General features: G+C 44.2%; 1 protein-coding gene across 1 annotated transcript; it reads right to left on the bottom strand.

Moving 5' to 3' along the window:
• Positions 1 to 5,490: 5,490 nt before the first annotated feature.
• LOC138301903 (peptide YY-A-like) lies at positions 5,491 to 100,732 on the bottom strand. The gene is made up of 4 exons (XM_069242379.1): positions 100,626 to 100,732; positions 33,909 to 34,096; positions 16,009 to 16,077; positions 5,491 to 5,694 (listed from the first exon to the last, which is right to left on the bottom strand). Exons 2-3 carry the CDS (start codon positions 34,094 to 34,096, stop codon positions 16,020 to 16,022), a joined length of 246 nt encoding a protein of 81 aa, XP_069098480.1. The 5' UTR covers positions 100,626 to 100,732; the 3' UTR covers positions 5,491 to 5,694; positions 16,009 to 16,019.
• Between the last annotated feature and the right edge of the window lie 43,447 nt (positions 100,733 to 144,179).

The following is a 144,179-nucleotide window of genomic DNA, read 5'->3' on the forward strand; positions in this document are numbered from 1 at the left end:
AAATTGGCTGGTACCTGTGGGCTGCTTGGAGGTTGCATACTTGACGACATAATACATGAAGTGGCAGGGGCATAGACTGTTGTGGCCATTATCAGATCCCAGCCGTCCACTGGTGGTCCCCAGCGAAGGGTGCTCCCTCTCCCTCAACTTCACATTCATCCAATAGGGCTCTCTTGAGTTTCCTTGTCCCTCCCGGCCGGGACCCACATCCTACCTGCCACTTCCTGTTTTTTTCTGGGTGTATCCTCCCCAATAGATTTCCTTGCAGAGGCTGCTATTCCTGTTTGCTCATTTAAATCTACAGAAGCAAGATTAGTCCAAGTCTTGTTTTTTGTCTGCCCTAAAGAGTCGAAAAGAGCTTCCCTCCTTCCCTTGGGAGGGTGACCACCAACGGTTGTAGTGAAAATGGAAGTCCATTGACCCCATCATTACTTGTACAGAGCACTGTACTGACATCTTTTAAGAGCCTAAACTTGGTGTAAATTTTCAGCTGATAGCTTTATGTTGTAACCTTTACTGCCATCTCTGAAGCTAGCTCATAAGTAGTAGCAACACTAAGAGCTTCTCCTGTATGAGCCTTTTTTTGTTAGTTCCAGGTTCATCCTGGCAATTCCTTTTATCTTTTGTTGACCACTGGCGAGTCTCAATGCTTTACTCTTCCCAATCTCATTGTGCAGTGCTCTGCAGGGCAAACTCTTTTAACGAGTACTTGTGCTTATGCATTAATATGCTAAGGTGCAAGGAAGACCACCGCCCTGCAAATGACTGAAATAGGCCACTTGGTACATTTTCAGAAAGTTGAAAGGTTACAAGAGAGACTCGCGGCTGGAGATGCCACAATGTGCTATCATGCGATGTGATACAGTATCTAGTGCAGTGTCTGGTAATGTTGGGATATTGAGAACTCCTCAACACGAGAGGACAGCCATTGCAACTAGTTCTGGTTGGGACGATTGTTGTTGTTTTTTGTTTTTGTTTGCTGTAATTGACTATGCACTTGTCCATGCTGATGCTGATATAGTTGGTGGTTGCTGTTATAGACTGTCAAGTGGTAAAGATGGGAAGATGTTGGCGGGTGGTGTCTGAGATACTTTTCTGAGAAGCAGGTTGAGCAGCCGCCAAGAATTGGGGGTTTTAAGATTTTTAAGGGCAGTAGAGTAAACAAGGTGAGAACTCTCCATCAGTGTTGTTGATGGGTCCCCATGGTCAAATGGCTCACATTAGTCTATTCTGCTATCCTGGCCTGCTTCTAGTTGCTCCTTATGAAAGTCCTTGCATTCACAGAGCTCTCACAATGCTCTCAATGATCTCAGATACTCATAACATCAGCAGTGGTCTCGATCCTCTGCCCAGCTTGTCACAACTTACCCCAGTTCGACCTGTTTGGATCGAGTCAGAGCCCAGTTCCAGTGAGCCACATTACTTAAAGATATTGGGCTTATAGTGGCACTGAGATGGCCCTTTGAAGAGGTGCTGAACATGTACTGTTGCTGCCCAAGCCGGACTAGGAAGCGAGGGCCAAGTAGATGCAGGGCAGCAAGGCGCACTGCAGCCTAGTGCTGCCGCTTCTGCCACATACTGCTGCCTACCCTAGCTACGGGCACACTAACACCAACTGCAACGGGTCACTTGCCGCCCCCACTGCCCGATGGGAGAAGGAGCACCTACCGAGAAGGATACGGCTCTCACAGTGAACAGTATGCCATAATCTGTCACAGCCTGACCCACCGCCGCCCAATGTCACGCCTCACCTCAGGTGTCTCTTGGTGGGTCTATGCTGTGTCGAGGGACCAGAGGGGGCGAGAAGGCAAGCAAGGAAGAATGAGCAGTGGCCCAGCAGCCATCAGTCAGGCCTGTCAGTCCTTGGCTGTGATGCTCTCAGGTGGTGACCAGGCTCAGTGATGAATGGGCAGGCTGAAGGCAAGCTGGCAGGCAGGTGGGCGATTGCAGAGAGACAGCTATCGGGCAGACCGACCTGGCTTTGCAGCGCTGCAGCATTTCAATGTCTAAGCATCTCCTCTCGACATCTTAGCTTCTCAGCGTCTCTGTGATAGAGGTGGGCAGTGGAGATAGGATAGTGACGGTAGGGTAGAACTTAGAGGACTAACCACCACATTCTGAGATCTCTTTAATCTGATTAAAAATAACTGTGCAGCAATGATGCAAAGTCTTGCTTATAGTTTTGGTAGTTAGTTGCCATTTCTGTTTGTGTGCTCGGATGACTGTTGGATGTTTACCTGCTGTGGGGGTGTGACTACACCAGTGACCAAGATGGCCACTCGGCTTTTGAGCTCCGTCAGATGGGTCCCCGGAATCAGAGGATCCTGAAGATCCCGGTCGGGTGGCGCTGTTAAAATAGCAAGCGCAGGTAGAAGAATGGCTGGGGATGCAGCAGCATCCTTGGAGCGAGTACCGTGGCCTGATATGCTCTTAAACTACAAAGACCACAACATGGTGACCACTTAGCCCGAGATAAGACTCCCTTTGCAATACAAGGGAGTACAATTTGGATCTACCCCAACTTCACTGTGGAGGTACAGGAGGCCAGACAGAAGTTTCAAGATGCTAAGGCTGCCTTCCGGGGATTCGGTCTCCGAGATGGCATGATTTACCCAGCCAGACTCCGTGTAGATGTCCAAGGTAAAATGCGTCTCTTCGACAAGCCTGCTGAGGTACTCGACTTCTCCAAGAAACATTCCATGGAGACCACGCATTTGCCCCGCTCATTGCCAAATCAATCCCCAACGTATACCCCTGCAACTTTTAGCCAAGACATTTTTCCAGCGACTTAGCCATAGATCGGACACAGATTGACTGCTGCATCCATCTCCCTTTATCCATGGCTGGCTGCATTGCACTAATTAAAATGGTGGTGCTCCCACGTTTTCTGTATCTTTTTGTCAACATACCGATCCCTCTCACCAATTCATTCTTCACAACACTTCAGAGCTCCTTGACATGTTTGATATGAGCTGGGAAGCGACCCCGCATAATTTGGGAGGTACAGACTTGTATGAACAAGGGGGTTTTAATGGTCCCCATTTTCAGCTGTATTATCTAACTGCCCAATGCCACTATGCCTACTATTGGTACCACCCGAGGACCGGTTCCCATATGCCATACCGGAGAGGTATCATAGGAAGAAAAGAGGTAAATTAGACTGTTGAGAAATTGGGGTGGAGTGAATGTGAGCATTATTATTTAGTAAAAGGCACAAAGTTTTCTGAATTAGAGGTAAGTATTAAAGGCATATATCATGTGTGTAGTAAGTCAATTTATTTCCAGTTATGAAGGACGTGTGGTGTTGCGATACCCCTCTCTCTCTTTCTCCCTGTGTGGGTTACATATTTCCAGTTACCACACAACTGGTTAGATAGTTGTTATGCAGCCCTAGTCTTCCCAATGAGTTCGACTTTCCTCTTGAGCACTATTTAAAGCAAAGTAGGCATAGTTTTAAGCAGATCCTTAATGATATTTTCAGAGTACTTATACCTCCAATATGAATCGCTTTAAATGACGTTATGATCATAGGACTATCCACTTTAGAAGACTGGCTTGTTACTAACACTGCAGGAGTGCTAGTTGTTATCAATAAAGAATTGCTTGCTATGAGAGCTATGATTCTGAAAAAGTGCCTTGCACTGGATTTGCTCCTTGCAAAGGGTGGGCAGAATTTGCAAAGTCATTCATGCTCGGGAATGCTGTGCATACATACCGATGCATAAATAAGCAGCTTGACATCTATATTACTAATATTACAAACATAACAAATTAACTAACTGAGCTGGAAGGATCATAAGCATTGTAAGGAATAGGTTATGCTCTCATACATTTGGAAGAATTTACAGCAGTAGGCCAGGAAATGATACACCTAAGAATATCTGTGGCCTGCATTTTAACATGAGCAAATATGCATGTCTAGTTTTGCTCATGTGAAAATCTGCTGAGCGTTTACAAGTTCACTTTTCCTCCAACCCATTTTTTTTCTTAACCCTGGAAGAAGTTTTACCTCTGCCCTTGTCAGGAGTAAATTTCTAACCTTTCTCAATATGGGAAAAGATTAGAGAGGAGCTGGTATAAATCCTTAAAAAGTGTGAGTTAGTAGGTTGCACTGACTCACTTGCATTGCAACCCTGAAACTATTGCTTAGTGTGACCTCCAGATCTGTGGAAAGCTGGCAAAATAAGTGAATTGCTAGTATTTGAAACCTACTATAGCAAGAGCCCTGGCGTAATCAGAGCTCTTATACAATGAGATTTCTGCCATAATTTGTCACAGCACTACATGTCACCAAACAGAAAAGTGGATTTTTTTACAGTACAAGTAGATTTGTGAAGCAATCTGTCGCATGGACAAGTAGATATGTTATTAAATTTCACAACCCCAAGGAGTAATAGTGAATGACATCAAGGTCTCCCCTTTCTTGTGTACATCGTCTGTATGTTGAATGCTATAGCCCATGGGAACAAGGACATCTAGTAAGCAGATGATGTATAGGTGAACTACGTTTCATCACAAATGGTTGTGATGTGATTGTTTATGCAACCTAGGTGTGATTGTGGGGAACAGTAGTGTGGAGTACTGGATGTGGCATGGCATTTGTTACATTTGCAATGGAGCATGAGCTCTCACTCTAGACCATTCCTAGCAGAAACAGGTGACACCATTGTCTTCGGCTGACCTTTGTAGAGTCACCTGGATGACAGTGATGCCCAATGGTGGTGCTTTTAAAGTAGTTCTCAGTGGCAGGAAGTGAGAAGATGGCAGCTGATTAGAGAACACATAGAGAACGTTCCATAGCCTTCCCGTGTAGCAGGCGGAGCAATTCTCCTAGTCTGGCAGGCCAGTTTTGGTGGCTTGAAGTGTTCCTCCATATGAGGAAGAGAGAAGTCAGCAACTGATTTAAGGGCATGGCGGCGAGGTCACTTGAACTTTCTGCATTGCAGGCTGGGCCGCTTCAATTGTTATGGTAAATAACCAAGTGCAAGAAAAAGATTGGAGAGATTTGTTGAGGAAATAAAAGGAAGGATAGCAGGTAGATGAACTGTAAAAGGGTAGGTTGTGAAACACAAGGGTCACCTATTAAGCAGGCTAGGAACGGGGTGAACTACATATCACAAATCGATGAACTACAATATGAGTGTGAGGGTAGGGAAAGTTTGAATTGGCAGCAAAAGCATGCAAAAATGTCAGTTTTAGGAAATGAAATACTTTGAGGAACCAAAAGTAGTGAGCAACGAAGGAGCATGAATGTGTGGTGTGGACATTTTGGTATGGTCCACGCGTCCGTCAACCTTTGTTCCTTGTTCCAGCATACTGCCATTACTCTTAGACTCATCCATGAAATCTGCTTTAAGAAAGCGACTCCAAGCTCTGTATTTGCTTGTCTGTGACCCTAAATCAGCCAGGCACTGGTTTTGCACCACAAGCTACCCATCCATGTGTGAGGGTCTGGGTTGAATGAGAAAACAAAAAAACATGAAATCCAAGTTTCCCTCTTTCCCGACTTTATTTCCAGGATTTTCTCACACGATACACATACATTTCTTGTTATCATTTCACACAAAGAAGACAGTTTGTAGGACCTTCCGAGAGCCAGGCACGCAGGAGAATTAGTGGCGAATCACAGGGGAGAATCTCCAACTTCCGCTCTGTTACTTCCTGAAATTTGAGCCGGGCGGAGAGGTCACCTTCCTGTGGCACAAAGAGGAGACGTAGGTCAACATTGGGTAATGTGGTTCAATTGCATCTTACAAGGGTATGCTTATTTAATACATGTCAAATGATAACTTGATTGACATTTGATAAACAGGTACCATGATGCTTTGCACAACCTTTTATGTCCCCTTTTACAGCACTAATAATCCAAGCACTTCCAACAGGGTGATTTAGATTTGTGAGTGATAAAATGTGAATGAATAGATTTTACATTTCTTCCCACCACCCATTGAGTGCAAACTGCATTTACTCTGGTTATTGCACTGGCTGCCAACATCAGCTAATAATAACTGTGATAATTTCACATGAAAATTAAAAGTTAAAATATCGCAAAGGAAAATAAAATCCTTCCACCTCTCCCTTTCACTGCACTCTCAGACTCATTCCAAACCTTCATGAATACAATGGACTCCCAAATATACTTTCTCTCTAAACTCTTCTCTCTTTCTATCCAACTCATCCTGCTAACAGGCGCACATGTCCACCACGCCCAATAACATCTCACATCTTCCCTATACTAAATGCATGAGATCTAAACAGCACAAACTTAACACTGATCCAACAAGAAAAGTGAAGCACAAAATACTAATCTACTCCCTATTTATTTCTATCCTCGGGTTCCACAATAGTGTGCTACTGTAAAGATGAGTCTTCAAACGTAGTTCATTTCCATCCTTCCTTTATTTCACCAGTTGTATGTACAGCATCTCCAGCATAGCAAAGTACAGCACCACCAGACAACAGTTCCTTCTCCTCTCCTTCACCTTTCTCACTCCCAGCCTCCTCTCTTCATTCTAGAATTCCATCACACTCATGACATTCCAACATTGACCCATCAACACTGCATGACCATCTCTACACTTCTCCCCCCTATATGATATACATCGCATAACAAGACAAAGAGATAAATAAATAATAAGATACATATATAAAAATATAAGTCAAAACTACAAGCACCAGCTTATACTAAAGGTATTACCAATATTCAAAAACATTGCATTCTAATATATTAACGATGAATTTTGCACACACTTCCCATACTCCAGGAAGAACCATCCTCCAAAACTACCACATTTCGTTTGACTTCCTTCACCAGTTGAGGAGCAGAATACTTACTGTCCCCCTTCACCAGCACTCCACTTTTCCTTGTCACTACCCAATCACCTTTATCTATGTGAGTATATTTCACCTTCATCCTTTTGTTATATTGTTGGATATTTTTTCTTTGCATCTCTTCTACATTTTTCCTTATTGCGCTCCTGTCCACTCTTACATTCCTTTCCATTTTCAACCACACCGGGCATTCTTTCACACCAGGCATTCTCCCCTTCAGTGACACAAACGGTGTTACTCCAGTGATTGAATGAGGAGTTGTGCGATAAGTCCACATCATTTTACATACCTCTTTTTTCCAAGAAAGATGATTAGCTAAGGACAACTGTATATTATCCATTATAACCCTGTTCACCCTTTCAACTAAACCATTGGCCTGTGGCCGAAAGAGAGCAACCCTCTCATGATTAATACCCATCCTCTGAAAATATTCCACCATATCATGTGACACAAACTGTACTCCATTATCAGACACTATAGTTTTTGGAATACCTTCTTCTAAAAAAACTTCCTCAAAGAATTCTATGACTTTTGCTGTGTTTACATGGTCAACTATTTTGACTACGAACCATTTTGAGTGATAATCAACTAGCACAATAATGAATTTACTCCTAGTACCCAACCTGGAGACGGGACCAATGAAATCTACAGCTAATTTTTCCCAAGGTCTTTCCGGAAAACTTATGGGGGCCAGAGGAGTTTGTCTTAAAATCTTTGTTTTGTCACTATTACCACAAGGTACACAATACTTCACTGTCTCTTCTACTTGTTTGTCTAATCCAGGCCACCAAAACAATTGTCTTATTTTTCTTTTCATCACTCCACATCCTAAATGTCCCTGGTGTGTTATGTCAATAATGTGCTTTCTAACACCCTCTGGAGGAACAATTTGATTCTTCCTATATACCCTTCCCTCCAGTATACTCAGTTGGTCCTTAATCCTATAGTAAGAAGACACATCATTGTCTTCTTCATCTTCATATGTCCACCCTTTGATTATTTTATTTTCCACCTTATTCATAACCAAATCATTCGCTTTAGCATTCGCCGACTCGTCCTTGCTTATAGCCAGTTCACCCAAGATGGTGCCCACAAAATCCTCAACTGCTTCACTCTCAATACCACCCACGTCCACAGGCATCCTAGATAAATAATCTGCCACCACATTTCTATTACCTCTTACGAATTCCACATCGAAATTATATTCCATTACAGACAATAACCATCTTGAAATTCGCGGTGTTATGTTTCATTCCAAACCACGCCCCCCTTTAAAAATATAAATCAAGGGCTTATGGTCAGTCTTCAATTTAAAAGGCACTCCCCACAAGTAAAACTTGAAATGATTGATTCCCCAGCAACAAGCCAAGGCCTCCCTTTCAATTACCAAATATGATAATTCCGCACCCTGCAATCGTCTTGAAGCAAACCCAACAACATACTCATTACCATCCTTTCTTTGTGTCAAGACCGCTCCTACTCCAACATTACTCGCATCCGAAGTCACATACGTCTTTGCTGTTACATCAAAGACACCTAAGGTAGGAGCACTCAAAATACTTTTATTTACATTCTCAAAAGCATATTTGCAGTCCTCAGTCCACTCATATGCTACTCCTTTCTTCATCAAACTCCTTAAGGGTTCCACAATCTCTGTAAAATTCCTTATGAATTTGGCACAGTATTCCGCAAGACCCAAAAAAGATCTCAATTCATCCTTGTTTTTTGGTTCTGGTGCTTTCTCAATAGCAGCCACAATGCTTTTCTTGGGTCTAATACCGTTTCCACTCACAGAATGTCCCAGATAAGTTACTTCAGATTTTGCAATATGACACTTCTCCTCCTTAATAGTTAAACCCTTTACTTTTAATCTGGACATCACTTCTTCAAATAAGATGTTATGTTCCTTTTCGTTATTACCCACGATCAGAATGTCATCTTGAAAGCATAATACCTTTTCCAAATCCCCGAAAATCTTCTCCATTAATCTTTGGAAAACTGCTGAGGCAGAAGCTAATCCAAAAGGCATCCTCTTATAGCGGAATGCCCCCAGAGGTGTTACAAAGGATGTCAAGTGCCTAGAATCTTCATGTAAATTAATTTGATGATATGCTGATGACATATCCAATACACTAAAGATGCATCCCTTCCCTTTTACAGACAACATCTGGGAAATATTAGGCAATGGTTGTCTGTCCACCCAAATGTTTTTGTTCAAATCCCTAAGATCGATGCATAGGCGAATTCTCCCTCCTTCCTTAGGTGCTACAACAATGGGAGTAAGCCATTCTGAAGACTCAATAGGTTCAATAATACCATCCCGCAACAATCTATCCAATTCACTCCTCAACGGTTCTCTCATCAAGTTAGGTATGCCACGCACTTTGTGAACAACCGGTTTAGCATCTCTCTTCAAAACTATTTTATGAAAAAATCCTTTCAACACCCCTAGTCTTGCAGAAAAAACGAGTGGATGTTTACGAATTAAAGGATGGCGACAATTTTCATCAATTTCATTAACTTTTTCTTTCTCCATTACCATTACAGGTTCTTCAGCATTGGGATTTAGGACTATCCCTAAATCTTTCTGGTGGCTCCAACCCAATAGATTGGTACCAAAATCCGTGACACATATTCTTTCTTTAACTGCCCTTCCCTTGAAAGCAATTATCATCCAAATCATACCTATCATCACTATTCTCTTCCCTGCATACCGCACAGCTTTTATGTCAGGCTCCAACATTTTCTCTTCTCCAACCTTATTCCAAACTTCCTCATAAGTTTTTTTAGAAATGAGAGTAAATAGACTTCCAGAATCCACCAGCAACTTAACTGGAATGCCATTCAACAACATCTGGGCTTGAGGTTTGTCTAAAATATTTGTACTTTCCAGATCAATTTTGTGTATCAAATCATGGACGTTCGTTTTAACATTAGATGTTGAATCAATGACGTTTTCTTCCACAGTTAATATTATTTCTTCCAGGTTCCCACACACATCCTGGATTTCTTGGATTGCACGTCCGCTACCTTCGTTATTTTTAAATTTGCAAAACTTGGCAAAATGCCCTCTCTTTCCGCAATTGCGACATATAGCACTTCTTGCAGCACACATTTTACTTGATGCTATGTGTCCAGGTGCACCACACCTATAACACTTTGGCCCTCATTCTGACCCTGGCGGTTCTCTACCGCCAGGGCCAACGGGGGCGGGAGCACCGCCGACAGGCCGGCGGTGCTCCCTTGGTCATTCTGACCGCGGCGCTTTGGCTGCGGTCAGAACGGGAAAACCGGCGGTCTCCCGCCGGTTTTCCACTGACCTTAGAATCCTCCAAGGCGGCGCAGCTCGCTGCGCCGCCGAGGGGATTCTGACCCCCCTACCGCCATCCTGTTCATGGCGGGAAAGCCGCCATGAACAGGATGGCGGTAGGGGGGGTCGCGGGGCCCCTGGGGGCCCCTGCCGTGCCCATGCCAATGGCATGGGCACGGCAGGGGCCCCCGTAAGAGGGCCCCGCAAAGTATTTCAGTGTCTGCCTTGCAGACACTGAAATACGCGACGGGTGCCACTGCACCCGTCGCACCTTCCCACTCCGCCGGCTCGATTACGAGCCGGCATCCTCGTGGGAAGGGAGTTTTTCCCTGGGCTGGCGGGCGGTCTTTTGGAGACCGCCCGCCAGCCCAGGGAAAAACTCATAATACCCTCCGCGGTCTTCTGACCGCGGAGCGGTATAATGGAGGGCGGGATCCTGGCGGGCGGCCTCCGCCGCCCGCCAGGGTCATAATGAGGCCCTTTATCTCCCTTGAATCAAATCTTCCCCGATCTGGATCTTCCCCGTTCTTTGTCGACTTTTTCTTCATTCCACCAGTTGTAAGTTTGCCCTTATCCTTTATCACGTTGACAATATTTTGCTTTTCTTCTCTATTCGAACCTTCTATTTCTTGTAGCCATACAGCTGTGTGTTCCATTGCTTTAGCGATTTGTACAGCTTCATCCAGATTAGGATCTTTCATTAGTAATTTCTCTGTTATCTTTTTATTGTAAGCACACCTTACAATCTGGTCTCTTATCAGAGAATCAAATAACTGTTCGAAGCGGCAGGACAACGCAAGTCCACGTAAGGTTGCTACATATGATGCCATATCTTCCTCAGGATTCTGCATCCAAGTTAGTTTTTAGTGTAAATTGTAAATCCAGCATTTGTAAAGACATTTCAAACAGATTGGAGGGCTGGCCATCACCCATACCCAAGGAAACTTCCGGTAGATCCTCATAGATCCTTCTTCCCTCTATACCTAAATGATGAAGAAGAATAGCTTGTCTTCTAATTGGACTGTAACCATCTCCCCCAATTGCTAGCAAATATGTAGAAAATATTTTTTCCACTGTTTCCACGGGATAGATGGTTCTCCAGGAGTTGGTAAAAAGGGTGGTGGTGAAGCGATACTTTGATCACCCATACTTTTTTTTTTTTTTAATTTTATTCAATATTATCAATTTAAATATTAATTAAACATACGTATAATGTTTCAATTTCAAAGTATTCAACTCCTATATACTCAATTTCTTAGAATTGTATTAGTCTTTCTTCACTTTCTATTAATTTTTTTTTTCCAGAATAAGAACGTCCAGACGAACGAGGTTGACGATTAGACTCCCATACACACGTAAGTCCTACTGTTCAATTTATTTTTAGATCCTTCTTTTTATTTATTTATTCATTTAATTAAACGCTGCTCGCTGCACATTTCTTCTCTTTTAAAAGTGCTGGCCGCATGCTGGTCTACAAAACTGTGGGTGCACGCTGTTTGGTGCTTGCGTCGTAAGTACAACAGAGCTTCTTTCTCGTGACGCTGTTTACGAGCTGATAACGGTGGCAGCTCAGCTCGCGGCTGCCGCGCGTTACACACGTCCGTTAGAGACGCGATAACACACCGTTAGCGTTGAATTAACAGTAATTGTAAAATATAATTGTCAACTTCAGTTACACAGCATCACTTTAACTTATAGTTGTCTAGTTTAGTTCATTAACTATTTCTCTCCCATGAAATATTTAAAGTTCATGAACAAGTTGGTAATGTTTTCTTTGCTCACCAGCACCAACAGACGACGATGTTAGGAGGTTCTTTAGTAGTCTTCACCTCGTTTTTTTTTTCTTAATTGTTGAAATGTTGATTTTATCCAGGAGTGGAGATGCTCAAACCGTCTCCTGCACGGTATGGCCCCTCGTCGCCAATGTAAAGATGAGTCTTCAAACGTAGTTCATTTCCATCCTTCCTTTATTTCACCAGTTGTATGTACAGCATCTCCAGCATAGCAAAGTACAGCACCACCAGACAACAGTTCCTTCTCCTCTCCTTCACCTTTCTCACTCCCAGCCTCTTCTCTTCATTCTAGAAGTCCATCACACTCATGACATTCCAACATTGACCCATCAACACTGCATGACCATCTCTACACTACTCACCATAAAGCACTTCAGTGCCTTGCCAGGGGTAGTAGGCTCTATATAAATATAATTTACAATAACAATTACAAAATGGTGGCTCACAAACGAAGGCAAACTTGTGGCTAAAATACCAATGGCTCAAATTAGACACCATTACTCATCACTGAGGCCATTATTGGGTGTGAAAGCACTCTGGTTATATAGACACATAGCTCTCAGGGGTAGGGACAGCAGAGTGTCCTTGACATGCACAGAGATTTCAGTGATAGACGCAGAAATCATAGTCATAGACACAGACATCACAGTGATAGAGACAGCAGTGTCAGTGAAATATGCCAAGACCTGAGTGATGGAGGCAGATGAATCACAGACATAGACAAGGAGATCTCAGTTACAGACACATTAGCGCCAAAGGCACAGTTATCTCAGTGATAGAAACAATAGAGTCACAGTCATAGACACAGATTTCTCAGTATTAGATACATACGAGTAACACTGGGGTGGGCATATCACGCGTAATTTGCTGTTTAGTAATTACGTGCAATTACAGCAATATTACTCAGAAGTATGCAAGGTGCATAACCCAGCATTTAGCATTATTTTCCTAGCTGAAAATGCACCACTGCATTCAAAATGGACCTGAAGAAACATTTTGGCTGAGAAATTAGCTCTAAATACAACAGAATAAATACAGGAGCAGTCACTCAAGCCTGCTAAACTCATTGTTCCTGTGCTGCTGTGGTAGGTTTTTTTGTGTCAAATTACTCATAATTACACAAACTGGTGTAATTGCATATTTTCTGGAAATTCACGTCAAAAGAATAACACAAAATTTCTCTGATTATTTCGGCGTACCTAAAATTTCACCCAGGCCTAGTAACAGCCATTGGCACAAATACCTCAGTGAAATACATAGAAATGTCAGAGCCATGGGCATGGTAAACTCATTGAAAGACACACAAGTCACGTTTATAGATACAGCAATCTTATTGATAGCCATAGAATAACCACTGACATAGAGATCTCAGTGAAAGAACAGCAGATTTCTGTGTTATGCACAGAGAACTCAGTGATAGACACAAAAGAGTCGCAATCATAGACAGAGATCTGGGTGATAGAATCAGAAGAGTCAAGGTCCTAGAGACTGAGATCTCAATGATAGACACAGAAGAATCAAGGGCATAGACACATAGGCCCTCATTATGAGTCTGGTGGTCCATGGACTGCCTGACTCACAGTGATGGGGGGACCACCGCGATATTGGTGGTCCACCCGCCATATTATGACCGTGGTGGAGCCGCCATGGTCGAAACACTGCCACCACCAGGCTGCCGCCGTTAACACCGCCATGGAAAGGTTGGCAGAATTGTGGACTCGGGGCCCCCGCACATGCACTTTGTATGGGCAGTGAAGGGGCCCTCATGCACAGCCCCGTCACGCATTTCACTGCCCGCATTACTGGCAGTGAAATGCACAACAGGTGCTGCTGCACCTGCTGCACTGCAAAGGCCATAGGGTGGGCGGGGACTTGACCGCACTGACGATTTTTGTCACAGACACAGAAGAATCACAATCATAGACACGGAGATCTGGGTGATAGAAATAAAAGAGTAAACTCTTGAACAGTGAGCTCTCAATGATAGACGCAGATCAGTCAATGTAGTAGGCCCGTAGATCTCTGTGATATACACAGATGAGTCACAGTCCTAGGCACTGAGGGGGTGATTCTAACCCCGGCGGTCTTAGACCGCCGGGGCCAGGGTCGGCGGGAGCACCGCCGACAGACCGGCGGTGCCCCGCAGGGCATTCTGACCGCGGCGCTTTGGCCGCGGTCAGTGCAGGAAAACCGGCGGTCTCCCGCCGGTTTTCTGCTGCCCCTTGGAATCCTCCAAGGCGGCGCAGCTTGCTGCGCCGCCGAGGGGATTCCGACCCCCCCTACCGCCATCCAGTTCCCGGCGGTCCGCCCGCCGGGAACCGGATGGCGGTAGGGGGGGTCGCGGGGCCCCTGGGGGCCCCTGCAGTGCCCATGCCACTGGCATGGGCACTGCAGGGGCCCCCGTAAGAGGGCCCCTAAATGTATTACACTGTCTGCTGCGCAGACAGTGAAATACGCGACGGGTGCAACTGCACCCGTCGCACAGCTTCCACTCCGCCGGCTCGATTCCGAGCCGGCTTCATCGTGGAAGCCTCTTTCCCGCTGGGCTGGCGGGCGGCCTGAAGGCGGCCGCCCGCCAGCCCAGCGGGAATGTCAGAATTACCGCCGCGGTCTTTCGACCGCGGAACGGTAACCTGACGGCGGGACTTTGGCGGGCGGCCTCCGCCGCCCGCCAAGGTCAGGATGAGGGTCTGAGGGCCTGATCACCACCTTGATGAAGGGGATTACTCCATCCCAAATGTGACAGATATCCTGCCCTCCGTATTGCAAGTTCCATTATATCCTACGGAACTTGTAACACGGTATACGGGATATCCGTCACATTTGGGACGGAGTAACCCTCTCCGCCAAGGTCATAATCAGGCCCAGATATCTCAGTGATAAACACAGAAGAGCCACAGCCATAGGCACAGATATCTCAGTGATAGACAGAAGAGTGGCAGTGATATACAACAAAATCTGAGTGGTAGACACAAATGAGTCACAGTCATATACACAAAGGTCCACATGATAGACACGAAGGACCATATGTACTAATCGTTCACATGCTGCACCTCAGCAGCCATATTTGCACGTTTTGTGGTGTAACTATCATGAGGCGCTTTGTGTTGCTTTGCATTTTTTCATGCCAGTGCAAAACAATAGTAAATCTGGGCCAAACAGACTCTTTCACATGCACAGTGATCTCTGTGACAGAGACATAAAAGTCACAACTTTAGATATTGAGATTTCTGTGCTAGAAACAGAAGAGTCACAGTTAGAGAGACACACATCTTACTGATAGGCATAGAAGATATCAAACGAGAGACCTGTAGGAGATCCCACTTCACCAGTATTATGCAGACACAGATAGTATTTTGAATTCCAATAAAAAAGTGTAAGTAATAAAAAGTCCATATTTAAAGAAAACAATTGGTGGAATTTCAAAGATGCCAGGTAGTACTGACCTACGTGGAAATGGGAGCTTCTTCATTAGCTGATGTCTTTAAAACCCTTAGAAGCTCGGGCAGAGTGAGTTACATATGATGCTAGCCTCAGTTGTAAATTACTCTGATCCATCCATAGCAACATTGTCTGTCAGTCTCCCAGTACCGATGAAGACATGTGTATCGCGTGTCGTGAACTGTAAAACTAGTGAAATGCAAAAGAAAGGCAGTAGTACCCCAAGAGTAAGGCACAGCAAAGTCTTTGTGTCTCGGAATATTTTTATGTTTGTCATTTGACACACATATCTATGTTCTTGCATAGGAATGCAAACATTCAGTTTCTGTGTGTCACAAGAACAAATGCGCCAAGTATCACACCATTAGGTCAAGGGGAAGCCCACATATCTTAGTTCAAAAGGACAGAAATTAAACAATTATTTGGAGGGGCAATTTAGACAGCTGGCCGTATGTGATGGAAAACATAGCAGTTCCTCAGACATCAAGCCCCTAGATGCAGTCTACAAGGGGATCTTTTGTGACTACACAAAGACAAAGCAAGCAAGTAGTTAAGTCCAGAAATATAGATAGGTTTATCCATCATTGAGGAGAATCACTGCTTCTCCAGAGTGCTGCACTCCTCCACACTCACCCTGATGGTTCTCAGTATGCGATCTCACCAGCTTTGGCCCATGGTTCCTTGCCTGACCTTTTTCCATATCTAAAAAAATAAGACAATTATGTTATTCCTCAAATAATGCCCCTTTTAAGAAGCTCTTTCTCACACAACCACCAAGCTGCAGCTGCTTTCACTAATATCCTGGATGTCGATTCATACGATTTGCACTTTTTGTGGTGTAAATATCATGAGGCGCTTTGTGTTGCTTTGCATTATTTCATGCCAGTGCAAAACAAAAGTAAATCTGGGCCAAACAGACCCTTTCACACCACTAATACCAACACCACCAACAGCATTGGATCCCTCACTGCAAGTGGAACAAGATCTCCAAGGACCAATTGATCTCCAACCTCGCCCAAGCCCTAACACCCAAAACCAACGACCCCAACACCACCGTCCTCAACCTCAAACAATGGCTTGACAACTGCACCAACACCCTCGTCAACTAGAAAGCTCCCTGGTTCACCGCAGACCTTCAGGCCTCCAAACGAGAATGCCAGAAAGCAGAGAAAATCTGGCACCAAGAACAATCAGAAAGCAACTTTACCGGCCTCAAATCAGCCATACGCAAACACCACCAGCTCATCCGGACCACCAAAAGATCTTTTTACAAAGAACTAATTGACAACAATGCACACAACAGCAAGGAGCTATTCAACATCATCAAGGAACTCACCAACCCCAAGTCCTGCTCCGCTGACCCACCCCACTCGCAAGACCTCTGTGACTCCCTTGCCACCTTCTTTCACCGCAAGATCACAGACATACTTGGAAGCTTCGCACTGCCATCCCCCACCACTGCCAAGTTCGACCCCATCGCACCCTGCCGCACCAACATACTGAGTGCCAGGACCCCCACCAACGATGAGGAAACCACCAAAACCATAAGCACCATCCACTCCGGCTCTCCCGCTGACCCCTGCCCCCACCACATCTTCAATAAGGCCAGCCAAATCATTGCTCCCAGCTCCGGACCATCATCAACAGCTCCTTCGAGACCGCCATCTTCCCGGAGAGCTGGAAACACGCCAAAGTCAACGCCTTGCTCAAAAAGCACAAAGCCGACCCCGAAGACCTCAAAAACTACCGACCTATCTCCCTACTCCCTTTCCCTGCAAAGGTCATTGAGAAGATAGTCAACAACCAACTCTCCCGCTTCCTGGAGGACAACAGCATACTAGACGTCTCCCAGTCCGGATTCCACAAAAACCACAGCACTGAGACTGCCCTTATCGCCTGCACCGACGACATCAGGAGCAGGCTCGACAAAGGTGAAACCGTTGCCCTCATCCTCCTTGACCTTTACGCAGCGTTCGGCACCGTCTGTCACCACACCCTTCGCACTCACCTTTTCGACGCCGTAATTCGCCACAGAGCCCTGGACTGCTCACCTCCTTCCTTTCTGGAAGAACACAAAGAGTCTGCCTCCCCCCATTCCGGTCAAAGGCCACCAAGACCATTTGCAGAGTCCCCCAGGGATCCTCACTCAGCCCCACCCTCTTCGATGTCTACATGGCTCTGCTCACCAACATATTCCGATCCCACGGTCTCAACATCGTCTACTACGAAGATGACACTCAGCTCATCCTCTCTCTCACAAAGGACCCTGCAACCGCTAAGAACAACCTCCACACCGGACTCCACGCCATCGCCAACTGGATGAAAGCAAGCTGCCTCAAGCTGAATTCAGAAAAGACCGAGATCATCATCTTTGGCCCCAACAGGTCAGCATGGGACGACTCCTGGTGGCCTGCCACTCTGGGGTTCCCCCAATGCACACCACCCACGCACGCAACCTCAGCTTCATACTGGACTCCTTGCTCTCCATGACCCAGGAAGTCAACGACATCTCATCCTCATGCTTCAACACCCTTCGAATGCTCCGCAAGACCTTCAGATGGATTCCCGTGGAAACCAGAAGAATGGTCACCCACGCCCTCGTCAGCAGCAGACTGGACTACGGCAATGCCCTCTACGCGGGAACAATGACCAAGCTCCAGAAGAAACTCCAGCACATCCAGAATGCCTCAGCATGCCTCATCCTCAACCTCCCTCGCCACAAACACATCTCAGCCCACCTCAGAGACCTCCACTAGCTACCCGTTAACAAAAGGATTGCCTTCAAACTCCTAATCCACGCTCACAAAGCTCTCCACGGTGCCGGACCGGCCTACCTCAACGATCGTCTCAACTTCCACATCCCGACACGCCAGCTCCGCTCCGCCAACCTCGCCCTCGCAACAGTCCCCCAAATACCTTGCCGCCAAAACCTGGAACTCCCTCCCCGCCAACCTACGAATGACCCAGCACCTCCTGACCTTCAGGAAGCACTTCAAGACCTGGCTCTTCGAGCACCTGGCTCTTCGATCAGGTACGCTTAACAAACTACTGATTGATTGATTACTGATATGGTTGCTAAGGGTAGTGGATGTGATATTCGATCTCCATTGATCTTCCGATGACATTACATCCTCTACCACCATTAGCCCCTCAACAGCCTCTTATTTGCTGCTGAGTATTGCTAGGGGACAAGGAATGAAAATGATACAAAGTGCACCAGAGCTTCTTTATTTTCTGTTTTTGTTGTGAGACCATAGACAGCAAGGACTGAACTAAAGAGCAAATTAGGAGTAGTAATTTATACTCATAGCTATGCCCACTGACATCCAGACACAACATTGCATTGCATTTGTTTTTCCTATTATCTGCACTCTAGTCTGGGTCCTTGTAAACAACTTGTTCACTTTAAGACTGAGATCTCTTGGGCATGTGTTGCATATACAGCAAGTGGGAATATATTTCTATCAGTCAGTGACTAGTGCAGTTAAACACTTGAAGAAAACTGGAGCAGCAATTAAAGGAGAAAAGGGTGACTTGAGCTTTGCGTTTTCTGCTTAGGTTCCCCCATTGCATTTCGTATCATTTTGTATATTCATAAATGTGAGAACGTATTTTTCATTTATAAACGCACTTCAATAGTATTGACTTCACATGCTATGGATATTATGTTTGCTGTATTATAGATTGGTACTACATCAATTATTCAAATATATGTATTAATATGATTTATGTGTGATAGAATTTAGTGGATGTGTAGCAGAATTTATCTGCTAATTTTTGCATTTTACGTCATTCGTCACAAGGTCTGGTCTTTTTTTAATAATAACAAAAGTATATTGAAAGCTGCTATAGACATATATAGCATCTTCAGCTCTGTATGGGTGCTCCGAGTGAACTTTGCTACAAAGATCCCTACTGAAGGCCATTGGCTCCCAGGGGCTAGGCCCTTATCAGGTTAGGAACACCATAACTGAGTCAGAGTGACCTTACTCAAAGTACAGAAGCCAATTGTCAGTTCTATTGTTCAGCCCAGGTATGCTGGCTACAGCACGTCCAGTCACCTCCCAGAACACCTTCCAATCTATTCATGAGCCTCTCACCCACTTTGTGAAATGTACCCTATTCAGCACAATAAGTAGTAGAATTTGCATAAAAAATATTGGATTGGATGAGCTAATCATAATGAGCCTTGAAACCTGAGAGCTCTGTCTACCCATTATCTGAACCCTCCAGCGTGCTATTTCAAATACTTCAGCACTCTGTAGTGGCAGTAAAGCAACACCACAGCACTTAATAAAGCTCCAAAATAAATAAATATTGCTTTGATTACGTGCTCCAAGCTCCGCTTCAGCATTCTACAACCAAACTTTATGGTGGCCACTCAAAGCTCATCCGTGCATTTTTGCATTCCTTAGGAAAATGGGGCATCAGTGACAGCAGTAATGTGCTGAAGTCACCATCTTTCAACTGTGCTGGGGCAGTTGAAAGATGGTGGATACTTGGGCTAGGACACGGTGCTAGGAAACCCCTATGACACCCAGCACACATAGACAGGCATGCCACATAGATATGCATGCTGGATTTAAAACTACTTGACATGGAGAGAAAATAATCAGGCTCAGAAAACTGGGGCAACTTGATTTACTTTTTTCACCAGTATATGCTGCCTGGTACTTTGGTAGAGGGCAAAAAAATATTTGATTTCAGTCTATTTTAATTGGTGAATTGAAAATGGTTTATCTGCACATTACTAAGGCACTCATTATAACATTGGGGGCAAATGCTGCCTATCCCCACGGCGACAGCCGCCAACATACCATCGCCATGGTTACCAACCATCCACCAAAATATGTCTGTAGCCAGAATCCCACCAGAAGGCTGGAGCAATTCCGGCTATGGTCATGACCCATGATACAGCCTGGCGGTGTTCTGCTGGCGGACCCTGCTACTGGCAGCAGCGCTGCGTCCCGTCTCCTGCCAGAGGACCTCCTGCAAGCAGGTAAGTCGGGTTCTCCAACAGGGGAGGGGGTGTTGTGTGTGTGTGGGGGGGGGGTGTGTGACTGTGTTTGTATGCGTGTATGCGGGTGTGAGGCATGTGTAATGCGCGTGTGCATGAATGGGTGTGAGTGTACGCGTATGTAGTGTTGTGTGATTGCGTGTGTGCTTGAATGTATATTAGTGAGTGTTGCTGTGTGTGTGTATGAATGTACGCATGCATGGGTGAAAGTGGGTATGCGTGTGTGTATGAGTGTGTATGTAAGTGCGTGTAGGTGTGTGTAAGTCGGGGGGTCAGGAGTGGGAGGGCGGAGGAGGACTCTGGGGAGGGTGGCGGGGGAGACCCCTATCAGTGCCAAGGAAGGAATACCCTGGCACTGATAGGGCCTACCGCCATGGTTTTCATGGTGGTAAAAAAGCCACAGAAACCATTGTGGTGGGCGGAGTCATATTGCCATGGGTGGCCTAGTGACGGCTGCCAGGCTGGAGACTTATTTGCTGGTATATTCTTACGTTTTTTTACATGCGCACCAGGGGTGTAACGCAGGCCCCCAATCTTGAGAAAGCTCCATTTCATTCCCCATTCAACCAAAGGTATATGAGTATCTCTGGGATATGCAAAACTGAGGGGGCCTTCACTACATTCAACAGGGGCCCCTCAATTTGCATTGCCACTACTGTGCCCCAACTCATGTAAAAATGCCTTGTGAGATAACGGCACAAGACTGATTCGATCAGAAACTGTCATTCAGTGAGACATCTCCCACTCTCACCTCACATAACTTTTTTTCCCTAAGGTGGCCCTGGAGTACAAAAAGTTACATAAAGTTGCATGAGTGTCTGTTCAACCTGCTTATGCCTTGCCTGGAGGGCTCTGGGCATCAATCAGATCCTCACCATCCTAGTAACCATTGGGAAGAAAATAAGATACCTGACCCTGAGGTGTCCCTGGTCCGATGTTTTGACAACACCAAAGAACTTTTCAGCATAGTTAAGGATCCTTAACGATGATCACACCTCTGGACCATCACCTCATTTCTGGAATTCCGAATGGCCCTCGAGACCTGGCTGCTCGTATAAGCCTCCAGGCCCTGCAAGCGCCTGGATACCCTATCGGGTGATTGGCCACACTTTATAAATCCTGATTGATTGACTGATGTTTGAGTACATGGGCACTTGGTGGGTAGCGGGCCTCTGATTGCCCTGAATGGGGAGTGACAGAAGCAAAGCAGCAGGCTTCACTCAGTCTGCTTCAAATGTAATTGACTCATAATTGAATGTCCGTGGTGTCATCTTGGAGGTATTTTTCCTTATTTCCTTCCAAAACATTAATAATACACTTCCTAGGATTTACATGGCTTTTAGTCAAAGTATGTGTAATACATTGCTTTGAAATGCACATTTGGCTCCAAATATTTGTATATTTCATGGGCATCCTCATTACCTAATCCCCCAAGAGTTTAAACCTGCACACTATTTTGACTTGAACATTACTGTGTACAAATGCCCAGCCTCCACGAAGCTGATACACTCTCATTTTGGAAATTTTTCAAAATATAGGAGGGCTGCGGGTTAGACTGTGCTTAATTTGTTCCGGTGTTTGCCGGTGGTGGTGCTCTAAAATTGTTTCTTAACACAATCACATTTTATGGCAATTTACCACATGGTCACGCTGTCTAGTGTTAAACAGTAAGCAATAGTAGCGGGTTTACAAATTAAATATGGATTTTAAAAATATTAATATCAATTCTCCTATGCCATTCTTATAGCTTTGGATGACCTGAAATATTCCAAATTGTCACATTAGACGACTATTCTACCATCTGTTGTTTAGGCCTCTTTAAAAATGTACTTCAATTGGCATCCCTGGCAAGGACAGTAGATTGTGCAAGCGGCAGTGTTTTACAGAGGTATACACTGGGCACTGGCGACTTTTTTTTCTCCAAATTAAATAATGAACATAGGGAACATGGCTCGTGCTCGAATCCCTCTGTCGCACTATGCAGAACCTCTAGCAAACCCGCACATGCGTATATGCTTGCTAAACTTAGGTGAAAACGCAGAGGAAAAATAGCCACAGACTTAGAAAATTGCTATAACCTGTTGCAACTGGACATATATTTCCTAGCACTACACAAATGGCAGTACAATACATATCTATACAATTCGGGAGCGTGGCTATGAATAGTGCGTGCCCAAGTGGGTGAGGGACCCACTGTATCCCAAGTGTTTTTTTTTATTATTACTATTGTAGAGGATCGGCGGCACAATTTCCTTCCTTGCGTTAAGGCCGTTGGTACCCGTGCTACTCCTACTTCTCACAGTAAAGTTAACTTTCAATGAATTCGATCTATCTGCAATTAACTGAGTGTTGTCGTGGTGGTTCTTGGTTAACATCCTGCGTGAGCCACTACGTGGCACTGTTGAACAAGTTTTAGTCAGCAATTATTTTGGCCAGCGTGGTGCGTTGCTCATTATTTGATGAGCCGCGCGCTTCGATTCTTTCTCAATCGAGTCAACATGTATTTGGCATTCGGAGCCATTACTGCTAAAGAAAAGAACATGTTTTTCCTGAGTAAACACATGCTTATTCAAGGATATCGGGCACCGTAAATCTGAAGGGTGGAGGGGGGAATAAAAAACAATTAACCTCACCTTACCGCCGTCTCCATCCGCCTCGTGCCTGTTCCCTCGAGGTGGTGTCCCAGCCATAGCGAAGGAGCCACCCCTGCTGATCATGAGTTTTTACCGTGTGCCAGGCAGTGCTTTATTTGTAAATAAAAACGTGCCGTGCCCAAAGCCCTCCTCTTGAACACGCCGGCTGCTGCATTTAAATGCGCGAACACGGAACACTGAGGCAGCGTAATCATGAAGCCATCTTGTGTCTCTTCAATCCAAATAAAGCCACTCCCTGCCCCTTCAGCTCACTCTTGCAGCTTTCTACTTTCTCCCTTTACAACGCCTTTTCGTTTTTCCCTTCCTCCGTCTTTTCCATATGTGTCTTTTGCTCGCAACAAATGCTTGAGGCAGAAGAATAAGCCCCGGCCCTAAAAAATAAGTGCAGGTGCTCAGCACCGGAAACAACAAGCACAAATTAAGCACTGGTGCCAGGGAATCGTTATGTGATAAATAGCAAATATGTGCTAGTTAGAGCATGTGGTAACTACCAGGGCCTTGATTATGAGTTAAGCCTGGTGGTAATTACCGCATGCAGGGGTAAATAGTGCGTGACTTTAACAAATTGTCTGATCAAGAGCAGTGGTGGCTGCCACTGAACGGTGGTGGCGGGGTGGGGAAGGCATAAAAAAAAAAGAAACAGATAACACTTACCTGCTCTGTCGGGAGATGGGTTCCTCTCTCCTCTGTCCTAGTCCTGAGCAGCCTCGTCCTCTTCTGGGCAGCACACTGGCTCCCAGACTTCCTTAAGCCAATCACAACGCTGCTGTCACCACCATGACAGCAGCATTGTGATTGGTGTGAGTGGCCTGGTTCGGCACTCACACTAGGAGTTGGACCCAGTGCACTTTCTCCTTGGAGAGATGCTAAGTGTGCATGTCTGTTTGGCAGGCCCAACACGGCTGGCCAAATGGACTTGCGCACTTATGGTGCACATACCACTCCAGCTCCAGCCCTCCTCCAGGCCAGTCCCGCCTGCCCTAACTTGGCTCCATATGAAAAATAAAATGATTATAAAATTGTGTTATTCTTATTTTATTTTTCCTTTTCCTGAAAGCACTGGGTCGAAGCTCCTCCTCCTTAGGGGAGGAGTCTCAGCTGATCAAGAGTTAGAAACTGCGAGTGTTATTTAATACATGTGCAAAATACTGCATGTTTGTAGTCCACATGCGCTATTTAACAATTGCCCTATTTGACCCAGGCACGGGAAAAAATGCATGTTGTAAATAATACCCAATTACAAGTATAAGAGGTCATTAAAACAAGTGGAAAATACCTACCATAAAATACCGCCTGTCAAAAGCAGGGTGTAAAAATCCATTAAAATGTAGGGAATGAAGGAAAAGCTATATAACAATGGAAAAACTAAAAGAACTACTCAATAATGCAAAAAAAGCACTACCTACACTGTTTGAGCTGAATATAATAAAATATCACACACACCTGCACACAAGGTCAGACCTACATTAACAGCCAGGGCAGGTGAAGCTCTCACAGGTAGATTGCAGCAGCTCACACTTACATTCTGTAGTACACCACCATGGATACAGCAGGGTTAGGCCACTATATAATGCTATGCCAGATCCCTATTCTGCTACAACAAATTGTGCAGCATGGAGATGGACACCAGGACACCAATCAATGACCCCAAATGGTGCAGCAACACAGTATACGAGCCTGGATTGACAAAGTAAGGCTACGACCCATAAACATGAGTCAGCTTGATATTTTGAGGATTCACAGGCTCGATATGGCACCATACAAAACATATTTTCACCATTATGGATTTCCTGGAGCCCAACCTGGGGTCCACTGCCACCCCCCTTAGCCGAAAATGCTAGAAGCATGAGAATTCTTTGAAACAGGCACCACATAGGAGACAGTAGGTTTGGTGTGTGACATTTCTCAGTTGATCGTTAGTAACATACTCTGCTAAGTGATGGATGCTTTGCAGAGAGTGAGTGAGCAGCATATATAGTTCCCCCTAGACACCCACACAGCTAATGCCAGCAAAGCAAACAACAGTGCTACAGCAGGATTTCTGATACTGTAGGGTCAATTGGCTGCATTTATGTACATGAGCTGACCTCAGTCAGACAAGAACAAGTGTGCTGAAACGGTTAAATGAAACACACTATTTATGTGCAAATGCTGTATAATGTAGATATATGTATTTTGTACTGGTTTGTTAGGTGTCGGGACGATACCACAAGATTATGATGCTGACTATATGTATACAATATTAATCATATTGTGGTAAAACATCACGATAAGGTACTGAGCAGACAAATCAATCATTGATCATCAAGGTTACAGTCCATTAGGATTGTTTTATTCCAAAATAAATATGTCAGCAGTACCATTAGAAGGTTATTAGCCTTTATGACATGACATGAATCAATGTGAATGTGTGTGTCAAATTACATTGGCCACTCTTCACAATGATGGTGATTCTCCACCCTGTCAATTTTTTAACAACATTACAGCTCTCATGTCTGTTAACTTTGGTTCTTCCTACCTGACTGAAAATGACCGCATAAAAAAACTACTGTCTACTGTGTGGTGCCTGTTGGAAAGAATTCTAGCCCTTCTAGCATTTTCAGCAAAGGGGCTTAGCAGTGGATCCCCATGGGCTCCAGGATATCTGTAACAGGGAAAAATGTAGATTTTCCTAGTTTTAATGACGGAAAGTCTTAATTTTATTAAAGACACGGAGGCGAGTATTATGCGTTCTTTTCTTGCTTTAATTTAAATAGCAGCAAGTGAAACTACAAATCCCATGGGCGTAAAGAACACAAGCCAATGGGAAACAATCTGAAGTCCATAAATCAAGAACCAATGACATAAGAGTAACTATATTGTGACGTAACTGGACTGCGAACAGCCCTCTTTTCTTGCACTTGACAATCAGCTGGTACGAAATAAAGGAAAAATAGAAACCAGAATGAGAACAGCCATAATAAAAGATAACAGTTCGGAACAAAAATTCATAAGTCCAGGAAACTGATGGTGGAGCGTCGCACACTGGTGATCCGCAAGGCTGAGGAGAGGATAAGAAGATGTTGATGGAGCATCCACGTTATGACTGGAAGGATCAGGTAGCCGGTTGAACCGCCGATGTTGACACTAAAGGGATGGGAATAAGACAGAAAAAGTTACCACAATCCGGGTGGGATAATACTCGCCTCCGTGTCTTTAATAAAATTAAGACTTTCCGTCATTAAAACTAGGAAAATCTACATTTTATGACAAGACCGGAGGCTCCTATTATGCAAGTTTAAAGCAAATTAATGACATTTGAAGAAACATTATCTACTGGTTTACAATAAAAGACTCTAAAAACATTATCATTAGACCAATCTGCAGATCTAAGAATGTCCTCAAGACGGGAACCCGTCCAAAAAGCTTTGGAAGCCATAGCACCCCTGGCAGAGTGAACACCAAAAATAGAAGTGTCAATCCCAGCCAAAGACATAATCCATTTAACCCAGCGAGCCAAGGTGGCCGAAGACACCGGCTTGTAAGGTTTCCTGAAAGAGATAAGTAATTGAGTAGCAGAGGACGTTCTTAGATGAGCAGTCATGAATTCATAAGCTTTTAAACATTGAGCTACACATAATTTAGGACGATCCGGAAAATAAGGGTAAAAGACAGAGTGTAAATTTGATTTTGTTCTTCTAGACACAGTAAAAAGTACACCAGACGGAGTAAACTGTCTTGCAGAAATATCTAGCGCTTTGACATCAGCAATACGTTTAATGGAAATAAGACACAACAACATGGTGAGTTTAGCCGACAACATCTTTAAAGAAAGGGAAGAATTGTCAGGCCAAGCTAGGAAAAAATTTAGAACCACATTAACGTCCCATAAAAAATTGTACTTGGGTAACGGAGGATTGGCAAATTTTACTCGCTTTAAAAGTCGGCAAATAAGAGGGTGTTCACCCACCGGTTTTCCGTTAACAAAATGGTGATTAGAAGAAATAGCTGACCTGTACAGGTTAATAGTACGGTAAGCTTTCCCTTTACTGGCTTCAGCGGCAAGGAAATTCACTATAAAAGTGACATCTGACGAAAAGGAATCGATGTGTTTTCCCAGACACCAGCTATGCCATAAAGCCCAAGCTGACTTGTAAGCCTTTGTTGTTCCGGGGGCCCAGGATTGCCTGATATATGCTGAAGCTTGTGATGAAATGAGAGGGAAATGTTGGGAACTCCCGAAATTTTCCATGCTGAAAGAGAAAGGAGGTTGTCGCGAATGAGGTTGTGTGGGCGTTGCAGGGGATCCAAGAGAAGATCTGGAAAAGAAGGGATGAGAAACGGAAAATCTATGGATAACTCCAGGAGAGTTGGAAACCAAATCTGGGATTGCCAGAAAGGGGCGATAAGAATTAAAGTAGCCTCCTGGCGGCGGACCTGAGCTAACACCCTGCTGATCATGATGAAGGGAGGAAAAGCGTAAGAGAGGGACTTGGACCAATCTTGGAGGAATGCATCGGAGGCCAGGGCCAAAGGATCCGGACGCCAACTGAAAAATTGAGGTAGTTGAGTGTTGAGACGAGATGCGAATAAGTCGATCGTCATAGGTCCCCAATTGTTTTGAAGGAAATTGAAGACCGTGGGATGTAGCATCCAATCGCTTGAGTCGTGGAGGTGACGAGAGTGCCAATCGGCGACAGAATTGAGAGTTCCCGGAAGATATTCTGCATGAACCGAAATTTGGTTTGAAAGGCAGAATTCCCAAAAGCTTTTTGCTAATTCTGCTAGGGGTTTGGATCTCGTACCTCCGAGATGGTTTATGTAACGTACCGCCGAAATATTGTCCATCCTGAGAAGGATAGCGCAACAGACTTTGTTCTTTGCCAGGCTTCTGATTGCAAAGGAGCCTGCAAGCATCTCTAAACAGTTGATATGCAACTTGGACTCCTCTATTGACCATAAACCTCCAGTCGAGATTGGACCACAACGGGCCCCCCAGCCGGTTAGGCTTGCATCTGACTCTAATACAAGATCTGGGGCTGATGGAAAGATAGTTTTCCCGTTCCAGGCATCTAAATGGTCTGTCCACCATTGCAGCTCTGTACGGGAATCGTAGTCTAGAGGAATCACGTCTGCAGAAGAAAGCCCTTTGCGTAGATGTTGAATCTTTAAGCGCTGAAGTGCCCGGTAATGTAGGGGACCTGGAAATATGGCCTGAATGGAAGATGAGAGGAGACCGACGATGCGAGCGAGGGTTCTTAGTGAAATGGACGAATGACGCAAAACTTGAAGGATCTCTGACTTTATAGATTTTATTTTTGCCGGGGGAAGAAGAAGGGTGGCCGACACTGAATTTATCAGAAACCCTAAGAATTCTATACTTTGGGTAGGATGAAGAAGAGATTTCTCCTTGTTGATGATGAATCCCAAATCCGAAAGGAGGGAACAAGTGAGATTGAGATTTGTGATGAGTAATTGTGGGGAATGACTCATGAGAAGAATATCGTCTAAGTAAATGAGGAGTCGTACTCCCCGAGCTCTGAGGTGTGCTACCACTGGTTTCAGGAGTTTGGTGAAACACCATGGCGCTGATGAAAGACCGAAAGGTAGAGATGTAAAGTGGAAGAATTGATCGATCCAATGAAACTGGAGAAACTTCCTGTGTTCCGGATGTATGGGGACGACCAAGTAGGCATCCTGTAAATCCAAGCGAACCATCCAATCGTTCTGCAACAGGGAATCTCTGAGATGGAGAATGGTTTCCATCTTGAAGTGGCGGTAGACAACAAACTGGTTGAAAGACTTGAGATTGATAACCGGTCGCATTTTCTTGTTCTTCTTTTGAACCAAGAAAATGGAACTGGTGAAGCCCGCAGGATCTGGATGGGTGAGAGCGATGGCTTGCTTCTGGAGTAGGGATTGAACCTCCGAGGAAATAAGAGCGGACATGTCTGTAGAGAAATGAGGAAGCGGAGGAGCGGTGCATTGTACTGGCATTGAATAAAATTCTATCATGTAACCCTGAACGGTGTTTAGAACCCAAGGGTCTGAGGTGATTGATTGCCAATTTGGAAGAAAATGGCGGAGACGACCGCCCACAGAGACATGAGAATGAAACAAATTTACCTGTTTGATTGGTATTTCTGGTATTTTTGAAACCTCTGGAACGGAAGCCTCTGGACCTTTGCGGGTAAAACTGGGGTCTGAAGTCTTGATATCCTGCATTGAAATTGCCACGGGAGCCTTGAGTGTAATATGGTTGGCCGGCAAAGCGGCTCCTGCCTCTGCCGTCCCTGGCAAAAACCCGTTGATGAAATACCTTCTTCAGAGACTGTTGGGCCTTGTCGAGCGACGTGAAGGTGGCAACGTATTTGCCTATTTCCTTAATGAAATTATCACCGAACAAGAAACCCTCTGTTTTTGCCTGAGGTTGCAGTGTGGCAAGGTGGACCAATTTAGGATCTAATTTAAGGAGGATGCCTTTACGTCTTTCCTGGGAAATGGCCGAATTAGCGTTTCCCAAAAGGCAAAACGACCTCTGGACCCATAAAGACAGTTCTTCTGGATCAATAAAAGACCCGTCTATCCTGGCCGATTCAGCCATGTCAAAAATCCTCGTAAGAGGACCAATAGTATCCAGTAGCTTATCCTGGCAAGAGGACCAGGCTTTATCGATCCCTTTTCTAGGATCTTTGCCAAACCTAGTGAAAAAGGTTAAAATGGGTTGATCTATGACAGGGGTAGTAGAGGATTTGTGTATCAAAGAGGGGCGAGCACACTCTGATTTGAGCTTGGTTCGAGTCTGCTTGTCCAAAGAACTAAATAGTTTGGCTGACACGTATTCTCCAACATGAGCTGCCGGATACCATTTGGTCGAATTGGGATGTAAAATAAATGAAGGGTCAAACATAGGTACCCCTTCGCAGTCGAGAAGAGGATTTGAAGTGCCTGCGTTGGAAGAAGAAAGTTTTGACTTTTTAGGAATGGGTGAGGAATCGACATCATCATGGTCAGAAAGATTAACATCTGAATCTGCGTCAGGTACGTCATCATCGGTATCCGGAATGGAAGAAATAATTAAGGGGGATATAACATGTTTAGTTTTAGCTTTGCGCTTAAGCACTGCGTTTTCTGAAGAGTTATTCTCCTTAATCGGAGTCTTTTGAGGAACCGCGTCCTCTGCCATGGGTGAGGAAACCTCACAAGTCTTTTGCGCCGTTTGTTGAACATTTCTTAGCTTAGGAGAAAGGCGCTGTCTGCAATCCCCTGCAGACTGGGCGGAAAAAGTCTTATTAAACATCTTTAAGACAGAACATTCCAGATTTTTTGACAATTTATTCGTGGAAGTATTAACAGCTTGCTGTACTGAATTTTGAATAAATATATTAATGTCTTGTTTAATGGCAGACACTTCCTCCTGGTCAACCTGGAGAGAAATGGAATTGCCAGACTCCATTATAACTAAATAAAGCCCGAGGACAAAGCAGACTGGAACAAGTTAGGCAAAAAACCAAATGGGCGCTTGAGGGTTAATATGCAGGCTGAAGACTGAATAAATCAATAAGCCCCGCCTCAGGGTGGAACCCGGAAACTTTGCTAAAGCGAGCGGCAGGAAAAAACTACGTCAGGAGGAAGAGGCAACTCGGAGAAATGCCGGCTGTTGTGCAGAGAAAACGCCGACTGCAGCAGGACGTTCCTATCTCCTTGGGCGCGAGCCGAAAAGACGGTTGGACGCCCAAGGAGACAGGTAAGCCGCCGCGCGGCGGAGCGCAGCGCCCGCGCGAAGCAGCAGCGCGGTAAGCCGTCGCGCGGCAGAGCGCAACGCTCGAGCGAAGCCAACTTTAACTGGAAATAATAAAACAAACGTGCGGCAACATGCCGTCTAAATAAGGAAATAAGCAAAAAATTTGCGTAATCAAGCGTAATTAGCGTAACAAATAAATAAAGCAATACTAAGGCAACAAGTACAATATTTCTTATCAAAACACGGATAAAGAAAGAAAACACGACTTAACTGGCTGCGAGCAGCAAGAAAAGAGGGCTGTTCGCAGTCCAGTTACGTCACAATATAGTTACTCTTATGTCATTGGTTCTTGATTTATGGACTTCAGATTGTTTCCCATTGGCTTGTGTTCTTTACGCCCATGGGATTTGTAGTTTCACTTGCTGCTATTTAAATTAAAGCAAGAAAAGAACGCATAATAGGAGCCTCCGGTCTTGTCATAAAATATGTTTTGTATGGTGCAATATCAAGTCTGTGTATCCTTGGGATCTCAAACAGACACATGTTTATGGGTTGCATCCTTACTTCGTCAATCCAGGTTCTTATACTGTGTTGCTGCACCATTTGGGTTCATTGATTGGTGGCCTGGTTTTCACTCTCATACAGCTCGGTTTGTTGTAGAAGAACATGTCTTTGGCATTTTGTCATACGGTGGCCTAATGATGCTGCATCCATGGTGGTGTATTGCAGAATATAAGCGTGATCTGCTGCAGTCAACCTGTGAGAGCTTCACCTGTCCCTGGCTGTTCATGTAGATCTGGGCCTGTGTGCAGGTGTGTCTGCTTTTATTATTTTAAGAGCAAAGAGTGCATCTACTGTGTTTTTTTGCATTATTTTGTTGATTTTAGTTTTTTTCTATTGTTTTGCAACTTTCTTTGATTCCCTACACTTTAATTAAGTTTTACTACCTGCTTTTGACTGGTTGTATTTTAAGGTGGTATATTTCACTGTTTTTTTTCACATCTCTTACTTGTAATCGGGTGTTACTTACCACAAGCGTTATTGTTTGTATTTGGTAAATGTTGTATGCATTAAATAGTGCATGTGTTAAATGGCAGACATGGACTACAGATATGCTGTATTTGGCGCATGTGCTAAATAAAACATACTGTTTTAACTTGTGATAGACGATTTGTTAAAGGCACGCGCTGTTTACCCCTCCATGTGGTAATTACCTCCATGCTTAACTCACAATCATGGCCATAGACCTTCCTCTAAGTGGCCTTTCGAAGAAGGGGACCTTGACCAGACTTTGGACCTGAAACCCTGATTTAGATGATGAAGCAGTGGAAGAAAGTTCAATCGGGATCAGTGTGCTTGATACTTCCTAGTAAGGGCTTCTTCTGGCTTTAGGAAACGTGCTCTACGGCCTGTCTGAAACACAATTTTTCTTTTTATGTGGTGCACGTGCTTGAACACCATTTCTTTCACTTATACCGGTTTTAGCATCAAAGGCAACAATTTCTAGCACAGGTCAGAGCTAAACAACATTGCCAAAGTTCTTTGGTGCCAAACCGCTCGAGAAATGCAATGAAGACAGTCATGGGTATTAACACCAGCAAAATGTTGACATAAAGACATACCTAGAGCTAGATTAGAAAAGCAAAGGTGGGGTGGCACTGGAAGGGATAAAAGGTATGGTGTGCTATTTAGATAGTGTTTACCATGGTGAGTGTGTTGTTCTCTGTGGTTGTCTTCTGGAAAATCAGAGAGGAGCCCCACAAAAAGTTTGTGGTCCAGGAGCCACAAAAGCATTCCACAGCTCTGCCAACTATCAGCCTGCATGCCTTTTGAGACCTCCAAGGGAATAAACCAGGACGAGCCATTGACCAAGGTGACCAAGAGTTGACACTGCCTGGCAAATTCACCTTGCAACAATGACTACACCTTCCAGGAAATGTCAGTGACTCAAGGCTAACAATCTTGACCGGGAGTTCTGGATTTTGAGCTGTGGACTAGGGCTTTGCAAACTTCGAGTAATTTGCTTTGCATAATTGCATGAACTTTTGACGTATTCAAACGTATTCAGGAAAGGCAGATTTTGAAATATTGGTCTATTTAACCCCCATCAGCTTTCATTCCTCTCACCCCATTACTTCTTCGTTAGCTCATTATAACAGAGAGCCAACAAACAATACTGGAAATAGTTATCTTCAGCCAGTAGAACTGAAATAAATATCAAAATTGTGTTTTAGTAACTATGATACGTCCTTTTCATTGCCACAGCCTTAATGAAACCTTTCTGCAGTTTCAGGCGTTGCCTTTAACTTCACAGAATGTGGACCCTCCAGGATTACATTTGTCCATTTGTTACCACTGTGACCTTTCAGCAACACTGTGACCCATTGTGACAAAGGCGTAAGGCAGGAATTGTGGACCAGAGCGCTTCCGATCCCTGCCCCATAGATTTCAAAAGCCCAACTCCTTTAACTAAGTGCACTTGGGAATGTCTTTCATCATTGCGACAATCGGATGTGTTAAGATAAAAGTATGTGGAGTTACAACCAAGGCCACCACAATTTAGGATACCAAAGATGGGGCCCTGCGTGAATTTTGTGACTCAGGTCCCAAAAAAGCTTCTGGTGGGCTTGTGTACAGCGCTTTGCTATCACTCGGCAGAAACAGGGTACGTGTGTACTGTGTGCTCCCGACCAATGAATATGAAATAAGTAATCTTTAATTTTATTCTATACACTAACCATCACACTGGTCATGTTCTTGGGCCATGTTAATATATTATGATTCTTGTTCACTTTCCTAAAAGATAAACATAAACAAGAGAAAAGCAATGTCGCCTGTTCATCTTTCATACAAATATAACTATTTGTTCAGGGAGTGAAGTTGTGGAATCGACAGTGGCATTTTTAAAGGAAAGAAATGAGCATTGAGTGATTTTGACTTGTTCGAGGTTTGAGGTCTTCCAAAGTGCTCTGGGTTTTAAAATCCTTAATGACAAGCTGCATCATTATTAATTGCTGAGATATTTCCAGCTTGCATAATTAATGCCCCCTCTACCGGGCTCCATGTCTTGGGACTGACCCCCAGCTTTCAGCTTCATGCCAGAGCATCTTCTGTCCTACTATGGAGTCCGGAAACTCACCTGGGACGGGAGACGAAGGTGATGTATTGCCACAAGTCTGAGTAGTACTTGGCCAGCTCCTCCGGAGAAGCATCATCGCCTGGGTGCTCAGGCTCACTCGGGGCGCTGTGAACACAGTGACTCAAAAACAGCGCCAAGCAGCAGGTGAGAGTGAAGAGGGATAGCCAGCGTGCCTGGAGGGCGGCCATCTACAAGAGAGAAGAAACAACAGGGTGACTAGAATTCTGAGGTGCCAGAGCTGTGATCCGCCGGTGCCCCACAGCGAATAGTTTACTCACACCCTTACAGTTCCCTTCTTCTGGCATATTCACAGCTCTCTAACACCAGGGACCACCAAGAGGCTGGTCTCAGTGCTCCTCCAGCAGGGCCCTACTCTGGTGCTAAAAGAAGGACAACCCGAAAAGTGTCTCCCACTTGTACTTGATGGATTACCTTTGCCTACTCATGGCGTGGCTTCTGATTGCTGCCGAAATTTGGAATATATCAGGGGTGAGATACAATCATTTTCGCTTCCTTCATAGGCTAGGACTGCAGCCTCCCACCCAATCCCCCTCAATCCCACCCACCGGTCAAATCCATCAGGACTCTGCCAAAATGTCTTTTCCCCAGGTTCGCAGTGGTCATTGTTTCAAGCATCTGTTATACTGCTGATGCATATTCTTCATTTGACACACACATTTGAACAAGTTACATTTTGCAATAGCCACAAAGGATATAAGCATACTTTTAAACAGTGCAGATGTAATGATGTTAGTTTCTGAGTTATATTGTGAGCAGATATTGAGGGTTATTACCTCTTAGAAACTGTGACATAAAGGGCATCCACTTACGAACAATGAGAGACCAAAGGAAACCACAGGAACAACGATGGCACCTCAGTCTGTAACATATTTCTAGCAGGACTGGATAACAAGTACACTGCACCAGCCACATCACACTTCTGATTTTCTTTCACTAAATGTATGTTATGCTAATAGTTTACACCATCATTGAGCAAAACCTTTCGACTAATTTACTAATTGAACACAATTATTTTTGGATGACTAAATCGGCACAAGGGGCATAAAACAGCTTTTATTTGTTCACAAATCATAGGTTACCCATGCCAGGTACAGCAAGAATTTTCGATACCAGCCTACACAAAACATTCCACATATTTAGGCAAAGTTCCAGGTCCAGTTGCAGCAGTTCAGCTGGGCTGTTGTATGGAGGCATCTGGAGCTCATTGTGTCGCTGTAGCTCAGAAAATGAAGTCAGCCAACTGACCCTTGGAGTCACTCAAGTTAGCCTAAGATGAAGGAGCAGGTCCAGTCTTCCTTCGTAAAGAGCAGGGCAGGCCTCAAGCAGCAGGGCAATCCTCTGAGGAACAAGGCAGGTATAGAGCAGCAGGGCAGTCCTTTGGTAGCAGCAGGACAGTCCTCTGGGGAACAAGGCAGGCCTCAAGCAGCAGGACAATTCTTTGGGGAACATGTTTTTCCTTCTTCTGTGATGTCCACAGGTTTAGGAGTGTAGTGACGAATAGTTCAGGTGGTCCAATATTTATACCTGGTGCCAGCCTTTGGATTCAGGGACATTTTAGCTACCCCCACATCTCGTTGTGGAAAGTTTTTCCCTTGTCCTGCCAATGTTCCAAGGTGTCTGGGGTGACAAAAGGCTGGTGTCAGCTTCCTTTGTGTATGTGTGCTGGAGGCACCCCTTTAAGGTGTAAGTGGAGTAGGAGAATAGCTCCACTCTCACCATCCTGACAGGATAGCCCATTCTGCCATCACCTAATCCCCCCTTGTCTCACTGTCTGGGATAAATATACCAGCTGCAAAGCCGTTCACAGTCATGTGACCCAGGACACATGCAGCAAGCATCAAATGATTAAGACAAGAAAATGTCTACTTTCTAAAAGTGGCATTTTCAGATTTCTTATATTTAAAATCTGACTTTCCCATTATAGAGGGTATAAAATTACACTTCGTTTGAGTCCAAAACTTCACCTCCCTATTGGTTCCCCATCAAAAATTAGCACTTAATATCTGTAATAAGGTAACTCAATGTAATCCAATGGGAGAGGTAGGCCTTACAGTAGTGATAAACACATTTAGGAGTTTTTCAGTACCACGATATGTAAAACTTAAAAACACATGTCGCACTTTTTAAGTACACTGCACCCAGCCCTATGGGCTGTTAAGTGCCAACCTTAGAAGTCATGTATGTATTTAAATAGAAGTTTTAAGCCCGGAAACGGTTTGTTTTTCCAAGTTGAAATGGCAGTTAAAACTGCACTACAGGCTGCAATGGTAGGCCTGAGATTTGTTTTACAGTGCTACTTTTAGTGGGTGGCACAATGAGTGTTGCTAGTCCACTAGTAGAATTTAGGTTACAGGCGCTTGGTAAATGTAGTAAAACTCTACTAGGGACTTACATGTACACTGAATGTGCCTGTCAGTTATAGGCCAATTTTACTATGTTTTAGCAAGAGCACAGGCCCTTTAGCACTAATTAGCAGTAGTAAAGTGCACAGAGTCCTAATGCCAACAAAAACTAATTCAGAGAACAGGAAGACTGAAGGCAAAAAGGTTTGGGGATGACCTAGCAGAGAGGGTCAGACCCAACCGAAAACAATAAACAAAAACTATGTACAATGAACAATCACACAGGATCAAAATCCACAAAAGAACAACTTCACAACCTTAAGAACTTTCACCATCATTGTTTATATCATAAAGTGCACACATTTCCAACGTGAATTATTTTTAAGTGGGGAAAACAGAACAGACATAATGAAGAAATGTGTGTTGGTATGGCAGCTACCCACAGTTCATAAATTTATAGTATAGGACATGTTTAAGGCACAGAGCGAAAAGAGTACATACGATTAAAACGCTGCAGACGTTTGACTCACAGAAAGTAGGCCTAGTGAAAGCCAGGTGATTTTATAGCTGTCTATCGGAGTTGTCATGCGTCCCTTCTTTCCTTCTCTACATCAGATGTCCAAGTAAAACATCTGACTCTTTTTCCACAGGGCACTATACCCATTTTTGCAAAAAAGAAACACAGCTATTACTTTCCCCTTTCCATTTACCCACACCAAATATAAGCATGCCATTTGAAATACAGATCTGTGCATAATATTACATTCTTCCTTTCTGTCATCCTATTTCAGAGGATATTATCTTCAAAGCATAATAATTCTTATCCTAACCTATTTTGATACCTTAGCTTCAACTAACTGGTTTGGTCAGCTAACTAGTTTGTTCTGTACCTGTGTTGTTCAAAGTTAAATATTACTGCCACAGTCAGCAAGCATTCTAAAATTAAATGTGTATGAGTGTAGTTTGAAGAAAGGACCTTTATACCACAGAGTACTATTAACTTGGGATCCGAAGGACAAAGATGGGGGGACAGAGAGGTGTAGGACAGAGCACAGGAAGTGGAGGAAAACTTGGATGGTTGGGGATATGTGAGGATAGGGAGGGAAGCCAGGAAACAAAGGAAAATGTGGCGGAAAGATCCCCAGAGGCAAACAAAAGCAGGGAAAATATATGGGCTGGTAGATGCAGGGGTAGGATTCGCTAAAAATGGCAACTGGGTAGAAATTTGCATGGAGGAGAAAGCGCCAGGGTTGTTTGTCAGAGAAAGATGAGCTAGAAGCTGTGAAGGGGCATTTCAGAAGGAAAAGAAAGTACAAGGTGGTGAGAAAATTGAGAAATATTTCGGCACATTTGTTTTGATCCTGGGAGAAGAGAACCTCTTCTTGGGACACTAAACATATTTTGCAAGATTAGTCAAAAACTGTGCAGTTCTAAATCATTTATGGCCCTTTATTCCAGATAAATTGACATACAGACAGATAAATACATGCTTTACCTATAGAAATATGACAATGGCAATGTAAAGGTGCATGCTCCTTTAAATATTTTTATTTAAACTTTAACCTATGCTAGTTTAACCTCTATGGTTTGTGTCCCTCTTTCTGCTGGTGTTTGCACAAAATATCAGAAAAGAAATATCATGTGGACAAAATATTATGTCGAGAATATCGATGACAAAAATATTGTGAAGGTAAGTTTCTATGAGTAAGAAAACTTTAACTATACTTAATTTCACATATATGTATCTTGATGATATATATATATAAATATATATATATATCTTCTCGATATTTTGGTCCTTGATATATTGGACACAATATTTTGTCCACGTGATAGTTGTTTCCTCGATATTCTGTCAGACAACTCTCTCTGTCTTATCTTTGTCTAGCTTCATCTTACTTTCTCTCAAATGAACCTATAACCTCTCCCAAACATCGTAAATCTATCCATGGCTTTTACATTTTGGCAAACCTACCCATTAGTACTTGGCTCTCAAAAACCCTTCTTTGGAAAACTGGACCCTTATGCGGGTCCCTCTTGTAGCAAAAGCTAAAAGTTGTTTCCTAGTGTGACATTCTGAATTGTTCTCCCAGAGCAGAGCACCTTATAGAGCGTTCATGCTGAAGAAACATGTACATGTGCACTAATCATCATCTTGGAAAAGGGAATGGTAATGTTACAGACCACCTCCTGGTAGGCTTCCTCAAGTCTTCATCCACTGCAATTTCTGCCCCAAATTTATTGGTGGGGGCCAGATTATAGGGGTAGCTCCATTGAGTCCCATGCCATGTGTGAGCCTCTGTGATGCAAATGGATGATCACCTGGCACCACAAGGGAACAATATCGGAATCCTCCTTCAACTAATGTGTTTGTAATGGAACCAGCTGGAAGACACCTGCCTTGCTGGTCAGCACTTCAGCTGAGCAGAGGACAACAAAATCAAGAACAATTCAGGAGACAAGTGTGAATGTGGGTTGGTGCCAAGTGTAAACAAAGGGATGAGTGGGGGGAAGGGTGTAGTATCATGGAGAGGGTGTGGAAGTCACATTGAGATCCTGAAAGGTCAATAAAATATGATCCACATATCTGGTTTGTTTGATGTCCTCTTCATTGAGCTATCATACCACAACAGGTGACGAAGGGAAGGAGCAACCCTGCCACAACATGTCGAAGGTACAACCTGTAGCCACGGTGAATACTCGTCACACCAGGCTAACACAGCTCTATGCATGTGCCACAAGATGCCCTGAAGAGAGCAATCTACAAGCAACCAACACAGAGTGTGCAGTATCACTAATCTTGGACACAAACTAGGCGTCAATGCCACCCCTGGAGGTGGAGGAAACAACTCCCAACAGGCCCACTCCCAGCAGCGGCAAGGAGACCCTGCCCAAGCCACCTGGGATGCAGCTGGTGGCTCAGGCGCAGCCAGTACCTTACGTGATGACTAAGATGGTCGCACCACATGCCCAGACTGGAAGAAACCTAACGGCAGCATGCTCAGATTCAAAGCTTTTTGAGCAACAAGAGAGACAAAGCTTTCAACAAAGAGAGAATGTGCGGCAATTTTAGTAATCAGCATATAAAGAAGACAAGATTAAAAGTGTGTCAAAAAATGATTCAGGCACCACAGAGTGGGAGCCGTCTGGAGGGCGGGGAGCCCGCCAGTGCATTCAAGAAAACCCAGGACACAAACGATGACTGTTGCCACATAAAAGCAACAGCCTTTTTGAAGTCAGAGCAGTTTAATTCACAAAAACACATAGAAATAAGGAACCTAAGCCAGGATAGGATAAGGACCATACTGGATACTGAAGAAATAGGGAAGAAGACACACTCAGTCAAGAAAGAAAGGAACCAAAGAGAGAGAATCAAATTACTGAAACCAACCCAACAATGTCCTGTAAGCCAAATCTGGTTAAAGGATCCACATCATTCTCCAGACCACCACTCCAGTTCATCATAGTACCAGGAAACTATATTGTTCCCCTAATCGGCTGAATGGCTGGATGACTTTGACGATTTCATAGAAGCATGCAGAGAAAATGACGAAATCATATGCTGCACTTTGAAAGACTTAGCCAGCAAAGACATCTGATGAATCATTGAATGAATGCCGCTCATATAGACCACACCGTATCATAAGATATGCGATGCGCAAAAATCAATATTCCTAAGAAAGAAAAGTGTAGACTATGCGTGCTATAACTTCAATCTTGCCTCGCAAAAAAAGATTAACCAATAATTGATTTCATAACCTGACTGCACAGCTTAGTCATGCACTGCAAATTCAACAAATTTGCAGGTGAAGCATGAGTCACCATTTAAGGATGCCAATCAAAGTCACTCCAGCGCAGTCTACTCAGAAAAGGCTGCACTTTTGGCAAAATTGATGATATGATTATATAACAGACAGAAGACCAACCAAAGAAAATCAAGTGGGGAAGGCAGAAAAAAGGGAATAAGCATTCTGATTACGGGACAAGACAAAAACAAGAACATCAAGCACTAGTAGGAGGCAGACGCCAATCAATAGGACATGCCAAAACCAACAACAAACGCAAGCACAAAACAAAATACAACAAACGAGAATGCTATAGATGTGGTCATTAATATCCGAATGAAGAAAGAATTCCCACAATAGGTCAAACGTGCCAGAAATGCAACATGATTGGCCTACTAAATGGAGCCAGAGCATTCTCCAAAGTAAACCTAAACAAAAGATACCACCTTTGGAACCTGCATACAAACTTGAGGTACATCATCACACTCACCATCCACCTCAGGCTGTACCGATACAACCGACTGAATTTAGGGATATCTTCAACAGCAGAAACCTTCCCAGAAGCAATCAGGAGGGTAATTTGGCTGATCAGCAACACACACACAACTACAGTGACAACAACCTCGCATTCAGGACATCCAGGGATGAGCATGACAATACGTCACACAGGGTCTGCTGAACACTATGACAAGCCAACCTAACCCTAAATACAGGGGTGGGAGACTTTCACAAGAGCCAACTCCAGTTCTTCTGGCACATCTTCTCAGACAAAGGAAAGTGCCCCCACCTGAGTGAGTTAAAGCCCTCAATGATCCTCCTGCACCAAAAGACATCAGCGATATTGAATCCTATTTAGATGTGGCAAGAGCCCTCTACGAAAACTCACAAAACAAGGACGATTATTTGCGTAGATGCTGAATGTGACCAAGCTTTTCAGGCCACCGAGTGTGAAGTCAGAAACACCACCAATATGTCATATTTTGATTCCAAACTATACACAGAACTCACAATGGATGGCAGGCCAGTGGGACAAGATGCCATACTTTGAGCTGAGCACAGACAGAGCCTCACAGACATGAAAAGGTGCATATCCAAACAGGATAGCATGGAAATCTTATAACCCGTTTACACTTCAACATATTGACAGACCACTAGGAGCTCACAATAATATTTTGGAACCGAAAGGCAAAAACATCCCCACGCATCTAGCAGACTACATGTACCGACAGCTAAACTAACCGAGGGCACCAGGAGATCCGTAGCGGAATAATACATACACTTATTCATCAACCATGCCACGCTGCCATCCGTACCCATCAAAACCAAGACAACACACCTTGACCGATTCTACTTCACAGAAAGCAAAAACACAAGTCAAACTAAAAAAATGGCAAACACTCTCAAAGAAGCTGACAAAAAAGAATTCAGCACATCCGGCATGTAAAGGATGAACTCTCCGTCACGGAGTGCGGGCTCCTACTCAAAGAAAAAAGCCTAGTAATCCCAACTGCACTACCTCAACGAGTGATAGTTCTGTCCCACGAGGGACATTGTGGAATTGTAGCAACTGAGCAAGCTCTTCAAGACAAAATATGGTTCACTGACCTAGACACACCAGTGGAAGAAACACTAAGGCCCATATTTATACTTTTTTAGCGCAGCGTTTGCTCCGCTTTTTGACGCAAAAACGGCACAAACTTACAAAATACAATTGTATTTTGCAAGTGTGCACCGCTTTTGTGTCAAAAAAGGATACAAATGCGGAGCTAAAAAAGTATAAATATGGGCCTGAATTTTGTAAGTTTGCACCACTTTTCTGTAGAAAAATGACGCAAATATGGCGCTAAAAAAATATAAATCAGGCCCTAAGAACCTTTGTTCACCTCCTCTCCCACTACAAATGTCATCACTTCCAAAACGGTTATAGTAGAATGTTGTAGATTAATTCTTTGATCCACTGAAATCTGGCAAATACATGCTTTTCATCATGGAGTGTCTTCGTATTTCCCACTGGCCAAAGCATAATCAACCAGCACCAGAGCATGAACTTTGAATTCGATGAGGTGTCTGCAGCCTGGGGAATTCCTGAGACCATCAAAACAGATAACAGACCCCAGTTCAACAGTTAAGAATTTGCCCAGTTTGCAATGCGCCTAACCTTCAAACACTGCCAGATCCTGCCCTTTGGGCTACCGAAATCACGTCCATCAGACAATGTCCATCGACACTCATCCTAGGGTGAGAAATTTGCATTTGCAAACGGTCTACTACCCAACTGGTGATCACAGACAAAGAGGTATGCCAGAAGAAGTGAGAGGCAAAAAAAAAGGAAATGAAGGAGTATGATGATGCAAAGATATTTGCCCATCCATCAGACCTCAACGTGGGTGATCGGTTGTTAACAAAACAAAGACAAACTACGAAGAATGACCCAAAGTGCAACCTGAGACAATGCAAACTACGACCCAAAGGGGATCAGTGGTAATGGCATAGGCCAAGAAATAAATAAACCAAAACTTCTACCACTTTAAGCCATATCAGGAAACTCCCCAACAAACCTTGTGTGAACCCGAATACGTGGACGCAGAAGACAACAAGCACAGCATCATGCACCGCCCCATCCCAGAGAACAGAGTGAATTCACCAAGACGAGACTAACTGCAAAAATGTGATGCAGCAGAAAGTAGAAATGTCACTTCCCAGTGAGAGAGGAGATGAAATGGAGCCAGCTGGAAAACACTGGCCTAGTTGGTCAGTGCCAGACCTGAGCAGAGGACACCACAATCAGGGTGGGGAAACACTGAGAGGACAATTGTGAATGTGGCGTGTAGCCAAGGAGAGATGGCGGAACGGGGGGCACAATAAAGTGGGTACCATCGAGAAGGAGAGGGGACTGAAGACGCATCGAGCCCTGTAAAGGTACAGAAAGTACGATACATATATTTGGTTTGTCTGATGTCCTATTGAAAATGCCTGCGCTGCTATTGTACAGTAATGGTCTATACTATGCTATGGGGCAGTGAAGGGCTGTAGTATGTAATGGGTCTGTCCTATGTCATGCGGCTGAAAAAGGCTGCACTGTTATGGTGCTAAAGGGCTGTGCTATGTTATGGGGCTTGTAGTGGGCTGAGCTATGCTATAGTGCTGGAAATGGCCTGTACTGTGCTTTAAAGAGCATTCCTATCTTATGGGGCTGTAAACAGCTCTACTATGTAATGAGACTGTAAATGGCTGTACTGTGTTATGTGAAAATGCAGGAAAAGGAACAGAACAGAAGGAGAGGTAAAGGGCAAGGTGGGAGTGAAAAGGTCAGTGAAAGGAGAGAACGAGTGAGGAAAAAGTGGAATGAGCGAGAAAAGGTCATGAAAGACAAGAGAAAGGACAATAAGAGATAAAAGGGAAAGAAGGGACAAGAAGGGTCAAGAAGAGAGAGAACACCAAGGTATGGCGAAGACAGTCAATAAGTGACAGGGGAGACAAAAGCAAGGAGAGGATGTGTGTGGGGGAATGAAAAAGAAAGACATAAATACAAAATTATAGGAGGAGAAACTTTTGAATCTGAAAATACAAGATCAACTGGTGTTGAAGGGAGGGACAAAGTAAAGATAGAATGAAAGTGTTCAGAAAAATAATAAAAAATGTGAAAATATGAGATGAGGCATTGAGGCATTGAAAGGAGGGGGCGTAAAGATGATATTAAGTGAGTGAAAAAAGAAAGGATGAATGTGAAATTATGAAAAGAAAGTACATGGAAAGGACTCTAGGTGTAAAGATGCTATCAAGAAAGTGAGAAGCAGAAAGCAATTTGTTTTTAAATCCTAGGCGGGGCATTTAAGGAGGAGAGAAAAAAGGCAATGCTAAGGGAGAGTGAAAAAGGAGAAATGTGAAAATATAAGAAGAATGAACACTAAGGCAGGAGCTGGCGGAGTTGGTTCCTTAATACCTTCTTAATTCTTCTCTCCGTGCAGATATACGTTTTCTCAACAGACCTGTCATGCTCCTCTGTTCACACTCATGTTTGCTGCTGCATGTGCTATGGGTTAGACTATATTGCACGAGGGTGGGACTGGAGAGTTGAGGGCATGAACAGATTCCTTGGACACAATGGCAGCTGCGCAAATGTCAAGGGGCAGGCGGTGGGGGTGGGGACAGGAGGGAATAAAAAAAAAAAAAACTTACCTTTTGCCGTAGCCTCCTGCTACGTTGCTTCTCTTCCCTCGATGTGGTGTCCCAGCATTCACTGGGACAGCAGCACAGGTTCCTCAGCAATCCCGGTGCTGCTTTCATGCTAAATTTAGCATGAACGCATTGTCAGGATTGGTTTGAGTGGATTGGACTGCTGCTCAGACACAACCCTGTGGTCTGTGCAGTTTCTCCAGCCCAGCTGTTCAACACAGCCGGTTTGGAAAAACCTAAGTACGCATGTTTGTTTGGCCGGCCTGAGACGGTCCGTCCAACACAAATGCGCACTTAGATGCACTCCCTACTCCTCCAGCCTCCGACATCCCATGGCCCAGGCCCGCCCCTCCCTTCACATGCTGATGGCTGAGCCAGCAGCTGAAAGATAAAACGATAGTGAAATATTGTTTTCTCTTTATGCTCCTGACTTAGCCAGGGGGGCGACGCTCCTTTGCCATTGTGAAGGAGTCGCCTGCTTAGACATCTCTGTCATGTAAACTATGGAATGGCCTGCCTAAACAGCTGTACAGGACACAGGACCATCAACAACCGCTGTGACGATCTTAATCTTCTGTTAATTCTCAGCTGGTCAGGAGCACTTTCTCATCTGATTGTGTCCTGTTGGCTTTATATTTCCACCACTAAAATGTACCCAGGGGTGAACATGCACTTTAGAAATAATACATTAAATAATAAGCTTATGTAAAGCTAATAGGCCCGGTTGTAAACACAGGCATTCGCAAATACTCTTTACAGGTATTGCCTGCATAATGCTAATAATAACATTAAATCTGTCCAATTGACAATGATGTGAAAAGAAGCAGAAAATAATTGATTTCTTTTTAGAATGCATTAAAGAGATACGAATTTAATGTATGAAAAGCATGATAGTTGAGTGTACTTTTTAGATCTAAAATAGTCACTACGGCCTTCCAATGGCAACACTTTTTGGAAGGCAGAACTATACAGCAAATAGCCAATAGCATTTTATGACAGACTAATAATCCTCTGAGTGGAGCCACTCTACGTTTCGAGAGGACAACGAGACAAGGAGAGATAAGGGAGGCAATCTTATGAAGAAGGAAAATTGGGAAAAGCACAAAAATTTGGAAAAACTAAATAAGGATAGCAAGAGGGCACAAATGAAAGAAGACAATAAAGAAATCAGAAACAAGGAATGAAAGTTAGGACAGAGAAATGCAGATTGGAGAAGGCAACAATAAATTAAATTAAAGAGAGAGAAGACTTATGAAACACGGAAGAAGCAAGAGAGAAGCAGTAGTCCGGGAAAAATGAGGAGGGAAAAGCATACCAATTAGTGCAAGAAAAGTGAAAGAAAGGAAAACAGAAGAACCAAAAATAATGGAGGGAATGAACACTAGCGGTGAAAAAGGTAGAGGGGTGAGTGTCATTTGATTTAAAGATTTTTAAAAAATGAGAAGAGGAGGCTAAAAAGCCACTCGGCGATTTAGGAACAAATAGAAGATGAGAGACCAAGAGAAAAAAAGATGCTTTCAAATAGAAGAGACAGTAAATTGAGATACAAAAAGGCGAGAGATGAGAGAATGAAAAGAGATATAGTGGTAAAGAAAGAGTAATAAGGAGATAGAGGATGATGAAGGCAAATAGGGAAAGATACAGGGAAGATAAAAGGTCAAAAGAAAGACAGAGGTAAAGTTTTATAAGGAAGACAGAAAAAAAGTGTGGCAAGCTAGAGAATGCGAGAGATGGGGAAAGATAGAATAGAGAAACGAATGGATTGTAGGGAGAGAGCTAGAACTCCCTTTTTCGGTCTGGCATATAGATAGCTTTATCTCTCTGTTATCAAAGATCTTTTGTGAACAATACCATACACAGAGTCAGCTTTGGGTGAGCCCCTTACTCTTGAATGGATTATTTTCTTGCCTAACTCACTTCTTTCCTCCTGATTCAATGGTTTTCCTCCTTAGCCTTGTCTTCCCACCAGGAGCAGATCGTTCTGGTTGAGTCATGATTAGAATGCATGTATCCTTCCACGTTGAGGCTAGATCTTGCATTGCTGTGCATATGAGAAACTACCTGCTCCCCCCTAAGCCTTCCACCACCTCTTTTTATTGAAAATTACCTGGACAAGACCTATGACTGCCAATGCTTGATGTTAATAGACACCTTTGCCAATTATCTTTAAATTCCATCAGCTAGAGCTCTCCCGATTCAGTTTGACAACTTAGCTCTCATTCCAAGGCTGTTGGTTTTCTTTACAAGCCTACTGTGGCAAACAAGTACTAGAATATCTTCAAGAGTTGAGAGAGACCTTCTCTACTTTAATGAATGTACGTGTTTCCACAAATGCATGCATAAGATATGTGCGGCATGACTTTCCCTCGTGGGACCTTGCAGTGAGCCCCCTAATTTAGTCATTTTGAGGTGTAAGCTTGTTTTTTTAGGGAAAGAGTCTAATATCCCCATTAATTTAATCTCTTTAGATTGCAGTTGACTCATCTCTTCTCCCACTTTTGTGTCCTCCAACAACTTTTCTGTCTCTAGCAGTCAGTGAAACAGTATTTTTCAGTCTATATTTACAGCATAGATGTCTTGTGGGACCTATTGTTACCAATTCTTTAAAATATACAAAGAGTGGTCATTGCTGCCTCACCTCATGCTATTAGCTGCTTGGCATATCAGTCCGCCTCTTGTCAAATCCTTGCTTTGCAATGTATGAGGGCTACTTTACACCTGAAAAGTAACCTATATACTCACATACTAACTTCTTTATGCCATAGATGATTTCTAAACAGAACGCCAGCTATTTTACAAACGTTTTCCAGTTCAGCAGGCTTTTGTAATGGTGTACCAGGACTCAAAATGCAAGCCAGACCTATGGATTTTGGGAGTGCTTGTATGCAAGGCTGCGACAACTTGCTGCAATAGTCTTTTCGTCTTCTTCAATGCTATTTAATGTAGCTAGTTTTTCTTTTGACACAGGCGTTATCCAAATGGAAGTTACAGCCCTGTACACTGAAAGGGGAGTAGGAAAGCAATTTTGTAGTGATATAGTTATATAATGATTATTTAACATATTTTCATACAGTGCTATTGGAACAATTAAAGAGAGTTAAATAGATGACCCTAATTGAATCTCGAATGCAATCCTGGATATAAGGCTGAGAGGTGGAAAGATTATAGCTTACAGACCCCACGACTCCTGGGATCGCATGATATGCAACTTACGGGCCCAGATCTTAAGGTCTGACCCATTAAATTAATAACCAGGAAATTTAAATTCTAATATGCATTAACTTAAACATAGTGGTTGACCCACATAAAAGCTTTGACAAGAAAAAGGAAGATCAATGAAGCAGTAAGGAAGCTGAATAAAAACAATATTAATCATGAGCAGTTTTGTGTTGTTAAGGCCCAGAAAACAAGTTTAAAAAAAGGCGACTTGGCAGACTATGCAAGCAGCAGAGAAGATATAGATTGAGCTATTTGACATTTGTAAATCTAATGAGTCTCGTAGATTTGGGTCCTACGTCAAACACTTCATACTTAGATGCAATGAAAGCACCCACCCAGAGATGCGGCATATCTATATTACATCAATGTACATTTCTTACAATACCACTTTTGTGATGGATAGAGGTAGCTTTACAAATATTGCTCTTAAATATATACAGCTTTAAGGCTGATCATGCCCTTGGGCAGAACCAACTTCTGGTATCAATCTTTAGGAATAAGCCTGGTTTTGGGTCCAATAGCGTCCCTTGCTGTTTAGATCCTATATAACTCTTTGGAGACTTCCGGATAGTTGGCAGGTGTCCACTGTATTCTCTATGCACAAAAACGGATTCCCATCAATTACCACCTGACTATTATATAGTTATGTCCCTTGATGTTCATGGGGAATGCTTCATCAAAGAATTGCTGAACGAATCACAGATATAGGCTAACCATAATAACATCATTCCATTTTATCAACTGGGTTTCAACAGTTTTATGCATTAAATGCACTCTGATAATGCCTTGTTGTTAATCCACCATCCTGCTCTGGAGAAGAGAGGGCACTTTACGTGTCTTTTATGGATTTTAAGCCAGCTTTCGCATGTGCTAACAGAAAACTACTACGGACAATGTCAGCAGGGTGGGGTGTCCCACCATCGCTATTAAGGCCCATTACTTTAGTTTATTCTCATTGCTAGGCTACAATATTGCTGTGTGCCTCACTAGTTTCTGCGAGAGATGTATACACAAATGGAAGTCTCAAGATGGGGTGTGTATCCCCCCTTACTTAAATTAGAGATAGCAAACCCTGGTGCTTGTTTGGGAAATTTAGATCATTACCTCCAAACGATGTAGGTTAAAATGAGCCAATATGAAAGCATAGTAAGTATACCATCTTTTTAAATAAAACTGCAATTGATTTGAAAACTGGAGGTGAAACTGGAAGAGTTACAGTGAGTAAATATTTAAGTATATGCTTATATAGTCAGCTTTAAAGTTTCCACATAATTTTGCCATCAGGAGCAGCTCCTTCGCAAAGGTGAAGGATTGTCGCCCTCCTGCCTAACCTAGGAGCTGAAAAATAAAACAATATTTCTTCATCATTTTATCTTTTAGCTGCTGGCTCAGGCAGAAGCATGTGAAGAGAGGGGAGGGCTGGGCCACGGGAGGTGGGAAGTGGAGAGTGTGCACCTAAGTGCGCATGTGTATTAGGCCAGCCGTCACAGGCCGGCCAAACACACATGCGCACTTGGGTTTCTCCAGCCTGGCTGTGTTGAAGAGCTGAGCTGGAGAAACTGCACAGACCCCAGGGTTGTGTCTGAGCAGCAGTCCAAGCCACTCAGACCAACCCTGATGCTGCTTTCATACTAGGTTTAGCATGAAAGCAGCACCAGGACTGCTGGGTTGCCTGTGCTGGTGTCCCAGTGAATTAGGACACCAGAAGAGGATTGAGGCGGCAGGTGGCGGTGGCAGTGGCTGGAAGAGGTAAGGTCTTTTCAACTATTTTTTTTATTCCTCCGTCCGTTGTCCCCGCTCGCCCCCCTCCCCTTGAGATTTTCAGCGGCCGCTACTGTTTGCAACACTAAAAGCTCAAGCTGTAGCCCTGAACTGAGATTTAAAACTGAAAAAGGACTTCTTTAATGACAATGATGCATGTAATGTCTGCTAATTTGTACCTATCTTTAGCTACAGCTCTGCTGCCTTCCATGGTAGTTTGAGACGGTGGGGCAATATTGCTAAGTGTTGCACATTTAGTTGCTGTATGACCTCCCAGACTCAACCATCCAGGCTCAGATTAGGTTTGAGATTGTCCATGTTAAAACAGGAGTGTGCACTTGAGGTAAAGTATTTTAATCAGGTCTCTAACAATGTAAATGTCCCTGAGAGAATGTAAAAGAGACCACTGTAAAGGAGTCAAACATAGATTGATGTAGAACCGCTGTGACAAGCCATTGGTTAGAATATCTAGCTAGATCGTAACCTAATTGTGGCGGTAGCTGGGCACTAGATATGCTGTGTATCCATTTCAAGAAATTAGTCAAAGCCCATAGCTAAGTCAATGCTACAATGTTAAAAGGGCAAACCCTTCCCTTTTAGGAAATCGAGCTACATTAAAAAAAAATATATTGAAAAGAAATCACAGACATAGTGATCTGCTGAACCCAACAGACCACCGTCCCTTTGACTGTAGTCTATTGTAGTGGTTCTCAATTTGTGAGCTACTTCATGCATATTAATGTGGTTGGTCGAATTGTGATCCACTATGAATGATGATTTTGCTAATCGACCTATCAGTACATAGGTCAGTTTGTAAAATCAGAATGGATCCAATAAAAGTTGGTAACAAATTTGCATCCTCTTTAACCGAATCAATTCTTAGTACATACGGCCCATAATGCAGCGTATTCTTAGTGCACCAGACACAGGTGATGAACTACACAGTACCTCAGAGGTAACATGTAGTGTATTCTTAACTCCATAGATACAAAAGATAATTTGCTCAGCATCACAGAGCTATTAGACGGTGTATATTAGTCCCAGATACATGATGTGATCTAATCAGTGACGCAAAGATACAATGTGGTGTATTTTTTTGTGCCAGAGGTACATGAGACAATCTTCTCAGTGCCGCAAAGATAAAAGGTGGTGTACTTTTAGTGCCACGGATACATGAAACAATCTGCTCAGTGCTACTAAGATACGAGGTGGTGTACTCGTAGAACTGTGAATACATGAGACAATCTACGCGCTGCCACACGAATACAAGGTGATATTCTCTTAGCCCCATGCATTCATGATACAATCTACTGATTGCCACCGGTGGTGTACTCTTAGCACTATGAATACATGAGACAAACTACTGAGTGAAAACCGGTGGTGTGACGGATACATGAGACAAATTATTCAGTCCCATATATATACAAGTTGGTGTATTCTTAGGCCCATGGATGTATGAGGTGACCTACTCAGAGCCACAGAGATACAAGGTAGTGTACTCATACTCTACTCAGCACCATAGAAATTAAGGCGCACTCTTACTCCGAGGCATACATGAGATATTTATTCAGTGACACAGGTAGTGAACTCTTACTCCCAGGCATACATGAGAAAATCACTTCAGTGCCACAGGTGATCTACTCTTAGGAGCATATTTAAGAAGCCCCTAGTGCCACTGTGTGCCACAGTTACATCATTTCTTTTACGTAAATGTGGCATTAAGGTGGCATTTCCCCGATGCCATAATTACAAAGTGGTGCAATACTTACATTGTGCCACTTTGTAAACCCTTGTGCCACATTATGACTGCGCCGGGCATAATGTTTGCAAGGGGGGGCATTCTGGCGCTATGAGGCCCGAAAAAATGGCACAGTAAAATTTAATATATTTCACTGCGCCATTTTTCCCATCATTTTTAACGCTTGCTCAGAGCAGGCATTAAAATGATGCACCCATTAAAATCAATGGGCCTCCTTGCACTTTGCTACACTAGTGTCAAAATATTTGAAGCTAGTGTAGCAAAGCGTCTCAATAGCGTCAAAAATGTTGATGCTATTGTTCTAACTATCGCAGTGGTGCACCATATGTTAAATATGGTGCAACCATTGTGTCGTTAGGTGCCGGTAGGGGGGCACAGAAAAAGTGACGCATCAGAGCTGATGCGCCACTTTTTCATAAATCTGGGCTTTAGTGCCATTGATACATGAGGCAATCTATTTAGTGCCACAGGTGGTGTAGTATTCAGTGCCACATGCAGTGTGGTCTTAGTGCCATGGATACATGAGACAATCTATTCAGTGCCACAGGTGGTGTAGTATTCAGTGCCACATGCGGTGTGGTCTTAGTGCCATGGATACATGAAGCAGTCTGTTTAGTGCCACAGGTGGTGTAGTAATCAGTGCCACAGGCGGTGTGGTCTTAGTGACATGAATACATGAATCAATCTATTCAGTGCCACAGGTGTCAGTGGCACAGGCCGTGTGGTCTTAGTGCCAACTATACATGCCACACTCTATTCAGTGCCACAGAGCTACTTAATGCCTCAGGTAGGGGACTCCTAGTGCCACAGTTACATGAGGTGATCTAGTCGGTGCCCCAGAGGTAACATGCACTATATTCTTAGTGCCACGAATACATGATACAATCTATTCAGTGCCACAAACAGTGTACTCTTATCACCCCTGATAGATTAGACAATCTATGTAGTGTCATAGAGACATAAGGCAGTGTAGTCCTGATCTCACTGATACCCGCAATGACCTGCGACTTCTTATTTTAGGTGCACAAACAACCCTCTGGGCCGTCTGGCCTGTGAAATGTGGGACAGTGGCCTTGTGAGACCAAGTGCTATTTAGTAGGAAGTGACAATACCATATTTGTGACACATCCGCGTGCATTTAACCCTGCAATTTCATCTAGTAGAACATATTTTTCGTAAACCAGAATGTCTCCCTGTAAAGTGACGTCAGTGACTTGCCTTCATGTCACCGAAGTGTATTTCGTCATCACTCACCTCACACAGTCCCGCCTGTGCCTCACCTCTCAAAACTTCCCAACTTCAGTGCTAAACAATTGCACCTCCCGGTAGATTCGAGTCAGAGAGGGTCTCTTGGGGTTTTCACTTCCCAGCCCCTCTCTGCTGCACTCTCCGCTCGCAGTCTTTCTCCCCTGTAGCCTCACTCTTTGTGCCTCCACAATAAGCAGCCGTTCCTAACTGGCGGTACTCTTTGCCTGTGTTTTGCCTCCATGGCAGGGTGTCACTTGTCCCACAGAAAACCTTGCAATGTGGATAGGTTCTCTCAAGCGGAGCCTCTCCACATTGTCTGTCTCCTTTCCCCTCCCCACTCACACAATGCCTCCCCTGTCTTTGTTGCATGTCCGCTGTCACTGCGCCATGTGGCAGGACGGGCCTCTCACTTGCCACCTCACTGCAAAGGGATTCGCTGCCTGCAATCTCACCTCCAACAAAGACCGTTCATTGTGTCTCCTTATCAGCTTAGTATAGAAAGTGAACCCTCGCTGGTGGTCTCCCAGCTCAGATTAGCCATTTTCTCTCTGTTAGCAGGGACAAAATATTACTCTTTCAGCGGCCTTCAGCAAAAGTGTCAAGATACAATGGCTTAGTTGTAGATAAGGAGTCTGGTTTGATGCTCCCTTCTCTCCCGCCCTCCAGGTTCCTTCCTCCACTTGTCCCTTCCCATGGCCAGTCAACCTGAGGCGCACGCGGCCTTCTGCGTCAGCTCTGCAGGCTGCAGCGCTGTCCTGCAAGAACATGTGGCACCGCAGCAACCGCGTACTCACCGTCGAGTCCAAGAGACAGGAATAAGGAGATGGTCTTCGGGAGTCTTCTTGGCGAGTACCGAGCGGTGACAGTGTGGGACAGTTGCCACCAGTGTGGGTTTATATACCCTGTCATCGGCGCTAATGGAGCAGAGTTCGCTCCCCCCACCATACTGCACCACCCCCAGAAGCATACTTCCATCTGTGCCCGCCTGCCGTCATTGGTGAAGCCCCACCCTCCACCATGCATTTCCTCTTTAGCCACCTGCCTCCATGACGCACCCCACCCAAGTGCTGCTGTCCAAGCGGTGACCAATATCCATTAGTGACACATTTCCGTCCATATTCTACCGTCCACCGAAGCCCACCGCCCTCACAGCCCAATTACCTCGAGCTCACAAATCCCCCCAACCACCTTCAAACCCTCCTCTCTCTAGGAAACCACTCACTTCATGACCCCCTCCCTCCATGGCCTACTCCCTCCATTGCCCGTCCATCTGCGTAGACCCGTCCTTCCACATCGAGCCTCCCGTCACAGCTCACAGACAGTGGCCCACCCTCCTTCCATATGGTACATTTGTCACCTGTCGCCCTTTCCCAGGCCCCTCACACCTGGGTTTCCGGACTGCAGGCTCTGGCTCCACACAAGGGCGTTCAGTGTCCTCGTGCCATGTCTGCGACAGATGCGCGCTTTGGCGCCAAAGGCCCACACTCAGCAGTCCATTAACACTGGGCGAGGAAGGGCGGGGGGCACAGCCAGGTGGGACGCAGATCAGACGTGAGAGAGAGAGAGAGAGCAGAGGGATCCACGGGGCGCAGAGGGGACCACGGGGCACAGAGGGGGACGAGGAAGAACGAGAGGAGTCATCCGGCACAGAGGTGAGCAGAGGAAGAAGAAGCAGCCATGAAGCTCACATGAAGAACAGGGAGATACATAGCAAAAGGGGCCGATTCACACACGAAAGAACAGATGCAGGACGAGTTCAGCTATGGGGCTTAGAGACTATGGACACAGAGCAATGCTAAGGAACACGGGGAGAATAAATAGAGAGCTTAGCGAGGCACGTGGGGCAACAGGAGAGAGCAAGCTATGGCTTTCAATACAACAGATTAAGAACCGAGGAGGCCATGAGCTGCAGTAGAGGACACACGTCCAGAAGGCTCAGAGCATAACAGATACCGAACTAGGGGACCCATGGAGCTCTGAAGAGTAAGGGGGCCTGGGAAACAGAAAACAACCGAGGCGATCAGGGAAGCAATGATGCGCGATAAAACAGGCACAAAGCACCAAAAGTGATGGAACACGAAAGAGAAAAGAGGCAGAGAACTGGGAAGACTAGAGAACTAGAAGAAGCACCCTGCATGGAGAAGGAACCAGGGTAACCGGGAGAAAAGATGAGAAATGAGGGAGGCAAAGGAAAGCCTCTGGGACAAGAGACGGTAGAGAGAGGTGTGGGGTCGAACAATACCAAAGATACAATAATTAATGGAAGCCTTGAGGTAACATAGACATAGACCATGGCGTTCATCGCCCATGGGTACAGGTGATCAGAGACAGAAAAGAGAACAGGGATGGATCTCAGAAGAAAAGGCAGAGAGAACAAGGGAGCCACGGAGGTCAGAGGTGGAACAAAACTGGAGCAAGGGACGCCAGAGGGCTGAGAAACACCAAGGGGGATGTTGAACATAGGAGACAAGAGGGACACCCAGAATGGAGCCCAAGGGAGGCAAAGAACAGAGAAAGGACAAGTGAGGTCAGTAGTGGGGGTGATGGTACAGCTAACAAGGAAAGAATAAAGGCATTATGGGGGGGCAGCAAAGAAGAACAGAAACAGAACAAAGGAATCAAGGGTGCAATGGAGACCACAAACTGAGGATCAGAAGGTTTTAGTGCTACACCAGGGAAGTGAGAGATCTCACCGGAGGCATCTGAAGAGGATAGCAACAGAACGAATCACTGGGCTAGCGGGAACATAAAGTTGGGCCACTAACAAAATCACACACAAACACAAATCACAGAATAAGGTTGCGGTAGAGCAGGAAGGACGGACTGGAGCAGAACAAATGTGGATAAGGCATCTCACAGGAGGGTGCCGGCACTTGTTTTTGAGGGCCGGGGCTTATTCTTCTTCCTCAAGCATTAGCCTCGAGCAAAAGCCTCATATGGGAAAGACGGAGGAAGAGAAAAACGAAAAAGCGTCACAAAGGGAGAGGGCAGAAAGCTGCAAGAGTGAGCCGAAGGGCAGGGAGTGGCTTTATACGGATTGAAGAGGCCCGAGATGGCTTCAGGACTAAGCCGCCTCAGTATTCCGTGTTCTCACATTTAATTGCGGCAGCCGCGTGTTTAAGAGGAGGGCTTTGGGCACTGGCACGTTTTTATTTACAAATTAAGCACTGTGTGGGTGGAAGGTGTGGAGAAATGCAGACTATCAGGGATGGGTGGGGCGTATAGAGCTCAAGTTTGGGGGGGTTGAAGTGAAAAGATAAGGAGGTAAAGCAGAGCAGCAATGCAATGGGAAGCCAGAAGCAGGACAGCAAAGCCGGGACAGAGCTCATTTTAAAGTCAAGCAATGGGCCAATGGAGACACCATCACCACCAGCACCCCTAGACTGCAACAAGCTCCAGCCCAGATGAACCCCACAACATCCACAGACTTCCAGGTTGCATAGTTTACCAATGGGTATCCCACTATCTCCCAAACAATTCCTTGCACTGCCACTCGAGTCTGAGGCTCTACAGCACCCCAAGGCATCGCTTCACACCTCACCAGTGCATCAACCAGTGCTAACCCCAACACCTCAGGGCACCGCTCCCTGCTCCTTTTCATGAGACCAGTCTTGTTCAGTATGTTCTCCATTCTCTCTCAGAGATGTTTGTCGCTGTGCAGATCACAACTCTCATGGAGCATCAGGATGACTCTTTACTGCCAGACCCTGATGGTTAGATACAGATGTGTCCCACTGAGGCCTGTCTGGATGAAGCAAGATTGTGTGAGGCTTCAAGATAGGATGTGGTTACAGTCAAACATATGACGAAAACTACAGTAAGGAAAATATAATGGACAAACAGATGTTTTAACTTTGATTTATTATCAAGGCAATCAATTAAAACACTGGAAACAAATGTCCATCTGTATACGTGACTTAAAGATTGTAAAAAGATGACGAAATTTGAGGTTAGAATTATGTTTGCATTAAGGGTTATGCGAAAGGTAGTGTTTGGGGTTAGGTTTGTGGTTGAGTTGGAGTTAAAGATAATTAAGGTGTTAATTGGGTGATTGCTGTAGTTAGAATTATGGTTAAGGTTTATGGTTATTAAAACAGCACATAGATGGGTGGAATGCTTGAATGAATCTCGGCCAGAGATAATTATTGAGGGCTGGATTCCAATCCGTTGTTTTTGCCCCAACGCTTCTCCAGACATAGACTACCCAAAAGCAAGTCAGACTTGATGCTGATCCAAGAGGAACCGCAGACTCCCAATTAAGTGGTGCACTCAAGACGGGGCCACGCGCAATCCCAGAATGGATAAGGACCAGGACGGATTTCCATTCGGCTGCGCCCTGTCGAGAGTTGTGTAGTGCGCGAAACACGGTCGCGAGAAGACAGGTTAATTCAAGCTTTACTTCTATTTGTTTATTCTATGTGGCTGAGTGGTTATGGTTAAGGCAACGGTTAGGCTTGCGGTTCAGGTCTGGTCTCTGGTTAGAGATAGCATTAGAGTAATAACTACGTTTAGTGCTTGGGTTCTGAGTAGGGATAAATCTTAAGAGTGGTGGCTTGTCTTAGGGATTTGCCTCATTCATTATTTGTTATGATGATTTCATCATAAATGTCAATGAAATGTAAAATTAAATGTTGTCATTATTGTTTCCTCTGAGTCAATTCTTCATAAATGAATTCGGTCCTTTTCGCATTTTCCTTTATCACATGGTTCTGGGTTTTAAAGGTTAATGACACCTTTATGACGTAGTTGGGGTGAGTCAATTGCAACGCATCTGTCTGATTGTTATTGACCAATGAATGTGTAACCTGGGTTAATAGAATGTCGGGGGAGTTGGTGGCGTTACGGAACTGGAGGGATCCCACTACACATAACATGGAGGGGCCACTTTCCGGACTCACCCAGGCCAGGTTCTGTGCTGAGGGCCCCCTGGAGATCGGAGGCTCCCCTGCAACATGAGGGGCTGCGGGGTCTTTGTTATGTCCCATATAATTGGATGAATATTGGGATATGTCAGGGGGCAGGCAGGGTAATTTCGGAGCATAGCCATACAGGGTCCTTTGCTTTGTATCGAGCCATGGCGCGTCTTTTGCTCCGTGAACTCGTTTATTTTTTGTCATGCTGCTTTTACCCACATCGTACATTTTCACACTGCGGGCTTCTGGTGCATCCTCTCCCCATGCATGATTGATTGTATTGTAGTGCTACCCATATTTGTTTTACACTGTCTCTCTTTTCGTTTGTCCCTGGAATATGTGCACTGTTTATCTCCACAGTCGCAGCCAGTCGTGACTTTGGTGTAACCCGGAGGTGGGGGTTAGAAAGACGTAAAAGGCTGGAGTTGCGACCTGAAGCCCAGTGCGCAAATCAATGTTTTTTAAAGTGATGAGGGCCGGCAGCTGCCCCAACAATAAAGCTTTCCAAAAACCATGACAACACAAAACAAGCATTGGGAAAGCCAGAAGGTTGGAGGGGAATGCCAGATCTATTAGCTTTGCCCAGGCTTGTTTTCCTTGGTTTCATTATTTTTTATTTGCACCTCACCGGGGACTGTCCATTCCTGCCCCTCAATTAACCTGTGTGTTTTATGTGTGCATGCAGAGGAATAGGGCAGCTAAGGTCACTCACAGAGGGACATTTGCTACCGCCAAAGTACTGCCCTGGCCTGGAGCACCATGTTCTGAGTAACCGGGAGCAAACAATGACACACCTGGAATGATGACACACCTAGAATGAGGAAATACTTTGAAAGACGGCACGTGTTGATCTTGCATCACTTCAAAGGATGTCACATCCTGCCCAACGATGAAGCAACTCAAACAACATTCACCAAACCAGAACGTACATCTAAAGCACAAATTGGTCTGTTGTGGGTGGTGGAGGGGTCCCTACTGTGCTAGAGGACAATGAGAAGGAGTCAGTAACAGAAAGTGGTACCACCCCACTCAGTGCTTAATTTGTAAAGCCCTCCTCTTAAACATGCAGCTGCTGCAATTAAATGTGCGAACACGGATTACTAAAGTAGCATAATCCTGAAGTCATCTTGGGCCTCTTCAATCCATTTACAGCCACTCCCTGCCCTTTCAGCTCACTCTTGCAGCTTTCTGCTTTCTCCCTTTGTGACACTTTTTCGTTTTTCTCTTTCTCCACCTTTCCTATATGTGTCTTTTGCTCGCGGTAAATGCTTGAGGCAAAAAATAAGTGCTGGCCGTCCAAAATAAGTGCCGGTGCTACGCAACGCAAAACAACAAACACAAATTAAGCACTGACCCCACCAGGATGTTGTCATATAGAAACAAGAAATTATAAAATGGTAACAAGATACAATAAGGTCTCAAGACCAGGGCTTTAAGTGGGCGGGGTCCTGCTGGTGCTCAGCACTGGCAGTTCTAAAAAGCAGGTGCTCAGACATGTCCCTATCGGGCTCTCCATTTTTGCCCTTACCATCAGGATGAAAAAAAAATATTTACTCAGCAGCAGTATCACCCTTCACTTCCTTTTCTATAACTTAAAAGAGACTCATTGTAGTTATTTTACAGTCTCTTCATTTCAGACCTGAAGCGTTCTCAATATTATATACAAGAAAGCCATTGTTGTACTTGTTTATCTTATTCAACTAACAACCATTGGCAAAGCCAATAGTCCTGGCTTGTTTGAGGTTTAATGTCAGTTCTTGTATTATATATACCTGGATGCAATGACAGAAAGAAGCAGCAAAATACCATTGGGCGGCACACTATGCTAAGCACAGATTTTTAGCTTGCGTGTTTTAAGCCACGCCCCTAATTATACAGGCCACGCACCTTTGAGAGATCCTCCAGTTTTTTTATCCCACGTAATACCCCGCTCAAGACAACAATAACAAGGGTCTGGTCAGTGGATACGTTGAGCACTGAGTACTGAACAGGGATTCCAAACCTCATTGTTTAATGGCCATTTCACAGCACTGGTTAAAGACTAATGGCCCACCGCCACCAGAGCATCATTTTTTTAATGATACAGTGGCGCAGTGTGCCAGCCCAAATTTACAGGGACATGCAAAGCCAACTTGCGTGGCTTTTATGAACCCCTTTCACGTGTAACACTGTGTAAAAGGGGCGTCCCATGGGTGTTGCTTGGGGTGTCCCCAAGCAACACGCATGGGACCAGAAGGAATTTGATGCATTCCCAAATTTACAAGTCTTGAAATGCGTCAGATTCCCACGCCACCGCAGGGGTGGCTTGAGAATGACGCAATGGGGAGAAATATCCTTATTTCTCCCCGTTTCTCCCCTTTCTATGTGTGCTGCATTCTGCAGCACACATAAAAAGAGAAGAACACCTCTTCTGATTGTTTTTCCATAGGAAGGCACACCTTCCTGCACAAAAAGAATGATACCCGCAACTCAGGCATCCTTTCATTATGGTGCAAGGGTGCCTGCGTTTGCGCTAGGGAGAGGACAGAAATGCGTCATATCTTGTAGATACGGCACATTTCTGCCCTTTCCTGGTGTCGCAGGGAGGCACAGCAAGGCACTTGCTGCGCTGCCCTGCACGACGGTCCTCCTTAATGATGCCCTAAGTGTGCAGTGAGTAGACTTTCCAATGTTAGACCCGTGGTATGGTCGATGATAGTTGCCTGTTAGTATCTTTGTGTCAAAGCTCTTTGCTCCAGCTGGTGGGCACTGCATTGGCAGGGTACAGTTCTTTAACAGTGAACATTCACTGCTGCCTCTTGTTGATTTGTACTGGTCTTTGTGTTCATTTTGTGTGGCAGCGAGGGAATAGAAAACTTCATAGGACCCCACTGACCAGTAGGATTGCACGGTCTGTAACTTAAATAATCTTGAAAGTAAGTCTTGATTCATTGACAGATCTACAGAGAGGCTGCATTGCAGGCCTTATGATGTCAGTATGTGGGCGTTCATGGTCTAAGTAGTTACTGGCTTACTGTCTATTGGTTGGTTTCCAGCTTTACTCTTGCTTTCCTAGAACCATTTAGTACATCGACAATGTGAATGGAACCTTCAACAGCACACGTTAGACAGAAAACTGCACACATTCAATCACTGCACATTTATGCCATGATCTAGTGCATCACTGTGCTCACAACAGCACTCTCCATCTAGAAACACCATGCACTATCATAAAACAAAATACATCTAAATAGAACTTGGTATAATCACAGCAGCACTCTCACTTAGAGAACTATGCACTAGATTGACTATGCAAGGTAATTACAGAAACAGTTTCCAGTCTTTAACTTTTCACCTACAAATCAACCTTCTCAGGCTTGTTATTCTAATTAGTCAAATTGAAGCATAGCAAGACTATAACACCCAAACTCAACATGAACCACCAAATGAACTCAGTCACCTCCACCTGCTTCCGCACCCTATGCCTCCTACGCAAGACTTTCAAATGGATTCCCCTCAAACACAGAAAGACCATCACACACGCCCTCATCACCAGCAGACTGGACTACGGCAATGCACTCTACGCCAGAAACAAGAAACTCACCCGCAAACTACAGAACATCCAGAATGCTGACGCTAGACTGGTCCTCAACTTACCTCGACACTGCCACATCTTGCAACACCTGCGTACGCTGCACTGGCTCCCCATAGAGAAAAGAATCACCTTCAAGATCCTCACCCACGCACACAAAGCCCTCCACAACACCGGACCAGCCTACCTGAACAGACGACTCAACTTCCATGCACCCCACAGGGCCCTACGCTCAGCCCAGCTCTCTCTCGCTGCGGTACCCCACATCAGGAAAACCAGAACAGGGGGACGCTCCTTTTCCTACCTCGCAGCCACCGCCTGGTTCGCCCTTCCTCTCCACATCAGACAAACCGCATCCCTCCTCAGCTTCACGAAGGAACTGAAGACATGGCTTTTTTAAGAACCACCTCACTGGTGGATGCTACACATCCCCCCCAGCGCCTTGAGACCCTTGCGGGTGAGTAGCTACGCTTTATAAACACTGATTGATTTTTTAATCAACCTTAATGGATGGATCCCTTGATTTCATCTCTGCTGTTTAAGAATGCAATCATCCCTCAATGTATCACAAGCTTTGCTTTACTGTTACAGTGTCTACTGTTGAATGCACCTGCTGACCTTGGTATATGATGTAGAGACACATTTCATTAAAGTTTGATCCTACCTTTTACATTCTCTTTTGGAGGTGCCTTTGCCAGCTATAAAGCTAAGATGTGATTTTTGAACCATGAGTGTTAAAACGTTAAGGCAATGCATGTCAGCAATTTAGCTCCTCTCTTATTTCATGTTTTACTTAATCTTGCATTCCCCAACAGTGTTAGCTCTTCATGTTGTGTTTCTGTATTTTATTGTATATTTGTGCATCTTATAACTCTTGCATAATTCATACTTTGATTTGTACTGTGTCTTTATGAGGGTCTTTCATTGAGATCTCTACCTGAGGCTAAAGCCAAAGAAGAGTGCCTGTCGGTGGGTTGGCCTCTCTGCAGAGTACACAAAACAATGGTCATGTATTTCAGTAGCAATTGCATTTCTGTGTGTATAGATGTCAAAATATTTAAAATGCAAAAGGAAATACAGTGCCTAAATGTTAGTGGTGCAGTGTATGTTTGGGGGGTGATGAACTGAGGGAGATGCAAGGAAGTGCATTCAGGGGAGAGTGAGAAGAGGATGCTGAAGTGGAAAGAGAAGCAGTGGAAGATGTGTAAATGAATGAGATCTGCCTAGAGAAGGGGCATACATATCTAACATAAAGCACACATAACTGATGGCCACTGCTCCTTCCACAGGCCTCAGTAGTATTTAATTCACAGATTCACAGTTTCAGAATTAAAACATTTCCAATTTGAATTATTTATAACAAATCAATGCTATTACTCATTTATCTTAAAAAGCTAACAACCAATGACAAAGCCAATCATACTGAGGTTTTATCTGTATGTCTGATGTTGTGTTACATATCTAGATGCAATTACATTTCATAGAGAAACCAAAATACTGGTTGGGTGACACACTATGGGAATCAGAAATTTACTTTACATGTTCCCTTTTAGAGACCGCCCTTTTTGCATCCCACTTAAAGACTTTTCGGCACATACCTCTAAATGACTTATTGCAGCCAGCACCTGTGGTTGCTTCCCAAAAGTTGATGTCATATGCAATGCAGGACATTGGGCAAGCACACACTTTAAAGGGCTGAAGTTGTCACACTGTACAATTTGCAAATTACAGTAACTGTTGAACATACCAATGCAGTAAGATATGAGGCAGTTTTTAATGTGTTTAATATTTCAAGACTATACGTTCCCACTGCTTTATAAGCCTTGCTTTACCACTAGATACGTTTGCTTTAAAATGCAGCATTTGTCAATCTTTTTTCAATTTTTTTCCTGGGAGCAGGACCCACCCTAGACCCCTTGTTTGTCCATTAAACTTGCTCGCATCACTCGCTGTATAAATGTTACACGCCGACCACTTTTAAATGCCACTAGCCGCCACTGGTCTGCTGCAATTAGCCTCGGGGAGCTTGGGATTGTGACAGAGGCCTTGGGCTTTCAAACCCCCTCCAGTGGCTCCAGCCCTGGGGAAATGCTCTGTGGAATAAAAGGCCTGTCTGGTCCTTTGCACTATCATGAATTAGACCACATTGAGGAAAAACGTGCTACGCTCACAACCAAGTGCACTAGCATGAAACAGACATTAGGCAGGACATGCAAAGTATGGGATTTGTTGTCGAAATGCTTTTACTCCTTCCTAAATAAAGGGAGGAAACACATGCCACATATGCCATTAATCACAGCTCTCACCAGCACTAATGTCCTAGACACATATTCATCTGCTGCTTAATGGCGGTGCATATCATCCTAGAAGATGTGTACGCGAATTGGTAAGTTCCTGCTCTCATTCAACAAATACCAAGAAAATTTCACCTACATAATGAAGTTGTCACCTTCGCTAAACATGATAACACACCTTTTCACTTTATTGCACTCCGATGTGCAATAGAAACCTCAGAGCTGCTTGAAAAGTCACCCCGGCCGACTGTGCACTACACAAATGCTCAGGGATGTAGCCACCATTGGTGTGCTGGTGCAGTGGCACCAGGGCCCAGAGCCACGAGCCCGTTTAACCCTGATTATTATTGTATTTTACTGCCCCCAGCAGTCAAAAGAGGGATTCCCTTGCCTGCACTAGGACCCATCGCATCTTCGCCACGTTCCTGCCAATGTTAATAACATAACGTGCCTTAGGCAAGCAATAATGCTTGCGTGGTTGGGATGGTGCCGGTTCCTTTCACAACGCATGCTGGGTCTGGTCTGCACCAGAGCACATCTGGAACAGCAGCTTGCATCAGTTCAATACTATTACTACACCATGGATAGACACTATAAAGAGTAGGTGCAAGTAGAGTGCCATTCAACACAAGATATATATTTCATCGCGTATAAGAGAAAGAGCTCGCTCTGTATTAGTTTTGGGGATCATTATATCAAAGAAGGCCTTTATTGAGCTCGTTTCCCCAGCCAAAGCCAAAGGACGAGACAAGTGAGTTCTCGATTTCCTGCAGAAACCTCCTCTTTCCACGAGAGGGCGCTCTAACATCATTCTTACAGTGGATCACTTAGATATGCAAAAAGTGTCAGTGAAATTGTCACCCACTGAACTAACTCAGCAGGGATGCAAAGCGAAATTTTAAAGAACTAGTAATAGACAGTCATGGATGTGTTCTATGGTGTAAGAGTTGCCACTCAGGCTAGATATATGTTAATAGAAACTCCAAGGGTGTCTCTTGCGGTGTAAGAGATGCTTACTCAAGCTCTGTATAACTTAACAGGAACTCTGAAGGATGTTCTCGAACAGTGACAGGCGTGCCACTCAAGCTGGGCAGAACTTAAAAGGAGTGCTGAGAGGTGCTTCAGGCTGTGTACAGACAGAAAGGGTTTGTGAGGTTACACGGTGTGAATGAGTTAATTGCATATTATTTTACACATTAATAATCATTGCAAATGATGCCTAGTTCTTAAAAATGTCAAGACCGGAGGCTCCTACTATGCTTCTCTTTCCTTGCTTTAATAGAACAGCAGCAGTTCAGTAAAACAACTTCAAAATCTCAAGTGGCAAGAGAAGAGAGCCAATGGGGAGAAAAAGGTAGTTCAATAACATTAGCCAATCACGAATGCACCTATTATGATGTCACTTGACTGCAAACAGCCCTCTTTTCTTGCTGCTCGCAGTCAAGTTAAGTACTATTTCACATACTTTCTTCACTATTTTATTATATATATATCGATTTATCTGTGTTTACTTTATAGTTTTGCCATTTACAGTGTTAAGTGCTACGCGCCCCTTGCTCCAAGGCTTCCCAGTCGGCACGTTGCCGTTTTGCCTTGAGCGCGTCTCCCTCGTGCTTCCTTTTACCCCGCGACGGTTCGAACCGCTCCTCCCACAGCTGCCGACATTTTGCGCCGCATCTGAGGAATGGCTCGCACGCTCACCAAAGTGCTTCAGTCAGGTTTTTCCCTTTTACCGGTTCGCACGTTCTGCTCAGTCTGGTTTTGTCTATCGACTGCCTCGTCCTTCCTCCTTTTGGTGTGTCGCCACACCCTTACCCTCTCCTATTCACGCCCAGAGGAGGGGCTTGCTCTAGTAATCACTCCCCTGGGTTTTCTTAACCCTTTCTTCCCTGGTTTCAAGTTTTATCCATTCTGCTGGGTCAGAATGGAGATTGACAGCTCTCCTTCAATTCAGGAGACTAAGGAGGAGGAATCCAATGTTAAAGAGGAGTTGAATACTTTTATTCGAGCCCCTGTTCAACAGGCAGTGTCTGCCTCATTCAATAAAATTACAAAGAACTTGGAAAAATCAGTTATTAACCTTATGTCCAAGACAATGTTGGCCCCTTCTGCGGGGGAAAGCAGAAAGCACCCAGCAACAAATGTTCAACCCAAGAAACATAAGGTGGCGCTATTGGTTGGTGAGGTTTCCTCACACAAGGCAGAGGACGCGGCTCCTCGCAAGCCTGCTTCTAAGGAGGATAATATAAATGACAAACAAAAAACTGCGACCAAAAATTCTTCAAAATCCAAACATATTTCTTCCCCTGTTTTGGTTTCCTCCATTCCGGATACAGATGATGATTTGGTCAATGTGGACTCAGATGATGATACATCTGATAAGGACAATGATGGGCTTTTAACCCTCCCAGCTAAGAAATCAAAGACCTCCCATCAAAGTGACCCTAAACCAATAGTTATATCTGACGCTGATGGGGTGCCTATGTTTGACCCTTCTCAAATTCACCACCCTAATTCTACGGGATGGCTTCCCACTGATCATATAGGTGATTACGTTTCTTCCAGACTACGTACGCCACTGGACAAACAATCTAGATCCAAATTGAGATCAGAATGGTGTGGTGTCTTGTGCTAGTTATTGAATCGTTTTAGATTCTTTTATGGAATGCTTGGGGTGGAAGAGATGTGGCTCTGGAGAGAGAGAGTGAAAAGTGTTGGTTGGGAGCGCCGGTGGCTGGGGTCTTTTCCTGTACTAAACCTAATAAACCTGCCTCTACAGACGAATTGGACGGATGGATTTGTGATGCTTTCATGCCTCTATTCTACAGTTGGTGAGGAGTTTTTTTTTTTAACCCAACAACCAAGACCTTAACACTGAGAAATTCATTGAGGAATCCCTGGACACCTTCATTAAAGCTGTGAGTTACACATTTATTCAACATTTCTTTACTGCGCTGACAGTTTTACCTTGAGGCAATTTGGAGTTGGTATATCGTATCATCACTTCATTGGCTTCATATCAATGGCTGCTTTTGACCTCGCGCTCCCTCTCGAGTGCGAGAAACTGCGTGTCAGAAGCTTCACGACGCACCTCGAATGAGATGGAGAAATTTCTTCCAGACAGAGGGGTAAGACATAAAAGGGCTACCTTATACCATCCTGAAAGTAATGGTGTTGTGGAAAGGTTTATTAAAGTCTTGAAGGAAAGTATACAGTTAGCAGTGTCTTCAGGTAGTAATTGGGAAGATGCTATAAGTGAAAAGGTGAAGGAGTATCGCTTTACCTCACATTCGTCCACTGGAGTTTCTCTGTTTCAATTGTTCAGAGGAAGTAGACCTAATACTCACATTATGCCCTTGTGGGTTTCTGAGAAAAGAATCTTGGCGAACATCAGGTTGATGAAACTGGAGAATGGAGAGAGAGAGAGAAGGAGAAAATGTTGCGCAGAAAGGTGTTGTTTGATGAGAGAAAGGCATTTAAGGGACAGTAGTGAGAGTGGGAGACTGGGTGAAAATAAAATCACCTAAGAAGCTAGGTTCATCTAGTTTTAGTCATCCTTTCAGGGTGATCAAGGTATTTAGGAATGCGGTGAAGCTTGACAACCATAGGGTGTGGAACCTTAACAGAGTAGCAAAGTTTATTCCTATCAAGGAGAAAGATTTGGAAGTGAGGATGTCAAAAAGTAAATCCTCAGGTAATAAATCTGTACAAGGATGCAGACCTCAACGTGTTCGGAAAAGTCCTTCTTACATGAAGGATTATGTCTTGTAAAGTTATTAGGATAACATACACATGTTGTACATCTCTATACAAAATGTATAACGTATGTCTTGCAAAGTTGTTAGGATAATATGCATATGTTGTACATCTCTATTTTAGTGAAGTGAGGGAGGTGGTGTGGTGTCTTGTGCTTTTTATGGAATCACAGTAGATTATTTTATGGAATGCTTGGGGTGGAAGAGACGTGGCTCCGGGGAGAGAGAGTGAAAAGTGTCGGTTAGAGCGCCGTTGGCTGGGGTATTTTCCTGTACTAAACCTAATAAACCTGCCTCTACAGACGAATTGGACGGATGGATTTGTGATGCTTTCATGCCTCTATTCCACAAATGCCCTCGTCCTTCTTTATCCCACAAAATTACGCTCACTCATTACATTGATTCTGCAATTGTTACTTCCTTTTCAAGTTCGGCAAGGACCCTCACAAGGGTGTAGACAAAGCTTGGGCCTCCTGTCAGGAGAAACTTTTGGACGTGGTTGGTTCTCTTACCTGTATTTTTGATCTGGTGGAATCAGCCAAACTGGATAATGCCTCTATAGATACTGAGGAACTGTCTCTTTGGGTTCAACGTTCGTTTTGTCTGCTGGGTAATGCTAATTCCGCCATCACGCATGAAGGAAGAAAAGGACTCCTTCTCAAACTGGATCCCAAATTAGTCAATCTGGCCACTGCGGTTCCTGGAGTTAAAGCGGATGGCTTACTCTTCGGAGATTCTTTTGTCAAGGATCTCAGTAAATATGTCTCTACTTTTGCCTCACTTGACAAGGCTCAGCAATCCATCAAGAAGACGTTTTCGCAACAGGTTTTTGCCAGGGCTGGCAGAGGAAGGAACCGCTTTGCCGGCCATGGTTACAACAACCAAGGTTCCAGAGGCTCCTTCAATAGCTCCTACCAAGACTACAAGCCTCACTTCTATTCGCAAAGAGGCAGGTTTAACCGCGGCAGAGGTTCCAGGGGATCCCGCTATTTAAACCAACCAGGTGAGTGTACGTTCTGGCCTTCCAATTCCCATTGGGGGCTGCATTCGACATTTTCTCCAAAAATGGCTGTCAATTTCAGCAGACCCGTGGGTTTTAAATACAGTTCAAGGTTATGTTATAGAACTCTACTCAGCACCTTTTCAATCCTCCCTTCCTTTTCCCCCAAAGCTCTCAAAAGACATGTTTAAACTCATTTCGTCAGAAGTGCAGTCTCTTCTCCAAAAACAAGCCATTGCTCTTTGTACTCCAGACTCCTCAGGCTTTACCAGCTCCATCTTCTTGGTTCAAAAGAAAAACAAAAGGATGCATCCTGTGATCAATCTCAGGTCGTTCAATCAGTTTGTAGTATATCGTCATTTCAAAATGAAACAATATTGCATCTCAGAGACTCTCTTCTCCAAAACGACTGGATGGTCCATTTAGATTTACAAGATGCCTATCTATCTGTGCCTATTCATACAGATTACACAACATTTCTACATTTTCAGTGGCTGGGACAATTCTTTCATTTGACATCCCTTCCTTTCGGAGTTTCCTCAGCTCTCTGGTGTTTTACCAAATTAATGAAGCCGGTTGTAGCCTTTCTCAGAGCTCAGGGTGTAAGACTTATAATCTATCTGGATGATGTCCTTCTAATGAACCAGAATGCTCAATCTCTCCAATCCCAGATTTCCCTTACCTGCGCTCTCCTAAACGATCTTGGTTTTGTTCTCAACAAAGAGAAATCTCTCCTTTCCCCATCTCAACACATAGAGTTTCTCGGCTTTGTAATAAATTCGGTCTCCGTCACTCTCCACCTTCCTTCAGCAAAAGTAAAATCTATAAAATCAGAAATTCTTCAGGTCCTATGCAAGCCTTCTCTGTCTATCAGAGCTCTTGTCCGCATAGTGGGTCTTCTTTCTTCCTCTATCCAAGCTATCTTCCTAGGTCCTCTGCACTATCGTTCCCTCCAAAGGTTGAAAATGCGACATTTAAGATAAGGTCTCGCATACTCAGACACTGTCTTACTAGATCAGGATTCTCGAGCAGAACTTTAGTGGTGGTTCCTCCATTTAGACGCCTGGAACGGCAAGACTATATTTCCATCAGCCTCAGATCTTGTGTTAGAATCAGATGCAAGTCTTTCGAGCTGGGGAGCCCACTGCATTCCAATTTTGACTGGAGGTACATGGTCTTTAGAGGAGTCCAGATTGTATATAAACTGTTTAGAGATGCTTTCAGGCTCCTTTGCGATCAGAAGTCTGGCAAAGGACAAAGGGCCAGATGTATCATCACAGCCCTTTGCGATTCGGAAATAGCGATTTTTAAGAAATCGCTATTTCCGACTGGCAAGGTGCCATGTATCACATTTGCGAATCGGTAATAGCGATTTCTTAAAAATCGCTAATGCTATTACCGAATCGCAAATTGCGATACCGGCCCCATTCGCAGCTATGGGCCTGTTGGCCCATATCTGCAAATTTTTTGCATTTCCAAAATTGCGATTTTTGAACCAGAAATCGCAATTTTGGAAATGCAAAACCCCAGGGTGCTGGGGGGCTAAGGCCCCCTCTGCTGCACCCCAAAAGTATTTTTGGGAACATGTAAGGTGCACACATGCCAAAAGGGCATGTGTGCTTTACATGTACAATTTAAAAATGCATTTTAAATGCATTTTTAAATTTTGCACATGGTTACCCCCAAGTTTAACTTGGTGGTAATTAGCGATTCCTAAATGCCAAAATCGCATTTAGGAATGGCTTCATACATGTGCTAAGAAATCGCAAATAAGGAATCCTTATTTGCGATTTCTAATTGAGAGAGTCGCAATTTCCGACTCTCTAAACAGGGTCGCAATTTTAAGGAATCACTATTTTAGCGATTCCTTAAAATTGCGTTCAGAATGTATTTCATACATTCTGAAATGGCATTTTGCATTCGCAAACGGGCATTCGCACCATTTGTGAATGCAAAATGCTTTCATACATCTGGCCCAAAGTTCTCTGCACTATTCTTCTCAGAATGGACAATATCTCAGCCGTTCGTTACATAAACCACTTAGGGGGCACAAAATCCATGCCTCCAGCGGAGATGGACAAAACCTTCTGGGATTATTGCCTTTCCCATCATCTTTCGGTTTGTGCAGAATACCTTCCAGGCGACCTCATTTCAGTGGCGTATTGGCACTCTTGACACTTTCGGAATTCAAGCGACTGGAAGCTTCATTCCCCGGTCTTTCAATCCATCGACGCCAAATGGGGTCCTCTGTCGATAGATCTTTTTGCCTCCCGTCTCAACTCCCAGCTTCGTCAATTTTACAGTTGGCACCCGGATCCTTTAGCGGTCGCTTCAGATGCTTTTTCGCAGGACTGGTCTGTTTCTCTGAACTACGCCTTTTCCCCCTTTCTTATGATCAGCAGGTTATTCGCACAGGTTTGAAGCCAAAAAGCAACTCTAGTTCTCTTAGCCGCCTTCTGGCAGTCCCAGGTTTGGTTCCCAACTCTTCTAGAACTATCCGTAGATTTTCCTTTCCTCCTGCCGTCCCTTCTCCATCTCCTTTTGGACCCCCTCAACCGTCCTCACAATCTAATACTGGACAATCTTCTCACTCTATCTGCATGGAAGATTTCTGGAATTCCCAATCTATCTCTAGCATTTGGGCAGAAGCTTCTAAATACATCACCCAGGCGTGGGATCCAGAAACAACAAAAGCCTACAAGTCAGCTTGGTCTTAATGGCATAGCTGGTGTTTGGGAAAACATACCAATCCCATTTCAGCAGATGTGATTTTTATTATCAATTTTCTGGCATCCGAGGCCAGCAAAGGAAAATCCTATTGAACTATAAATCTCTACAGGTCTGCAATTTCTTCAAATTATGCTTATATCAACGGGAAACCAGTAGGGGAACACCCCCTTGTTTGTCGTCTTTTAAAGGGAGTACAATTTTCAAATCCCCCTCTTCCCAAATACAGCAAGCTGTGTGATGTTAATGTTGTTTTGCATTTGTTTTTGTCATGGCCTGATAATTCTCTCCTCTCACTGAAGATGCTTTCGGCAAAGCTAACAATGTTGCTTTGTCTAGTTTTGATCAAAAGAGTGTCTGATGTTGGAGCTTTAGACATTTCATTTCGTCAGTTTACCCCTACAGGTGTGTTTTTTTCCATATCTCGGCGAACTAAAACAAATCTCTCCTCAGTATTCTACCCCTTTTTCCCTGATCATCCTAAACTGTGTGTTGGACAATGTCTTAAAGTTAATGAACAAAAAACTGCAGATCTAAGAACGTCCACTGTTTCTCAACTTCTTATTTCCTTCAGGAAAACATATAAACCTGTGTCCTTCCCTACTCTAGCATAAATGGGTTATGTCCCTTGCTGGTATCAACACTTCTGCCTTCGGAGCTCATTCTGGTAGAGGAGCCATGGCTTCTAAAGCTTTTTGGGCTGGCTCCCGTCTTGAGGACATTCTTAGATCGGCAGATTGGTCTAATGATAATGTATTTAGAGTTTTTTATTTTACCATTGCGATTTGTACGCTTTAAAAAAGCATAATAGGAGCCTCCTGTCTTGACATAAAATGTAGATTTTCCTAGTAGATTATGAAGGAAAGTCTTAATTTTATTAAAGACACAGAGGTGAGTATCATCCCTCCACAATGTTCTAACTTTGTTTTCCCACCCCTTTGCCAAGACTTGTTTTCCCTCATTTTGGCCCTGTTAATTGTTCTATCTATTTTGCCTTTATTTCGTTCTTACTAAACTTCTTGAGCAAGAAAAGAAGGCTGTTCGCAGTCGAGTGACATCATAATAGGTGCATGAATTCGTGATTGGCTAATGTTATTGAACTACCTTTTTCTCCCCATTGGCTCTCTTCTCTTGCCACTTGGGATTTGTAGTTGTTTTACTTGACTGCTGCTTTCCTTCATAGTCTACTAGGAAAATCTACATTATTATTATTGTTTATGGATTGCCACTTTGACCTCTTTAAGTTACCAGATGACTCCATGTCATCATGATGACATCATTTTCTGGTCATGGACTTTCATTTAGCAACCAATTGTATTCTGGGAGTTTCTATTTCCCTCGTAGGGTTCTGAATTGTAAGAAACAAACAAACCAGTTTGCAATATTGTTTTAGTTGGAATTTCACCACAGCAGGGATTTTATCAGTGTTTGCACCTTACACTTTGTTGCTGCCCCGCCTAATAACCAAAGGATAGAGTTTGGCGGGTATCCTTAAATGTTGAGTGCGATGTACCATTATCAAAGGCTGGCTGAGAAGCACGAAAGACCTTTCCCATGGTGCCCTGCCAGCATCACATGAAGGAAATCTGCTCAGTTTACAGACTCAAAACATTTTTCCTCTCCGCTCTCACTCAAGCTCGAGGGCACTGTAGGATTGGTCCGGGGAATGACCACACGGGAGCCCAGTCATGGATGGCATACCACTTTTATTTATACATACAATTCTCCCATATTGACCCCGGATTTTTTTGTCCCACCCCCTACTGATGTAACACTCGGCCATTCGAACGGGGCCTGTAATAAGGGGGTGACTAAACGTAAACTTGGTGTCACCCACAGAAGATGACACTACAGGCACTAAGGCCTCAATTGCGAGTTACCCAGAAGATTTTTATCTTCAATTACAAACTCCTACCTGCACAGGGAGCAGAATAATGAGCAGGGGCGTAGCTTGGTCAGTGTGTCTGGAGGGTTGTAAACTTAAGATTTCCCAACAATCACGCTGGGGCATTTCTGTGGCAGAAGTGTTCACGAGCAGGCTTTGTGCCGTCACTTCCGCACTTTATACATATGTATTATTTTTTAAATGTGTGGATTCGGTGTGCGAGCAGAGCATCTGTTGATATCAGACTCAGGCATTGGTCCACGAAGTATTGAACTTATACTTGTATTTTGAATAATAACATGGAGCATGCAGGAGAATGTGGGAAGGGATATAAGCTGGGGTGGAGGTGTCACCGGTACCATTATGTGCAACTGAACGTGTAAAGCATGAATCTGTGTAGTGTGATGCCAGTGACGCAACTGGTCGCGGGCACTACCATATTTGGTTCGCAAGATGCGTGCAGGAGTGTTCGTTAACTCTCCCGCTTATGTGCTTAATAATGTGAGTGGCCTCTGGCCACGTGAGGCATGTGTATAAATAAAGCGAGCCGGCAGGCGGAGTCAGGGATCCGGATAGAGAGAATGGCCTAGATAACTGCCATCCTTCTGGCCAGCGGACAACAGATTCAAAAATGCGTCTGTGTCAGTTTATATGATCAGCGGTGACATCGTAACACGATATGCAATCTGTAACGACAGGTCAGTCTAGTACACAAAGAACACTACACATCTGTATGCCTGAATAAATGGCTCCTTTGCTTCTGCTGTTCCGGTGAATTATTACTTACCGCCATTCCCCAAGAATCTTCTTTACAGGCATCTTGTTAAAACATATTACATACGAAGTAGAACATGAGGGGAGCTTAAGTGGCAGTGGACAGAGAGGAGTGTGGATTTTTACTTAAAATCCAATAGTTGTCAAACTAATTCACACTTTTTTAAGTCCTTCAAAACATAGATGAGAGAGAGAGTGTGTGTTTTTGTAAGTGTGCCCATGTATTAATCCCGGGTGAAATCAGATAGCCACTTCACATTACTCGACTGAAAGCACCTATACCCAACTATTTACTACAGAATACAGTTTTAGGTGAGTGTAATACCCCAAACACTCCCCCTCAGGGCTACGCCCCTGATTATGAATGGTGTAATTACCGGGTGCAATAATGCTATCATGCTCCAGATAAATATCGGCAGAGCAAACCTGGTGAAATTTGCCAAGGGGAATGGCCACAGCAGGGATGTTATCAGTGTTTGCACCTGTAACATACATGCACTGTAAATACAGGACATGAGAATTTTGATGCACAGAAATGTGTTTGTTAAGCACCATTTTTGAAGGCTCAACTTATGATATTTTCTGATTATCACAGTCAATAAATTCCAAACATTAAAGTGTCGTATTTCATCTCTTTGGTTATTATTCCCTCTGATACTGGGAACTCGTAATCAAGGCCTAAATATTCAATCCATATTTACTTTTAGCCTTCTCCCCCAGGGTTGGCTGGAAGCAGCCATTTCACTCTGTTCAGCTTAGCCCTGTACAAAGCGTGAAAACGAATAATAACTTTGCATAGGATGACCAGATTTTGAGATGCAAACACCGAGACGGTCAGACATAAAAGTGAGACTTAAGCCCAGGGCTACTGGAATTATGCAGCAAGAAAGGACCAATTTATGTGGCAGGGTTGACTAACTTATGCAACAAGAAAAGGCAAACTTTGTGGCATAATGCAGCTAATTTCATAATATTATTACCTCATTAGTTCATCATTTTTAAACTTGGTAACACTGTGGGCATTACTTAATCAATCAATCAATCAATAATTTGTTAAGTGCGTTACTCACCCGGAAGGGTTTCAAGGCGCTGGGTGGGGGTTTGCTACTGCTCGAATAGCCAGGTCTTGAGGCGCTTCCTGAAGGTCAGGAGGTCCTGGGTCATGCGTAGGTTGACAGGGAGGGAGTTCCAGGTTTTGGCGGCAAGGTGGGAGAAGGATCTGCCGCCGGTTGTGTTACGGTGTATGCGGGGGACGGTTGCAAGGGCGAGGTTGGCGGAGAGGAGCTGGCGTGTCGGGACATGGAAGTTGAGACGCTCGTTGAGGTAGGCCGGTCCGGCGTCGTGGAGAGTTTTGTGAGCGTGGATTAGAAGTTTGAAGACGATCCTTTTGTTGACGGGTAGCGAGTGGAGGTCTCTGAGGTGGGCTGAGATGTGTTCGTGGCGAGGAAGTTTGAGGATAAGTCGTGTTGAGGCGTTCTGGATGCACTGAAGTTTCTTCTGGAGCTTGGCCGTTGTTCCCCCGTACAGGGCATTGCTGTAGTCCAGTCTGCTGCTGATGAGGGTGTGGGTGACCGTTCTTCTGGTTTCCATGGGAATCCATCTGACGGTCTTGCAGAGCATTCGAAGGGTGTTGAATCATGAGGACGAGATGGCGGTGACTTGCTGGGTCATAGAGAGCGAAGAGTCCAGTATGAAGCTGAGGTTGCATGCGTGGGTGGTGGGCATTGGGGCCGACCCCAGAGTGGCAGGCCACCAGGAGTTGTCCCATGCTGATCTGTTGGGGCCGAAGATGATGATCTCGGTTTTCTCTGAATTCAGCTTGATGCGGCTTGCTTTCATCCAGTTGGCGATGGTGTGGAGTCCGGTGTGGAGGTTGTTCTTAGCGGTTGTGGGGTTCTTCGTGAGAGAGAGGATGAGCTGAGTGTCGTCTGCGTAGGAGACGATGTTGAGGATGTGGGATCGGACAATGTTGGTGAGCGGAGCCATGTAGACATTGAACAGGGTGGGGCTGAGTGAGGATCCCTGGGGAACTCCGCAAATGGTCTTGGTGGCCTTAGAGAGGAACGGGGAGAGGCGGACCCTTTGGGTTCTTCCAGAGAGGATGGAGGTGAGCCAGTCCAGGTCTCTGTGGTGAATTCTGGTGTTGAAGAGGCGTGTGCGAAAGATGTGGTGACAGACAGTGTCGAAGGCTGCGGAAAGCTCGAGGAGGATGAGGGCAATGGTTTCACCTTTGTCGAGCTTGCTCCTAATGTCGTCGGTGCAGGCGATAAGGGCGGTCTCGGTGCTGTGGTTCTTGTGGAATCTGGACTGGGAGACGTTGAGTAGGCCGTTGTCCTCCAGGAAGCGGGAAAGTTGGTTGTTGACTATCTTCTCGATGACCTTCGCAGGGAAGGGGAGTAGGGAGATAGGTCGGTAGTTTCGGGGTTGGCTGTGGGCTTTTTGAGCAAGGCGTTGACTTCGGCGTGTTTCCAGCTCTCCGGGAAGATGGAGGTCTCCAAGGAGCTGTTGATGATGGTCCGGAGCTGGGGAGCGATGATTTGGCTGGCTTTATTGAAGACGTGGTGAGGGCAGGGGTCAGCGGGAGAGCTGGAGTGGATGGTGCTCATGGTCTTGGTGGTTTCCTCATCGTTGGTGGGGTCCAGGCGCTCAGTACGTTGGTGCAGCAGGGTCCGATGGGGTCGACCTTGGCAGTGGTGGTGGTGGGGGATGGCGGTTCGAAGCTTCCATGGATGTCTGTGATCTTGCAGTGAAAGAAGGTGGCGAGGGAGTCGCAGAGGTCTTGCGAGTGGGGTAGGTCGGCGGAGCAGGACTTGGGGTTGGTGAATTCCTTGATGATGCTGAATAGCTCCTTGCTGTTGTGTGTGTTGTTGTCAATTCGTTCTTTGTAGGAAGATCTTTTGGTGGTCCGGATGAGCTGGTGATGTTTGTGGATGGCTGACTTGAGGGCGGCGTAGTTGCTTTCTGATTGTTCTTGGCGCCAGATCTTCTCGGCTTTTCGGCATTCTCGTTTGGAGGCCTGAAGGTCTGCGGTGAACCAGGAAGCTTTCTTGTTGGCGCGGGTGTTGGTGGTTTTCTTGAGTGGAGCGAGGGTGTTGGCGCAGTCGTTGAGCCATTGTTTGAGGTTGAGGGCGGCGGTGTTGGAGTCGTTGGTTTTGGGTGGTAGAGCGTGGGTGAAGTTGGAGATCAATTGGTCCTTGGAGATCTTGTTCCACTTGCAGTGAAGGATCCGAAGCTGTTAGTGGTGGGTGGTGGGTTTCAGGAAAGAAAAATTAACACAACAGTGGTTGGTCCAATGGAGTTCGGTGGTGTGAGTGAAGATGAAGTGGCTGGTGGAGGAGAAGATGGCGTCAAGTGTGTGACCGTCTAAGTGGGTGGGCGAGGTGACCACCCTTACACCTCATCTGTACCTGTTGAACACCCAAAATATAGCAAAAAGCAACAAAAGGTGACCAATCCAACTTTGCAAAGGGCATGAAACTGTGCAGTATTACGTGTTGCTGCATTTTTGTAACTTTTGAACTGTTTGAACAAAAAAAAAAATTTTTTTGTTAAAATCTGCAGATTATGCATCAGCGGAACGATTATGTGACAAATACAGCAAGTCTATACTTATGCGAAAATCGTCACACAATGGCATAATTCTAGCAGCCCTGCTAAAGCCTTTAATCATAGTTCTATCTCCACAGCCGTTTAATTGTGTGCCACACACGGCTAGTTTACATCGCATTGGCTACGGCATGACCCATGCCCTGATCCCCATCCCTCCCGCCCTCCTCCAGTCTCTGTCTCTCTGCTGAGAGTATGCAGAGGACCTCCTCCTGTGTTGAGGGTGACCAGGTGTCCCTAATTTGCTGGGACAGATGTGGTTTTTCACCAGCTGTCCCTGCAGATTGCGGGAATTTTAGCTCATGTCCAGTTTTTAGAGATGAATTTCTTTGTTTTCCAAAGCAGAGATAGTTAGCAGGTGTTATCAGAAAGCAATTTAATCAACAGGCACTACAATGGCTTTATAATTGCATTTTATTTACATTTTTAGTGCCTCTGCTGTAATTCTATGCTGTTGAGCGCTATCCACCCCCTCCCAGATGTGTGAGAGACCGTCACGTTCCCAGCCACAAACATATACCAGAGACATTGATGGAGTTATAATGGCCCCAGTTTATTGCACACTCAGTATCATTACATGGTTCATAACACATTGCACAAGTGATCATACATATGTTCCATGTTGTTCTGACATTCCTTTCTGTTTACTTATCAGGCCCATAGCAGAGTTTGTTAGGTCACCTGACCTGTTGGAGGCTTCAGTGTACACCGGCGGCTAGGCTTCCCTTGCTCTCAAGTCCTTTTGGGCACCCCCAGGCTTTGCCTGGGCTGCAAGTGCTGCCCTCTTTTGTGGGTCTTCATTACTATCCTAGTGCTATTGCCATTAGGCATCCCAAGGGCATTGACAGAGTGACTATTCTTCTTGATTTGTGCTTTTTTATGGGCTGACTGAGTGTCTCTTCTGCCCCTCTTTTCTGTTGTGGCCGCAATGCCTGCTTTAATGTGTGGGTTGAAGTCCAACTCTTGATCCGTTCCGTGTGGCCACGGTTGTTGCCCCCTTTTTAACTAGGTCAGTGGCACTGCAGTTGGCCCATTTTAAGAATGCCGGCCAATCGCAGCTGCGCCTGTTATCGGGCTTTTGCCTCCCGCCTCGCTGGACCCCGCCCCTGGGGATTCGTTTGGTCACGGGCTCCTATCGGGTGAGGCTCTGCCTTCCCATCCCACGTGTTGACCTTTCCCAGATGTGCGAGAGACTGGCTCGCTCTCAGCTGCAAACATACACCAGAGACATTGCCTGAATTATAACGGCCGAAGTCTGCACTCAATATCATTACATGGTTCATAACACATTGCACAAGTGATCATACATATGTCCCATGTTGTTTTGACATTCCTTTCTGTTTACTTATCAGCGTGTAGCACAGCTTGTTAGGTAACCTGACCTGTTAGGGGTCTCAGCATTTGCTGGCGGCTAGGGTTTCCTTGCTGCCAAGTCCTCTCAAGCACCCCCTGACCTTGCCCGGGCTGCAAGTTTCGTGTCCACCTGTCTTTGCCCCCCTTTTGTCAGTCCTTGTTACTCTCCTTGTGATCCTGTAGCTAGGCATCCCAGCGCGGAAATTTAATGGGGTGCATGATTTTTAACTCACGAAGAGTACTATCCCCAATAGAAGAGGGGAGAGAAGTTAGCAAAGAACTGCGATACTCGTTCGTTGTGTGATTCAAGATCTCATGTAGAAACTCCTTAATATTTTAAACGCAGCAGTTTTTCTTATAAAAGTATGCTTTTTATTTCATGTTGCTTAGTGTGTGACTACAGGGTGGTGCTCCCACTCGGTTCCGGGTTTAAGGATGACTGCATGATTAGTCTACCACTAAGATGAAAAGCTCACTGCTTGGGGGTGAATTCAACCTGGGTGATGGTGTGAATCACGAGGGAAGTTGTATGTGGATAAGATACAATATTAAAATATGGGGGAACTGGTGCACACATTTGTTTCAATATATGTATATATTGGGATAGGGAGACAATGGATTGGGCGAATTTGGAACCGCCAAAATGGATTTGTGTGTGTGATTCTTGTTTTTCTATCCTTTATGTCATAGATAGCCAAAGTGTGTATACCAACAGGGGCCAAATGCACTCGGATACACAGAATAATAGAAGACCTGACTTATGACAGGTAGGGGACATAAACAAGGGGGATGCAAGTGTTCCTGATGAAGGCCGAGTGACCCTGAGGGGCAGAAAAAGTGGCTGAAACATGGTGACTGGTGAACATGTACTAGGGTGAACAGGTAATGGCGTCCTGTATGTCACCACCAGGAGTCTATTTTTCATCCTGTCCAGGGGGTCCCTGAATAAAATTGAGGAGTGGACACCCAGGAGATAGTTTTATGTATTGTTGTTTGTTCAGATCCCCATTTTTGTTTTGCATTTGTTACGTAGAGTTATATGTTCCCGGCCCCTACTGCTCCATTCCAAACGTGGGTTTACGTAGGAATTTGTTAGCAGAAGCCCAATGATGAAGCATGCCACGATTAGTGGGTGAGGGCAGTTTTTCTAACAGGCAGTCGCCCGCCCATACGGGCAGGGAGACTGACTGTTTTTCTTGTCCCTTTTGTAATAAGCAGTACAAATCTCCACCTCTTTGCCCTGCAAAGCTTGGGCATTGAGATATTCAGGCCTATATTTATACTTTTTTAGCACCGCATTTGCGTCATTGTTTGATGCAAATGCGGTGCAAACTTACAAAATGCAATTGTATTTTGTAAGTTTGCTCTGCTTTTGCGTCAAAACGTGCGTAAATGTAGCACTAAAAAAGTATAAATAGGGGCCTCAGTTTTCTCCTAGATAGCTCCACTGCCCTGTGGTCCCTCCCCCCCTTCATTCTGCTTTGGCAATGATCTCAGACCATATTATATCTGCTGGGCATAAGAGTCTTGCTTCTCCTGTGAGCCCCAATACCATGGTTCCTAGTAGATCTTTCCTGAACAGGCAGGCCAGATCATTCCCACAGAGGTGTATGACTACTGGGTCCGGTCTGTGTTTTTTGGTCAGCGCATCTTGTAGTGTCAGGAGCAGTTCATCCCATCTCATGCCTGGGTGGCTCATCCACACCACTTTTGTGCAGCGTAGCCATAGGCCCTAGTAATCACTCCCGGCTTCATCCCATTGCTTCGCTCTGGATATGTAAGAGAGGCCTATGATCCACACTGTGCGGCGTCTTCCATTTGGGCCTAGTGTAGAAAGAAGTGACACTTAGGAGCTCAGAGGTCTTATGTAGCTCTTGAATGCTCCCCTCTCCCTATGCGCTTAATGCACCTTTTTCTCAACCTGCATGCTGCTTCGGTGGGTGCTGCCCCTATGAGGAACGAGTGGGACCCAAACAGTTCTGGGGAAAGGCCTGCCTGTTTTAGGGCGAGATGCAAGAAATAGCAACCCTCCATTGGGATACACTCGTCATAGCAGGCGGCTTCAATGTCTGCTTTTGCTATTAGGGCACCCCTCCCGCTGCTTTTATCAGGTCAGTAGCATTGTCCACTGTTGAAGCAGCTATTCTGCACCAGACCGTCATTCACAGACTCCCCCGGTGGGTAAGACTGATGATGTATCATCCTGAATTTAACATGCTCTTTCTTGGGCACCAAGGGGATGAAAATTTGTCTCCGATTGATCACTCCCTCCCTGGATGCTATCATGTTGTTGGCAAACCCCTCAACATCCTGTTGGTCCCAGCCTATAATCGGCCAGATCTGCATGTTTTCTCTAAACCCTTCATCATAAAGCAGCCAGGCATCCCCTTGGTATTTTTGTTGTGCTGCCTGCACCTGCTGTTCGTGGAAAAACGGGGCTGCCGTGCTGCTCCAGAATTTTTCCACGAATACACACACTAGTGTTCTGAATGCCCATAGCTACTTCTCAATTGTTCTCTTCACCCTAGGCTTGTGTTCATTCCTCCTGCTTTCTTCTTTTTTGTCTTGTGTAGTGAGGTTGAGGCCCGCTTTGCTTACTTCTAAGAGGGAGAAGATTTCTATGAACTGTTTACGCCATATCCTCTACTTTACCGTTAAAGGGATGAGACTTGCTAGGCCTGTCTGTTTTGTCATTACTGGTGGATCACCTAGGAACAACCTAATGGATTTGCTGGCTGGCTTTTCTTGTTCTGTCAACCCTGCCTTTGTGGGCTTATTCTCCTTTCCTTCGGCGGGCCCCACTTCACCCTGCCTGCTACCTTTGCCTTGCTCCCAAGCACCTGCTGAGGTATCCTGTGGGGGGTCCTCGTTGTTGCTTTATTTGTGTTCCAATGCGCTCTCCTCTCCCCTTCATTTGGCTTATGTTTTTGCGTTATGGTGTTGGGTTTTACCAACCCCACCGGCCTAGCTGGGTCATGGGGGCATCCCAGGCCAGGAAAAGGGTAGGAAACCCATGTTGTGACTGCTCATACCCCTGGGCAGGCCTACCAGGGGGAATTTGCCTGATGTGCCTGCATCGGCTAGGTGGCCCATCTCCCTTGCCATGAGTTCGCCTGGCTACTTGCTATGGGGTTTTGCCCATCCCCATGTGGTTGTATTCCTTACTGCGTTCCGTTAACCACCCCCACTTGTGTCCCAAAGTTAGTAATTGTCAGTTGGCTCCCCCTTGCCTTGCCCATCTCGCTACACGCATTGGTCACCATTTTTGTCCCACTGCTGCATGCTGTTGTGCTCTGCTCAGCCACCGTGCAGGCCTCAGGCGACGCGGGTTCATCAGTAGCCAGCCCTTCCTCATTAGTATAGCTTCCGTTTTTGTCGTAACTGTTCCAAGCTGCTAGCGCCATACTGTGCCTGTCCTGTCCTGGCTTTGTTCCCTTGAGTCACCTTGTGATACCCTCCATCCCAGCCTGCTGGCACCGTGCTTAACATCGAGGTTGCCGTTCTGGCTGCATGCCCCTTGTACCTGGGCCAGGGGGGCACCTCTGCTCTCCTGTATGAGCTCCTTGGTGGGATGCCTAGGTTTCACCATTTTCCTCCCTTTCTGTTGGCCCTCCTGCTCCAATGGGGCCATGACCTACTCATTCACCCACTCTTTTTCCTTGCCTGGCCACTAGCCGCCTTGCTGCTTTTAGCATCCCCTGTAGGCCCTTGTCAAGCTATGGGGAGGAAGTTGCTCATCTCCTGGTTTTCGTTGGTCGCTTACACACTTGCTCCTCTTCTGTGTCCCTAAAACGAGTGAGGCGATTCCTTTCACATCCTCTCCCAGTACTTGGCTCCCATCTTGCCATTATTGGCCTTCTTGCACCAGTGACACCCTTCACTGCTTGCCGAATTGTGTCTTGTTAAGTATCTGGGTTGTTAACGTAATGGCTCCTATTTATAGTGCGCGGACTACGGGCCGGTGCATAGAAAGTTAATATTATGGTGCTTGCCAAATAGAAAAGCCCCCCAGTTCTTATCGGCCTTGTTTATTGCTGCGCCGCCCCACCTGCTTCAGCAAAAGGGAAATCAACTGACTCTTGACCACTACTTTTCCATAATAATAATAGGGCCCCGGACCCGATTGGTCTTGTGTTTGCTGCTCCATCCCCGCAAAGGGGAAATCACCTTTAACTTGCTTGGGTTATGTAAACAAGAAATGCCTTGCCGGATCTTCAAGCGCGGCTTCAATCGCATCTGCAGAAGCTGCAAGGCCCTGCCCTCCCCGGGTCACGTCTCCACTGCACTGAGGGATAGGCTCCCCCTGCCGTGCTGCTCACCTCTTCTCCCGACGACTCACTGCGGGCAAGGTTCCTCTCACCGTACTGCTCACCTCTTCATCTGGTTGCCTCACCGGGGGCATTGGTCCACTCCAAGCTCACTTTCTTCAGGACTCTTTGGGCGCTCGGGAAGGATGGAGGGTTCCTCTTCTTCTGGTGCTGGGGGGGTTGCGTTCAGAGGTGCGTCACTCCAGTGGTCCTCTGCCACCGCACCCACACTTGGATTAGGGCGCTGAGTGTGTATTTTTAATCATATATATACCATATATGATGTAAATATTTGTGGATATATATATATATATATATATATATATATATATGTACACACACACATACATTGCCACCCACAAACCGTACCCACCCTAAACTCTAATAATGTCCTTACCACCCTAAATCCCATAGCAATCTACAACCTAAAAATGCCCTTACCACCCCAAAACCCATACCCACCCTAAACCCCAAAAATGCCCTTACCACACTGAAAGTCATACCCATCCTAAAACCTAATAATGCCCTTTCCACCCCAAAACCACCTTAAAACCTAAAAATGCCCTCATCACCCCAAAACCCATACCCACGCTAAATATATATATATGTACACACACTTAATCCACTTAATACGTACCTGTACTTACCTGGAAAACATTTACTACCAATACACCTTTACCATTCATGCCTTTAAAAAATTTGAAAAAAACAATACCTCCCTTTAAAACGTTTACCATGCATATACCTTTACCATTCATGCCTTTAAAACAAAATTAGTTGTACAGTCATGCGTGGTAAAGGTATATTCGTAGTAAAGGCATGCATGATAAAGGCATGCGTAGTAAAGGCATATTCATGGTAATGGCATCGTTGTAAATGGTTTTCGTAGTAAATGCATTGTTGTAAACGATGTTTCCCGGGACAGTTATTACTAATATATCCTATTGCACAAATAGCGTAAATACACCACGGGCATAACAATAACTAAAGACGTGTGCTTACACTACACTGTTTGCTACTAGTTTTCCAATGTTTCCGGTGTGGAAGAATGCTTACATATCTGTTGAAGTTGTGTGGTTTTAAGTCCCATTAGGTTGATGCAACAAGTCCAGTGTGTTTGGAATGTGTCATTTGCCATAGATTGACATATAAAGTAGAACCTTACATTCTACATCTTAGTAGTTCGACCAGCCCAACTTGTAATAAAGGAAAACATTTGCCATTCATTCTGCTACAATTTGTTTAGAACCCCAAACCCCTAAAAGGTATATTCGATCCTGTAATACTGAAAACAATGTTACATAGCCACTATGCTTTAAAATGTTCATTTGCCACATGCAATCCAGATAACTAATGCCTTCACGACCTGTGCTTGGCATGTTAGCCCTCCCCAAAGTTTGAGTTTAGTTGCGCCCCTGTCCGTCATTGCATGCAGATATATAGTACAAGTAACATTACAACTACAATAAACTAGGACTATTGGCTTTGACAATGATTATTAGTTGCCTAGGTTACAGTATTGGCTTCGTTGTATATAATATTGAAAATGCTTCAGTTCTGAAAGGATGAGACTGTGAAAGAACTATATAATGAATCTCTGAAGTTACACCAAAGGCACTGAAAGGTGGTAATGCTGCCCTGTTAAGATTTATTTTTTGCACCCTCAAGGGTTAGGGCAAACAATTGAGAGGTCTCAGCACCTGCTTTTTAGGACTCAGGGCACTTAAAGCCCTGGGGTGAGAAGTCCACAAAGGCTGTGGAATTCCACATACTTCATAAAATTACACCCAGGGTAACAAATTCACGATAAAGTGGGAAATGTGTACAACGTGTGAATTTTCTTTCGTAGGCGGATTTCGTGAATTTCGCTTGTCCTGAGTCTCCGGACAGAAACTAGTAACTGCCAGCAAAATACCGATGCTGACAGCGCAGTAGACGAGGTCTCTTTAAGAAGTTTAGCAGGCCGCTGTGGCCCGGCGCACTGCGCCTTGCCCTGCTTCACTCTATCTCTGGGGCGTCTGTGAACAGCTCCCAGCAGTTCGAAATGGGGGCAGGCGGTCTTTGGGGATGGGAATCCACCCCTCAGCCCTTGTTTACACCGCTCGGAGCCAGTCTTCAGCAGAAGGGGTAAATAACTGTAGAAAACGGACCTCTCCGCACACTCCAGCTGCAGAACGCTGGATCTCTCTGAAATGGCAGTCTCCACTGTGATGTCTAAAGAGATGTCCTTAATGGAGCAAAAGATGTCACCGGCGCTGGATGAGAGATAATGTGCTCCGCGAGTCACTGCCCTTACAGTAGGATATGTCACCTCGTGCTACGCCAAGGGCCACTAATGGTTGCCTGAGATGCCGTCTCCCGCTCATCAGCAGTCCATCGGGGCCGTGACACGGGGCACTAATGGGGTGGGACATGTCACGCTATCCTGGGTGTAAATTAAAAAGTGCATTAATGGAGGGGGCGATGCCACAACACGCTGGCAACCAGTGCAAAGGTGCTGAGAGCTGGGTCACTTGTTAGGGCGGAAGACCCTTTATTCAGTCCTGTTTATCGTTTTACGAGGGGGTGGGGTCCATTGATGATATAATTGTAAATCTTACTTTACATATGCTTTTCCTTACAGAAGCATGGATTATGCTTTCACCTGCTCTTCATTTTGATGAAATAATTCCAAATGGTTTTCAATTGCTTTTATCTCCTAATTGGCTACGACTCCTGACTAGGTAGCTGAAGCTCCGCCCCTTAAACTCCCACCAGGACACAAGGCCGAAAGCACATTCATTCCACTAGTGTTAAGGCGCCTGCTGAACACGCATCACTGCACAACAAATGCCGCTAAGGTCTCTATTGCGCCTAGTGAGGGCCACAGGAAATATGCGACTCTGAGTCTGCAGCGTAATTCACATTATTATGAATTTATTGCACTTGCCACACAAACTCCAATTAGCTTCACAAACTGCAGTTTTCTCGCTCAAATTGTCCAAAAGTTGCTAAAATCAAGTTGTCACAACCGCTTTCAGGGGACTACAGGGCACGCAGGGGCTACTGGGCCCAACCGTGGTGGTTGGGGCCTTTTCCTTCTGATGTCCCAGGGCCCGACCTACTATGAATCTCGGTGAGCTGGACCAAGTACTCCCTAAGCATTTGTCTTACAGTGCCAGCTGTGGTCCAGCAGTCAAAGCTCCTTCAGGGGTTGTGTAGATACAGGTCAGAGAACACGACTCATAACTCAAAATGCGATCAGTACGAACAATAAATAAATGTCCAGCCAAATACCTTCTTTTATACGGAAAAGTAGTATTTTATTTCTAATATCACACATGCAAAAAGATCTGATATTCAAAAGCAATAACCCATCCCCCTTGAGGTCAAAGCTCTAGTAGGCATATACCTGTCCCACCCACCTTTGTGTAAAGTTTTCAGGGTGATTCCACATTCACCGGTGACCACATGAGGGCATGCAAACTATCAGGCTGTACTCAAGAGTTCTCCCTTCTGGCCTTTTCGGAACTTAGTTAGAAGTATCCATGGTGCCGCAGCATTGTTAGCAGCAAGTCACCCGGGGCACCAAAGGTCTAGTTTCAGTCTCACTTGCTTTGGCGATATGGCAGTTGTCAGCTGTGCAGTAAGTGCCCTCTCCTTGGGCACTCACCAGTCCGGATCCTGTACGGTGAAGTCAGGCCACTCATGAAGAAAGTGACTGCACCTGGTGGTGGCTTTTCCTGTGGAGCAGTGCTATGGTCAGTTTCCAGGGATAAAGCTGCTTCCACATGGCAGACACAAAAGGTAAGTTGCTCTTTTCACTAGCAGTGATGGGGGGTGCTGGTGTGATCTTCCAGCTCCCAATTGGAGCTCCCACAAGTGTGCAACTTCCTCTCTGGGGTCTCAGTGAACCTTGTGGACTTCGTCAGGTGCAGATCATGGCATGCAGGCTTGACCTACTGGTCACAGCAGTTCACCTTCGGGCCAGGGTGATGGCCCGAACTCTAGGGCAAAATTGTACTGGCAGCCCCTTCTGGCGTACAGGGTTTCCACGGTACTCATGATCAGGGTGAGCATTCTCCTTAGATTATCGCCTTCACTACAGCGACCCCTCCTGGTATACAGGGTCGCTGATCTCAGCAGTCACAGGTCCTGCACACCTGGCATACGGGATCACTGCAGCACAACGGAGCGGCTTGGTTCTTCCCGCCCAAAGCTTCTGAAACAACTCAGGACAATGTGGCCCTCACCTGGTATCCTAGGGTCACAGACCCGATAAAGCACTTGGGCAAGAGCCCTGTCAGTGCACAGCCTCACACCTCACTCAGGGAATCCTTGTGTAGGGCCCCTACTGGACCTTGCTCCCTCCAATGCTTTCCTCTCCCTCACAGGGCACAGTGGTCTTGGTAAGCAGACAGGCAATGGTGCTCCAGACTACAGAGCAGGTGATAGTGGTGTCCTGGGTGATGTCCCTTCCTCCAGCAGGGAGACTTGTAGGCCTTTGCTTCCAGTCCTGGTCACAGACAGAAGTCTTGCAGAGCTTCCCCTTCTTACACAGTCCATCTGGCTGCTTGGCAGATGACATATGTTTGGGGATGCAACCTCCCCTTCTCATGGTACTTTTCTAATCATCAAATGTAATTTAGGGTCTGTGTCTTTAAAGGTTTGATATAAATGGGGTCTCTTGTTGGTAGTTTGGTGCGAGCAATCAGGCTTATCTCAGAGGCAATGTGTAAATTATCTGTACACACACACACACACACACACACACACACACACACACACACACACACACACACACTCACACACAGTAACACAGTGAAAACACCACAAAAGTACACAGAACCAGTTTAAAAAAATAGCCTATATTTACCTTAGTGAAACAAGACCAAAACAACAAAAATCCAACATACCCAAACAAGGTTATCACTTTTTAAAGGTATAGAAGTCTTAATCCCGAGAAATCAGTGGTTGTATCCTTATAACACACAGGGGGTCATTCCGACTCCCGCCGGCGGCGGTAACCGCACGCCCGGTGGGAGCCGCCGAATGACCGCACCGCGGTCAAATGACCGCGGCGGCCATTCTGGCTTTCCCGCTGGGCTGGCGGGCGACCGCCAGAAGGCCGCCCGCCAGCCCAGCGGGAAAGCGCCTTCAACGAGGAAGCCGGCTCCGAATGGAGCTGGCGGAGTTGAAGGCGTGCGACGGGTGCAGTGGCACCCGTCGCGATTTTCAGTGTCTGCTTGGCAGACACTGAAAATCAATGTGGGGCCGTGTTAGGGGGCCCCTGCAGTGCCCATGCCAGTGGCATGGGCACTGCAGGGGCCCCCAGGGGCCCCACGACACCCGTTACCACCATCCTGTTCCTGGCGGTGAAAACCGCCAGGAACAGGATGGCGGTAAGGGGGTCGGAATCCCCATGGCGGCGCTGCAAGCTGCGCCGCCGTGGAGGATTCCCTGGGGCAGCGGGAAACCGGCGGGACACCGCCGGTTTCCCGTTTCTGACCGCGGCTGTACCGCCGTGGTCAGAATGCCCATGGAAGCACCGCCAGCCTGTTGGCGGTGCTTCCGCGGTCGTTGGCTCTGGCGGTCGGTGACCGCCAGGGTCAGAATGACCCCCACAGTCCCTTGGATGCGTCAAAAAACAAAGATGATGCGGGCTGCAAAGGAGGCGATCCATCGGAAAAGCAATCGACGCGTCAATTAGTTTCACGCTGGACAGGCAATTCATTAATTCTTTTCCCGCCTAGGTGGCAATGTGTTGATTGTTTCCCTGCCGGACTAGTGATGCATCGTTTCCTGGTTGCGGACCAGCATCGATGTGAAGAAATAACATCCAGGGATGATGTGTGGAAAATCCAGGCGCACGGCAATGATGAATCCGTGCTGAGCTGGAGATGCGTAGATTACACCTGCGCTGCATCGATTTTTCAGTCGCGGTGCAGGTGCTGCACTGATCTTTCTGCCGCAACGGCTTTGCTTTCACTCAGGTTACCAGCTTCCACTTTTAAGGGCCCTGGGACTAGATTTGGCACCACTTAGCAAGTCAGGCCTCTCAGCAGAAGAGCCCAGGCACTGGCAGATGAAGTCTTTGATGTCCCTTAGACTTCACAACAGGAGGCAAGCTCAGTTCAAGCCCTTGGAGAACCTTGGAAAGCAGGATGTAGAAAGCAAAGTTCTTTCACTCCCACAACAGAAGCAGTACAAAACTGCACAGACAAACACTGCAGTAGGAGGTCTGAGACAGATGTATGGGCCTACTCATGTGGGTGGCACAATTAGTGCTCCAGGCACACTACTACCATTTAATTTACAGGACCTGGACACACAACGTGCTCTTTAATAGGAACTTACCAGTAAATCAGAAATGTCAGTAATGGAGAAACTAATCACCAATTCAATTTAGACTGAAAGCACTTGCACTTTAGCACTAGTCAGAAGTGATAAAGTGCCCAGAGACCTAAAGGCAACAAAAGCAAAATTCAGCATAGGATCAAAAACAGGACGTCAGAAGCAAAACGTACAGGGGAAACCACGCCAAGAGCTGACAGGTCTAACAAGGTTTATGTTCGGGTTCTGCTTATTTTGAAGTGGGCTCTTCTAATTTTCGTCTTCCTTCATGAAACAGGTCTGGCAAAGCGGGCACAACTCTGAAGTTAATTGTTCACAACATAATTCAGAGGTAACACATGGATGTCAGCCACAGAGATATATGTATCACTGTGGCTGACTCTCAGCAGAAGAGCCCAGGCACTGGCAGATGAAGTCTTTGATGTCCCTTAGACTTCACAACAGGAGGCAAGCTCAGTTCAAGCCCTTGGAGAACCTTTGAAAGCAGGATGTAGAAAGCAAAGTCCAGTCCTTTCACTCTCACAACAGAAGCAGCAGGCCAGCACAACAAAGCAACAGGCAGAATGTCAGTTCCTCCTACAGCATCCAGCTGTTATTCCTGTCAGAATGCCCTCACTCCAGAAGTGTTCTGAAGTTGTGGAGTCAGCAGTCCAATACGTATACTCATTCCTGTCTTTGAAGAAGGCAAACTTCAAAGGAAAGTCTTTGTAGTGCACAAGACCCTTCCTCTTCCTTCCCCTGCCCCAGCCACACTCTAGGGGGTTGTAGACTGTATTGTGTGAAGTCAGGCACAGCCCTTTCAAGTGCAGGTGTCAGCTCATCCCTCCCATTCTAGCCTAGGAAGATTCATTAGTATATAAAGGACACAACTGAGCTCCCTTTGTGTCACTGTCCAGAATGAATTCACAAATAGCCCAACTGTCACTCAGACCCAGATGTGTCATCAGCAGCTAGGCAGAGGCACAGAATGGTTAAGCAAGAAAATGCCCTCTTTCTAAAAGTGGCATTTTCAAACTTACAATCTAAAAAACAACTTTACTAAAAGATGTATTTTTAAATTGTGAGTTCAGTGACCCCAAACTCCATATCTCTATTTGCTCCAAATGGGAAACTGCACTTAAAAGATATTTCAAGGCAATCCTCATGTTGCCCTCTGGGGGAGATAGGCCTTACAATAGTGAAAAACAAATTTAGCAGTATTTCACTATCAGGACATGTAAAACACACCAGTACATGTATTTTTTATATACACTGCACCCTGCCCATGGGGCTGCCTTGGGCCTACCCTAGGGGTGACCTACATGTAGTAAAATGGGAGGTTTGGGCCTGCAAATGGGTACACTTGCCAGGTCGAACTGGCAGTACAAAACGGCACAGACAGACACTGCAGTAGGAGGTCTGAGACAGGTGTATGGGCCTACTCGGGTGGGTGGCACAATTAGTGCTCTAGGCCCACTAGTACCATTTCATTTACAGGACCTGGGCACACAAAGTGCTCTTTACTAGGGACTTACCAGTAAATCAGAAATGTCAATCATGGAGAAACTAATCACCAATTCAATTTAGACAGAAAGCACTTGCACTTTAGCACTGGTCAGAAGTGATAAAGTGCCCAGAGACCTAAAGCCAACAAAAGCAAAATTCAGCATAGGATCAAAAACAGGACGTCAGAAGCAAAAAGTACAGGGGAAACCACGCCAAGAGCTGACAGGTCTAACAAGGTTTATGTTGGGGTTCTGCTTCTTTTGAAGTGGGCTCTTCTAATTTTCATCTTTCTTCGTGAAAGAGGTCTGGCACAGCGGGTACAACTCTGAAGCTAATTGTTGACAACATAATTCAGAGGTAACACATGGATGTCAGCCACAGTGATATATGTATAAAATGGTTCATCCCAGAGCCCCAGTCCTACTTTTTATGATTTTCTTGGGTTGTGTGAAGGTCTCTCCCCTGTGATCTATCACTGAACCAAAGAACAGCTTTTTGTGATGCAAAGGGAGTCCCTTCCTTCCCTGTAGTTGTCCCCACCCCGCTCACAGGAATGCAGCTATACACAAATCTGTCTGGGGGGATTTCTCTCCTCCTCATGTCTTCACCAGGCAGGCCTGACCTTCCCAAAATGGAACCCAGGGTCCTCCATACAAAGTATCCTTGCAGGTACAGTCACTCAGTGTACATTCACAGCACACTGTACGTCCAGCACCGTTACCCCTATGCATGGCATCTTTAAATGTAGATATGAATTCAGTACACATATTCAACTTGCACGCACTGTTCAGCACTGAAGCCTTTCTAGCTTTATAGGGTGCATTATTCAGAAACACGCACACTCACTATGTGCACACTGCACAACACTTTGACCTTCATATATTGTACTTCACGTGGGCACACAAAAATCCAGCACATGCAGTCCCTGCGCACGCACTGTACAGCACTTCTTCTCTCATGTAATGTATTCCTCTCAGGCATACACAGAACCAGCACATGTACTAGCCACACATCTACTGTACATTACTGCTCCATCCTTACTCTGTACCCTTCCCAGGCACAAATACAGGTAACTCAGAATTAGTACTCCTGGACTGTGCAGCATTCCGTATCTACCTGATGTAGACCAATGGTGAGCTAAGCACACAGCAGCTGAACTTTAAAAAAAAGGTGAGTGGGGCTGTAGGCCTGTGACACAGGGTAAAAAGGTCCTGTTCACTACTACAGATCACTACACAGTGTGGTGCTACCATCGTGCTTGTGTTGCTTAACTCCTGGTGAAGCCTTCCACCACTATGAGGGTAATGCTTTGGGTGCCCCTCCCAGTCTAACAAGACCACAATCTGTAAGACAGGCCTATGTCAAGGTGCACACGTATGATTTACGTTTACCCATGACAAAAATCAGCATTAGGGATCCAGACAACGGTACAGTTGGGCACTCAGGGCACGGGTATATGTCTTTTACCACACAACTAACTTTTCCATCCCAACACGTGTCACGTGTCATGTACCACACATAGTGCCACAGAGTAGCAGACTCTTTGCATAGGTAACATGTCAACTTCCAGTTACTGATTGCTGGACTCTTGTAATAACATGGTGCTAATGAGGTGGAACCTTTACCTGGCAGTATTGATGTGTGTTAAAATGACAATATAGTGTAATATTGCACAAAACTAGGTGCAGTATGCCATTTAATTTCCCTTACCTTAAATCATAATTTTGTTAATCCTGCCACATATTTTTGCCATCCATTGCCGCCCAGTTATAATGGCCTGCTGAACAAGGGTGTTAATTAATACAGCCAGTAAATATCAACCCAAGGTAGGGTATTTACAAAGTGCAAGAACTAAGTCCTATTCCAAGTTTGCAAGGTAGGATAAGATATTAGATGCCGAATCGGTGTTTACCACACCGATTACCACCTATTCTATCTTTTTCCGGCCATTTTACCCTAGGCAAATTTCTCCAGGTCTTTCCCGGTGAGATCTGTCTGGAGAACATTGCAGAGGGGCAATTATCAGCACTGAACTCGGTAATCAAATCCGTGCACTCTCATTTGTGCACAAAATAGGATTTACCCCCGACATATAAAGTCAACACGCGTGATATTTTTGACTCACTGTTCTGATTGCAATCTGATTGCTACACGTCAGCTTTCACTGAAACAAACAAATAAATACTTGTCCCACTGATCGAGATTTGGACCTTATTTTAAAAACATTATGGATTAAAGTAAAAATCGGTTAAATACATTTATTATAATAATTTCTTTATCACGCAGTTTTTCTTTAGTAAGACATGCAAATAGTATTTGTCACCATTGCCTGATGCACTTAATTTACCCACCTAAAAAGAATGGAGGGCTCAGTTCACCTTGCTGAGATGTCACCTCCTGAGCAGCAGCTCACAGCAGAGGCCAATAGCGAGCATTTCATACACACTAAGCCATCTTTCCTGCTGCTAAAAAAACAATTAATATGAACCCATCATGAAAGAAATTAATTTTACATTACAAAGACAATTATAACAAAAACCTTTATGGCGAATTCTAGAATGAAGAAGACACCTGACAACAATCCTAGGCTAAAGTGTAACCTTAATTGTAATGTTTGTAAAAATATTATCTTACACGCTAACTCTAAACGCAAGTCTAATGCAACACTTACTCTAACTAGAGCCCTGAACCCAAATCCAACAACAACCTTAAAATAACACTTTAATCCTTAACCCTCACACTAGCTCCCACTTTTACCCTAACCACAAACATAACATAGCCCTAACCCTAAATGTTAGCCTACACTAAAATAATGATTATCCTAACTCTTCCAACAATCTCACACCATGACAAAGGTAACCCTTACAATACAGTGCTTGAATCACTGACAAGCAAACCATGCCACAATCCTAACTCTTCTCCCAATCTCAATCTACAACAAAAGCTAGCCTTTACAACACAGTGCTCTAAATCCTGTCAATGACATCAGGCTACCATCCTCCTACTTCTTTCACCACTCTCACTCTACGATATAATACAGCTGTTTGACCTAGCCCTCGGTACAGGGTCACCCCCAAACGTTTTGGCTTTTCTCTTTCTGTTTTGCTGAATTTGTGCCACCCTCTTAAGTAGCACTTTAAAGATATGTCTCAGGCCTGCCACTGCAGTCTTTATGTACCATTTTAAAACTGTCATTTCGACCTAGACAAATAAACCTTTTGCCAGGACTAAATCTTCCTTTTTATTAAAGATACGTCACCCCTACAGTAGATCCTAAAACCCTCACAAGGCTGTCTTGACTCCCCAGGAGTCCCACAGGAACCCACAGAACTGTCCTCTAATAATTTATCCGTATTAAGTACTCCACTCCTTCCCCGACTAGCTCTCCCATGGTATGTGACACTCATTACATCAAATCATCACCATCAACTTTTGAATTGGAGTTCAAATTCATGAACTTACAAAAAATTGTTTGAGCTTTTCAAACTACAATCTAACAGGCAACCAAACCCTTTCTGTGTGGGGTCACAACCAAACTGGCAGGAGTTTGCCCCCTTCTTCACAGAAAAGACAAGAAATATTGAAAATGATTTGCGCTCAGCTAGGGAGCACCTACCTGACACACCTCATATCAGCAGCGCTCCGCTCCTGATTGGTGTGCCATCAGGCTGCTCAGTGCACACCACCAAAACAATGCGTCATGGAACATATTCAAAACCTTTAATGAAAACGCCATTCTCAAAATCCTTACAACACTAAAACCCTCAAACCCTTTTAGTGACCCTCTTCCAGTGAATATCTTCAGTGAGATCAAAATGTCCTTAGTCCCTCTTTGGACCAAGATTATTAACGCATCACTACTTCAAACATCAATCACCAACTGCCTTAAAGCAACTTCTGACCAATCACCAATATTCCGTTACTGGCGAAGCTCCTCGAGAAATGTGTTCATGTACAACTATGCAACCACATAGTACATTCCAACATCCTAGACCAATTTCAATCCGGTGTTCTTCAGGGCCACAACACTGAATTGCCTCTAACACACATAGTGGATGATGCTCTAAAAATGATAGATAAGAGTGAATCTTGTCTTCTAATCCTCATCGACGTCTCATCAGCCTTTGATAAGGTAAAACATGGAAACCTACTAGAACTACTTGAACTCAGAATGGGTCTATCTGGTGCCATCCTTAACTGGTTCACCTCTTTTCTCCACAACATAACTCAATGATTCAGGGTAAATACGTCCTTATTAAACTCCACACTGGTCACATTAGGGGTCCCACAAGGGTCCACGCTTTCACCCACTCTTTTCAATCTTTTCATGGAACCTCTGTTGAATTGATCTAACACACACTATCATATGTACGTTGATGACACCCAATTGTACCTGAAAATATCTTCTCCTGAAGATATTGGATCTCTCAACACAACCTTACAAAAAACTCAAAACTGGGTAACTTATAACCGCCTCAACCCTAACACTCTTAAAACAGAATTCCTCTTATTCACCCCACCCAATCACTCCCTCGACATCGCAGAATGGCTGAAACAACTAACAGCTCTTAACTGCGTAGCTCACATTATCAATTCAACAAAATCTATGGGAATAACACTTGACAAGAACTTAAACATGCAGGAGCACATTAGTGCTGCCACCAAAGAAGCAAACTTCCACATGAATAGCTTAAGAACAATAAAACCCTTCCTACCACCTGATGACCTCAAGTCAGCTGTTCTTGCCCTAGTGATCCCTAGGCTGGAGTATGGATGTGCAGCCCTCAGTGCCCTTCCCAGATCTAAGCTGGCACCAATAAGGGCCTCCTTTAACTCTGCTGATAGGCTCATCACCAGAACTAAAAGAAACAATCACATCACGCCTGATCTAAATCTCTAAAATGGCTTTCATATGAATCGAGGATTCATTAAAAAACATGCCTGCCTGACCCACAAAGCTCTACATTTTGACACCCTGAGATACTTTGCACAAAACCTGAGTTATCTGGTGGCTTGAGGGTGTCAAGAGGCACTGGTTCTTTACTGCTGAAACCACCTAAATTCCATAAAAAGAAAACAAATAACCATGCTTTTTCAGGTATTGCTCCAAGAATCTGGAACACCCTACCCCCGGAAATAAGAATGAACCCCTCAATAGCCCCTTTTAAGAAAGTAGTGAAAATGATTCTGATGAATACATTTTTGTTGTAAATGTCATGATTCCTACTCGTTTGGGCTTGGAGATGGTTTTCTTTGTAGATTCGGTTTTCACCCTGTTTTGGGTCTTGTTTATGTCTTTTTTATAACACCTGTATGCTGAACATGTTTAAAGCGATCTGATACTTGCATGAGTCACGTTCACGCTATATAAAACATTTAAATAAATAAATAAATACATTTCAACAGTTGGATGCATACTTTTAAGTTTTAAATGTCCTGGCAGTGAACATTTTTCAAATTCATTTTTCACTATTGCAAGGCGTATGCCTCCCATAAGATAACATTTGGTTACCTTATTGCATATAATAATTATATCCTTTCTTTGGGAGCAGGTAGGAATATAATGTTTGGGTTCCAAAGAATTGTAATATAAAACTCTCTTTAATGGTAAAGTTGAATTTTAAGTCTCAGTTCTGAAAATGACACTTTTAGAAAATTGGCATTTTCTTGTCCTAACCATTTGGTGCCTACAGCCCGTTTTCTGAGTTACATGACTAGGTGTAGTTGGCAGTTGACCTTTGTGTATTCCTCTCAGACAGCCACACAATAGTGGAATGGGCGTTGGCAGGATGGGCCATCCAAGGCAGGATGGTGGGCAGAGCTGTGCACAGTCCTACTTGCACTTCAAAGACACTGACACAGCTCACACATAAAGACCTCTACACTAACTTACTGGGACTGCAGACAGACTCGGACCAAGGTAGAAAATTCCAAATACATCTTTGGTGGGGAACACCCCAGAAGCTTCTCCCATTTCAAAGTGACAACCATCCGCAACGTTTTCCCTTCTCCTCATTGCCCACTCCACCATGAATGGAACTCTTCACTCTGGACTTTAGAAGGTAACTTTTTCAACTGGACTAACCTGGTCCCTGTATCCGTCCCTCACTCCATTGTGGTCAGCCTGAACCTGTGACTTTTTTCCGGTCTCACACAACCAGATACAACAAGTGGTGCTTTATACTTTTAGGTGCTATACTCACCGAAAACTTTGAAATTGCATATTTTGGGTTCTACTGATTAGATTTTTGTTGTTTTGGTGTCAAAAAAATATATTAAATTTTATTCTATTTTTCCAAATTGGTGTGGAATTTTTCTTGTGTTGTGTTGTAACTTTTTTGCTGTGTGACTGCTGCATAAATACTTTACACATTGCCTGCTTTTGTGCCAAGCAATGAGAGTATTAAGCACAGGTCGACATAGTGACATTTGTGGTTCACCCTGACAACAATTGTGTCTGTTGTTTGAGAAGGGCTCACACTCTCCGGAACAAACAGGCCAATTTTTCACACTATCCCTTACAAAACTGTGCTCAAATCACTAACAATGAAACCATATAAAGATCCTAGCTCTTCAATCAGTCTCATCCTGTGACAAACAGTAGCCCTTACAATACAAAGTTCAAGTCATTGATAATTAAAAATGCGTGTTTTCAGTTTTTAATGGATTTTCTTTATTAATAACATGAAAAATCTTTATTTTCACTTTTCTTTACAAATCAAAATGTTTTTCTTCCTTAATAATAGTTTCTTCATTTTAATATTTTGGTGATTTTAATATCCCAAGGCTATTAGATTGAAGAGGATTATAGAATGTACATAATTATTGAGATGTATATTCTTTACAGCAGGATGTTCCGTCTACCCATAAGGCTTACTTCCTTGTCACATCTTTGAAACCCATTCCTTTAGCATGATACAGCTATAGTGCAATTTAACTTTCATTTACCTCAATGTGTTTGGTTACCTTAGGCAACCTGAGCCCATCAAAACTCTCTGAGGGAAAATTCATGATTATCCCTCAGCAAGTCTTGTTATCATTTTCTATGGTCATGTGTGTACATCACTGGCCTATTAACTCTAAAATGCTCTTGAAGCACCAGACCGTTTATTTCTCCTATGCATGGGTTTAAAAATTCCACCTGGTTTTTACGTGAGTTGCATAAGAATGGACACTGTCTACTACCAATATACTACTATACTTTTTTAGCTTCTTATTTGCGCCATTTTATGACGCAAAAGCGTCGCAAATGTACAAAATACAATTATATTTTGTACGTTTGTGGCGCTTTTGCGTCAAAAAATGATGCAAATGGGGCGCTAAAAAAGTATAAATATGGCTAGTGCTTCAGACTCATGTTTCTTCCGCACAACAGTCTCTGCACGTCATAAAGAAGTTTTAGTCAGAAAACCAAAAGGGTTCTTTTTCAGAAGAAATAATTTCATCTTAAGTGTAGTGTAGGTCGCCATTTCAAACTACACCAAACGTGAGTGAAACAGAGTTCCATGTAAGAGCGCGCCAGTTTTGGTGCAGATCATGCAAACACTTCCATTGATGTAAAGAGGATTACGAATCAGGTTTTGCAGTGCACATCCACAAAACCGCTAAACTAATGTTCACCAAACATTCGTGCTGCTTTGGCTTGGCTGCCATCCAGTACCCTTTCTTGGTTTGGGAAAATCCATCAAGCTACTGTGGAGGAATAAGCCAAAATGTGAGAGCCCAGTGCTCAGGGTCGAGTATATGTTTGTCACATTGCCTGACACTGACATAACGTTCTGAGAGGAAAAATAATAAAAGAAAGAAAGATAGAAGAAAAAATAAATAAAAGGAATCAGGGCCACAGCATAGCTGATGCTGCCTTCACAAGAGGGCCGTTAAGGTATTTTTTGCCATGCAAAACCCTAACTACATTCCATCTGCTGCCTAAAGTCTATTCATGAGTCTCTCATCCCATTTCCTGGTTATGGGAGTACATATCTAAGCAATCTTCTGCTCAACAAATGTAGTTATTCACTTTGAATAGAGCGCTATGTGTCTCCTGGCGGTTTCAGAGAGCCAGACGAAATATAGAAAGGAGCATTCTGGTCCAATCAGCACTACCCAGGTGATACATGGATTAATTCCATACATGCTCGAACTGTTCACTTTCTTGAAAAGACTGTAGTTTAGTTCCACCTCAAGGCTTGGGCTCAGTGAGTTCCACAGTCGGGTGTTACCGTGGCAAAAACAAACCTAAAACCCATGAAATTTCTCACTTGTGGTCCGTCACACAAACCATAACGTGTACTCCCACCATGAAAATCCTAACTCATCCTCAAATGGTTTCTTTTTAAACTCACAATATTTATACCAGTAAACAACTTTACATAACATAACACATGCTTATTTTTGTTTTACTTTAACTATAGTGATATCAATGATAAGATAAAAGTTAAGGGGATATGTAATGTCACCAGTGGTTTAACATCATGTGTAAGGTCAGTAGCCATCCTTTTTTGAGATACGTTATAGTGTTCATGGTGGGGAAACATTATGGTTTGTGTCTTTGACCATAACTGGTGAATTTCAGGGGTTTTTAGGTTTTGATTTGGAATACGTTATAGTGTTCATGGTGGGGAAACATGATGGTTTGTGTCTTTGACCATAATTGGTGAATTTCAGGGGTTTTTAGGTTTTGATTTGGAAGCACAGCATCACTTTAACTGTATTTTGTAGTGAATTTCAGTGTTTTTCCAAATGGGTATGTTACAAGCGTCGCATTATCTGAATCATAGCTTTATTTTTTTACTGTGATTATTTTTCAGATAATTTCTGGAGTTATTTAAAAGGCACATTATCAGTTGGAGTCAGGGCCACCATCTGTTCTCACCACACATGGTCTTTGGCTGTGACCCTGTGTTCAACCTCTCTGCGCTGAAGGGTGGTGGATTAATTTATCCACCCAATAGTCCCAGCTACTGCACACAGTTCAGGTACTGCGCTTGCTTCTCCATGCGTACCTATAGTTCGAAGAAAGGCCAAGCCTGTGGCCTCACCCTGCACTCTATTCCCCTCTAGTCTGCAGATTGACTGAAAATTATAAAAATGGGAAAATGTTGCCCATTCCAAAATTCAAAATGGCGACTGCATGCTCTCACTTCTTTTAAGAGTTCAGGAGTTTACCATTCACTAAATTTGTTTTTCTACATTTTTTAAGCAATTTTCCCATGGCTCTGTGTATTTGTCTACACTCCTGTGTGGCCTAGAACTGGGTATCGTGTCTCTCCTTTTTCTTTCTTATAATTATTTCCACCGCACATTATTTGCTATTTTCTGTATTTCAGTGTGTGAATGCTAAGACTGTGGAATACAAAAAACCTTTAAGCCCTTCATCAGTCAATCACATTTCATTAAAAGTTCAGACGATTGACTAAATCCATTAGTTTCCAGATCCCTGTTTTCATGCCTCACAAACTACTGAACTGATTTAAATAAGCCACAAATAGAATGCTTTCTGTCAGAGGCTCTAGTTTTATGCCAGGTTTGGTGTAAATGCCTTCAGCGGTGTTTGCTAAAGCAGACAGCTAAATTTGCTATAGAAGCTAAAATGGAAAATCATATTTTGACCTCACCACCTTTGAAATGCCTTTCCTAATCAATAGGTGAAGGAAAAAAGTACTTCAAATGATAATCTTTATACTAAACCAGATTCCTGTAAATAGCATGTAACAGAAAACACAACAATGCAAAAGTCTCCAACTGTTTTACCGTTTACAGATCAAAGAGATGATGATTGTGAGACAAACTTGTCATGTAACAGTCATGTCAAACCAGTGTGCGGTTTATCACAGGAAACCCATGCAAACGATTTTCAAATTTGTGCCCCTTGTGTCAGTGCTTAATTTGTAAATAAAAACGTCCCAGTGCTCAAAGCCCTACTCGCAAACATGCCGCTGCTGCAATTAAATGTGGGAACACGGAATACTGATGTAATCTTGAAGCCATGTCGGGCCTCTTCAAACCACCGAAAGCCACTCCCTGCCTCCTAATCTCACTTTTGCAGCTTTCTGCTCTCTCCCATTGTGACGCTTTTTCGTTTTTCTCTTCCTCTGTCTTTCCCACGTGTCTTTTGTTCGCAGCAAATGCTTGACACAGAACACTAAGCGCCGGCCCTCAAAAATAAGTGCCGGTTCTCCGCACCGGAAACAACAAGCACAAATTAAGCACTGCCTTGTGTCTGATGTTATAAGCTAAATGTCTGGTTTACCCTGCACTAAATTATGGTAAGGCTCCATGGAAGAAGGTCCTGTAGCAACCTTCTTCATCACACACTGTAGCAGGAAATTCAAATTGTTACAAATAACCAATTTTAGCCTAATGACAGTGTCATGTCAAAAGACATGGAGTGGATTAGCACTTACCTCTCTGTGTGCAATTACCCCGTCACTCCCCGTAGAGGTGGATGAGCCACTGAAAGCTCGACCCAGGCTCGAACAAGGCTCAAGCCTGATAAACAGCTCTGGCTGAGTTGTGGTGCTTTTGGAACCTCAAGCCCAAAACTAGCAGAGCTTTCACTGGAGGCGTTGCTGCCTATTGACTACAGCTGACACCCATGTAAAATGGTTGGGCTAAGTTAGAATTCTGGTCTTGCTATGCATCCTGTGACTCCCGGCAAGTCTCCTTGTGCCAAAAAAACAAAAAGTCTAACATAACCTGTGTTTGTTACGAAGTGCTCTTATGCCCTTAAGCAAGGTTCATGCTATGTAAAAGTACCCCAGATATTCTGCACATCACACGTATTCTAATCTTATCCTTCAGGGCAGAGCAATAATTAACCTTTGATGTCAGAAACAGATACCTATCTGGTAGATGAATTGCACAGCATAAAACAGGAAAATCTGAGGTTAATCTTGGCTTCCCTGTTTGACAAAAATGTGTGATCCTAAGCAAATAATTTAGTTCAGGTTGTGTATTGCACAAAAATCCCTTGTGTTTAATTTAATACCCTATAACGTTCCATAATAGGAATCATAACATAACCAGTGTTTAATTCTAGCCGGTGGTGGCTGCTAGGGCCCACTGGCTCTAGGTTTGGGGACCAGCACTTATTTTTCCTCATCAGACATTTACAGAGACCAAGAGAAACCAAACAAGTGCGAAAGAAGAAGGAAGAGGAAGACGGAAAAACACTGCAAAGGGAGAAAGCAGAAACATGCAAGGGTGAGATAAAAGGGCAGGGAGTGTCTGGTAGCGGATAACAGTTTAACCAAAGATGCAGCCTTCGTATTTGTCATGTGGCTTTTTAACAGCACAAGCCAGGCTTCTGAGCAGAGTTTTAGGCACCGGCACTCCAACTTTTACAAGTCAAACACGGTCCATGACAACTGACTTACCTCTTAGTGCACTAACAGCATTGTCATCAGGGCAGAGATGTTTCTCAGTTCATGTTTGAAAATTCTTACTTTCAATAAAAGCAAATAAACTGATGTGCTGAGGTGAAATACTTCATGTTAAATAAATATACCTTTTTAAATTTTGAAGACACCTTATTAAATTCTAACATGGCCTTTGTTGCATAATTTTCTGCAGCATTTTTACAGATCGGCTCATGGATAGGTTCTTCGACTGAGCCGACCCTGAGCGTTTCGGTTTTGTTAATTTGCAGGCTCACCCACCTCTAGCTCCGCTTTGTAATGTTAAGGGGAAGCCGATCGGGGCCTAATGACAAGCCAATGGCATATGATTTTATCGCACAATTGGCCAGTGATGTCACTGTGCATACGACGTATGACGTCTGCACGCCCGGAAGATTGGTGCAGTTCCCCAACGTTATAAAAGGTGTATTTGCGATGAAAGGTAAAGTGAGAAATAGAGGGCTTTATCGTCAGAGGATCCAGCCATTTATAGCTGATGCTACTGTAGGGCCACGTACCCCAGTACTATCACCAGATGGGCGAGAGAGCTGGGCTGTATCCGGCAACGTGGGACTCCTCTTCAGGTGTGCTGAGTGGGCCTCACTGCGACTCCTGTGCCTGTGAGTTGTCTGTGGAGGCCGCATCCTCGTCTTATGACTCCTTACTGCTGAGGGTCACCTTGGACTTCCCTCCGTGGGTTGAGTCCGCCTGGACCTTCCTGGTCCTCAGCAGCTCTGCAACTCTTTATCTGCAAGTTTTGCCTTTGCCAAGTGTGCAGGCTGCTACAAAAAATCTTTCCCCAAAAGTGGTATTGTATGGAACAATCCTGATGGGTGGTATTTAGTGAAATAATGTTGTTCTCCAAAAGAAGTTTTGAGTCAGGAGAGCCATTTATCACCAATGATGTCAAACTAAACAATCCAGATAGATTGGTGGCCTATCTAGGGAGTTAATTATTTCCTCTAAAAAGAGTTATTTTCGGAAAGAAGAATGCCTGCAAAAATAGATGAGATTTGGAAGGACTTCAGAATAAACAAACGCGTGCAGAAAGAATTGTGCCAACTGATGCTAAGTAAGTGGGCTTCCATGTCTGTGTCCTGATGAAACCAAGGGATGCATCACTCAGATTAGTGATGTGTGACCGGAGTCTGTACACCCATCTCCATTACTCACTGTTTGTTTCTTGTTCCTCTGGCCTGTCTGGTCCACCAATGCCTGCGACATTATCCATTTACATCATCCTCTAGTCTCTTTTCCAGAAAGCGATGTGTCATACAGTGCAATGGCCTTCTGGGTTCAGATTTTCACTTTCCTCGGGGTCATAGCTATATTGTGCATACTACAAGGGCAAAGGGTCATATATATATATCTATGTATATATATATATATATTTATATATATTAAATCAAATATTACAGGGATGTTAGGTTCTGAATTTACTCGTTCAAAACCATAGAAATTCAGCAGTTGTAGTTAGAGTTCCTTCATGTAACTATAACTCATGAACTGAAGTAACTATAACTTGTGCCCTTGCCATGCACAGCTTTTTCCTCAAAAATTTCACTGCTAATGTTTCATTTATTTATAGTTTTAAGTACATTATACAAGTTGTCATGATTGCTGTAATATCTGGGGTAATTAGCAGTGCATGGCTCATGCACCCACTCAGACCCACTCATAGACTCCCTCACCCACTTTCAGACACACTCACTCATGCACCCACTCACAAACCAACTCAGACCCTCTTCACCCACTCACAGACCCACTCAGACACTGACACAACACTCATAGACCCACTCAGATCCTCATGCACCCACCCACAAACCACCCAGGCCCTCATGCACCCACTTTCACACCCAGAAAGACACTCTCACACCCAGAGACACCCTCTCACACCTATTCTCACATGAAGAGAGACAGACTGTTCGGCTGTGCATGGTGTGGGGTTGGGTGGTTAGGGGTGTTGGCTGCAGGGTTACCAGTGGGCGCAAGGTTATTTCAAGTAACTATAACTCGCGCCCTAAGGTAACTATAACTCGCACCTTCACCATGCACAACTAATTACTCCGCATAATATGTTATTGATGACATCTACTTTGGCTTCTTTGATATTATCACTGCAACAGTTGCGATAAAATTATTGATAAGGAAACTGTGCATGGCAAAGGCACGATTTATAGTTACCTTAGGGCGTGAGTTATAGTTAGTTGAAATAACTCTAACTATAACTGCTGAATTTCTGTGGTTTTGAACAATTCAATTCATAATCTAACTAGAACGTCCCTGTAACCTTTGTTTTATATATATATATATATATATATATATATATATATATATATATATATATATATATGTATATATATATATATATATATATATATACACACACACACACACATATATATATATATATATATATATATATATATATATATATATATATATATATATATATATATGATCTTCTGTCTTTCAATTTGTGTGTATGAAGTTTTCATGAGTATCTTTCATTGACATTGTGAGTGCATACACTGTATCTGCCACATAGGCACTGGAACAGCCAGATTAAATGCTCTGTTAGTATACTGACCTCACCTGGACCACCATCTGTTCATGAGAGAACATACAGCTGAGGTGGCGAGTGCATGCAATTTCCAACTTTTCCTACTCTTCTTAGAGACTCCATTGAGAATTATTGTTCTATCCAGGAAGGGCTATTCTGGTTCAGTTTGCTTAAGTCTACCTTCCCACAGAGTTGGAACACTCCAGCACCCCACCGTTGACTTAACAATGCTAGTTGTGAGTAAACTGTAAGATGAAATCTCTCTTACCCCCTCACCCATTTTGCATTGAAGTCAAATGGCACAGTCTAACACTGGGCTCCTTTGCAAATTGTAAAGTGCCATCCCACCTGTGTAGTGATTTCTATGCAATGCCTCCACCCAGTTTCAATAAAGTTCTGTTCATTGGTTGTAGGAAAGTGCCCCTTTTTGACAGGGTCAACCCCATTTTTTGCCTGGCATTCAATGCAATTTTGACCAACAGTGCTCTGGGATCCTGCTGACCAGGTCCCCAGTGCCAGATCTCTTTTCCTAAAACTGGTCAATTGTTTCCCAATTGGCAATATCATTGCCCCACCTATAAGTACCTAGTAAATGGTACCCCTGGTACCTAGGGCATGGCTACCAAAGGAGGGTCCCCAAGGGCTGCAGCATGTATTGTGCCACCCTCAGGGACCCCTCACCTAGCACAGGTAGACTGCTATTGCACACTGTGTGACTTGGTGCTGTTAAAAGACACAGCACTCCGCCTGTGTGCCATCTCCCTTAACACTGTGTGCAATATATGTAAGTCACCCCTACAGCAGGCCTTCCAGCCCTAAGGCAGTGTGCATTACACTGCCTGCTATGTCTTTGTCAGTTCTTGGACATAGGGGGTCATTCTGACCCTGGCGGTAAAAACCGCCAGGGCCAACGACCGCGGGAGCACCGCCAACAGGCTGGCGGTGCTCCCATGGGCATTCTGACCGCGGCGGTACAGCCGCGGTCAGAAACGGAAAACCGGCGGTGTACTGCCGGTTTCCCGTTGCCCTGGGGAATCCTCCATGGCGGCACAGCTTGCTGCGCCGCCATGGGGATTCCGAGCCCCATACCGCCATCCTGTTCCTGGCGGTTTTGGCCGCCAGGAAGAGAATGGTGGTATGGGGTGTCGTGGGGCCCCTGGGGGCCCCTGCAGTGCCCATGCCAATGGCATGGGCACTGCAGGGGCCCCCGTAACAGGGCCCCACAAAGATTTTCAGTGTCTGCCATGCAGACACTGAAAATCGCGACGGGTGCAACTGCACCCGTCGCACCCCTTCCACTCCGCCGGCTCCATTCGGAGCCGGCATCCTCATGGAAGGGTGTTTCCCGCTGGGCTGGCGGGCGGCCTTCTGGCGGTCGCCCGCCAGCCCAGCGGGAAACCCAGAATACCCGCGGCGGTCTTTTGACTGCGCAGCGGTATTCTGGCGGGCCCCGCCAGGCCGCCGGCTACCGCCGCCGGCCAGGGTCGGAATGAGGCCCATAGTGTATGAAAAGGAAAGCCATTTTAAGTACATGTGCTGGACACTGGTTTCCCAGCTACATGATGGCTTCACTGAAACTAAGGATGTTTGGCATCAAACGTCTCATATTAATAAACCCTCACTGATGCCAGTGATGAATTTCTTAATACATGCACCAAGTGCGCACATTAGAGGCGTCCCCTTGGTAACCTACCAACTACCCATGTGGGGACTGACTAGTTTTAGCCAGCCTGCCACCACCAGGCGCAAACCTGATCTCCTAAGATGAGAGCCTTTGCTCTTGGGCAGTCAACCACAAAAACTGCTCTGGGAGAGGTGTTTACACACCCCACCCTACATGAAGACCAGCCAACCTCCATTCCAAGTCAGGGGGCTTCAAAGAAGCCCACCGCCATTGGTAAGCAGATCTCGCTTCACTCACAGGAGAGATGCTGGCCCCTCCTGCTCGAGGGCCCATTTACACCTGGACAGGTGGGAAATTTAGGGAGGTGTTTCTACCCCTTAGGTCAATCTCACCCCTAAGGTGAGCTGCCTAATATGGACACAACTTTGTTGGCAGACTTTGGAACTCTGGGACAGGGTTTTACCAACTTCCCACTGGAAGTTGTCAAATAGGGGGTGTAGTGACCCCAGGGGTAAGTAGCTCATTGGCTTCTACCCTACACTCCCCGAAAACTCCCTAAACGCAGTATTTAGGGGATCCCCTGGCACCTAGAAATCAAATTCCTGCTGACGTACAAGGAAAAAGGGCACCCAACAGCCACAAAAGCAAAGCCTGAGGAAGAAGCACCCACTTGGCCCGACTCTGCCAGTCTGTCTGCTGTTGGCACCGATTTGCACCAAAGTCAACTTGTCCAGCAAGCTGCTTGGCCTCCGAAATCCTGTGAGGCCTGCCTGCCTTCAACAAAGACCCAGGAACTCCAGTGCAGCAGCAGAGCTCTCCCTGTATCCTTCAGACAATTGCAAGGACTCCAAACCACAGACACAGGAAAGCCCCACTGCACCCATGCTGCTTAGCCCGAGTTGAAGTGGGCCAGCGGTGCCAACGTGGCCCCCCAGCCCTCCTTGGACTTGCACAGTGTGGACTCACTGACTCCGCCTGCAGCCTCTGCACACAGGCCCCTTCAACCACAAGTGCTCCGGTGGAGAAAACCAGATGCCTCAGGACACCCCTGACCTGTTGCCTCTGGCCTGTAGAGAAGAGCACTGAAGGTGTCCCCATTTACCCAAAATTGGGACCCACTTGTTGATTCCCCCACTGGATCCCCAGTCTTCAACTGCAGCATCTTTTCAACCTGACCAATTCCCATAGACTAACACTGGGCACCCAACGCCGTAATACACCTCTGCACCCGGCCATCCCAGTGCTGCCCAGTGTGACCTGTTGGTGTGGTCTTGACCCTTCCCCAATACCTATGTTAAGTCCAGGAGATTGGTCCCGTAAGTTGCTGTACTATACATGAATGCAGCACTTGTTTTTCTCTCAATAGGATAACATTGCAGCTTTTCAGAAACTGTAAAGATTTTTCTTGCAAACCATACCTACCTGATCATATTGATTCTGGTACCAAAACATATATATAAAGATACTTGCTATTTTTGTAAATTGGTGTGGATCTCCTTCTTCAGTCTTGTGTCTCATGTATTAACTGTGTGTGTTTTTGCAGATATCTACGACTCCTCTCTGATAAGCATAAGGCTGCTCAACCAGCCTACCCCCTAAATAGAGCACATTGAGATTTCTAGAGCAAGCCCCTGTCAATTAGTAAGGGAGCCCCTGGACTCTTTCCACAATATATCTCATTTTGATATATTATTTACAGAGCGAGCTTCCTACGTTGGTCGCCTGTTATCTTGTCAAAGAATATGTCTTTGAAGTAAACTCCTGGGATATGATCAAACAGATGGTGATTGGCTCTGGGGCTCAAAACCTCTTGGGGTCCTCAAAAATTGATTTAAACTTTTGGCAGTTAAAGAGACGGCGGTTTTTGTATGCTTGGTGGTTATACAAAGTTCTCTAATCTGCCAGTGTCTCCATTCCATAATTTAACTTGAGTTGGGGAGCACAATGAATTCAGATGGGCTGCCCACAGCTAAGACCTGTCTAAGCAACTAAGAAGTCTTATGGAAACCAGGTGCAACAAATGGCCATAAAATGGTCTTGATGTTAAAGGAATAATTCAATTGATAACCTTTAACTCAGCATGGAATATAGAAAATACCTACACCCTCAATGACATTTGTTGCTGGGTGGCCAAGAACCTTTGAGTGGGATAGTCCTGAAGACAAAGGAGCATTTAGGTTGTATTTGAGGATTTTTAAATCAATATGTAGGCATGAACACATGTGTAGCAACTCTGAAAGGCCTAACCTATTTTCTCTACTTCCTAACATATGCCCCAAACGTCCCATAGGAAGAAGAACCATCACCAACATAGTTCAGCTGACTTCATTATTGAGTTCTCCCATCTAACACTAGGCAACAACATTCTGCATCACTGTTCAGGATTCAAATCCAGGATAAATTGTCTGTATATTCAGTAGTTGATATCTTGCTGCAGGTTCTATAAAATAAGATGAAGCCAATTTATAAAAAACATAGTTGCTCAAGCAGAGTGGCCTGGTGCTGCCCTAGTCCATATACCACTCACAATCAGTCAAACAGGAAAAGGTGGGTCACCCTGGATCAAACAAGGAGAGATTGGAAGCTTGTTCCATGCTTTTCCAACCAGCACCAAAAACAGAACTTCCTCCTGATCTGACCAGGTGAAAGTTAGGAATCATAAAAAGCAGAGGTGTGGTAGAACAAAGAATTCTAGAAGGAGTGCAGTGGAAGATTCTCCTTATCAAATAACTAGGACTCCAAATGTAGAAGTCACAATGGACGAAGGTTAGAGCTTTAAACAGAATCCTTATTTTGATGGGTTACCGAAGCGGTTCCCTCAAATGGGTGTAAACTAGATAAGCCCAAAATAAGCTGGATCTGCTGTGTTTTGGACTGTCTGCATTTTTCTGATCTTACATCTGTACTAAAAAAAGAAAACATATAAATCATTTTAATACAAATAAATAATACTCAAATAACTAATATCTATCAAAAGAAATGGTATGCAGCTATATTACATATAGATAGGGCGTCTGGTTTTATCTCATTTATCTATTTGACTTTTCTGTCTGTATTCATCCATATTTATTTTTTGCTCTTTTTATCTGTAATTATCAATTTTTAATTTGTGTTTAATGTATAAATGAAGCTGCTGTCAATATATTTCCACATTTATTTAACTGATAAATTTATACTCACATTTGAATGCCCTATGGGATGTAGCAGAACACATTACATTACAGTCACCCAAAAACATTTGAATTCTAAACCTTGTAAACAGCTACTTACTTACTTAAGCTCAATTAGGAACTCTTTTTACTTTTGGTTAACTCCCCTACCTGTCACTTGGCATACCTACTAACCTGGCATTCGTGATTCACAGTAGTGAGACTTATACAAAGAAGATCTATTTTCTGAATTTTTCCATATTTAAAAATGAACACAGATAGAAAACAGATAGTTTTCTACCTGTATTTATCTGTTTAATTTAATAAAGTGGGAGCCCTAAATATAAACAATATATATTAGACAACAATATTAAAAAATACATTATTAAATGCATATAAAACAGTTTTCTAACTTTCGACATTAAGGCCCTTATTACGAGTCTGGCGGTCCTGGGACCTCCAGACTCATGGTGGCGGTGGGACCGTCACCAAATCAGCGGTCCAGCCTCCACATTATGACCGTGGCAGAGCTGCCACAGTCTGACCGACAGCACCACCAGGCTGCTGCCAGTTGACAGCCTGGGCTTAATCCGCCAGGGCAGAGCTGCCCTGGGGAGTACGAGTCCCCTCTCTGCCGGCTTTTGCTTGGCGGTTCCACTACCATGCAAGGGCTGGCGGAGACGGGATGCAGGGGGCCCCGTAGGCGCCCCTGCACTGCCCATGCACTTGGCAGTGCAGGGGCCCCCATGGGGAGAGCAGGGGCCACCAGGGACAGCCCCGTCATGCTTTTCACTGCTTGAGTTGCAGGCAGTGAAATGCTCAACAGGTGCATTTGCACCTGACACACAACAACATTGCCGCTGGCTCGATTACCAGCCGGTGTCAATGTTGTGGCCTGTTTCCCGCTGGGCCAGCGGGAAACTCGTAATATGGCCAGCGGGCTGAAAACCGGAGTGGTGGTTTTCCAACACAAAGAGTCCTGCTCAAAGGGAGCCCAGGAAAGCACACACCCCTGGAAGAAGGGAGTAGAGGGCCTACCAGGTTCGACCTCACCAAGAATGATGTGAAACTACTTGAGACAGCACCTTGAAAGTGCTAAGTGGTGGCTCCCACTGTGGAACTAAGAAGTGCTTCCCATTTCCTTTCCTTTTGTTCCCTTTTCCTCCAGCAATGCTTGCTCCACCAGTGTGACCCTTACACTAAAAAACCTAAAGTTATGGTGTTGGAATACAGGAGACATTGCCATCTCTGAGGCTGCACATTGCCTCTATGCCCCTGGTTTCTGCTGCTGAACCTGACAATCGGTTCCCAACCTGTGGTCCGCAGACCCAAAAGGGTCCGTGACACATTCCCAGGCGGTCCGCAGGCCTGGGTAGACTGGAAGGCACTAGTGCTGCTGGGGCCTCTTGACCGGAAAATATGCATGTTTTCACATTTATTACTTCATTTCTGCAGGAGCTTTAAAAACACTGAAAAGTTACTGTACATCCAGCAGCTTTCGGGCAAAAATAAAAGCGTCAAGATAACTCTGGTGATTAATGTACCTGCTGGAGAGCAAGTTTTGTCTCGTGGCAGTTTGGACACATCTAAGGTAGCGCAGATGGCTAGTATGCCTGCTGCAAAGAATGTGTGTCATGCAAAGAACAGTATTTTATGTGCATAGAACAGTGGGTTACTCCTTTTGTCACAGAGATTCTTTTGTTACTGCACAGTGCATAAATTACAATAGTAATTTAACACAATGAGCTATGAACTGTCATCAAAAAGCTGCATGCAAAATGCATGGCACAAACGAGAAAATTATGTTTTTTTCCCAGTCTTTCATAATTTTTATGCTGCTAAAAAAAGGTTTGCTTGCGTAGAACTACATCCTTATTATTAAAGTCAATGCTAACCACTGTGCTATGATCAGAATCCTGAATTTGTGCTTCTCCAGACCAAGCACTCTTAGAAAATGCCTACCACTGTGGATGACATGTGAATACTGCACCTTGTAATCTGCTGTAAAGTGCTCCCACACCTTACACTGGCATGAAAGGTGATATAAAAATCAATTAAACACATGTGACAGAGAGGCTATGGAGAGATGAGGTCCTTATGGTTTTACTTCCTTTCCCCGCCACATATTCATATGAAAAAAGCTTTCTCAGATCTTATGTACCTGGGAAATAAAAACAGAAATCGTTTGGGAAATGTAGAATCTGACTTGAGGATTCAGCTTTCCTAAATGAAACCAAACATTGAAAAGTTAGTTGCTGAAATGCTGAGCCAACCTCACCATTAGCATTTTTTAATTTTTGCATATTTTTTTCAATATAAAATAATTATATCTTTAGTAATTTGAGTATTTGTTTGGTGTGTAGTTCTTTGTGTATTTTTTGTGAATTACTGTTTCAATGTTTGAAATTAAATTCATACAAATTGCTGGGGGTTCCCTGGGTTCCAGCAGTGATTCAGTGGGGGTCCTCAGGAGTCAAAAGGTTGGGAACCACTGGCCTAGGCAAAGGCAGTAGCTCTAACCCTTGTCTAACAGTGATCACCCAGTCAAAGGATTACACCCAGGAGAAAATGAGGACTTTGAGTGCCATTGCATGCCATTGCCTCTCTCATAGGCTGACACCAGGCAGATAGGACAACACATGCTTCATTGTTTTCTAAGTGTGTAGCTTTCCCTTGCCTCTTGGGGGTCACATCTTCATAAAAGGTATATCTGGACCAGTGGTTCCCAACCTTTTGACTTCTGTGGACCTCCATTTTGTCAGCGCTGGAACCTGGGACCCCCAATGAATCATTATTGGAATCCAGAGACCCACCCCAATGAGTTATCACTGAAAGCTGGGGACCTAATCTGTTAATATTATTACATTTTCTAAGCAGTCATGGACCCCCTGAGGAGGTTTTGCGGACCCCCAGGCGTCCCCCTGATCTAGACACTTGTATTTTTCTTTTTGATGCCTTCTTTTCACTGCACACAATTCGTGTTGTGTAATAAAAGTGATATTTGTTTAATTTGTTTGATTGAACATTCATATAAGTGAGGGCATGCAGATGAAAACATGCCAGTGGGCTATGGAGATGTGGACATGCAGTGAGACTCTGACAGCAAAGGCACTGTTGAGGACATGCAGGTGAAGGCATGTGAGGGCCTCTAGGAAAAGTGAGGAGGTGTAGGTAAGAATATACAGGCGAGGACATGCAAGTGAGGAGACACAGGTGAAGGCATGTAGGCAGTGCTTACTTTGTGCTGGTTCTTGCAGGTGATTGGCATCTGCACTCATTTCTGGGGACCAGGACTTTTTCATCATCAGACTTCGAATAGAGCAATTATAAGAATGACAAAGAGGGAGATACAAAGGAAACAGTGGCAAAGGCAGAAAGTAAGAAAGAAAAAGAACCTGCAAGAGTGAGATAAAGAGACGGGAAATGCATGGTGGTGACAGAAAGAGGCATAGGGTGTAACAAAGCCTCGGCAGAATTAGCATTTGGCTGTGGTCTTCTGTGCTTATTTTTGTTTAAATATTAGTCACTCCATCAAGTTGAGGATTCAAAGGTAGTAGACATAGGTGAGCCGGTGAGGACATGTAGGTGAGGAAATGGAGGTGAGGAATACTGAAGCATCCATCAACAAAATGGTGAATGCATTCTAGCACTTGTGTTTCCATTCACCAGTGATAATTGGAAGGTCTATATTTCAGAAATTGGATTATGTAGAAAAAATAATCAATCCATGGTAAGAATGAAGCATGCTGTAAAGCCACAAAGGGGGTTATTACAACTTTGGAGGAGGTGTTAATCCGTCCCAAAAGTGACGGTAAAGTGATGGATATACCACCAGCCGTATTACGAGTCCATTATATCCTATGGAACTCGCAATACGGCTGGTGGTATATCTGTCACTTTACCGTCACTTTTGGGACGGATTAACACCTCCTCCAAAGTTGTAATAACCCCCAAAGTGCCATGTCTCATTGCCACTTTGAATCCTTTGCCTTGATGATACTTGGAAAGAGTTCTCAGGCAGGCAAGACTAAGATATCCTCTGCGTTGTGACTACTACAACAATTCCAGGAAGGGTACACCATTAGATGGAGGTCCGTATTGGCCAAAGGTGTTTTGTATGGTGAATGAATGGTGCTACTAAGCCAAGGTCTAAGTCATAAAGGGGAATGATGCCCAGCGCAAATTATGTGCTTCCATGGAATGGTGGTGATCAATCCAAAGTGTGCACACTCTTGAGGATGCCTCTTGTGATCCTGCAAAGACTCGTTTCATGTTGCGCAAACCTTTTGAGTGATCATATTCCTCCGACGCGCTCACAGCCTTGCTGTAAGAGCACTGCGACAAGTCGTGGTACTCCCTCTATTTTATTTTGCTGAGCAGCCTAAATGCTGTGGCATCACATAAGAGCTGACACACTCTCCTATACTGCTTAATATTTACATGTAATTTCTGCTGGGAATGCACAACTGGGCCGATCTGTGCATCTAGCTTCAAGGCACTCTCTTAGGTTGATGACAGTTTGTGCTGAGCTTTAATCAGTGCTCAGGTAGCATCGTAAGTCTAAGAGAGTGCCTTACTTTCACCCATGATTGGATGGCCAGAACTTTTTTGAAGTTAAATGGAGATTCTGATATCAGTTGAGATCTCTGTCTGCGTGTAGTAATGACTGCTTATTATCCTGTTTGTTCATGTGCTGTTAAGTGATGTATGGCTATAGAATGTGGTGAGGTCATTGTGTATTGTGAAGGGGCTGAGGTGGTAGGCTGGAAGTTGGTTGGAGAGGTTGGATGGGACCTCTGCTCCTGTAATACACCTTTTATACAGATGACTTTGGTATCTTGTGTTGACGTAGACCCTCTTACCCTATTGGCACTATGTTTGGCACAAGGGAAGTACCAGTACAAGTTTACTGCATATATATCTATACGTTTTTTTAGTGTGGGTATGATGGGTAGTGCACAAGATGTTGAAGGGTAATTCAGTGTGCTGGACTCCATGGGAGTTGGTTGCTATCCAATGCTGATCATTCTCTGCTGTTAATTTATTATCAGAGCCACTGCAATAATGCAGCAAGGAAGGGCCAAATTACACAGCAGGATTGAGGAAATTATGCAGTTTAGTGCTGCACATTTTGTGATAGTATTACTTCATTAGTTTGTAATTTTTACACTTTCTGGGCATTGGTTGCACCTCCTTAGATCCATTTTAACAGAGAAATATAGCAATAAACAACAGAAGAGTGACCAGTCAATCTTTCAAAAGGTATTCCACTGTGCAGCCACATGGGTTGCTGCATTTTTAGTATTTTTTTAACGGTTTGAGCTACAAAGTTTTTGTTAAACTCTGCAGATTATGGAGCGGATGATGGATTATGTGTCAAATGTAGCGAATCTATAATTATGAAAACATCACAGTGGCAGCACAATCACATAGTTCCAGGGGGCTATCTATTGCCCAGCAGAAGTTTAACCTGTTGTCGTTTTAAGGCATGTAGTCAGCCGCGGCCCATCCTTTAGGGCAGAGGGACCACGCTGCCTACCTTTTGCCCCTCATGAAGAATGCCTGTCAGGTTGCACAAAGGTCAGCCTGTCAGACACTCTTCATGTTCAGCTCAGGCAGCCAGGATCGAGACATGGCGATTTGCGCAGACACCTGGCTTCCTGAGCTGAACTTTGCTGGGCTGAAGAGGTCACAGCTCCTATGGGTGTGACCTCCTCAGCTCAGCAAAGGTGCCTTGAGGCCCTCCCCCTCGGTGATGAGGGGAAGCGTCACCGATTGACTTCGACCTGGGCACTTCAGGTTTAAGCCCTGAAGCGCCCAGGGCGAGTGTCAATCAGAGACATCTCGTCACAGAGTGGGGAGGGGTCACCAGTCTCACTGACCCCATCCCACTCTGTGATGAAGTTGAGACTGCTGCCTTACCTCTCTGGCTGACCTGAGTTCAGCCAGAGAGAGAAGGCAGCAGTCCCAACCCTCCTTGGACCTCCGAGCTGAAATTAAGTGTGTGTGTGTTTTTTTTTAATGAATGTTTGGTGCGTGCGTGTATGTTGAGTGTTGTGAATGGATGTGCGTACGTGCGTGCGTGTGTGAATGGATAAGTGTGAGTGTGCTTCCCGCCCACCCCCCTCCCTCATAAAATTACCAGCCGCCACTGCATGTAGTGCAGGGACGTAGCTTCAGGGGGGGGGAGGTTTGGTGTGACACCCCCCTAATAAATGCATTCTCTACTAAATCGTTAGCCACAGGTGCTTTAAGTAGGGTACTGTGAGATGTTTGTCGGATTTCACTTGGGATTTTCACACACACACAAACACACACACACACACACCTTGTCTGTCTGTCTCTCTCTCTCTGCTTTAAAGGTCTTAAATGGTTTATTTACAAAACTATTGATTTCTAAGTACCTCTGACAATCTGCTCTCCTCTCCCTTTTCACTGCCGCTGAAGCTCTCCTCACGCACTACATCTCATCTATTGTAGCGTGATTGTTGGAAAGTCTGAAACTCACAGTCAGACACCTGATCTGTTTAAGATAGGGTCACCAGTCCGGGACAAGTCTCGTTTTTTTACCATCAGTCCCGTCTATTGTTATGTGCTGCAAAGGAGTGCACAATGTAATGAGCCAAAGAGAGGGAGATTGTAACGAGACCCTTCCCAAAATAATGTGCAATTGTCTTTACCGTCACGTGGGGACCACAGAGCATAAAAAGAACCCGAAGGACGCTCTCGGGAGTTAGTAACCATCCAGTGCGTGTCTTGTTTCCATCTTTTTGCCAGCAGCAGCTTTCCCCTTTTTAAGGGCCTGCCCAGCCGGCTGTGGTCCCCACCAACAAGTCACGTGTCTCAACACGCGGAATTCAGACAAGGCCATCCTGACACAGAGGAGTCACGTCTACGGTGCTTTACCGCAGAATCCGCTGTCCATAGCAGGAAGCAAATAGTTAAAAAAAACATCACACTGTGTGTAAAAGTTGCATTTTATGCCCGTAAATCCCTCGTTGTATGTGTTTTCTATGCATGTTAGCGATGTCAATTAAGTCTTACTGTGCCCAGTGCAGAGTGGTAGTCCGACGTCTATGCTTGGAACGTCACAAGTTTTGGTTTTCGCTATCTGGTCACACAGATGTAGGAGTGCAGAATTATGTGCGGAAGAAAAGAAGCTCATATTGTTATCGGAGCGGAAAGCTGGCGTTATGGACGAGTAACAGAGCAGAGAAACTGCACTTTATATCTGTTCTGTATAGTGGTGCCCATCGACAGTTGGACACACGACGCATTTTAAAGGAGCTGCTCTAGCTTACGTTCATCAGCGCGGGCCTCAAGGATGAGCCTGACTCACGTACACTGATAACGCGTCCAGCCCTTATAAATTACCTGTACCTGGACACGTTGGAGGTCGGTGAATCTTTTAACCGAGTCGGGCTCTCCTCATCCTCAATAGTCGAGTCACTCAAATCAATAATCAATAACTGTTGTAATCGATAATCAATACTCAATTAATAGATCAATATAACACATCAGAAATCAATAACAGTTGATATTTCTGCGCACCATGACCTTTCAGTCATGAATAACCACACCAGTTTATTAAAAGTTAGTGAATTTATTTCCCTATATTAACAAAGCTAGCACGATATATATGTGTCTCAAAACCAATTGATATATGTATATGAACATTACTAGCTGTCCATAACGGCGGAAGAAATGCAATCTACGTAAAATCTGAATAATGATACACTCTGTTATAGCAATGCAAATCACCAATGTGACTAACTGTATTTGACTAATTGCATACATTCGGTCAGCATAACAAGATTTCAATTCTTCATGGTACATTGAATGAATACCTCGACTAACCTCTAATTAGCATTGGCATGTGGGACTTCATGCAAAACGAATTTAGTCAACACAAATTTGGAAAAGTTCTAGCTAGGATTCTATCAAAATAGCAGTTGGTACCTAAAAGGAAAAAAAACACAATGCATAATACATTTATCCTTTCATATTTACCAAATACAATCAGCATTCAAGAAAAGTCTTCGTCCTTCAGGTACCGGTTGATCAGCATGGGGCAAATTTCAAAGGGGCAAAGTTAAGGGCAAGCTTCCTTGCAACGGCAAGGAGAATAGGGCAAAGTTACTGCATGGGCAAGACGGGGCAAATCAAAGTTAAAGTCTCTAGGGTGAGAATTCTTAAAGTCTCTTTCTATCAGATAGAGAAAAGGGCATCAGGGTGTCATCCAAAATGGAGTCTGGCATCAGGCTTCAAACTGGCATCGAGGAAAATGGCTGACTTCTCTTTGTCCGGTGGGTTTAAGTAAGAAACATTCCAAATTCTGTAGGGTCTTCCATTGGAGGGTTCATAGGTTGGCTTCAAATTGTCCAATCAAAATTGTCTTTTACTAGCGCCCATTTATGCATACACTGTCCTTGGCGCCTTGGAACACAAATTGTATCATGGTTTGCCAATTATTTTACTATCTGTACCTTTATTGTCCGCACCTGCAGAGACTGACCTTGTATCAAAGGGGATGTAACCGGCCTAGCACGAAACCTTGGAGATAAGTGTACCAGCCAGTTTCTACTGGAAAAATACAACTTCAAGCAAGAATATATTTCATTAATTCAAGGAAAAAAAGAATCACGCAGTTAGAATTTGAAACCAAGCAACTAGGCCAAAGCCTGTACTAAATTTAAGCTAAGCAAAACAGTTTTCAAACAAGAAATCATGGCATACATTTGCGATTATGACGGATTAATACATTTTTAATACTTCATGATTAATAAAGCTCGTTTATAATGATGGCGAACTACCCCGAGGGCACAATTTCCCTCGTACATTATTTCTTTTACTTAAAATCACACTTCAATATATATGTCGGTTACACAGTGTACATGAATATATGTCGAACCCTCTTTTTCTGCGTCATCAATCCCTCCTCTGATGACTAATTATGTCATCACATCAAATCTACCCACAAATTTTATTCCATTAAAATTCTGTATAGTAATTTGGCACTTCAGTCAATTCCCTTTTTCTTTTAGTCCCTTTTGACTTCTCCCTATAAATTTCCACCATTTTGTTCTCTATTTTCTCTTCTCTTTTTCTTTTGTTCCTTGCTTTTAACATTTTGAAAGCTTTCCATATTCCCCAAGAACCTAATAGACAAATTAATATTATTAATATTCCCTTTACTATTTTTAGTAACAATCCGTTCCAAACGTTGCTGAGCCAATTTCCCACAGAAGCAAATCCTTTTCCAATTTTCTCCCAAACTCCGGGTTCTTTCAATTCCTTTAAATCTACACTTTCTCTAGTTAAATTTGTAAGCATTGTTCTAATTTTTCCACTGTTGTCGGGTATATAGGTACAACAGTGACGCGTGCCAAGCATTTTGCAAACGCCGCCATCCTTTGCTAAAAGAATGTCTAAGGCAAGCCGATTTTGAAGAGTCATAGCTCTTTCTGCAGCGAGTTCAGCATCCATCAGGATTATAGCTCCCGAAAACTTTGTCAACATGTTATCCACAATAGTAGACAACTTTCGTATTTTGATTGAATTCAATATGACTCCTACTGAAGGAATCATAGCTCCAAATATATCTCCTACCACACCAGCAGCTGTCTCCCTTTTCTGAACACGATGTGATTCAGACAGCCTTGGAAATTTCTTTAAGTCATCTAACTGGTAAACCTTTGGGAACAATATTCCCAAATAACACCTCCCTGACCATCCTTTAGGAAGACGATAATAGGCGTTGAGTCCACAAATATAATATACTCCAGGAATAACTGGGTCTTGTCCATTCAGCATGAACGTCCACTTTTGTTGAAATGCGTATGTGTGTTTACATTCACTCGTTCCCACAAAAACTGTGTCATAATATGATGGAAATCTATGTATACAAAATCTTCCCACATGCAATGTATCTAAGGCTATTTTCCCTTGTGTCTTTATTGCGGCAAAAGCATAATTATCTACAGACGTCCTTTCGTGCAACTCATTCTCTAATTTCTCCTTCATTTCGTTCTTTCTGTCGTCAGTGCGGTCTAAAAATTCTATTTCTATTGGTGAAAGCAAGCATGTAAGGTTCTCCCTATGTGCGTGAGCTGTGTGGAAAGGGGACATTGGTTCGAAAAATTCCCTCATTAATTTGGCAGACCAATCTCTAGCTATCTTACTTAGGTGCCCTATTATGGGGACATATGCAAATGTAACATCGTAATTAGTATAGAAATAATGAATGTCTTTTTGAGCATAAAATCTGGAAGCTACTATACTACATGTAATTCCATACGTAAGAGGCATGCTGTGATACGTTACCCCCTCCACTACTGAGGTAGGTATTTGTGTACACACATAACAATCTTTCGCATCCATGGTCTCAACATACTCACTCAGTAAGCGATAGAAAACGTTAGATGAAAGTTCCTTCTTATCATGCAAGTGTCTCTCGTCTTGCTCGAGTCTCTTCAGAGCTGTTAGTTCAGTAACGATAATAGGTTTAGAAGTAGAAGCATCATTCGTCTCACTCTCGCCTTTACCATGCATTCCAAGAACTATTGCTACAATTATTAGTACGCATGCGATCAGTAAGCCTATACACATGTATTTACAACACTTCATTTTACGCCCCTGTGTAGTGAAGCTAGTCATGATCTGTATAGAATCAGAAAGCTGAAGACACTTTATCAAAGCGTATTTGCAGGTTTTTTTTAAGTTGCAGGTATTTACAAAGCTGAACGAGTTCAATGTTCACACAGTTTCTTTAGCAGCTTAGTCTCTTATCGGTTAGCAGCGTTGTCTCAAAATCGGTTTCAAAGTCAATCAAGTTAGCAATGTCTTAGCCGGTTGAAAAGTCAATCAGGTTAGCAATGTCAAGTTAGCAATGTCTTAGCCGGTAAAAGAAAATCAATCAAGTGATCAATGGTTTCAATCAACAGAGTCCATAAAGTTTTTATTTCCAAAATGAAGTTCTGCCTCTTCGTTCTCAAGGCTGAGGGATACGAATTCGTCTGACCAATCGTTATTGGCTACGTATGCCCACTCCGGACCGGAATACCTCCTGCTCGGTATCCTTTTTCTTTTCAGTTTTGCATCTCTCTTTGATTCTTTCTCACTGGTACTTTCCTCTTTGGCCAAGTCCTTTTCTTCACTTGATGTTGGTACCACGACAGACACTTCCTTTCTTTTCTCTTTCACTCTTGGCCCTTCACTGTCGTTCAACGTTTCTCTAGTTCTCAGTTTCACTGGTGATATACTTGGTCTTCTTTTTGCACTAGGTCCACTTGATGGGCCTGCGATCTCTTCTGAAGAAGTTTGAGCAGTTTCGTTCTGTTATGCCTTGTCCTCTCCTTCTGGGGAGTCAATCAGGTTTTCCTTTTCTTTTTCTGTACCGTCTGCTTCTGGGAAAGCCCTCCTCTGATCAGGCTCTCCTGCTTCTTCACCTCTTTCGAGCCCTTTGTCACCGTTACTTTCTTCAGGCTCTTTGTCACTTTCAGCTGCTTCAGGCTCTTTGTTACCTTCAGCTGCTTCGTCGCTGTCTGAGGCTCCTCCTTGGTCTTCCCCAAGTGAATCGGTTGCTTCGTCCTCAGAGAATATTTCTCCCTCCTCTATTTCTGCCTGTTCGCTTCTAGTTCTGTTTTGCTCTGCCTCAGCGCTCGGCACTTTGTTATCAGGTACTGGCAGTTTCAGCGCTTCAACTTCCTCATCTGTGGGACACAACACCCTCTTTGTGTGACTGGCGTGAATCCAGTTGGGAACTCCCGCACACTTCACAGCGGTGGTAGTCGTTAAAATCACTTGGAAAGGTCCTTTCCAACGGGGTTCCAAACACGACTTCCTCACATGCTTCTTTATCACGACCCAGTCACCTGCTTTCAGGGTGTGTCCTGGACCTTGGATCGGTGGCAAGGTGGTTGCCTCCACCTGGTGAGAGAAAGATCGAACCACATCAGCTAGACCTTTGCAGTAGTCTAACACCATATCATCTGTAATATTCAAAAGCGCATTTGCAGGAACTGCTGGAAGTCTCATAGCTCTGCCCATGAGAATCTCGTGTGGGGACAATCCAGTCTTTCTGTCAGGGGTGTTTCTCATTGACATTAGTACCAAAGGCAATGCGTCAGGCCATTTCAAATTTGTCGATGCACATATTTTCGCCATTCTCGATTTCAATGTGCCATTCATTTGCTCCACTAGACCTGATGCTTCAGGGCGGTAGCTACAATGCAGCTTTTGCTCAATGTTCAGTGCTGCACAAAGCAATTTTATTACTTCATTATTGAAGTGACTTCCCCTATCTGATTCTAAAGAGATCGGGAATCCGAAACGTGGTATTAACTCTCTCAAGAGTAGTTTTGTAACTGTGAGACTGTCGTTTCTGCGTGTAGGGTATGCTTCAATCCAGTGACTAAAAATGCACACAATCACCAACACATACTTCAAGCCTCCATGCACAGGCATCTCAATGAAGTCCATTTGCATCCTGCTGAATGGACCCCCTGCTCTTCCAATGTGGCTCAAATTTACTACTGTTCCCTTCCCTGCGTTCATCTGTTGGCAAATGACGCAGCGGTGGCAAACTGCTTCAGCAACTTGACGGAATTTGGGGTTAAACCAATCAGTTTTAAATAACCTAATCATGGCATCCCTCCCAAGATGAGCTTGTCCATGGTAAAATCTGGCTATCTGTGTCAAAAGGCTATTTGGAAGAACGAATTTCCCTTCACTTGAAACCCATAATTCATCTAGTCTCTTTACACATTGTGATTTAGTCCACGAGAGTTTTTCATCCTCACTGACACCATTCTGTAGGGATTTCAATTCGTCCATTGTATCTATAACTTTTAGAGCAAATATTTCGCTTTGTTCAAGTTCTGGTTCACTTATCAAATTCCATTCATCCCTGAGCAATATACAGTTCAATGCGCAAAACCTTGCGACTTGATCCGCATATCCATTTCCTAGGGAAACATAGGGCCTGATTCTAACTTTGGAGGACGGTGTTAAACCGTCCCAAAAGTGGCGGATATACCACCTACCGTATTACGAGTTCCATAGGATATAATGGACTCGTAATACGGTAGGTGGTATATCCGCCACTTTTGGGACGGTTTAACACCGTCCTCCAAAGTTAGAATCAGGCCCATAGTCTTGTCCCTTCGAGTGTGCACTGCACTTCACCACTGCTACTTCCCCTGGTAACTGAATGGCATGCAACAATTCTCTTATTCTTTCACCATTTTTCACTGGTGATCCTGAAGAGGTCATGAAGCCTCTCTGTGACCACAATTGTCCAAAATCATACACTATTCCAAACCCGTATTGGCTGTCAGTGTAAATGGTAACTTTCATTAGTGCAGAAAGTTGGCATGCTCTAGTAAGAGCTACCAATTCTGCTACTTGTGCAGCGTAAACCCCTTGAAGCCAAGAGGCTTCCAGAACACCTGTTACAGTACATACAGCATACCCTGCTTTCAATACACCCAGTGCATCTCTTAAACATGAACCATCAACAAAAATGATTTGATCATTTTCTTCTAATTTGGTATCTTTGATATCAGGCCTTGGTTTGGTGCAAAATTCAGTCACCTGAAGACAGTCGTGCTCGATGTCTTCAGCGTTCTCAATTTCAGCATTTTCACTGGGAAACAATGTTGCTGGATTCAACGTAGTGCTCCTTTTTAGCTGCACATTAGGTGATCCCAGAATTATTGTTTCGTACCTTGTGAGTCTAGCACCAGTCATGTGCTGTGTTCGGGAAAGTGTCAAAAGTATCTCGACTGAGTGAGGGACCATGACTGTTAATGGGTGTCCCATCACTATTCCTTCACTCTGAGTGAGGCTGATACCAACTGCTGCTACGGCGCGCAAACACCCTGGCAGTGCTGCTGCGACCGGATCCAAAGTAGCTGAAAAATACGCTACTGGTCTGTTTATGCCACCATGGGCTTGGGTCAAGACAGACAAGTAACATGCATCACGTTCATGACAAAACAATGTGAAAGGCTTTGTGTAATCAGGCATACCTAAAGCTGGAGCCCTGCACATGCATTCTTTCAATTCAATAAAAGCATCCATCTCATCTCCTTTCAGCTCAATTTCATCCAATGCATCCTTCTGGGTCAGTTTCAGTAAAGGTTTTGCTAGAGTTGAGAAGTTGGGAATCCATTGGCGACAGTAGCTCACCATCCCCAAAAACTTCCTCACCTCCCTCCTCGTCTTTGGTGGACTCATTTGAAGTACACTTGTTATTCTTTCCTTCATTATTCTCCGTGACCCTTTCTCTATTTGAGGACCCAAATATTTCACTTTCTTCTGACAGAACTGCAATTTTGAAGGAGACACCTTGTGTCCATTCCTTCCCAAATGGTTCAATAGGGCAATGGTGTCGGCTGTGCAGTCACTTTCTGTCTTGGATGCAATCAGTAAGTCATCAATGTACTGTACTAGGGTTGACTCGAATGGCAATTCTAACGCTTCCAAGTCTTTCTTTAGAATCTGATTGAAAATTGACGGTGACTCCGAAAACCCTTGAGGAATTCGACACCAACTGTAAACTCTGTCTAAGAATTTGAAACAAAAGAGAAATTGGCTGTCCTCATGAAGAGGCACCGAAAAGAATGCTTGTGACAAGTCGATGACTGAGAACCACTCGGCATCGCAAGGGACTTGAAACATTATCACAGCTGGATTTGGTACTACAGGGCAGCATTTAATTATGATGTCATTTATTTTCCTCAAGTCCTGCACAATTCGGACCTTTCCACTTGGCTTTATTAGTCCCATGATTGGTGAATTACATGGACTGCTTAACACTTCTTTCAGTACTCCCTGTTTTACAAACTCGTCAATGAGTTGGGCGACTTTCATGAGGGTGTCTTGTGCCATATGGTATTGTGGGGTCTGGGGAAAGGTTACATTGGGTTTTACGGTCACTTTCACTGGTTCCACTCCTTTCACCAATCCCACCTCTTTTCCTGTCATATCCCACACTTCTTTTCCGACTGTTTCCCGTAATTCAGCTGGAATATCTGCTTCAGTGATCATCGGAAAAAGGGTAATCAGAGGATATTCTTCATCGACAGTTTCCATCTCATCCCCTTCTACACTGTCCTCTTCTTCCCCATCACTGCTCGTCTGAATTCTAATTCCATCGTTCGAACACATAATCGAACATCCCAATTTGCACAATAGGTCTCTCCCTAACAGTGATATCGGGCTTGAGTCACATACCACAAAATTATGTGACCCTTGATAGTTACCAATTCTGACTTGTACTGGATCTGTGATTGGGTTCGTCAGGTACCTGTTTGCTACTCCCACTACTTGAACTGTTCTCCCTGAAAGTGGCAGATTTGGTACTTCAATGCTCCTAACAGTGGAACGTGTAGCTCCTGTGTCAACCAAGAATGAAACACGATGGCCCATAACTCTTCCCTCCACATACGGGCCCTTTTGATCAACTTCCAAGGATGCTGCAAGCACACAATTTCCCTCCTCATATGAACTTTCACTCTCCCATGCATCATTTATTCCATTCTCACTGTGTAACGGGAACTGATGTACTGTGTCATTTTGATTCATTCCTTGACCCGTGACCTGTTGAGGAAGCATTGCTTGCTGCTGATTCATTGGTGCTAAGGGTATTTGCATTTGCTGATTAGGTACCATAGGAAACTGCTGTTGCATTGGCTGCAATTGTGTCATTTGCACACGAGGCATTTGCACCTGTTGCGGTTGCATGGGTTGTAGACCCTGCATCTGGTTCATATTGTTTTGAAAATTTGGATTCGGACCTCTCAGTTTCGGTCCTCTCATAGTCTGAAATGCATTGACATCATTGTTTTGCTGACCTACACCTTCCTGCACCATCATTGGGCACTCCCGTTTCCAATGCCTGACAATTCCGCACGTGTGACATGGCATCACCTTCTTCATTGCCTGTATACCATTTGGAATCATAACGGTATTCAAATCTGGACCATTATTCACAAAACCTCCTCGACCTCTGCCTCTCATCTGTGGCTGAAACATAACATTTCCCTGTTGCTGCTGCTGCGGCATCTGTTGTTGAAACCCTTGCAAACCTTGTAAACCTGTCTGAGCTGCTCTGAGCTGCATCACCATCACCTTTTCCTTCAATCTTTTCTGCTTTGTCTCAATCTCATCACTGCAGTATTTTGCATAATTCAACACTTCATCGATCGACTTTGACTGCCAACAAATCAAATGCGATTTAATCATCTGGCTAATTTCGGGTCTCAGCCCTTCCACAAACCTGAACACAAAATGGAGCATGTCTTTTGGTTCAATCGTTTCCGTGCCACTGTAATTTTTAAACGCTTTCAACAACCTCTCATAATACGCGTGTATAGATTCTTTAACCTCTTGAGCGGTCCTGTCAATCCTTTGCCAATCCACATTTTTCGACGCAACCTTGGTTTTCAAGTGCTCGATCACCTTGTGGTACAAACTCATTACCATAGGTGATGGCGCACCTGTGTCCCTATCTCTCTCTGGTTCACTCGTCGGCCAACCTACAGCCCTTTTACAATCTTCCCACAAATCAGCCGGAACCACAATTTCAAATAAGGTATTCAGGTCTTCCCAGAGACACTTCGCGAGTTTCACAAATCTATCCGTTTGTTGATACCACTCTATCGGCTTCTCTCTCAATTTGGGAAAGTCATCCGTAAAGGATTGAATATCGCACCTGTGCCATGGTACATGCACAAGTTTTCCCCCTGCTGTCTCTCTCATTGGTAACATGGTTATCAGATCGTCATTCTGTTGTTTTTTCTCACTTCGTTCTGAAGTGTTTTCCTTCTTTTTATCCATTTTCTTGACCCACCTGCTTTCCCACTTGTCTAAACATCTCCAAACCTGTGCACTCTGCAGTATCTCTTTAAGGTGTGTTTTCATCCCTGCGGATCTCATGTGTTCAAAATCTTTTGTCTCAAAGTCTAACCTGTAACTTCTGCCCAGGTGTTTGGTCTTACCTATATCGATCTCGTTTCTGTCTGCAATTTCTTGTAACTTCTTATGTATGTTGCTCACTTCTCTTGTAATCCTAGGGCACATGTATCTTAGTTCTTCCTCTGTGTATGATTATAATCTGTTCAAACCCATTGTTCCCTCTACCAGTTCGTCTGCCTCCATACCCAACCTTATTTTATTCAGGTATTCTTCTCCCTTCCCGCTTGATGTACTCTGTGGGGAGTTCAGGCTGTTGAACCATTGTGTCAACTGTTGCGCGTTCAGTCCCATCAATGTAGCAGTTACATCAACTGCCATTGACGGTTTCTGTAATGTTTCAGTCTGTGAGGTTAACGGTACTAATAGTGGTGGATGTGACCTTACCACGGTTGACGGAGCACAAATTGGAATTGGACTAAACTCCGACAAGGACCCAGATCCATTTGGCAGTGCCGCTATCGGAGTTGTCTCTGGAGTGGTTTCTATGCATCTTCTCCCTGTCCCATTCTGTATCATTAACCCTTGGTCGCTGGTGCTTGAATTTGCCTGTATGTACAGTGGTACTGGTGGACCTACAGTGATAGGTAGAGATATTGCATCTGGATTCTGTCTGTTTCCCGAATTCTGTGGCATGTTAATCCCCACATTGTGGTTCATCATTGCTGGCATACCTAACTGGCTTTCTACCACTCGCACTTCTGGTGTCTGCTTTTGGGGCATCGAGAACTGTGTTGATTCAGCTTGAATCAATGTCGGTCTCTGATAGTTTTGTCCTCCGTGCGCCATTGAATCGGAAGTCATTCCCACATTATGCTCATCGCAATAGTGCCTTTGAACCTGTGGCTGATAGTTATCAGCAGGTTTCAATGTTGGCACGTCTGGGTACATCCTCTGAACCCGTGGTATTCGTGGTGAGAAAGGCATGTCAGAACTGCTCGGCCTCTGAGATCTTCTCAAATTTGGCATCACATTACCCTGTATTGGTTCTGGAGGGGCAGTACTAATACTTGAGCCTTTTTCGCTTTCCACATATGGTGGTGGGCGATCATTCAGTAATTGTATAATGAACTCCTCATCATCTGACTCGTCTCCCCTTTTCGAGTTTCTATTGCTCTCTCCTTCCCTGGACTGACTCCTGTTTGTCTTACAGGTGGCTTTCCTTCCTTCCGTCTCCTCTTCCTCGGCAATCGCTGGAAACAATTTAATTCCCTGCAATACGTCTGATCTCCAAACCTTTTGTGTGCTGTCTCATCTAGCATCCGCTAGGGTCTTTTCTACTTTCCTTATTCTTGTCTCAAATTTCTTTTGTTGTTGATTTCTAGCTATTAGCTCCCAAATTGCCAATGCCTCAAACTGTGCTGGCCTTGGGTGTACTTTCATGTCATATAGCGCAAACCTCAGATTTTCTAAAACCCTTAGGTTAAACGACCCGTGGATAGGGAACGCTACACTTCCATGTTTTTCTGTTAATTTGCACCATTGCTTTAGCCAAAGACACGGCGCTACACCCTTTTCTTCAATGACGATGTAAGCTGGTGTACCCTCAGGCGGTGTTTCTTCTCCTACATTTGCTTTAATATAAACATCTCCCCTCATGGCACTCTTAAATGCTTTGAAAAATTTCATCCTTCCGTCTTTTGTTTTTCTGACAATATGTAATCAATAAGTGACTTTAATTCCCGGAATACTCTTCGCTTAACTTTCCCCTTCCAATTGCGCTTCACGGACTGCGTCCAATCCGTGCGCGACCCTTCTCACCAACCGACCTATCCCAGCGCGGCTCCTAGTGACGTCACACTCACACACTGCGGCTGACAAAGTCCTGTGGCTTGTCCTCTTTTCATTCGGCTTCACTCATAAACTAATTTCTGCAATATAACGCGAGCACTCAACCAAAAGAATAAAACAGATCTGTCGGTTTACTACAGGAAGGGTAACACAACCGCTTCAGAAACCTTAGGGATTTTTCACTAGCCTCGGCAGTTATTCCATCTTTCTCGGTTTCCCACTTTCGCAAGCAAAATTTGACCCGCAAACTTTACTCTCAACTGATCAATGAACTATTCTAGTGCACTTTAGAATTCGTCAAATCTCAAAGTTGAAGTTTTCTTTCACTCTGCAACATTCATACCGACTTGTTGACCACGCCCGATCAACCTATTAAACCGACCAGATCACAACATCAAACAAGTGTCACATACACTTTTCAACATACTCCGGAGTCTCTTGACCTCGCAGGGCCCGTCTCAACATCAACAACCACGTGGACAATTTTTTCTGCTCAAAGCGCCACACACATGTGAAGTTCGACAACTTCCCTACTCTCACACCTTTGGAGTAACACTCCTCTAATATCTTTTAACCCCCCTTAAAATCCTCACAAACTTCTCAATTAATCTGCGGCGATAAGCTGTGCAAGCGCGAAACCCTAACTTCACTCATACCGTCACTGGAAACGCTGAGACCGTTCTCATACCTGCATGTTCCTCATTCGCAAGCTCCGAGATCCCGGGAAAGTCATCGGGGACTTAGGGCATCATCATCTCTCCAACTTGTTTTATCAAAGAAAATTCTAACCTGACTCTGTCTATTGTTCGGATGGGGTCCCAAAGGGCTAAACCATCAATCTCTGCTACCATCTACTGATAACGCGTCCAGCCCTTATAAATTACCTGTACCTGGACACGTTGGAGGTCGGTGAATCTTTTAACCGAGTCGGGCTCTCCTCATCCTCAATAGTCGAGTCACTCAAATCAATAATCAATAACTGTTGTAATCGATAATCAATACTCAATTAATAGATCAATATAACACATCAGAAATCAATAACAGTTGATATTTCTGCGCACCATGACCTTTCAGTCATGAATAACCACACCAGTTTATTAAAAGTTAGTGAATTTATTTCCCTATATTAACAAAGCTAGCACGATATATATGTGTCTCAAAACCAATTGATATATGTATATGAACATTACTAGCTGTCCATAACGGCGGAAGAAACGCAATCTACGTAAAATCTGAATAATGATTCACTCTGTTATAGCAATGCAAATCACCAATGTGACTAACTGTATTTGACTAATTGCATACATTCGGTCAGCATAACAAGATTTCAATTCTTCATGGTACATTGAATGAATACCTCGACTAACCTCTAATTAGCATTGGCATGTGGGACTTCATGCAAAACGAATTTAGTCAACACAAATTTGGAAAAGTTCTAGCTAGGATCCTATCAAAATAGCAGTTGGTACCTAAAAGGAAAAAAAACACAATGCATAATACATTTATCCTTTCATATTTACCAAATACAATCAGCATTCAAGAAAAGTCTTCGTCCTTCAGGTACCGGTTGATCAGCATGGGGCAAATTTCAAAGGGGCAAAGTTAAGGGCAAGCTTCCTTGCAACGGCAAGGAGAATAGGGCAAAGTTACTGCATGGGCAAGACGGGGCAAATCAAAGTTAAAGTCTCTAGGGTGAGAATTCTTAAAGTCTCTTTCTCTCAGATAGAGAAAAGGGCATCAGGGTGTCGTCCAAAATGGAGTCTGGCATCAGGCTTCAAACTGGCATCGAGGAAAATGGCTGACTTCTCTTTGTCCGGTGAGTTTAAGTAAGAAACATTCCAAATTCTGTAGGGTCTTCCATTGGAGGGTTCATAGGTTGGCTTCAAATTGTCCAATCAAAATTGTCTTTTACTAGCGCCCATTTATGCATACACTGTCCTTGGCGCCTTGGAACACAAATTATATCATGGTTTGCCAATTATTTTACTATCTGTACCTTCATTGTCCGCACCTGCAGAGACTGACCTTGTATCAAAGGGGATGTAACCGGCCTAGCACGAAACCTTGGAGATAAGTGTACCAGCCAGTTTCTACTGGAAAAATACAACTTCAAGCAAGAATATATTTCATTAATTCAAGGAAAAAAAGAATCACGCAGTTAGAATTTGAAACCAAGCAACTAGGCCAAAGCCTGTACTAAATTTAAGCTAAGCAAAACAGTTTTCAAACAAGAAATCATGGCATACATTTGCGATTATGACGGATGAATACATTTTTAATACTTCATGATTAATAAAGCTCGTTTATAATGATGGCGAACTACCCCGAGGGCACAATTTCCCTCGTACATTATTTCTTTTACTTAAAATCACACTTCAATATATATGTCGGTTACACAGTGTACATGAATATATGTCGAACCCTCTTTTTCTGCGTCATCAACACCACAATGTTTTAACTTCCAGCCGCACCTCAGACCAGTTGTAACTCCTGCACATTGTATTATTATGCATTACCCGGTCTGTCCTGTTAGGGAATACTGTTGCTTTTAAATATTTTTGCAGTTTACCATGGACAGAGTTTTGAAAATGTGTCAGTTACTTTTCCTGGGTACGTTGGTGCTTTCTGGCACTTTGGGATTTGGATATGGTATTTATTAAGGATATCTCTGGGAACACATTAGTGCGACCTCCAGAGCTTAATTTGTGCAAGAAAAATCGCTGGTGATGGGAAGCCAGCGGCCTGTACAATTAAACATGGCGGCCGAATAAGAAAGGCCGGGGCTTTTTAATCCACTGCCAGACACTCCTTGCCCCTTTGTCTCGCTCTTGCAGGTTCCTGCTTTCTGTTTGTAGCGGGGTTGGCGTCTTTTTCTTCCTCTGTATAATGATCTGTGTGTTTTTCCTTCTCTTGCACACAGTTAATGTCTGATACGGAAAAATAAGTGCTGATGCCCGCCTCACCAGCAACCCCCTGCTCATATTAAGCTCTGGGGTGCTCACTGTAGTTCGGTGCTGTTTTAGGCTCAAGTGGAAGGAAGTCAGGTGCCTCGGTGTTTTTGATATTGTAAACGCAGAATGTACTAGCACACCCATGTTCATTGAGTTTGCCTGGGGACCCACAGAGAAAATGCTCCAAATAAAACAAATAATTATCCGCTATTGAAAGCAACTAGGAAGCAAGGGTACGCTACTCATGGGGGCTGAAAAACATTTACCCATTTTTAATGAGTGTCTGGCATTAGCGTTGCTGCGCAGGAAGTGTAGAAGAAAGGGGATACATAGTCAAGTTGGAAAGAAGATGAGATCTCAGGGTGGTCCCGTCAAAAGCTTATGGCTGCTGTTAGATCCCAGCAGTGCACCACAGGTTTTGCAGTGCAAAGCCCCTGCACTGGATAAAGGTGGCAAGTTCATGATGCACAAAGTAATACATGTACCTATTTGTTGGAGGTGGGCGAAATATTTAATTCTGCTGGCGGAATTTGCAGAATTTTGTCTATCTGCATTACTCTTGTAATGCAGAGTTCTGGCCAACTGTCACATGGCAGTGTTTTTTCTTGCGCGTGCCCCAAAGCTGTAAGGCCCATATTTATACTTTTTTTGCGCTGCATTTGCGTCATTTTTTGATGCAAAAGCGGCGCAAACCTACAAAATATAATTGTATTTTGTAACTTTGTGCCGCTTTCCCGTAAAAAAATTCCGCAAATGCGGCGCAAAAAAAAGTATAAATATGGGCCTAAGTTGGCAAGTATGAGTAAAATTGGGTGTCTCCTAAGGTGATTTTCAGTCGCTAGGAGGACATCCAGAGAGATTTTTCCCATACTGGCAGTCACAGGCTGTCGTGACTGTTTACGGTAAAAAGGCTGCCACTCAAGTAGAAAATCTACTTGAGTGGCAGCAAAATCAACTTGAGTAGCTGCGCATTCTGCTGTGCTGCGTGCTGCCATTCACGCTGATTTTTCAATGCAGAATGTGCTCCTGGCGCTAACTCAAACAGCGAGCAGCACAACGTGCCTATTTCCACCCATTGGCGGAACTCTGTGGAATCTCATGCCATTTTTTTGTAACTCCTCGGCATTCCACTGAGTTGAATTCCACAAGTTCTGCCCATCCTTACTAATTGTTCAAGATATGCTTTGAAGGAAGAACTGGAGAAACCTTGTTATGAGAGGATTATGGAAGAGGTAGGAGCCAGTGATTGTACTGTCCCTAAAGTGATAGAGAGGAAAGTAACAGGAGTGATTATGCGCTTTGTGACTTACGAGGAGTGAAAAGATGTGGTGGAAACAGTTTCTCTTGCTTCTGCCTGCTTGTACTGGACAATAAAGCATATTCTACTTATTTTGATCTGTAGTATCCATTACCATAAATTGGTGACGAGGTTGGGATACAAACCAGCGCATTTTAATATAGGTACATACGGGAATCATTGTAAAAGATGATGCTGTTCTCTGCATTCATTAGGCTAGAAATATCCCAAAGGCAATCAGAGAGGAGTTATCAAATGAACTGGATATGTTACAGAATGCTGCTTTAATAATATCAGTAGAATCCTCAGATTAGGTTGCTCCGATGATTGCAGCACAAAGTGCTAATGGCAAACTTAGGTTATGTGATGGCCTAAGAGATTTGAACAAAAATATACTGGTGGACCAATTTCCTTTGCCAAGGATTAACAAAATGTTATCAGCTACAAAGGATGTTAAATGGTTCACAACCAAAGATTTAACTATTGTATACCACCAGGTACCATTCCATCCTGAAAGTCAGTGGTTGAAGGCATTCATTACACGGTTCAGCTGCTTTCAGTTTGTTAGGGTACGATTTGGGTTGGCTTCTGCAGCAGATGTTCCAGGGTGATATCTCAGTAATGTGTAAAATAAGAGATGAACACAACTCCAAGCTCAGAGAAGAACTGAAAGTATTACAACATAAAGGTTTGACAGCAGAGTATAGAAAGTGCAAGTTTGCAAGGAAAACTGTGACATATCTAGGGCATAGAATTAATGAAAATGGTGTGGAACCAGAAAGATATTTAGCAGAACTGATAAAGAATGGCCATAAACCAACCAACAAAGATGATGTGAGAGCATTCTTAGGATTGGTGGAATTTTATTCCAAATATGTGATGAACTTTTCGAGCAAGACATTTCCCATCAGGCAATTGGTGAAAGATGAGAGCGAATTCTCATGGTCAAAAGAATCTAAAGACGCGTTCTGGGAAATTAAAGATGACATTTGTTGCACACCAGTATCGCAGTGGTGGGACCCAAAGTTAAGAAGTGTGGTTACTACTGATGCAAGCTGCAAGGGGTTAGGTGCAGTACTGATACAATTTGATGATGCAAATAATTAGCACATCATTACATGTGCTTTATGTTCACTGACCCCTATGGAAGAAAAAGATTCTGTCATTGAAAGGGAGGCACTTGTGTGTGTGAGGGGTTTGAACATTTTAGGGCATACGTATGGGGGTGTCACTGGTTATTCTTCGCAGTGACCACAAACCTTTAACCAAAATTCTACTTAATAAAGGTTTGTTGAATGCATCATGTATGCTAATTAAACTACTGTATTGTAATTACAAGGTATGATATGTGCCAGGGGTCAAAAATAGAATTGTAGATTTCCTAATTTGAATGCCTCTTCCTATGAAAATTATGCCGGCTGAAGATTTGGAAAAGTGTTGTGAAGTGGAAATTGAGATGGAATTGAGGAAATAATGGAGGAGACTGGAAAGAGCCAATGGATCAGAATTACATCTTACAGAAAATTAAAAAAATAGATTCTGGGAGGATGACCTAGTAAGAAAGATGTAGGTGAAGAGTTACATCTGCATTGATTTAAGTCGTGAACTCTCACTGCAAAATCACAAAATACTAAGATGTGGTAGAATATTTCCCCCTGATTGTTTGAACGAAAAAGTATTACCTTTGTGTCATGAAGGACATTTAGGAATAACTAAGATTAAAAAAAAACAGTCAAGTGCTTGTATTGGTGGCCTGTGTTAAATTTGGCCATAGAAAGAAAAGTTAGGGGTTGTGTATTGTGCAATGATTCTAAAAAGAAATTAGTTAGATCAAAACCTCCTCCTTGTCCCTTAATAAGTCTGGATATGCCTTGGGAAAGGATTGGTCTGGATATTTTAAGTCCAGTTCAAGATGGGAAAATGTCCAAGTATATAATCGTGTTGATTGATCATTTTGCAAAATGGCCATAAGTAGAAGTGGTATCTAAGATTCATGCTTAAACTGTGGTGACATTTTTAGATAAAATATTCTTCTGAGAAGGATTGTCAAAAGCAATCCTACCTGACAATGGACCTCAATTCACTACTGATATATTAAAGTTTTATTTAGAGGGAAACACTATTGTGCAAAATACTACCTTCATTTATCATTCTGCTGGTAATGGCACAGTGGAGAGCTTTAATAGAGTGTTACAAAATACTATATAATTAGTCAAAGAAGCAAAACTGTGTTTGATCAAGGAAGTGAGGAGAATGGTTTGGGCTAATAGGGTATCACCATGTAATTCAACTGGTTTTAGTCCATTTGAAATTTTGAGAGGTAGGACACCTTTTCTGAAGCTCAATGTAGGATGGATGTCCAAAACCAGGATGAGTAATTGAACACCCTCAGTGGTTAAGAACAATTTGGCTAGAGTCCGGAAGAGTTATAAAGAGTATTTTGGCGAAAAATACAAGTGTAAACAGGTGAGCATACAAGTAGGTGATGGGTAAGAGTTAAAAAACCAGGAGAACATGAAACAATCAAAGGGAAATTTCTTCGACCTTTAAAGATTGTAAAAGTGTAATGCAATTCAGTCCAGTTAAATGATGGCAAAGTATGGCACTTAAGTTGCATTACTTTATATAAAGGAAAACAAATAGTGTTGAGGGACTAGACAAAAATGAACCAGAAAAAGAAGATCTAAGGCCAAAACAATCTAATTGGATTTTGGATGAGGAAGGTTTGCAGAAATTGAGTGATAGAATAAGTATTGGAAACGCGGAAACAAGTGGAGGAGAGAGGTATGCAGATATGTAACTGCATGATGAAAGTAACAATGGGATGGAACATTGTAGTGATGAGGTTCAATATGAAAATGAAAAGGAAAATCAATTGTCTACCTCTACCTCAGTTTGTAAGAGGGATGTCAGGTTGAGTAGGTTAGGAAGGCAAATAAACAAACCTGTGAAATCCAAAGATTATCTTTGTAGTTACTATTAGTATATGGATGTATAATTATTCAACTTTAAAGTCAATGCTGCTTCTCAACAACTATATGAGTTCTTCTGTGTTAATTTTGCTTTAGTCATTTCATTAGATATTGTATTAAGTGTTTTTTTCATATTGATACAATTGATACATATATATTATTTATTTTTAAATGTATTTTCTGTTGGAAAGGGGATGTGTTGTAATGTAGCTACACATGGTAATTAATATTGTCCCCAACATGACACCTTAGTTGATACCTGTCAGCAGTGCTATTGTAATGTAATTTAGAATGCTGGTAAAGGGCAGCTAGATGACTAAGAGATATTGAGAGGGGAGCATCTGTTTCTCTTGCTTCTACCTGTATTTGAGCCTGTATTGGACAATAAAGCATATTCTACTTATTTCAATCTGGAGTGTCCATTACTACAATCTTTCTTGGCACAAGTCACTGATTAGGCACAGGTACAATTCACTCAAAACACCCCAAAGACATTGATGCTCCCATCAGTTCAGTTAGCTTTCACCTATCTACAGTTACCTGGGGCCATATTGTATTGTAATCGTATTTATATAGCGCTTACTACCCCTGACGAGGCGTCGAAGCGCTTTTCGATGAGTAGCACGCTACTCCGGAACCCAACAAGAATTAGTGATGGATTAGTATCGTTAAATAATGAGTACAGTTTTAGTATTATTATGAGTTAATTTGAGCCGCTGATATGAGAGTTTGTTAGTTAGACTGGAGTAATGGAGGGGTGGAGGAGGAAATAAAGCCAGAGGTGTTAATTGGGAGTATATCCTTCATTTACTCAACCCAAAGGCTTGGGATGAGTAAAGGGGGGTGGAGGGGGAAGAGTATGTGGAAGGGTTAGGGAGAGCATAGTAACAGGGTGAGATGAATGCAGGAGAATTTAGTAGGGTTGTGTGGGAGGTCACAGAGGTAGAGTGAGGTTTGGTGAGTTAGATGTGGAGGGAAGAGCTTAGGCAGAGATATTTAGGAGATGAAAGTGGTAGAAGGGATTTGGGGTGAGTCAGAGTGAGAATGGAGGATAGTTTGATAGAGACATAAGAGTGATGAGTAGATAAGTGTGATAAGATGAGAGCAGGAATTCATAGATATCTAGTATAACAACCCAAAAAAACCAGGAGCCATGCAATGATCCACGAACATGCCAAGCACAGAAACAACATATACACATACACATACATATATATATATATATATATATATATGTATATATACACACACATATGCACAGACAATACATAATTAGAATCATGGGTAAAAAACAATACTTAGTCAGACAGGTTTAAAGAGTGTGTGTGTATTTTATTGTTATGACATAGTAGCAATACATATTTTCCAAAGAAACTATAAATAAATAGAAATATACATATAATCTGAAAAAAATATTTATCCACATAGGCATATGCAGTTCATAGTTGTTTAAAAAAGGTGGTTATGAAGGAAAGAGCCAATTTTTGAGTAGTTTTCTGAAGACAAGAAAGTTATCTGTGGCTCTTATAGTTGGGGGTAATGAATTCCATAGTTTGGCTGCTTGGACGGAGAAGGATGTACCACCTATAGTCTTTTTCTTGTATGGTGGTGTTCTAAGGCGGGGGGTTCTTTGTTGGATGTATTTGGTCATTTTCTTTCTGATAAAAAGCGGTCCTGTTCCATGTTTAGCTTTGTGGGTGATACAAAGCAGCTTGAAAGTGCATCTTCTGGCAACGGGTAACCAGTGTAGTGCTCTCAAGGCAGGGGAGATGTGGGCTTGCGGCTTTATATGTAGTAGTAGCCTGGCTGCGGAATTCTGGATACGTTGTAGTTTTTTCATAACAGATAGAGATGATCAATGGTAGAGGCTATTGGCATAATCCAGTTTGGATAGTACAAGTGAGATAGTAGCTTGCACCTTGTGTGGAAATCCGAGGTGGGGGAAGATGCGTCGTAAAGTCTTTAAGGTGATGAAGCTTGTGCGTGCTAATTTGTCTACTTGGGCATTCATAGTTAACTTGGAATCCATGGTGATTCCATATGTACGAACATATTTTCCCATTGACACAGAATGGGAAAAACCCTTTGCTACATCTGGCCCCTGGTGAGAATCTCAGTCACAGTTGTAAGCCCCACAGCCCCTAGTTCTGTTGCTGTATTTTAGGTGGTGCAGGATAGACACGTGTAGCGGTCCTGATCCTATGGCAGTGACTCTTAAATTGTGGGAGCCACTTTTGTAGTCTCACTTGGAACTTGACAGTTGAGGTACATTGGTGCAGCGGGTGTATTGGCATTTCTTGTCTTCAGTAGTAATAACATCCCTAGGCTGGAAACAGCTGTGGCACAAAGAGGGCAGTTGGATCTCCACGTCAATCTTGGTCATGTGGATGTCTTCAGCACTTGCAACCTTCAGGGAACCTGGAGCCGCATTCTCCACAATGATCATGGCTTCCACCACAGAAGTGATGAAGTGTTCTCACTCCAAAGTCAACCAGTCTCCAGGGCACACAGCTGGCTGCCAATTACAAATGATGCTTGGTACTTCTAGAGGTATTGCTGCAGTTCAATGCAAGAATCACTTAGGGAGACAGGGGGCTCCCTTCTACATACAAATTGCTCCTGGCTTCACTCCCTCATAGTCGCTCACTTTCTCTGGTTATTCTCCATGCACCAGCGACCCTTGACCTGGTTTTGGTCAGGAGAGGCTCCCCACGCCGCGCAGCTCCACCTGACTGCGCCCGTGCCCTTTACCCCGCCCTCGCTGCGAGTTCGAGGCCCTCCTCCACCCGTAGGCTCCCACCTGCGCCTCATCCCTGGTGTCTAGTGGTGCTGTAAGTATTGTGTGTCTGTCTTGTGAATGTCTTTTTATTTTACCTATTTCACTGCTTTTTGTCTCCATTTTTCAGCCTTTTTCTCCTTTTCTTAAGCCTTTTCACCTTTTCTTAAGCCGTTTTCTCCTTTTCTTAGCCTTCACGCTCTGTTGCCCTCTTCCCCTACCCTAGTCCGCTGCAGCCCCATCCCCCTCGTGCCCCCCTTCGCCCACCTCTCCCACCTCCCAGCTGCTCCTCCCTCCCACCTCCCCTTCTTAATGGCAGCTGCGATGCAGCTGCGTGCAGCGGGCGCACTGTTGGCGTGCCTGAGGTGCGCCAGAGGCAAGTCCATCTGCGCCCATCCATGCCTGGACCGCGCCCAGTGCTAGACCGCATGGCCCCCGCGATCACCATCCTGCCCGATGCTGCTACAATACCAACGCCCTCCATGCCCACAACGCCGGCCCATCAGCCACCTGCTTCCAAGCCACCCCGCAGCTCACCCACGGACCCTTCTCCTGCTGGAGCTGCATCCCATCCCGGACAGCTATAAGATCACCCGCAGAGACCGTACCAACAGACCGGGAGGAGGGATCGCCATCGTCCACAGGAACACCATCAGAATCTCGACCAACACCGAAGACACCCTCGATGCCGCCGAACACCTGCAATTCCCGATTCACATTAACGCCAACACCACCCTCAGAGGAACACTCATCTACAGAACCCCCGGACCCTGGCCGCAGTTCAGTGACTCCATCGCCAATGTAATCAGCGCACACGCCCTTGCTTCTACAGACTACATCCTCCTCGGCGAGCTGAACTTTCACCTCGAGAACGCCAATGACTGCAACTCCACCACCCTGCTTGACAACCTTGCCAACCTTGGTCTCAAACAAATTGTCACAACACTCATCCACTCTGCCGGCCACACGCTCGACCCTGTCTTCTCCGCCAGCAGCCACGTCACCTTCAGCCACACCACCGAACTACACTGGACTGACCACCACTGCATCCACTTCACCTTCGAGAAGCCCACCACGCACCACTACCCACAACAGATCCCCCGTCGCAGCTGGAACAAGGTCACTGAAGACCAACTGATATCCACCCTCGCCCGAGCCCCAACAACCAACACTGCTGGCACCAACACCGCCGCCCACAACTTCAGGCAATGGATCGACAACTGTGCCAATACCCTCGCCCTGATCAAGAAACCCTCCAACAACTGCACCAACACTAAGGCCATCTGGTTCACCGCCGACCTCCAGGCCTCCAAATGAGAGTGCCGAAACCTCGAGAAGAAGTGGCGCCATGAACAAACACAGATCAACCACACTGCCCTCAAGAACGCCATCCGCAGGCACCACCCGCTCATCCCGACCACCAAAAGATCCTCCTACAAGGAACGCATCAACAACAATGCACACAACAGCAAAGAGCTCTTCAACATCCTGAAGGAACTCGCCAACCCCAGATCCTGCTCCAACGACACCCCACCTTCGCAAGACCTTTGCGACTCCCTCTCCACCTTCTTTCACCGCAAAATCACTGACATCCATGACAGCTTCAATACCTCGACCCCCACGACAGCCGCTGTTACCACAAACCCAGACTCACCGGACCCCAGCCACACCAACCTCCTGCTCTCCTGGACCCACGTCAACGACGATGATACCATCAAAATCATGAACACCATTCACTCCAGCTCACCATCCGACTCCTGCCCTCATCACATCTTCAACAAAGCAAGCTCAATCATCGCCCTCAACTCCAAATGATCGTCAACAGCTCCTTCGAGACCGCCACCTTCCCGGAAAGCTGGAAGCACGCTGTAATCAATGCCCTACTAAAGAAACCCAAGGCAGACCCAAGAGATCTCAAGAACTACCGGCCCATCTCCCTGCTCCCTTTCCCTGCGAAGGTCATCGAGAAGATCGTCAACAGTCAACTGACCCGCTTCCTTGAAGACAACAACACTCTGGACCAGTCTCAATCGGGTTCCCGCAGTAACCACAGCACCGAGACCGCCCTCATCGCCGCCACCGACGACATCAGGGCCATGCTAGACAGAGGCAAAACTGCGGCCCTCATCCTCCTAGACCTCTCCGCCCCCTTCGACACCGTCTGCCACCACACCCTACGCACACGCCTCCACGACGCAGGGATCCGCTACAAAGCCCTGGACTGGATTATATCCTACCTCACTGGCAGAACCCAGAGAGTCCACCTCCCTCCCTTCCAATCTGAAGCCACCGAGACCATCTGCGGTGTTCCCAAGGATCCTCCCTCAGCCCGACCCTTTTCAACGTCTACATGGCACCGCTCGACAACATCGTCGATCACACAACCTCAACATCGTCTCATACACCAATGACACCCAGCTGATCCTCTCACTCACCAAGGACCCGGCCACCGCCAAAACTAACCTCCATGACAGAATGAAGGCCATCGCAGAGACAGAGATCCTCATCCTCGGCTCCACCCCCTCCACCTGGGATGACTCCTGGTGGCTGGCCACTCTGGGAACTGCACCGACGCCCACCAACCATGCACGCAACCTGGGATTCATCCTGGACTCATCGCTCTCCATGGCCCAGCAAGTCAACTCCATCTCATCATCCTGCTTTAACACCCTCCGCATGCTCCGCAAGATCTTCAGGTGAATCCCCATCGAAACCAGAAGGACGGTCACCCAGGCCCTCATCACCAGCAGCCTGGACTACGGAAACGCTCTCTACACGGGAACCACGGGCAAACTCCAGAAGAGACTGCAACGTATACAGAATGCCTCCGCATGCCTCATCCTTGACATCCCACACCGCAGCCACATCTCAGCCCACCTGAGAGACCTACACTGGCTCCTCGTCAACAAGAGGATCACCTTCAAGCTCCTCACCTATGCCCTCAAAGCACTCCACAACTCTGGTCCAGCTTACCTCAACAAACGACTCACCTACACCCCCAACCGACAACTCCGCTTCGCCAACCTGGCCCTCGCCACCGTTCCACGCATCCACAGGACTAAAGCCGGCGGCAGATTGTTCTCCCACTTCACGGCCAAGATGTGGAATACCCTCCCCACCCACCTACGGCAGACCTGGGACCTGCTGACCTTCAGGAGATGCCTCAAGACCTGTTTGTTCGAGCAGTAACAATTCCCCCCCCTTGAGGCCCTCGCGGGTGAGTAGTGTGCTCTACAAATGATTGATTGATTGATTGACTGATGCTGGAAAAACACTGGGCTTCTCCTGTTTTCAAAGAGGGCGAAGCACACAGTTTCTCTATCACAGTAGTAAGGTACACTTGTAAGTTCTAGATGGACCATCAACTCTCCTGGAAAACTGTGTAGAGTCTAGAGACTTCTTCACTGTGAACAACAGAAACTGCAGTCCTGCCCATCCCCCCTACCAACTATGAAATGACAGTGCTCGGGAAAAACAAAACAGCAGGTCTTTGCTGACAATGCTCTCATTGATATTCTAAGCAGAGCTATATCTCAATATTCTTTTGCCTCACTTCAGTTGCTTGGTCTCAACCCTGCAACTACAGCAATGCAGGAATTCCACTTCTTGGGAAAACTGTATCTACCTTTCATCTTGCGTCATGCTAAACCAGACACCGTCCAAAATTGATCCCACTAATACTAGTACTCAGACTCTAACCACACACAGAGTCCTCCTATTATACATGTGCCACACTCTCACTGCAAATAGATACACGCACACACACACACACACACACACACACAGACAGCATAAGCACAAGGATCCGGGGCTCACACAACAGTAGAACTTCAGATTAGAGGCATCTGTAGACCACACTTTTCTGGACACAGAGAAAATGATCCACAAAGACTAGATACGCTTCCATATCTTACTTTATGTAACTCTCTCCAGGCATGGATAATAGTCCTGTGCTAACTATGAGCAGAGCCACTGGAATCAAGTGATTGTGGGGTAGTGGCATTTTTCACATAGATATGGATTTGTCCCATTTGCCACATAATGCATCATCTGCTGCATTAGCTGCAGATTTTAACAAAAAAATCTCAGCTTAAACTGTTCAATCAAACCTCAGTGACGCGGGTAGCTGGTCAATGGAAGGCCCTTTGCAGAAGGTGACTGGTTACCATTCTGTTGCTTATTGTTGTATGTCGATATTAAACTGGTACGAATTAAGTTCAACCAATGCCCAAACAGTATTAACAAGTGTAAAAATGGCAAAATAATGAAGCAATACTATAACAAAATGTCCCACATCATGCCACATAATTAGCCTTTTCTTGTCGCATAATTTACCCAACCATGCCACATAATTTGCCCCTCCCTGCCGCATAATTCCAGTGGCCCTAAAAATGAGGGAACACTTTGAGCCCCCTCCAGGTTGCAAAACAAATCCTGGACCACACACACACACACACACACACACATTCTGGCATTCAGTGAAGGGGTACATGCCCATTTACCCTGCAGGGGACATTCCTGTCCCAGCAAGCATCATGTACAGTTGAGGAGCATGTTAGAGATTTTATAACAGAAAGAATTAACAGTTAACAGAAAGAAGATTTGCTTTATGAAAAAAGGTGTATTAAATGGATCATGTTCTCTAAAGAGATGGAGTGTAAAGTAAACAGAATTTAATTCAAACTTTTAGAGACACCCTAAGCCTGAAGGATGTATAACATGATTTATATTTTCCTGGGGTTGTAGAGCATTACTACATATTTTTAAGACCCTTGGTAAAGAAAACTGTGTCTGTGAGTAATGGTCAAATGAGGAGTGGGTTTTGACAGGATGGAAAGGTATGAGTTTGAAAGTTTGAAAATGTGTAATTTAAAACTGCTGTTCAAGGACTGTTAATCAGGGAAACAATTGCATATTCTCCATGGATAAAAATAATTTTAGTAGGGAGCAGTTTTTTGATGCAATAAAAAAGGGGGTGGGGCCTTTTTAAGATTATTTAAGGGGGTTGAATTATGATACAGTGTGATTGCAAAGGAAGTGTTGGCAGTTTGTTTGGAGGGTAGGATGTTTGAATCTTTTATTCAGGGGAAGGGATACATACTCTGGAAAGCTCACAAACCCTTGGTGGAAGTTTTTGAGATGAAGAGGCCAGATGATGCATCATTGGGAATATGAAGTTTGGTTTTGCAATTGCAGGAACATACATTCACTTTGGAATACATATAAGGTCCAGAGAACAAAGTGGCTAACTGGAATTTTGAAAGGTAGTGCAACCAAACGTAAGCATATACCACTTTATCTTCCAGAAAGGTGAAAAGTTGAACGGCACACTGAAAGAAGGAATACAAGTGAATGTACTCTGTGTGCCTAAACCTTATTAAATGAAAAGTAGTAATTTGAAATTAATAAGAAACTATCTGCACTTTTATTAAATGTATTTACACTAGATGCAAGAAAAGTTTGTGTAAACATGTGCACTAATGTTTTCACATTGCACTTAAAATGTAGTTTGCAGTTGCATTTACACTTGTGTATTCAAAAGATGAATTGCTTTATCTGAAACTGTACTATGAGTTTAATTTGAATTCATGTACAGACATTTTCGTATATTTGTAGTTACATGTGTGACAACTGACACATATTAAATATGCACCATTAAATTATGTGTTTAAACTTGACATGACTAGGCCTGAGTTTCTTTTGACATGACATGTTATTTTTCCCTTTCTGCTTGTATGTCTTATTCTTTGCAGGAGTATTCACATGAATTGTTAGTTTGAGAATAGATGTTACACTGTAATACTGCTAGAGAGCCTGAGAAAGAGACCTTGATGAGGAACATGGCGAACCGGAGTGTTCACTAACAGTCTCCATTCAGTAATGTATCAAAAGTCACTGGTGATTAAGGCCTACATCATTCTTAAGACTCGCCTGGTAGAATCCACAGATTTTGCAGTTCACACATGAGAATGGAGAAGACAATGGAATCCCTGATGTAATGAATGAGGAGTGTTGCTTAAAAGATTCATGTGGTATTAACTGGTGCTCTCACAGATTGCTGTAGGAGACTATTCCTTTGGTTTGTCTATTTTTGCCCCCTTAAGGTAACTTATTTTTTCTCTAGAAGACCCTTGAACAAGCTTCCAAAATGCTAACACTTTCCCTGATATGCAGGAGCATATAATTTCCTTATTCAACATTTTCTCTGAGTTTTTAGATTTTTTCTGATTTACTTAATTAGATTAATTTAGGTACTAAACTAGATGACTTCAGATATTACCCATGTTGAAGAGAGAAGATCAAAGACTTTTCTCTGAGTAACAGATTTTATTGTGAACATTCTGTATTGCTGTAACTGAACTTTTGGTTTGCCTTATGCTTTTTCCCCTGAACTTCTTCAGGAGATTTAGTTATCCTTTTATAATCCTGTATCTTTAGAGCATGTTTTTGAGATTGATTTA

Source organism: Pleurodeles waltl, chromosome 6 (assembly GCF_031143425.1).
Source record: "Pleurodeles waltl isolate 20211129_DDA chromosome 6, aPleWal1.hap1.20221129, whole genome shotgun sequence".
NCBI classification, from domain to species: domain Eukaryota; kingdom Metazoa; phylum Chordata; class Amphibia; order Caudata; family Salamandridae; genus Pleurodeles; species Pleurodeles waltl.

What these genes read in the sequence shown, in the direction of transcription:
- LOC138301903 (XM_069242379.1), bottom strand. Translation starts at nt 34,096, where the DNA reads ATGGCCGCCCTCCAGGCACGCTGGCTATCCCTCTTCACTCTCACCTGC. An exon ending in ACCTTCGTCTCCCGTCCCAG is followed by an intron (nt 16,078 to 33,908) that starts GTGAGTTTCCGG and finishes TTATTTTTTTAG; the next exon opens with ATATGGAAAAAGGTCAGGCA.